The 144,179-nt window shown below is 45.1% G+C and overlaps 1 protein-coding gene across 1 annotated transcript; it reads right to left on the minus strand.

Moving 5' to 3' along the window:
* Window positions 1–19,073: 19,073 nt before the first annotated feature.
* LOC119391651 (uncharacterized) lies at window positions 19,074–101,651 on the minus strand. Its single transcript, XM_037659320.2, has 17 exons — window positions 101,554–101,651; window positions 95,850–96,026; window positions 88,003–88,215; window positions 78,169–80,059; window positions 77,228–77,457; window positions 73,944–74,033; window positions 70,031–70,208; window positions 63,289–63,483; window positions 59,468–59,650; window positions 56,293–56,436; window positions 50,307–50,436; window positions 45,321–45,388; window positions 40,518–40,763; window positions 37,559–37,690; window positions 28,916–29,024; window positions 21,697–22,235; window positions 19,074–19,611 (listed from the first exon to the last, which is right to left on the minus strand). Exons 2-17 carry the CDS (start codon window positions 95,972–95,974, stop codon window positions 19,138–19,140), a joined length of 4,947 nt encoding a protein of 1,648 aa, XP_037515248.1. The 5' UTR covers window positions 95,975–96,026; window positions 101,554–101,651; the 3' UTR covers window positions 19,074–19,137.
* Between the last annotated feature and the right edge of the window lie 42,528 nt (window positions 101,652–144,179).

Raw genomic sequence — 144,179 nt, forward strand, 5'->3', positions numbered from 1 at the left:
TTTTAAGAGGCACGTGTCTCCACGCCCTTGTGGTTGAGGGTCTTGTTGAGGCATTAGTGCCGCGTTTACAGAATGCCAGTGAAACTTATCTCTTGCGATATACTTTTAACCTACTTTAATCTTTGACCTCTACCAACTGTAGCCCATAGCCCACCGCACTACATTCATCATGCCTCCATTGATTGTATATATCTCTTTTAGGCCGTTTTACAGCCATGATATCACACACACATCGTAAATCATGGCCCATCTACATCCCAGCATCAATTGACATGGCGCTCTTTGGCCTGATTTGGCCCTTGCGCCACAAAACACCAATACATCATCATCTTGCGACGTAAACTGGCAGATCCGCGACGTCAACGTGCAGACGCCCCGCCCACCGACGAGAGTGAGAACCGGCCTCTGTTTGAAAAGAGGGTGCCTAGGGAAACGGCAACTTCGCGCTCCGCTTGTGTCCTTTACGCGGCGCGCACGACTGTAATATTTGGCAAAGCAGTTCATAGCCGTGTCAGCTTTCCACAGGATGTGTTTTTTCAACAAGCCCAAGGGGTGCTTCATGACCCCTTTAAGGTTACATGCACCTATCATTTTCCTTTCCATCGCTCGCTGCGTCCTCAATTTAAGTTGAACCCTCTTTGTAAGTCTCCAGGTTTCTGCTCCGTAGGTAAGTACCGGTAAGATGCAGCTGTTATATACCTTCCTCTTGAGGGATAGTGGTAGACTACCATTCATGATTTGATAATGCTTGCCGAATGAGCTCCATCCCATCCTTATTCTTCTAGTTATTTCACTCTCATGTTTCGGCTCCGCGGTTACTACCTGTCCTAAGTAGACGTACTCCTTTACAACTTCCAGTGTCTCGCCACCTATCGCAAAGCGCTGTTCTCTGCCAAGATTGTTCCACATTACTTTAGTTTTATGCATATTAATTTTCAGACCTACTCTTCTACTTTCCGTATCCAGTTCAGTAATCATGAGCTGTAATTCGTCTCCCGCGTACTTAGATTTAGGTGCATGTTAAAGAACCCCAGTTGGTCGAAATTTCCGGAGCCCTCCACTACGGCGTTTTATAATCATGTCGTTGTTTTGGGACGTTAAACCCCAGATATTATTATTATGTGCGGGCCGCAGGCCGCTAGCGAGAGGTTCGCGGGTCTCGAGCTACATGATACATTCACAACAGCGTTGGAATGTGCAGGAAACATAAGTCCATTACACATGTATATACTATTGTTTAAAGGCAAGCTATATTAGCTTGACGAAATATCTGGCTTGAAATAAGAATCACGAATTTCATGCCGGGTGATGTCTTCTTACCTCGAATAATATGCATCCAATGAGTAAGCTTCGAGAACAGGGGCGTAGCCAGAAATTTTTTGCGGGGAGGGGGGGTGCACCTCCTTGATCTGAAGTGGTGGCTGGGCTGGCAGACGAGGTCGAGTGTCATTTTGTGGTGTGTATGTTATGGAAAAAAAAATTCGGGAGGGGGGGGGGGAGGGATGGGGGGCACGGGCCCGGTGTGCTCATCTGCGTTGCTCATCCCCGCTGGAATACGCCAATGAACACTATTTACACTTAAAGGGGCCCTGCAACACTTTTTCAGCGTGGTCAGAAAACGCTCCCGATCGGTAGTCGAAGCTCCTGAGAACACCCAAGCCAAAAATTATAGCGCAGCACGCGGCCTGAAATTTACAATTAATTCTCAAAGTCTAGAAATGGTTCCCTCATCTCTCGACAAATGATGCCATAAACCTAAGTCCAGGGCCATTGGCTGATTTGAGCATCGTGTGCTGCACAGTTACCGTGGCCGCCGCGGGATGCCGCCACGTGCCCGCGCTCACACTGATAGTGAGCCACATGTTCGAAGAAACAAGAAAAGAAAGTGTTCAAGGGCACTGACGAAGGGACGCATCATCTTGGCCCCTTGTCATCCCCCTCCCTGCGTAGCTTTCAGCGCGCTCTCTGGTACGAGAGGAGATGGAGAGAAGCGCTTGAAGCGTGCGACAAATCCCCGTAACTCCGCTCCGACTTGACGGATTCTAAAAATTTTTGCGGCAGTCGATTCGTGAGGCAATAAGCTCTTTTAATGAAGCAATTCGACGATTACTTGGAAAAGTGTTGCAGAGCCCCTTTAAAACACGCGCGTACGTTGCGTACATCAAGCACGCGAGTCGAGTTGGCGACGCGCTGCATGGCGCTGCACGCAACTAGCCTTGGAAGATCGGCTCAGCGCGGTAGCCCGTCCCTTCCTCCCCCTCTCCCCACACCCTCTCACCCGACGAGGTTTCGACCAGTGAGAAAAACGTACAGAAGAACGCTCACGTGCTAGAGTACAATCATGCAACACTTTTCTCGCAAACAAATATTTGTTACCGCTGAAAAATGTTCTGTCACTCGCACACGCGCTAATCATGAGAGAGAGTTAAATGCTAAATATCATGGTTATAAGGGGCCAATAAACCACTCGGAGGTCGAAATTTAGTTGTGGTGTTGCAGGTGTGCACGAGTCTTCAACAAACACGTATATACGCGAGAATTTTTCAAAATGTTGTAACATCAAAGTTACACCCATTTGATGATCCAAAAGAGGCCCTCACTCGTCTCGCTCTTTCCTTCGCTACGCTCGATCCGTTCGTCGGCTCGTGTCTCCTCCTGGCAGAGTGCTCCTCCTCACAGTGCGGTGAGGAAGGGCGGTCAGCGCGCGTGCCTGCGAGAACAGGTTCTCTTTGCGGATGACATCACCAGACGCGAATGGTGATGTCACGACCAACGCTGGGAATACCGAAAAGCACAGAGAGGACAAAGGATTGTTTCTTAGAATTTGTGGCACGCCCGCGGCTCGTAGCGCTGCCATGTTTGGCATTGTTGATCGTGACGGCATTTTGAACTCGATGCGCGCGTTTACTTGAAATGTTAAATAATCGGAAGTGGTTTATGAGCCCTTTGAAGAACGTCCAATTCCATTATGTCACTAATTGCTTTTAGCGCAAAAGACATGCCAAGCTAGTGACAACTGCGCCTGCTCATGATTAACATTAAAAGGGAAAGCGGAGGCGGCGTTTATTCCTCCTCCTGAAGGGGGCTGGAGTGGTGGCGCAGCTACGACAAGGGACAAGAGGGCAGGGGCACCACTGAAAAAAACTAGCTTTAGGTTCAGCTTTCTAGTGCGCCAGTCTGCAAGTTGCTGCGGATACTACGAACTAATACAGACCCTCTTAATTGTTTTAATGATGTACTGGCTACTGGTGGCACTGCTACACGTTTATGCAAAAACTGGACCATTTCCTCACACAACAGGCTTTACTTACTGCAAAAGGTCATTGCCTCTGACTGGGCCCCAAAGAGGTCTGTGGTGTTTTGCGCGATATAAAAGGCCCCGAAACATATGTACAGTGTTCCACTGAAAACAATTTTCCATGGAGGTAAAAACCGCACCAAGACTGGCAACTTTGACGTGCATTTGCTTTTTTTATTGAAAATTCAAATAAATACAACTAGGCACACTCAAAGTGAAGTGCACCACTTCTGCTGGTAATATATAAATACTAACATAATCATCTTATAAGCTGCAAACGAGATTTCACACCTCCAGTTAACAAGAAAGAAAAAGACTAGAAACTACAAAAAGTCATGACAAGGTTAGACCGTGATGGAGCTGCGAGGAACTTCTCCCAATCTGTTGGTCAATGAAGACGTGGGAGACATATTGCACAAGAATGGTATGCACACTTGGCTTGTCATGCCCAGTTATACAATACACACAGCCAGAACAAAGTAACAAGAACTGCAAGCATGTGAATTTCTTTCTCTGATGAAGACAGGCCTGCTCAACTTCTGAACTGCCTTTACACCCTGCCATGCAAACCATTAAGCTGTAGATAATACATGCAACCCCATCAAACTAGAAATGGCAGAAAGGAAATCTGTCCAAAAGCACATGCAACAGCACTTCACAATCAGCGCACGACTTCACAACACTCGGACTGACAAAATGTTGGATACATAAAGAAAATGATGTGGTAGAATTCTTCATATGCTGCCGAAACTTCAGCAATTGGTCTGCACCTGTAATGGCATAGCACATCAATTTTCTTTTTTGACAGCAGCAGCAATTTATGTAGTTTGACAACAAGCGTTCCTTGTTACCGAAATGTTTGTTTGTCGTACTACCAGCCAGTCCGAACCTGTGACAAGTGTATGGTATTCGGAAAAATGACTCCTCTATGTGTCACATGTATTCATTAAAAAAATTCCAATCGAGTGACTAGGCGCTCTAAGTTAGCAGTATCACAAGAAGCAGGACAGTGCTTAATGCCCTTAAGAAATGGGCACCTCAGGAATTTGAGGCTTGTCACATGCCGGAGAAAACTCCAAGTACTATAAGTGCCCTGGGACATCAAGAAATATCCAATAAAATTTACTGCAGCCCTGGCTGTTTTGTTGCTTCCCATATCTAGCATAAAAACACATCATGTTCAACATCCTTTGAAAAATGCACAGAACTTGTGCAAAAGCAAAGATGTGAAAGAATTTGGTGCAGATGAAAACTATGGCAGAGTTTGTACATTTTCCATTTTAAAACTGCCCTTTCAGTGATATTAAGCAACGTCATGCTGACACGCACATCTAACAATATTATTGGAAAATAAACACGAGTGAAGTGTCACGAAGAGTGATGCTTAGGCAAGATTTGCTTGTATTTAAGTGTAGTTTGTTTATTATGTGCCCACCCATTTTGATCATCTGCCACAGCCCACTTCAGAAAGAATATGATAGATTTTTTCCCCCAGAAAAATGTGTAGTCGTCCCAATGGACCATTTGCAAAAATCTGCAAGGTTGTTTTCCAACCAAAAACTCTCCGTCGCAGACTGGTTTTCTCGCTCATTGTACTTTTACCGGGAAGGCACGCGAGTACGACAAAACGACCTCTTTCCCCAACTATTACTGTGGGGCCGCCTCGTACGAACCCTCAGCCTTCGCTAGGTGGACAAGGCAGCCGTCGTTCGTAAGAAAAAAAAAAAAGGGGGAGGGGGAGAGGGTAGAGAAGCAAAAACAGAATGAGCGAGAAAAGCAGTCGGGGATTGAGAGTTTTTGGTTGGAAAACAACCTTGTAGGAAAGCCGCCTTGCAGATTTTTGCAAATGGTCCATTACACAAAAGGCAAAAAACATGAAAGGCTTCTGCGTTTTTACATACTATGCTACAAGTCCTCACTGGGTTGTGTTTGTTTTGAGGATTTCTGGTCATACTCACGCATTTGAAACTTACACATAGGGTGTCTGTTCCAATTTGAACAGGCTAGTAGCATAGCGCGGGAAGATACACGGACAAAGAAGAGGTACGAGACGAACACAAGCGCTAAGAGGTACGAGACGAACACAAGCGCTAAGCGCTTGTGTTCGTCTCGTACCTCTTCTTTGTCCGTGTGTCTTCCCGCGCTATGCTACTAGCCTGTTCAAGATGAACCAACAAGCCCATATCGGTACCCTAGTCTATTCCAAGCTTTTATCTTGAGTGAATTTCCAAGACTGTCACTAGCTTCTAGTGGAATCCATACAATCCGCCTTTTTCATGACGCTCCGGCGCATGCGCTCTCCCTTAGCGGAAATGTCGCGAAACTTCGCATTATCTCGGAGGCTTTGCTTCTGGCAATACCGGTTGTCCCGGCTTCTACCAAACCCCTACCAAAACGGCAGAGGGCAGCACAGGAAAATGAAAGAGGCGGATTGCAAGGAAGTTCGGGAACGGTGAGCAGTGCAGCCTTTCAGTCTCTCACCAAAGTGATGATGATGGACAAACTATATTGTCAAAGAGTCTTCTCGATTATTGTACCACGTGTCAATCGATCAGCTCTTATAGCATCTCAATACATTGTGCCAATAGCAAAGCAAAACAGCAGGTCTACAAATTAATATGCTGAGCTGGCATGGTAGGAAAATGCTGTTAGCAGATGAAAGTTGGCCTTTTTTATTAAATAATGAAGTTGGAATAAAGGCTACAAGTATATAATATCATGTGCCAGTATTACTTCAAACGCCTAAAGAATTGTCCAAGGCATCTAAAGGACTAGTTTTATGCAGGAATAAATATGAGTACGTACAAAGATTAAGCTTACCGGCCACCATTTACTATTCACTGCCAGGAACCATACAGTGCGAGCACCTCGACACTGCATATGAGGGCACAACTAGAGCATTTTTATAAGTTCAGCAGACCACAGCTGATACGCTCGAAGTCAACAACGTTCCCGTTTAGTGCATTTATAAAGAGGTGAGGGGGCAGTCTTCTGAAACTAACCAATTAGATCACGATTCCAGTCATACGTATTTCCTCAATACTATTGGACTTATTTGTCCCTCCACTATAACTTGAAGTATGTCACAAAAGTGGTTCTGTATTCACAGATGTCAAGGAAATGGTTTGCATACAAGAACACTCTGCACTACACTTAAAATACGCACTGCATTGCTTTGGAAGAATTATACATAACCAACTCGGCTTTAGAATTGTCCACAAGCTAACACAACTGCGATACAAAACAGCAAGAGAAACCAGCAGAGCCGTGACATCCCGTGATGAGGAGCAGCTGAAGTAAAGAATATGTGAAGTAATGGAAGTAGGTTTTCCACAGATGTTTGCTGCCCTAAAAGATCGTTCACCTCCTGCTCATGGCACTATTCAGCCAAGGGTAGGGGGTTGCAAACAGCATGGATGTAGCAAGAAAGTGATGGCGGCCAAGACAGTGGCACCAGCTTGCGGGCTCCTACTTAATTTGCACTTTTAGTGAGACACCTAGAATGTGTGGGTCAAACAAGATCTGTGGAGAAGTGCACTTGCAGAATTTTGCATATTTAGCCACTTAAATGGGCAGTCGAGTGCAAAATTTCTCTCAAAAGCACTCTAAAACGTGCTCAAGCCCATTCTGACACAAATGCAGGGAAAGGCAACATGCTTACAACAGTCAAATAAATATTTCAAGTGGAGTGGTCCTTTGTAGTCACAACCATTGCTCTTTTTTTTCCACATGCAATGAAGACGATTACAGTTTCCTACTGCTTGCTTACTTTGTTCTTTCTTTTACATGCTATGCATTTGCGCATAATTATTTCACTCAGGGGCACATTTTATCAGTGACAAACAATACCCGGTGCTCAGATTTAAACGGGCAGCCAGAACAGCGAAAAAAAAAAAAAAAAGGCTTACATTGCAGAGGTAATGGGTCCACAAAAGTATCTGCTACACACCTACAATAAATTCAACCACCTGTGACTGTTTTTATAAGATGGCATGAATTGAGCAGCCACATGGCAACTGAGGAATGAAAACTCGCTTGAATTGCCTTTTACACCATGTCACTCACAAGTGAATTTAAAGGGGGCCTTGCAACGCTTTTTCAGCATGGTCAGAAAACGCTGCCGATTGGTAGTCGAGGATCCTGAGAACACGCGAGCCAAACATTATAGCGCAACACGCGGTCTGGAATTTGTCACAAATTCTCAAAGTTAGCTAAAAATCGTTTCATCTTCTCTCTACAAATGACGCTATTTACTCAGAATCACTGCATCATTTACTCAAGTTGCACGCTGAACGCTGATCGGAGCATGGCAAGCTCGGTAGTTACTGTGGCCGCCGCGGAAGGCCAACACGTGCCCATGCGCGTGCAATCGCACTGAAAGTAAGTTGCGCATTCGAAGACAAAATGAAAGAAAAAGTGCTCAAGGTCACGAGGTGCGCGTGACATACCTTCTTCCCCTGTGCCATCCCTCCCTGCTTAGCTTCCAGTGCTTTCGTTGGGACGAGAGAAGAGAGAGCAATTACAGCGTGCGACAAATGTTTGTAACTCCACTTGTACTGGACGGATTCTAAAAATTTTTGCGGCAGTCGATTCGTTGAAGTCACTATATGGCTACATAGAAAAGTGTTGCAGGGCCCCTTTAAATGGCTCAGCACAGCATACATTAACACACAAGCTAAGAAAATATTGTATTAATGGCACCCATGGACAGGTTCTCAGGCATAAAAGGCTCGGTTCTCACGATGCTGAAAAACAACTTGCATTACACACAATCGATGCCTGTTTAAAGGAGCTGTGCGACATGTTTTAACAGGTTTGCAGATGTTCTAGGTACCAAAAGGTATTCCACCATGAGTTCTCTTCTGCAAGAATTCTTCTACAACATTTTGTACAGGCAGTGTAAAGAATAACTAAAGGTTGTCCCATGTGCCTTAAACATCTTCCCTTTCTTTTTGTATTTCTAGGATGCTGAAGATTGTGACTCATCTGTCAATTGTATTGATCCACCTAGAGACAAGTTATTCTAGTCATCAACAAGTCAGCTAACTGCTGTCCGGGACTCCTATACCAGCCAGCAAAAACAAGAATTAATTAGTGAAGATTTCAGAAGGCCATGTGGAAGAGCAAATTACTGTTCAGATAACATTGCAGGTCTAATATCTTTGCCTGGCATCATAGTTTAATATCGAAAAGATGTTAATTTACTTTTTTCAATGTTCGAAAAGGGTCAGAAGGGTTGCTGGTTGCACTCTTTGATTTGTGGATGCTCCATGTTTGCAAATAACTTGTACATCATTTCCAGTGCTGGTAAACTCAACATGACATGTACATATAGCAACATTAAAGCCGTCAGAAGTAACCACAGTCACAGTCACAAAAAAAAATTCATGGCAAAAACTTCTAGAACTGCTCCATTTCTTTTCCTGCCAGTATTTCCTAACATGGCACTAGGATTTTTGCTGTACAAGAGTAGTGTGCAGTCCACCACATTTGTGAATCTAATCTGAAAACACACACAGAGCTTCTTCAGAGAAAGAAATCACAACTCTCATGACACAAAGTTAAAACCCTAGTACACAAGTGCTACCTGTAATATCTTACTGCGAAAAACAAAATGAATGACATGAACATGCTATAGAAAGTAGATTGAAAAGGCATATGTTTAACTAAATTATATATCATGCATAAAATAAAGCAAACTTGATTAAAAAGTACGACTATTAATTAAATTAAACCCACTATCACTCACTACTCCTAGTCTATGTATGAACAACTCATACATAGAAGCAATATTCTGTGACACACTCTGCTTCAAACAAGGGAGACAGGTTCGAACACAAATTTCACGTGTTAAAGGCTTTAAAAGCTGTCTTAAATAAATTCTCTAGTGCAGTCTCCTTGGGCCTGAACATAACTCATCACATACATATGTGCACTATGTGCATCTGGTTGTACAAGCCTTCGGTATGCAGATTTAGATAGGACAAGGCCAAATCGCTTCACAAGCCTGATATCAGCACGGTCACTGCTTTTGCTATGGAAACTCACTTGAACTGCCTTCTAGACCATGTCACTCACAGTGAAGTTAAATGACTCAGTGCAGCAAACATTTACAGACAAGCTCGATTACAAAGCTGCATACTGCTTTTGCTGTATGCAGGCAAGCATAGAATTTTATGCATACCTTTTCTTTCTTTGTACAAACCACTTTTAGTCTGTCAAATGAACATCAGTGAACATGCGGAAAAAAGGATCAATACAAAATTGATTGCGAAATTTGGCAAGAATGGTTCATAAATTCGTCTAATGTTGCAAAACGTCAACAGGAGGATGCCCTAAAGGAATAAACTGCATCAGAGTACGACGTTTCTGGGAAAACCTGTGAAGACCACCAAGGACGATGCAAAATCGGAACAACTCTCCACCTCGTGTAAAGATCAAAACGTCGACTCTACGCGTTCACTTGTGCTCAGCGACTGCCAAATGACTATTAGAATCACACCAGAAAGGTTTGATCAGAAAACAGCATCAATTAACCTAATTTTGAATGAATATCCGTGAAGAAGAATCTTCGCCAAGATGGAGCAGAAACTGCTAATTACTGAGCAAAAGTTTGAAGACCGAAAAACTTCAGACAACAGCTATAAATCCTTGCAGAGGGATGTGAGTGGTGATAACACTTGAATTTATGAGTATGTCATCAACTGAAGACTCAGTGCAAGAAGTGGCAAAAAAAAGAGCAATGACAAAGAATGAAAAGCACAAAATAACGAAGCAAAAATCGGATTCATGTTGATTGCGCTTTTCGACTGCAGTGAAAATGCAACGGTGCTGTGGTGGTGCAGTGGTTAGTGCGCTCGGCTATGAAGCGGTTGCAGTGAGGCAGAGACTACACATGGAATAGTCCATTATGCATTTGTACCTGAAGACCAAAACGTCAATGCAGCTTTCTCTGTGGAGGCCCAGAAATGTCCGTGTGTTCTACGTGCGACTAAGGTTGTTTAAAGTAGCATGCTAGATTCTGGCACCGCATTAATGACCCCGTGCCCTCTTTATTGAGAGTGTGCAAGGTTTTTAGCATCCTAAGTAATCCCTCTCGGAAAAGAAACTTCCAAGGGAGATTCCAGCATTTAAAGGAGAGGTAGAGGACGATGTAGTTATGTTGAATTATAAGTGTACTGAAGTTGATTACTTTGATTTATCTGAAAGTTTGTGAAATGAGCTTTTCTTTAATTAAACAAAAACGTACTGCATGAGGTTGTGAGACAAACCTTGCACAAGACTCTGCGACAAATGTGCAATGCTGAGTTGCAGAAAAGCAGGTACAGTCGAACCTTGATATAATGAAGCCAATAACATCACAACGAAACTTGCCTGTATTGAAATATGACCTTTTAAGCAGAGTGTAGTCGCCAACCGGTCTTTTTACATGTGAGGGGCTGCGAAGGGCCCCGCATAACAGGGTAGTCCAAAAAAACTTAATTTTAAAGGGGCCCTCAACACTTTTTCAGCATGGCCAGAAACGCTTGCGATCGGTAGTCGAGGCTTCTGAGAACATGTGAGCCAAACCTTATAGCGCAGCACATGGCCTGGAATTTATAATTAATTCTCAAAGTCAGCTATAAATCAATCGATTTTCTCTCGACAAATGATGCCATAAACCTAAACGACCGCACCATAAACACGAAGTCCACGGCCATTGGCTGATTTGAGCATCGTGAGCTGCATGGTTACTGCAGCCGCCACGGGATGCCATGGTGTGCCCGTGCACTCGCTCGCAATCACACTGAAAGTGAGCCGCACGTTCAAAAAAAAAAAGTGCTCAAGGCCATGACAAACGCTGACAAATGGATGGAGCTTCTTACCCCCTTGTCATTCCCCCTCTGCGTAGCTTTCAGTGCACTCGCTGGTACGGAAAGAGAGAGAACGCGCTTAAAGCGCGTGACAGATCCCTGCAACTCCGCTTGTACTTGACGGATTCTAAAAATCTTTGCAGCAGTCAATTCATGAGGCAATAGACTGCCTTAATGAAGCCTTTCGATGATTGCTTGGAAAAGTGTTGCAGGGCCCCTTTAATAAAAAGAATAATTGTTGAACGTAAGGTCTGAAGACCACAATATGATGCCACTCTGACCATATCCTCCTCGCATCAGCTGTGTGCCATGCAGTAAGCCAAAGGAGAGAGAGCTCCAATACACTGTGGTGATCAGTGCAAGTGAAGCTTTTATGCCCATTCTGCAGCCATAGCTAGCCAACATAACCCCGAGCATCACCCAGAGATGGTACATTCACCCCACTAAACCACTACTCTCCCTATAGTCCAATGAACGAACCATTTTGACACCTGTAGGAAGCAGCAAAAAATAAAGAGCTTTTTAAAACTAGATGATAACTTCAATCACAGTAGCTTTGTTCATGGCCACCACATCTTCCGCTTCTACAACATCGCATGTGCACATTATGTCTAAATAATTGAGCAAGATTCAGTACCTGAACACACCAAATTTCAGTTACCATTAAGAATTGTTTCAATGAAGTCTTGTCAGTTGGTTTTACCACTGAACGTCCACATGATTTTATGCTGTCAGTATCTGGATTAAGGGTTTTAAAGGGACACTAAAGGCAAATAACAATTTATGTCAGAGTGAAAGCCCAATGTATGACAACTTCTAAAACGGCAATATTATCAACAGCAGTGCCCTACTTACCGAGAAATTAAGATAAATGTATCACATGACGAGCGCCACGAGTGGGACATTTTCGAAGTGATCCCGATGACGTAGGGAAGTCGGCCTACAATAAATCACTAGTAATCAAACTAGCAGCAGTAAAAAAAGAACATTCCGAGCATCAAAAGACGTAATAAAACGCTGTTTGTTCGTTTCCGCTTGATTCATGGAAAACAAAACCTCCGTGGCGTTGCCATGGGGAACGGCGCGCGTGGTTCAAAGGTTCCGTTTTCGCCGAACTGTGCCTCGCCCGTCTCAGTGGTAGTTTCGGGATCGCGTACTGCCGTGCGTGTTTTGCGCGCTCGTGAAGGTCGCTCTGACAGAAAGTTCGACAAAATGCCGCATGCGTGTGATATTGCCGGATGCCCGAATGGTGCACAACGCCAGTGCTGCAGCAAGGAAACCGGTGTGTCTTTTCACTGGGTGCCGCGGAATGAACACTTACGCTCGAAGTGGCTTAGTGTCATGAAATTGCGCCAGTGTGCTAAACAGTCAAAACCTCTGCGTGTGTGCTCGCTGCACTTTCGTACTGAGGATTACGAGACCAACCGCAACTTGGTGACGGCTTTGAATGTGCCCATCCGAGCAAGTCTTTGCGCAGCGCCGTTGTTGCTACTGTGGGTCCCGCTACTTCCGCTCGGCTGCTACTAGTGTCGGCGGCCGCGCAGTAAAAGCGGGCAACGTTGGGCATGGCAGCAGTGACGTATGAGAGTCGTATTTTCAGGCGGGAGATTTGAAGCTCGCTAACGCGATGCGGACCACTAAAACGTGATTTTATTTCAAAATAAGCACTTCCTTGGCACAAAAGCAGCGCTACGAGGTTTCTGGACCGCTATTTCAACAATCAACGTCGACTTAATATTTGCCTTTAGTGTCCCTTTAAGTAGCTCCGAAAAGTCAGTTGGCTACTTAAATTCATAACCTTTTGCAGGAGCGATGCACACACCAAAAACAATTAGTTGCGGTAAAAGCATCTGTTAGTCACAACTGCTTTTGCTGGGAATTTGTTTTTTCCGTTAGCGAGTCCAAGATATCCTTCTTTCAACTTCCTAGTTCACAGAGAGCAAGCTCTGTGGTATCTGAAACAAGCGACATTTTTTTCTCACCGATCGAGAGAGTTTGCACGCAAGTGAGGTTGCATTTAAACTTTAAGTATTACCACCTCTATGGCTCCTGATGCTCATCCCTAGTCAAACAAAAACAAAACCTGAAATCATATTCACACGGAATAGACAACTATGCTGCGTAGAGTGTGCAATACAATGCACCGATACGTGTGCCTCTGATAGACACTGCACTCGCTCCCTTATGCGCTGAAAAAAAAAAAGCACTTTATTCAACCATTTGACCACTGCACCAGCACTAGTTCCAATTTATTGCTTTGGTCTTGTTTTGCAGCAGCTGTGAACTTTCGCTATATTGTAATCACGGCTAAACATGCTTCATTATAATGAGATTATAAATACATGGTCTTTTATGAACATTAAGTTATAAAAAGGTGAACACAATTAATTCTCTTAAGGGTACCTTTGCTCTGATTTATCTTTTCATTGCCATTCCTGTGGTTGTCCTCTTGTCTTTTCTGACACTGCAATTCTCATGAATCATCCAGAACAGCGCACCCATGAAATCGCCAAGGCCTCCTATATCAGAAAGCATGTGCAGTTGTGTGTCTCAGGCTTCCATCTCTCTCACTGATCAAGAGTTTGTTTTCCTTGACAACACCTAAGATCACCACTCACGTCTTTATTGAATTTGTAACCATTCTTTGGTTCTTGTAACTGCTGGTATATTCATTCTCATGTGCTTTTCAATAAACATCCAGTAGAAAGACAGCTCTTGTGTCGTTTGGTCTCCTCTTTTGCCCGTGTCCTTTCACACTGTTAACCATGAACATAATCCAACTCACTTATTTTCCGTACTTATACACTGTAATATTGAGAATTTTGTCGTAGTACTGAAGTTCACTATATCTAGGTTTAACTGTACATTTTATTAAGTGCACTGATGAATAATAGGATAAGATGCAAAGCATCAGCCGAAACAGTGCAGTCTACTTAAGACAATCCTAATAAAGTTTATCATAAATTACATGCTGCTTTGTGTGGTGCTTGATTTTAGAAATTTTGCTGAATGATGTACTAGTATATTAGCCAATATGTGCCAACTGTTATGAGCAACAATTGCTACAGTTTGTATCATTAATGAACAATACTATATTACAGTACATACGAAAGAAATGTTTGGTGGTGTGACAGTCCCCCAATGCTTTTTTTGTCAAGGCATTCATTCTCATGCTTTTCTGTGTGGCATCAGTCATGAAAGACTACAGCCAAAGGAGCAACTCCCATTGGTTTATAGCAATTTGAAAATAGTGCAAAAATCTTTGGTCTCAAGCAGATCATTTACAAAAAAATGCACACATGCACAACAAGAAGGGCAAAAGCAGCATGCAATACAAAAAAACAGAAAAAAAATAAATAAATGTCTCAGACAGATCAAGCAAAAAGAACACATCTCATTATTAAATACACATGAGATATGAGTGCATTTGGACCAACATGAGCATTGTTTCATCAGTGATATAGAAAAAGTTGAACACATTATGTAAATAGAACTGTAACTAAACTAAACATGAACAACATACACTCTCTTGAACAGGAACCCACAATGACGGGAGGTGTAGAAATCTCCAAACACACAAAAAGACAGACGTATAAAAGCAAATGCCTGCTGTGGTGCCTCATGTGTTGGGTCATGCGACCCTGCAATAATGCCCGGCCTAACACATTCGATATTCTAAGGAAAGCCACATCCACAACAGCATTCTGAAAAAAAGAAACAATGAACAGCCAGTATGGGAAAGGTGAGCAGAACATAGTGCCTCGTCTTTGTGCTGCCTTTGTTTCAATTAAGCATTTCTGCAACCACTTCAGTATAGAATAAGCTCACATTGCGAGAGCAATTTTTGGTCTGGTGCATGTTATTAGTGGAAACAAAACTATATTCTATATCAAAACTGGTGCAGGTTCAGTAAGGTGACCCGAGTGTCTGTAGTGCAAATGTCTGGAACACTTAACCAGACTGCAGCCTATTTGTTTTGCATGGACACTACACAGGCTTAAAAGTGCTGTCCATCCACACACCTTCCACAAAGCCATATTAGTGGTGCACATGTGAACACTAAGTTGCAATTTAACACAACTGTATTTCATTGCCTTTATCACTGTCCATAATTATGACTTTACCTGTGCATATTGAGTACAGTGAAATCTCGGTATAACGAACTTCAGGGGACCGCGGAAAAATGTTCGTTATTCTGAAAGGTCGTTATAGTGAAAGCCCAAAAATTTACCATAACAATAGAATTTCAGTAACGCAAACATCCTACCTTTGCAACGGTACGTCCTTGAACTCGTTTCTCACAACAATGCACACGTGAACGTCAGACAAGGCACGTTTATTTGAAATAGTCCGTGATCATTTTTTGATGGGTGCAGCACAAACTCTGCGTCACGAACGATTCTAGACCGTCCGCATTTTTATCCGCCGCTTCGGTCGCTGTTCCGCTTTTTTCTATGAATATGCGGAGTTTCCTCAAGCAGTCCAACGCATCTGTGGCCGACACGGACTCGTCGCGATCTTCGGGTGCTACCGTGACATCGTCGTCCATGTCATCGCTGCAATCCTTTAAGGCCCAACTGCATGCATGCGAGTTTTGAGCGACGGCCGACAGGATTTGCTGTCGCGGAGGGCCATCCATCGCCGTCGCTTGTCGCAGGGGTGCAATCGCGAAACGATGCTATTTCCGATTCCACACGGCTGGCTGATCGCGCTGATAACGCGAGCGGACCGTCGTTCTGACCACTGGCCAAGCGCGAAAAGCACGAAAGGCATCCCAGGTTTCTGGAAAGCCAGAAAACATCGCTTGTCGCCCGGAAGTGAGCATGACGATATCCAACAACATGGCAGCATCTCTGACCCTTGCTTCGGTTGCAATTTGCTCGTGATGCTTCCAATCGGCGTGTACTTCAAGGAATGCAAGTTATAGACTACCTTCTTTACAGCCCCATCTCACACGGAGAGCGAGGCGGCGGCCGTATTTTGTCGTTATTTATGATCGACGGTTCGTTTTGATGTTTCGGTGGTAGCTTGCTGCATTGGTGGTAGCTTGCTGCAATGTCAACATCGTCGTCGTGTGAGGTAGCCCTTCTCCCTGCGAAGCAACGATGTGAGGCGCTGCGGCTTTTCTTAAACGTTCTATGACAGCAAGAGGAAACGTTGTCGAGATGCGCCTCGTGGACTAACCCCAACATAACGCAGTTTGCAAAGTGCGACGTAGCGTAGGCAGCGTACGCTTCCGGGCACCCCATGGGATCACAGCAGATACTACTGCCGCGGTTAAACATAAGATTGCGAAAAAAGGAAGTCCCGAAACGCTTTTATGGCATCTTTATCTCAAACAAGACATTAATAAATTTGGCATGTTGTCATTCATCTACTCTGTAATTCTTTTTCGTAATTTGCCTGCGTGCGCGCAATAGTTTTCAATCGAGCAGCGCGACGGAGCCCGTTTGTCGCAGCCGCCTTCGCTCGTAAGCCGCGTGCTATGCATGCAGTTGGGGCTTTACAAAACCTGATGCGTTGTCGCCCTCCGCAACCATTCCGCAACGAAGGGAAAAAAAAAAAGTTCTCCGCCCGCGTCTTTCTCCTCCCGTGCCATCTCAGGTTTTAGCGGGAGGGCATCCGCTCTTCGCGCTGCGTCGTCTGCTACCTTACAGCTCCGACTGCCATGACCGATACACTGAAATCGAAGAATCCTCGCATTTCTGGATATAAGTTCGTAGTACTGAGGTGTTGTTAAGATTACACGGGAATTAAATAACGGTCGTTATTCTGAAATGTTCGTTATTCTGAAGTTCGTAGTAGTGAAATATTTTTACATTGAAACTATGAGCAGTCGGCACGGGATTTCTTAAAAGTTCGTTAATTTGAAATGTTCGTTAATGTGGTGTTCGTTGTAACGAGATTTGACTGTAGTGATAAAACCAACACATTACCTGCCTGCAATGTTTATCTAAACACAGACAGTGAGAGTGTACAACAATGCACCCCCAATACACTATGGCTTTAACCACATTATAGGCAATAGTTTATATTTAACACCTTATCATTACACACTGAGTGATTATCAATTCCACATAAGCTGTTACGCTTGGTACATATTACTCGTTTTGACAGCACACTGGTTTAATAGTATGGACAAGTTGTCTTCTAAGTCACGATTATGCCATATTCACATGTCATTCTAGCCCACCATACATGTGCATGAACCTGCTTTTATATTAAAACTTAAATGTAAGGTAGAACGGTCGGTAGCTCATGAATAAATGTATAGCTATGATGCTTATATACGAGCTTCTCTTTGGGTTGAAAACACTAAAAAAAGAAAGGAAAAACAAAGGTGTGCTAACACTGAGTGAAAAGACCACTAAAAGCTGCAGTTCTTTTACAGACATTCTACAAAAAAATGGTACCCTGATGCTGTCTCCTATTTCTAGTTAGTAACCGTTTTTGCTGGCCTCAACAGTGCTAGAGCAGTCTCACACATGTACAGAAACATTAGTGCACTGACAATTATGTGGACACCCTAGCCCCCCCCCCCACACACACACACTTGTAAGAAAACATTGACTGCAACATGCAGCGAGACCCCCCCTTCTTTTCCCATTAATCAAAGCCCGTCTTGGCTTGCAATCTCTTCAAACACTGAAGCAAGAACAATGCCCCACGGGCCAAATGATGCCAGAAATGACGGAGAAACATGTGCGGGGTGAATCCTGTTCAAGCAAGCACTAACAATTGAGACAGCTGATGCCTTGATGCATGTGGTTTACATGGTCTGCTCAGTTTTGGAGGCCCAACAGAGTTAAATAATAAAGAGAGTGGCAGCAGGACATGCTCCTCCCTGGTTTCTTTGACAATATGCACCTTCAGTTGTTATAGACAACTGTTTATTCAATTTATGCTGCACAAAAAACTACCAGCTTTATGTCATGCATTATTCTAATACATGCAGTGATACTGCTGTCAATGATTTGCCCTTTCGGTAAGAACTGCAAATTTTTTTGTTACACTGTAACTTGCTAACTTAATCGGCAGTTTTGGATAGGGTCACCAAAGAACATCCTATACTTAGTTGTTCTCATACACACTGAATTGATGAATGAGCGAATAAGTTTGAAAGAATACTTAAAATTTCAGTTTCCCCAGGAGCGGCAATGCTAAATTTACATAGAGATTTAAAATGCTTGCAACTAATGCTCAATTACACAACAACAGCATAGCAAATCAGTTCCGTTCTGTGGAAATGTACAAGGTGGCCGAATATTTATTGAAACCACCCAATAGTAGTAGGACGCTGTTTCAGTGTCCCTTGCTTTGAACTGTTAATTTTGCCCAGCCCACTAATGCTTACCAAGACTCACTGTGAAGACACCAGTTTCCAAGAAATCAATTTCAGGTTTCCTTGAAGCTTCATGCCTTTTCCAAGTGGAGGCCAATTTTTGCTTTACATATTGAGAGCAGCATAAAAAAACTAAAGATTTGCCACATTTTTCTGTTAAACAACATGGAAGTTATTTCACAAGAGAAAAGCACAGTGCAAGATGCGCATCTTACTTTGCTGTTGCCACGCTACACTAGTACACAGTGAGACTGCCCTTTTCTGCCATGGCAACTAAGGATATATAAATTGAAAAAGTCAATAAAACATGGCAAAAAAGAAAAAATTGCAGCTACCCCATACATTCTGAAAATTAAAATATATCATCTCTATATTTATGTGGCTATACCTTCAAATTCTAGTTAGCAAAGAATTAAACCTCCTTAGAGCTCCCACTATACAAGGCTTTTGGAGGTGTGTGAACAAACTGTCAGATACCTCGGCTCTCTTTGCATCAAAATAGCTTTAACTTATTTTCTTCAAACTCGTGGCTGCACTGTAGTTGTTTGAAGCTAGGTGTATACAGTCCTGCCACACATCATTTTTAGCCAAGGATGCCACTCACGCGAACTATGTTACTGTTAAAATCAAAGTTTACAGAGTCATCACCGGCGAATGCTTGGCTTCGTAGACACAGCGATGCCAGACACCCTCTGCGGTGGTCTCGACTCTGACCCAGAGACTGCTCTGCCCTGAAGGTGCATTGCTGGGGCAGAGACTCCGGGAATCCTTACGACCATCGCGGGGCCACCTGTACCGGGAGACCTACTAGTCATGTGCGTAGATCTCGCTGCCGAAGCAGACGATGGGCTCCTTGCAGATGACGGTGGCAGTGGACCATGCAGCGACGCAGCTCGCGAATGAGTAGTCAATGGACCACCACTGGACTTTGCCCTTGTCTCGGAAGTGGAAGCAGCGCGGCGTCGGTGTGGCAGGTTCCCAGAGGCCGCTCCAGAAGCAGACGCCGTAGCACCACCTCGTAGCGCGGGGGGCCTCGTGTAGGGGACAACGTCAGGATCCGGGCCCCGTTTCTGCTTGCGAAGCTTTCGAGAGAGCTCGCGTTCCAGCAGCTCGGCCTCCTGCAGCCATCGTAACTAGAGTTCAGCATTTTCAGCTCTTATTTGTAGCAAAGCTGTAACACATATGCTTCGTATTTTTACCAGCAAAAATAACATTTCTTGGCAACTACATACATTCACTTGAGACAGAGCTTGGTGGTGTTACTCAGCCTACTATATTTGCATGAAGGTTTATGCGTTTCCAAGTATGTGCACCATATTGTAGGTCAGCACAAATTACGTCGTTTGCATTGCTCCTTTACATAAAGATGAAGTAATTGAAGCAGGTAGCGAAGTGTAGTCAAAATGCTGAGAGGGAGAGCCTACTTATAGCAAAAGACAGAAATGTCGGCCTTAGTATATTTTAGCCAGCTTTAAATGCAGTAAGAAAAGGAAAGGACAGAAAGAAATGTATGTATGAAATGCAACTATGCATGTGGTGTAGCATCAGTTGGCAAAGGTCATTTCTGTATACTGCAACGGAGTAAGCGTGTATGAATAATAAATATTGCTTTAGAACATTCAACAGAATATCCTTGTATATTTGGTATGCACTGCAGCTCGAATTTCAGTATTTGAAGCAGATGAATATATATTTAAAAAGATGTATAATCAAGAGTTTCTGTTTCAGAGAGAAAATTGAACCACATGGCTCATGCATAAGACAAGCTAAAAACAAATTCACTTACTAGCTATATTCTTGCCAGTCTGTACCAGTTCGATTATCAAAGCATTGATCCTGCAGCACCAGCACATTTTATGCTGAACCAATGTATAACAATTGCTGCAGTTTCGAAAGTCAAGTCTGGCTCAACTTTTTGGACATAGTGTGTGCACATGATGTCATTAAAAGAGATGGCTGTGAAAATGGCATTCAGGTTGTTCAATATACTCTCACTCTGGCTAGCAGGATAGTTTCTCAGCCTACCAAGAACCATTCAGCCATCACAAATAGATATATGTGAACTTGGCACTAAACCACAACTTTCACTGGGACCATGGGAGTAAACAGCGAAAAAATCAAGACGACGCACACAGGAAGAAAAGACACGAACAGGCGCTGACTTTCAACTGAGCTTCTTTAATCATGGGAAAACATATAAACATCGCACCGCCGAAACGGTGCATGCGCGCAGAACATTTGCCTCTTCCCTCGCTCAAAAACCAAAGCAACACATGCCACATGTCTCATCTTATTCCAAGATATGCAAATTCCTTATCATGGAGTGTCACCGACGCCTCACTGACACATGCTTGCGACAGTTTAGAGATGTGTGCAGCCTCAACAAGTTCACGTGCTTTCTGGCTTCTGTTTTTGTACAAAATTGTAGTGGAACCAAAAACGGGCGTACACTCACACTGGCGGCAATGCAGTGATAAATGTGAGCTTGCCGGGCCTTTCAAGGAATTGTGATGCTCCCTTAATCGCACATTAAGGCACCGCCCCGTCTGGCCCACGTAAACGCGCTACTTTCGCTACTGACTGATCATGACAGCACTAGTTGGGCTTAACTAAAAGCATAGATGGGTGGCAGACCATTGCTGGAAGTTTGCCCCTTACTGATGATTGGGCTGGACTGAGTGCCACAGAAGCAGTGAGTCTGCCTACCAGTGCGCTTAATGGATGGAACACAGGTTAAGTTCGTGCCATGCATAGATGAAAAGTATGATGAAGAATTTGCCCAGTAAGGACATCGAATGATGTGCGAAGGGCAAACAAAATGCTCCTGTGACCTTAACCATCCAGAGGTTCAAGTAGTCAAACACAACAGCAAGCAAAAGACAAATTTTCCTTCCTGTTGGCGTTGAAAAAAATGCAACTTCTATATTTTTTTACATCAAAAAAATCCAATAACACTTCAAGGAAAACTCATTCCTGAGATGAATTCATTTTCTTCTTTTCAAGCAATGGCCAACTTCCTAAATTTGTCAGCACTTGTGCCAAGGTATTGTGCAGATCTATGACTGCTGAAACTACTTGTTTAGCAATGATTTAACTCTTCGCTTTAAATCGAAAAGAATTTATATTCACACGAGCCTAAAGAAAACCATCTAGCCCAAAAACAAGCACTTTCGTTTCCAATCCAAACACTCATGCCCACATACCTGAAGGCAGTGGCTGACTAGGTTAGACTCCGCATCAATCTCGGCCACAAAGTCCGGCGAGGCATCAGGCGAAGGCTCGCCTGTAGCAGCAGAGGAATTGTCGCAAGCATCTTCTTCCTCCTCTCCATTTCCACCGCCATTGCCCACAAGATTATTGTTGTTGCTGGCAATGCCCAGGGAGCTGCCACGTTGAAGGCTGTGGTGCTGATCAGACGGTCTCACCACTTCTGCTGCAGCAGTGCCACCATCCACGGCAGCCGTGGCGGCCGGCACGTCGCTCTTGATGGTGAATGGAGGCACACGCACAACCTGTCCCGAACATCGATGAGGAGGCCGACCCGAGTCAACTTTGGACTGGACCTGCCGCAGGCTCTGGAAGTATTGCGTTGGTGGCCGCGACTGCGGGTTGGCCCAGACTGTCAAGGGAATCGGCGAGCTTGAGCCAACATTGTTGCCTCTTTCGCCGGCAATGCCACCATTAACTGGGGAGCTGTGGGCTGCGGGAGCAGCCCACGTTGCCACCGACTTTGGCCTTGCACCTGCCACGAGTGAGAAAATGAAGAGAAAAAAAATTAAAAGCACTCATGAGTGGGGCTTCAAAGAAGCACTTTTATGACTACGTGTGAAAAAGAAATCACTGCAGCACGCTGCCTTTTCCACCACAGTATTGTACTGCTAAACAAAATTTTGTCACAAAACAACAGAAGGGCGAGCAACTTTGTAGGGATTCGTGGTATGCAGAAAGGCAGGTATGCCAACGTGGACACAAAAAGAAAGAAGACAGCATAAACACTTACTATTGGATGAAATGTTGAACAGTGGCAAAAAAAAAAGGGAGGCCAAAGAAGCACATGCCCAAGAGAAGGCCACACCAACCACCCATCCATAGTGGGCAAGTAAGCACACCCATGAAAGATATCTGCTTAGATATTCTTGGTGAAAGATAATCAAGGGCTGACCTATGCACACGCTACCGCTGCTTAATAACATGGCATGCCTCAACACCAAGGCATATGTCTTCATTCCTATGTCTGAATAGTAAACTAGTTCTGCGAGTACCAAGAGATTGTCATAACCTTGTAGTAGACGTGTTTCATGATGAAGTCTTCAGCCTCGCAGGTTAGCTTTCACAGGCTAGCACACAGCTGCTTTCAGCAGCATGAACTGACAAAGTAAAAGAGAATACAAGACACAGGGTTTTACATCAAAAGTGAAATCAAACTTCTTTAACAAGCGATGAAACAATTAGCACATTGTTAACACCTTTGTCTTGACCAATCCACAAGATTTTTCTCAGTTTACATGATTTGAGAATTGAATCAATCGGACATTTCAGTGTTTGAGGATACAAATCGTATTTAAAATGCTGCGTAGAGCACCAAATGTCTCATTAAGCTGTTTTCATGAAGTGAACTTGAACAGCCTATCAACACACCACATTAAAATTTTTGTTTCCATACTGGAGATCTAGAGCTGTGCGAATAGCAAAATTTTGGGTGCGAATCGAATCGAATATTTTTAGAATATTTCTCGAATATTTCTAGAATATTTCTCGAATACTTCGAAGCGAAATTGCAGAAAAAGAAGTTGGAGAGGATTCTAAACCATATTCTTATGAGATATTAATGAGACCTAACAGACTATTTTGTCTGTTAGGTCTCATTAATATTGTGTGTAACAAAGAAAAAACGAGCCCTTAAAAGTCTTCTTCTTTCCTTCATTCTTATGAGATAGCAACATGACAGTGTTTCTTTTTGCTAGGTTGATGAAGCGCTGGTGGGGTGGTGTTTCATAGTTGTCTTATCAAGAATGAGGCAATCCAGAGGCCGAATTGTATTTATGTACATGATTTCGTGCAACCAAAGCATTGCCGACAACACTTCACACGCGATAGGCAAAGATGCCATTTCCTCAGCCTCTCCTCCTCTCTCAACTTCTGTGGAAGCCCAACTGATTTGGCGGACAAGGGTGTGCTCCCTTCAAGTCCGGAGTTCCAAATCTGCCTCGTAGACGTCGATATATAAGAACATCTGAAATTTTGGATGCTAAAAAGCTTCGGCTTCCGATTTTTCGGACTTCCTGCCCAAATTTCAGGTCCAAAGCAGCATTAAGAAAGCCCCCAACTCTGCCATATCTTTCATCTCCATGTTGGAGCCAGCATTTTTTTTAGTTAATACATTGGCGACCGTAGCGGAGCTTGAAAGGCAGCTTTGCCGCAATATGGGGGTGTGATGAGGTGAAGCATATTAAAAATCTAGGGACCACTTTCAATCGGACGTTGACTGTGTCTTGACTAAGTTCGACCGTAACGGAGCTTGAAAGGCAGCTTTGCCGCAATACGGGAGTGTGATGAGGTGAAGCATACTGAAACTCTAGGGACCACTTTCAATCAGACGTTGACCGAGTCTTAGCTAAGTTCGACCGTAACGGAGCTTGAAAGGAAGCTTTGCCGCAATACGGGGGTGTGATGAGGTGAAGCATATTAAAAATCTGAAGGGGTCACTTTCAATCGGACGTTGACTGTATTTGTCTTTGGGAAGTTCGAATAGTAAAATTCCAGTGCGAATCGAATCGAATTGCAAACACAATTCGAAAAATATTCGAAATTTCGAATATTGGCACACCCCTACTTAAAACACAAACTAAGCAGCGCTTTACTGCAATAATTTTAAGTTGTTTAATAATTGCAACAGAGAGGAGAAACTGAAATGTTGCATCACCGTTCTGCCCTGCGGTGAGATTTTAAAATTGTAAATTCTGAACTTTTTTGTGCAGAAACCACAATATCATAAAATATGAAGGAAGGGAGTCTTGAGGGCTCGTTTTAGGTTCGGTCGCTGCCGGCGGCCAGTTGTCTTTTCGTCCACTTTACTTTCTTCACATCTATAACACAATTACAACAATACACTTAAAACTGTGCAATTACGTCCCCTATACCTTCCCTGGCTTCACTGTCTGCTGGTTTCCATTAGGGTTGTGTCAAACAAAAAAAAAAATTATAATAAGGCATGCTGTAGTGCAAGACTGCGGATTAATTTTGACTACCTGGATTTTTCCTTAAGTACACAAGCGTTTCTGCATTTCACCCAGGGGCGTAGCCAGGGGGGGGCTTATGGGGCGTCAGCCCCCCCCCCCCCCCCCGAAATTTTTCGTGCTCTCATACACCATCGCCGGGGGATCACCCGGGGGGTGGGATTTATTGGGCTTCAGCCTCCTCGCCATTCCCCCCCCCTTGAATTTTTTTCTTGTTTTCGTTCTATTATACACCGCCGTCCTAAATTACCCCCTTCACCGAAAACCACCCAGGATGTCGTCTAAAATGTTTTTTTTTTTTTCGAGCACGACAATGCCATGGACAGTTGAAAGGTTCTGGAAGGTAGCTTTTCTACAAGATTTTTTTCAGCCATGCAGTTTGTGAAACGGGTTATCAATGTTTTTCTTTTTTGAACAATAAAAAGAAAATTGACTCTGGTAAGATTATCCATATTTTTACCTTACTTTCACGCAGCCGGCATCTGCCATTGTGTTCTTCCTAACCCAGAAGGTCTACAAGGCGACGCACGTTTAAGTACATTAATTTTTTAAGGACTAACGTCCCCGGGTCAACAGTTACTCTACATGCAGCTACTTTTACATGGCAACCTTTAGAGCCTCACACATCACCTCGCCAGACGAATAGTCGGTCCGCTTACACACTCCATGAGAACGATCTTTTTATCCCCAGTTCAGATGAACTGTTAATCCCCAGGGATTATCTTTCACATTTGTTTAGCGCAAGGCGCGAATACTTTTTTTTCGCGTGTTGTTTTCCGTGGTTACAAAAAATCGCGCGGAAAAGAACACGACAGAAAAATATTTTGCATTCCGAGCTTTCGTTGTCAATGCGACAACTAAATACAAAAGTGAGACAATGAAATGTTTTATTTTTCTGTATACATATAAAATTTCTTCTTTCTTTCAGTAGATTCACTGTCAAATGTCTAATACAGGGCCGGCCACGATGTCAATATCTCGTGGAATCCTTTGTCTGAGGATTTCTGCAGCTACCCCAATGAAACCGGCAGATGACTGGCATTGCACACGCCAGCGCACACGAATCGACACTCCATGAAAAACAGCTGCGTCCTTTGTGCCAATTCACGACGAAAGTGGCCGGGCCCTCGCCGACGCCATCATAAGGTTCCTCATAGACATGAGAATTAACATGCAGCATCTCCGTGGTCAAGGCTACGATGGTGCAAGCTCGATGGCCGGCAAAACGAATGGTGTTCAAGCTGCTGTTCGTGAGAAATATCCAGCCGCACTCTACACTCACTGTGCCAATCACTCCCTTAATCTAGTTCTGTGTGCGGCATGCTCCATCACAGATATGCAAAGCTGTTTTGAGTCTCTAAAGGCGACGTCAGTCTTTTTCCGTAAACCTTCTAGCCGCTCACACGTTTTGCGAAAAATGGTAAGTTTGAGCTGTCCTGAGTCTACAAGACAGCACCTTTTGGGACTATGCGAAACGCGCTGGGTCGAGAAGCAGTGCTTTCATTTGTGAGCCTCTCTGAGCCGTTGATCTCAGCACTAGAGGAGATTAAGTTTAACGGAAATGGTGAAAGTCCAGTGCAGGCAAACAGTCTATTGTTGGCACTCTTGTTACCAGCATTCCTTGTAGGCCTGCATATGGCGGAGCACGTGTTAGCACTGACTTTGCCACTGTCAAAGAAGCTGCAGACGAGGAGTATCGACATGAGCGCTACCACTGACGACATAGAAGTGGTACAGCAGACAATTGAAAATGACTGCAAGAACGCGAATGCTTCTTTCTCAAAAATAGTTACACAAGTGCAGGCATTGGCAGAAAAACTGAATGTGGAGACCACCAGCCGTCGAGCCGCTGTCCGGAAGCAAAACCTTGGGAGCAATGCATTCGAAAGCACGGAAGAATATTTTCGCAGAACCCTGTTCATTCCGTTCATGGACCATGTACTAGCCCAGTTAAACCAACGGTTCGAAAAGCACAGGGCACTTCTAAAGGACTTTTCAGTAATTGTACCATCTGCAATACAATCAATGCAAGATGATCGGGAGAAAGGAGCAGAAAATCCCCTGACTATTTTTGAGCATGACGTCGAAACGAGGGCTGCTTTGGGAGAACTGCGACTATGGTGGACAAAGTGGGCGAACAAAGCAGCAAACCAGCGCAGGAACCGATGCCGTCTCTCATTGTGACAGCAGGTTCTATCCGAATGTGTACAAGCTACTCCAGATTCTAGTCACCCATCCAGTGACCACTGCCAGCGCAGAGAGAACGTTTTCAAGCATGAGGTTACTTAAGAACTACTTACGCTCCACGATGTCTGAGGAACGCATTGTTGGCCTGGCACTTCTGTACGACCACAGAAATGTCGACATCAGCGTGTCGGAAGTCACTGACCACTTCGCTAAGCTTCCTCGCCGGGTCAACTTTGTCCTTTGATACCGAGCAGGACAAAACTCAGCGCAAACGAAAGGAAAAGACATTGCTGTAACCGAATTCAAGTCAATGAGCCTGTAATTCTGACGCAATATTATTGTTCACCACATTTTAAAGCCGTGAAGATTTTGTACCTTTCAGCAGTTAACACCGTGACCTAATATAAACATACGAATACGGGCATCAGGTGGACATTAACAGCCAATCGACAGCTTCACCTCGTTCACTGAGAGGTCGGCATACGCGGCGTTACCAAACAAATTCAGCTATTGGGAAGCCGTACTAGCGGCATTGTTTGTATCTTTCATTTGTCGTTCTTGTTCTTCATTGCTTTTTGAACTAGAAGCAACAACCCTCCTTTTATATTGAGTGCACAATAGTGGTTCGCACATTTAAATCAGTTTTGAAATACTTTCTTTCGATATTTCTGCGCTCTTCCTTTATAGTTCTGTCCACATGGTGTGTCCGAGACAGCAGCTTGGCCCAAGGACATATCAGTTTCTGTGATTGTGCAGCATGTTCTTTTGCCTTATTTTGGGCAATATGTATAGTGATCACTGCTTAGTTTCGTATATTGATTGCATATTTAAATGTACATTTGTGGTGTCTTGTGTAAGCATACTGCGCACTGTTTCCGGTGACATGTTTTGCCCATATTCGAGGTGTACTTTCCCATTCTTGTTTTTCCCTGGCCGCATCATTTGTGCAAAAAGATGAACATTTTGCGTAAACAATCTGCATTAAAATATTTGATCTTGTCCTGGTTATTTTGTGGACTTCATTTTTTTGTTATCAGGCGCTTCTTCAGTTTAAAACTAGTGCAGTTCCGAAGTTTGTGTGATATTTGTTGTACCTCTTACACACAAAAAATAACAAAATTGAAAAGATTGAAGACAGTTATCCTTGGAAAGATTTGCGGGCATGCCAACATAACATTTTTATGGAAAAACACACTTCTTACTCGTTCTTGACAGTGCGCAGCATTCAAGAAGTAATTTGCAGCACCTAATACAAATTGTCACTGGTAATACATGTTATTCATACTTAGTCATTCGAAAAATTCAATGAGGAGGTCGCGCTGCAACGTGAGCCCCCCCCCCCAAACAAAATTCCTGGCTACGCCACTGATTTCACCCCCACTGAAATTCAGCCGCAATGGCCAGGAATCAACACCATGCCCTCATGCTTAGCAGCACAATGCCAGAGCCGCTAACCACCAACGATCAAGGAGTGTCTAGAAGTGAGTTTCACTGCCAACAAGGACTCTCTCTGCTTCTACCTTAACTAGTGTCTGCAAATGACCATTTCTTCTTTGCCTTCTCCCATACGGGAGCTGACTGACTGCACCACATTTTATCCCATAAGCCCAACTTCTTTTTCTTATTTCTTAACTACCCTTTTTTTTTTGCTGTGTGGCACACTTCCAATGGTGGTTTTATGTAGGCTGCTTTGGATTACTTACCATAGCGATGGCTATGCACACAACCTTGAGTCTCTGGCAGAAATAAGGGCTTCCTCAAGAGAAAAGGCACTCAGGTATTTGCTTCAAATTTCTGTTGTTTTCCTGCTATTGAATGGTTTGACACTCTGCCGGCACAAACCGCACTTGTCAGTTTGAAAATTCCAGATGTGCACTTTTGCAAGTAACATATTCCAAAAATGACCAGTTCACCTGCACTGTATTGTTTTTAAGAATACTTCAAGCCATCACCAACACATCTCAAACAAAACCATGCTTGTGAGCATGCCTCTTCTCACCAAGGTCTCTCGGCACGTTGGGCGATGAACGAGCACCTCTGGTGATTCGAGCTCTGGCATTTCGAGCACCAATTGCCATCTTCTTCTCGATTCGTGGGGCCGACCGCATCTGTTTTTATGTGAAAAGTATGAAGAAGAAAAAATAACGAGCATATGAGAATGATAGAACAACTAGGGGTTTGTTACAGAAAAGTGCAAATTAACACGCATACATATACACATGGAGGAAGGAAAGAACTCGGGAGAAGCCCTCGCTCGCCGAGCTGCATTGCAAAAGGTGTGGCGGAAGTCACGTGCTTTCGCAAGGGCTACTGGGATTCCTTGGTCACGCCGTCGTCTCGCGACACCTGCGCCACCACCCATATGACCACGTCATTGACAGAGCCGGCTGGAGCTGAGAATTCGCATTTTTATGCAGTCGTTGCATTTCGCAGATGATGCAACATGTTGGAGGCCTACTGCGAGCATTGGTCTTAACGCTTGCGTGTTTAGTTCATTTTGCTTGCCATCGAAATCGGTTGTTTTCGAAGCCCGCGGTTGGCGCCGCAGCTTCACTGTTCTCCTTCAGCACTGTATTGCATCCTTCAGCGCTGGAAGGTTAGAATTCCGAAGCAAGAAGAAAAGTGCCGATGGCTCTTAATGCAAGAGGCAGCAGTGACCCGTTCCTGTATACAATGGTCACAATGAAAGATTGGAAGCAGTGGCCCGGTGTGCTCACTGAAGCTTCCAGTGTCAAGAATTAAAGACGTGCCTGAACCAATAGTGTTTGACACAGTAAGGCGATTTGCGAAGCTGTTTGAATTGTTTCCATCCTGTTTACGCTTTGTGCTTGGCCACTCTATCTGCAGCTAAGTTTTCTTCGATGTGGTCGCAGTCGACCGACCCATGCTGCTGTAGCTTGGCTCGAGTGTCATGCACAACATTAGTGCGAGCATGTAATCACACACACGGTCAAAGGATAATTCGGAGGCTCTTCCTGTGTAGCAAGACCAATTAAGATGTCACTGATGCATTATGTTGCGTACCCCGAACTTACTGTTTCTGCAGAAAAAACTGAGCTGTCCGTGGCGATTGTGCTGCCGAGTTGCACCGTTGCTTTCTTGCATTCAGCTGATTAAACACAAAGTGCAAGGATGGAAATTTATTGGAGAAGCACAATATGGGCCGTAATGAGTCTGCGAGTGGCACCCAGGCATGCTACAAGCAAGCATCGCAGCACGTTTGCTCTTGATCGGCACAAAAGTTTCACTTTTCAGGCTCATCTGTCAGCTGGTAGTGGCCCGGCGCAACAGAGGTCGCCTGCTCGATGCTCACCTCACTCCTCGCCCACCGCGGTGCCAGTTGCGAGCCGAAGTGTGACCAACCTTGCGAGGAGGAGCCCTCTACCCTCCCCCACTTCCAGCTTCAAAAAATGTGACTTAACGGCCTATCCTTAGTATTCCTTCCTCCATGCATGTACACAAGAAGAGTGCTCATCTTCTCTTAGGTAGTTCTCTGTGTGTGCACATTTACTTGCACTGCTTTTTTAAGGGCCCTGAATCATCATTTTTCAAAGCCTCAAAACGCTCTTGGGATTTAGTAAAATGTCTCCCAGAAATATATTGGCAAAATAATTTTTTGTAAAGACCTTGAACAATGTTTGTTTCCCAACCCACCCTCAATATCTGCCCCACCTACAGTATTGTGTTTAAATCCTATTGGGTGGGTGTCGCCAAGCGACAAAAGTCAGCTTCTCTTGAAAATTTGCAACAATAATTTTCAACTACTACAGCCTGTTTCATTAACTGTGTCAATTAATTCATATTGAAACAGTGAAAAGAAGCACACCGATTCGAACATCCTGCCAGTCTATGTTGATTTTGCACCAATGGCAGCTCTCTATAAGAATGTGCCAAATGGTGCCAGGGGATAGCTTTTTGCAGCTGGACTACAGCGGGAAGCAAGCCTCTGCTCAAAAAGTAGGCCTTTAAAAAGAGATCAACTCTGCACTCTGCTTGTGAACTTGACTCTCTCTGTACAATTACAAAATTTGGCCAAGATGTACACAGTTCCATATTTTCTACCTACGAAATGTGTTTTTTTTTTTATCAAGCCCGAAGGGTTATTTCAGAGCCCCTTTAATAGCTATGCTTCACCAACTAGCCCAACAACAACAAAGTAATTAATACCCAGCAGAGTGTTACAAGGACATGTAGTGAAAGCATTGTGCGAACTCCTGCCTATTCAGAACAGGCCAAAGAGAAGCAATGACATCAGAGGAACTGGTGTTCAAGAATCTAGACTTTACCAACCAGCCAGCACTTTTGTCCTGGCATTTCTCGAGAGCACAAAGGTGTGTTCTCACTGGTGAAAATTCAAGCACTTGAGTTGCTAGTGGCAAAACATGTGAAATCAATCCTGCAAGAGTATTTAAGAACGAGGAAAAGAAGTAGTATTAAAGGGGTCATGAATCACTATTCCAAGTAATGATCTAATGACCTCAGTATCGGAGTTTACTGCCTCCCGAATCGATTGCCGCAAAAATTTCTCGAATCAGTCAATAATGAGCGGAGTTACGGGGGTTTGGTGCACGCTCTCAGCGCTTTCTCTCTTTTCTCGTGCCGACGAGCGCACTGGAAGCTACATAGGGAGGGATGGCACAGGGGGAAAGAAGTTACGTCAGCGCGCATCATGAAACGCGATCGCTCTCCCGCTGTGATTCGCGAGCGCGAGCGCGGCTACCGTGTACTGAGGAGTGCGGCGCTGGCAAGTGGCGGCACCCCGTGGCAATAAGCATCTGATCCAAACGCCGCTCTCGATTTACGTCGGCTATCGGCCAATGAGGATGCTATGTCTTTTGCGACGCGGCGATGCAGATAGCGACGTCACTTGGCAGACGCCCCGCCCACCGACGAGAGTGAGAACCGGCCTCTGTTTGAAAAGAGGGCGCCTGAGAAAACAGCAACTTCGCGTTCCGCTTGTAGGCTTTACGCGGCGCGCACGACTGCAATATTTGGCTGAGCAGTTCATAGCCGTGTAAGCTTTCCGCAGGATGTGTTTTTTCCACAAGCCCAAGGGGTGCTTCATGACCCCTTTAAGCGAAAGTACTGTCTTCAAACTACTAAGGTAACAGAAATGAAATTTTCTCTTTATCATAAATGTCTAATTTTTACTTTTTCTGCTTAAATGGTTGCCTGCTGGCAGCCACAGTCAAACAACTCCTGGTGTACTAGGCAATGGTTTCAAAGCTTTCTCACATGGCTGCACAGTCACCCACAGGATGACACAGTTTTCAAGAAATTGTCACCCTGGCAAATTGGCTTCTCGAATCACACTCCCAAATGGTAATAAGACGAACCATGTCTATGTTAATTTCCTTTAGTCGGGAAAATTTTTTTCAACGTGAGAGAGAGCACAACCTTACAGTGTATAGAAGACAACTTTACAGAAATTGTAGTACCGTACGGATGTTCCAAAGCACACTGGAGGCATAAAACAGCACAGCAATGTCTCCATTCTTTAAGCTGTGCATACAAGGCCAGGAACAGCGGTTCACACCATACATTGTTAGCATGCTCCCCATGTGCAATTATCTCAGTTACTGTAGTCAGCTGTAACTTGCAAGTTATATTATTCTAATCTGCTACTTATGCCAACAAAGTATCCATTTTGCTTTTCTAGTGCTACTACTGGGCACTAGGGCAAAAAGAATGAAAAGAAAAGCCTACAATACATGTCCCCATGTGACAGATTAATGTACACATTGCACACACCAGCTAGAATAATATGAGAATAATTGTTAATGAGCAGAACATTGAGTAAAGAGGCACACAAAAGGCTGCAGCACAAAGCTGTACTCGCAAGTTAACAAATAAAAAACACTGAGGGTTCTCGTACATCTGACCAGAAATGTGTGCCTGTGGCTTCAACTGCATACGGTGCTCTATCACTGCATTGACACTCGCCCACAATCAAGGCGGAAGTGCCGCGATTGGAGAGTTTTACATTAAGGGAATGCAAGCGGCTTGAGTACACAAGAACAGAACGTCTGTTTGGCTCTTGCTGGAATCCAAGCAGCTTGTGCAAGCAAGAGAAATGCAAGCCTCCAACATACCTTAATCTAAACTTCCTCTTTTCAATTGATGCACAACACAACAGCTAGACACGTCTGCTGGAAAAACTTCTCTAAAAGCATCAACTAAAATGTTTTACAATGCTGGGTGACTGCACTACAAATGGAGATCCTGCAGAGGATTCAGTAGGTGTCCTTTAGCTGCATATCTATGTATTTGTTTTTTCACCGAAAATTCACAGCACATGTAACAGTAACATAGAAATTACAAAAGGTGGTAGTGTCACATGAAAGGTACTAACATATATTAAAAGGGTATTTTTCAGGTAAATCTGCAAGTGCAGTGACTCACGCCCCTAGCACATGGCAGAAAATGAAAACTTCAACACTGTAGCAACCCTGCTGGCTAAGGAAGGAAGAGCGAACAGGTTCATAGTCATCCAACATCACCAACACCCCACTCCATGCATATAATGTGCTCATGTAGGTAATACAGCCATGCAGTCAAAGTGCCAGCATAAAAAGAAAACAATGGCCCATGATGCTATCCCTTAGATTAGTTGCACTGCAGACTATAAACTTCTTTACACTGTGGCATGCATAATAGTTAACGGGATTTAACATACCAAAGTTGTATCCGAGCCATAACTTATGTGACACAGTAGTAGAGTGACTGTCTGAAGTGAGTTATTAATGCAAATTGGAAAATAAGCACGTGAACATTATCATGTACTGCTGCCATCAGAATGTAACTGCAGCAGATGGGAGTCAAAATAGCTACATCATGTTGACCAGCAGAATACTAGAGCCACTGAACCACTGCAGTGCATTTGGCATGCATGCTACTGACATGACAGGAAGGTTATGTTTTCACTCAGACATTGCTGCAGTAAAGGAGTTAGCATGCAAGAACCCGTATAGTGATGAGACCCAGCTAACAGTCATTTCTTTATTTTTCACAGGGAGACCAGATAATTTGGGGTGTGAGAATATTTGAAATTTTGAATATTTTTCGAACAATGTTTACTATTCGATTCGAGTCACCCTGGAATTTTACTATTCTAAGTATTCGAACTTCTGGAAAGTAAGTATACGGTTTCATTCGCTAAAAATCAAATCACAGCACTTTTAAAGCATAAATCCAATTAGCCTCGCGAACTTCGACCTATCGGAAAGGTTAACGGCCGTCACCGCACCCTGACGCTATTTTAGACCGAGTAGTTCGACCAGTGCACTCAAACTAGAAAGAGTGCAGCGTAAAAGTGCGAAGCACAGCATATGGTTATACTGAGCTTAATCAAAACAAAAAGAGAGCAAAAAAAAAGGGAAAGCACCATGCACCCTCATAGAAAGTGAAATTTATTCAGCTGGCAGTTTCTTTCGTTCAGCGATCCAGTTCTGCTGGCCTCAAGGTTACTTGCTGAAATGCCTCAATTGCGTGCCTATTCAAGGGCCGTTACCTTGACAAGCTCGGTCTACACGGAGCTGCTTGAGAACGTCTTGATATTTTCTAGGGGTGTGCGAATATTCGAAATTTCGAATATTTTTCGAATAGTGTTTACTATTCGATTCGATTCGCACTGGAATTTTACTATTCGAACTATTCGAACTTCCCGAAAACAAGTACAGTCAACGTACGATTAAAAGTGACCCCTTCAAATTTTCAATATGCTTCACCTCATTACATTCTCGTATTGCGGCAAAGCTGCCTTTCAAGCTCCGTTACGGTCGAACATTGCCAAGACACAGTCAACGTCCGATTGGAAGTGGTCCCTAGATTTTCAATATGCTTCACCTCATTGCACCCCGGTATTGCGGCAAAGGTGCCTTTCAAGCTCCGTTACGATCGAACTTTGCCAAGAGACAATCAACATCCGATTGGAAGTGGTCCCTAGATTTTCAATATGCTTCACCTCATCACACCCCCTTATTGCGGCAAAGCTGCCTTTCAAGCTCTGCTACGGTCGCAAATGTATTAACTCAAGAAAATGCTGGTTCCAACATGGAGATGAAAGATGTGGCAGAGTTGGGGGCTCATTAATGCTGTTTTGGGCCTGGAAGTCCGAAAAATCGGATGCCGAAGTTTTTTAGCATCCAAAATTTCAGATGTTCTTATATATCGACTTCTACGAGGCAGATTTGAAACACCGGACTTGAAGGGAGCACACCTTTGTCCGCCACATCAGTTGGGCTTCCACAGGAGTTGAAAGAGGAGGAGAGGCTGAGGAAATTGCATCTTTGCCTATCACGTGTAAAGTGTTGTCGGGAACACTTTGGTTGCACCAAATCATCTACCTAAATACTATTCAGCCTCTACATTGCCTCATTCTTGATAAGACAACTATGAAACACCACCCCACCAGCGCTTCATCAACCTAGCAAAAATAAACACTTTCACGTTGCTATCTCATAAGAATATGCTTAGGAATCCTCTCCAACTTTTTTTTCTGCAATTTCGCTTCGAAGTATTCGAAAAACATTCTAGAAATATTCGAGAAATATTCGATTCGATTCGCACTCACACTTGAATATTCGAATTCGCTTCGCACCCAAAATTTTGCTATTCGCACAGCTCTAATATTTTCCCATTTTCTCCCCATAGAAACATTTCCTGGTTGGCATGCAGCTGAAGATCTCCTTCCTTTGTTTGGAGCACTCACGCATGGACATAGGTTTCGGGCACGCAAAATAGGTGCAACGTAGCTGTCCTCAGCGTGCGAGCTTTCCTTTGATATGAGCTTTCATAATGAAAAGGACGCGCACAATTTCCACTTCGCTGGGAGCAAATTTGATGCAGACAGACCGTAGTCGAGCACGAAATGAGCCTGAGCAGGCTAGCTTTTAAATGTGTTCCGTCGCCATTTTGTGATGTCATTACATATGCCACTGACAGTCGGCTGTTGCTAATGCCTCGAATGTGGTTTCGGTTTCACACTCAATGGACTCGTTTTGCGAAACGTGGTTTTCGAATAATGTGTTGGTGCCGCGAAGTCATGCCGCGATATCAAAATTGTTAGTGTCACCCTAAAAATGGCGAAATATCAAGTTATCTAGCCTCGTGCCAATATTGCACGTTACGTCACCCGCGTCGCTACATTTTAACACGAAAGCGTTACTTGGCCAGGTTTGCGAAAGCACGCACTCGTCTGGCATCCGCAAAAGCCGCGTGCGGAAAACATATGACGTCTCCCATCGTAACTGACACCCACAGCTGCTGCAGAAACCACCCGCAGCCGCGGAGTAGGAGAGGGAAATCGCCGCAGCAGAAGAACTCCCGACTCGAAGGGAGCATGCCTTTATGCGCCACATCAGTTGGCCTTTAACTTCTGCGGAGACTGTGCTGCAGCAGCATGCATAGCGATTTTTCAACACGTAACTGCAGTGAGTCCAATGCCTACACTATGTTTAGCATCAACATCGGCAGAAAATTCGTCAAAGTTATTATTTGTTGTCGTACCTCGACGATGAAATGGAAGAGGTCGTGTAAAGTGTTGTTGACACCACTTTTGTTGTATCAAATCATGTAAATAAAGACAATTTGGCCTCCACATTTCCTCATTCTTTATAACACAACTCGGGAACACCACTATGTAGCACCCTGCAACACCAACCTAACCAAAAAAAAAAAAAAACGCTTTCATCTTCCCACTGCATAAGAATATGCTTAGGGATGCTCTGCAACATTTTCTGCAATTTCGCTTCGAAGTATTCGAAAAATATTCAAGAAATATTCTAAAGATATTCTACTCGATTCGCACTCAAATTTTAATTGATAGAGCATAGGCTTGGGCATGTTGGTAATCCATTTCACTATTTTAGTGGACTTAAAGGGGTCATGAAGCACCCCTTGGGCTTGTTGGAAAAACACATCCTGCGGAAAGCTGACACGGCTATGAACTGCTCAGCCAAATATTGCAGTCGTGCGCGCCGCGAAAAGGCTACAAGTGGAGCGCGAAGTTGCTGTTTTCTCAACCGCCCTCTTTTCAAACAGAGGCCTGTCCTCACTCTCGCCGGTTGACGTCGCGTATCTGCATCGCCGCGTCGCTAAAGACATAGCATCCCCATTGGCCGATAGCAGACATAAATCGAGAGCGGCGTTCGGATCAGATGCGCTTCTCGCTATGGGCTGCCGCCACTTGCCTGCGCCTCACTCCTCAGACTGCTAACTTTACACGGTAGCCGCACTCGCACATGCAAATCACAGCAGGAGAGCGATCGCGTTTCATGACGCGCGCTGACATAACTTCTTTCCCCCGTGCCATCCCGCCCTGTGTAGCTTCCAGTGCGCTCGTCGGCACAAGAAAAGAGAGAAAACTCCGCTCATTCTTGACGGGTTCGAGAAATTTTTGCGGCAATCGATTCGGGAGGCAGTAAACTCCGATACCGAGGTCATTAGATCATTACTTGAAAAAGTGGTTCATGACCCCTTTAAACAAGACAGAGGACAGAAGAACGACAAGGACATTCTTCTGTCCTCTGTCTTGTGTAACAGTGAGCTGAAATAGTGAAACCAATTTTAATGTTCGAATTCGCTTCGCACCCAAAATTTTGCCGTTCGCACAGCTCTACAGATAATGCTAAATTACACTTGCCTGCTCTTTTCCAGAGTCTGATGAAGACTCCCGGTAGCTCTCAAGGCTTTCAGACATGGCACCCGTAAGAGCAGCTTTCGAATCAACTGGCGACACTGCAGGGCACTTGCTGTCTGCTTGGCTGGACACCTCCTAGCATGAAGACAAAAATGATGGCAAATATGAGGACAATACAGTAGAACCCCGCTGTTACGTTCCTCACTGCTGCGTTTTCCCAGCTGTTACGTCGTTTTCCGCCGGTCCCGGCATAGCTCCCATAGGATACGATGTATTGGGAACCCCGCTGTTACGTCGTAACTGTCGGACCGTTCCCGTATGATACGTCGCGAAGTGCGCTCGGAGCCGACCGAGTGACTACCAAAGAGAGCCGCCATGGTGCATTTTCACGCAGCTTGGCCTCGTTTGACCGTAATATTAGCCGCATGAGAGGCGCAAGCAACAGAATCTTTCAATTGATGCAAACAAAAGCATGGCCTTCGAGATTCAAATTGCAAAGATGGCGTCTATGACGTAACTGCTCGCGAAAGCAAGGCCTTCGAGATTGGCACTTACTATTGACAAAAGCATAGCCTTTGAGATTTGTATTGCACAAACATGGCGTGTATGACGTAATTGCTTGTGAAAGCAAGGCCTTCGAGATTGGCATTCACTTCTGCCATTGCGTTGGCGTAGACTCATCATCATCGTTATTTGTCAGAGAGCGGGAGGAGTTCGAGCTGGTTGGAGCTCGCACGGTCGTGCGTGCGGTTCGCGGTCGGACTCGCCGCGCCGGTCGTGATTGCGTGTGCTTATTTCTTTCATGCCTACAGCTGTTGGTGTTAAAAAAATCACATACGTTAATTACATTTCTGTGGATGAGGCCGTCCTAAGCTCCGCGTTTCTATCCATCGACTAGATCGCGGCTGAGCGCGCCAATTTTCGTGCTGCTCGTAAGAATTGAAATAAAATTCTGTACCACTAAATATTTTGCCGTTTTTCCTGTTTTTCGGCTCTTACGTTTCCCGTCTCTTACGTTTATTTTCTACGGTCCCTTCAAAAACGTATCAGCGGGGTTCTACTGTATAAGCAAGGACACTGTATAATTTTTACATATTATACAGTTGATCCCACTTGCTACAACAATGGTTTTTAACAATATACAGGACATAACAATGAGAAGCTTCTGCACTGCGCACTTTTGTATGTCTTCTATTGTCAAATAAACCGCTTACTACAAAGTTCCCATGCCACATTATTGGTTACAGCAATTAGATCTGGCTCCTGGATGTCTGCGTGGAAAGGAAAAGGAATGCATCATCATAAGGTTAGGGAATATAGCCAGTTTTCCAGCCTTCTCTGCACCCGCAGCCTCATGCACTTCTCTCCAATCTTCGTAGACAAATGAATGGCACCATCGACATATCATGCGAGAGACTAACTTTCCCTGCAAGCCATAAGCTGTGGGTATGAAGGAAGGCGTGCGAGGGGGAGCCAGGAAAGATGCTGACAATGTGTACTGACCGACTGCCTACATGGTGACAATGGGAGAGAAGAGAGATGAACGGTTGTGGTTGGCACGGCAGTGAACGGGGGTAGGGAGTGCAGGTGAGTGTGCACCTCTTCATCTAGCTAGAGCAGCCATGCCCTACCCTGCAGGTAATCTTGAACAAGTGCAAAGGCTGCATGAGCCATAATAGCAGCAGATTTTCCAGCTTTTGAAGAGATCCTTGCAGCTTGTTGCGTGTGATAGCACGTGACAACCTATCGGGAGCTCCTGATAGAAGCTCCTGAATAGGTTCCTGCTCCTGATAGGAAGGTGTACATCACGCTCTAGCGTTTTGCCTCCATCATCGAAATGCAACCACCGTGGACAAGTCCAAACCCATGACTTTCGGGTCAGCAGCCGAGCGCCATAACCACTGTACCACCACCGTGGAGGCTACTTTGACCTTGTACTGACTATCACAGTGATACCTTCAACAAATTTTCGCTTGCACTGTCTCTATAACTGCTATTGCAATAAAACACAACAGAATGATGAGAACATTATGTACCACCTCACCAAACAAATACCAAGAAAGTTGCAGAAGTCTTCTGCCATGTGCAGCAGTCAATATTAGGATGCGCTAAAGTTGGAATTACAAGCCTGAATAGAGAAAAGGCTAAGCAGAACACATTTCCAGTTCCAACAATGCAAAAGGAATAACCTGCACAGACCTGACACACAGGTAAAACCAGACACGCACACAAGAGCACACTCTACAACACACACACACACACACACACACTCTCTGCACTTGTGCATGTGTCCGGTTTTACATGTGTCTTTGCAGGTTATTACTTTTGTATTAAGATGCAACAACTCGCCCAACAACAAGTTCTTCTAATCCTACAATGCCTCTGTATGAGACATCTGTATGATTCCGTTCTGAAGTTTTAAAAATAGGGCTGCCACATCAGATATCACACTTTCAAATAATCGATGTTCCAACCTATATTTTCCTGTGCATATTTCATGCAGGTCCATCAGCGTGAAAACAATTAGCAAACTTGGCTTTGACATCCAATACCACTGATACACAAATTCATGGCAACACTTGTGTTGTGTTTGGGTTTATCTTGAATATGAACACAATCCAAGCTTCACTGTGCTTATGTGCCTACCTTGTCACGTGTATGTGCATGTTTCGTACCCTCTACTTCAACTCAAGTAAAAGAGGAGGAAAGGGCAAGTGCGCAAATGGAGGTGAGGGGGAGCAGGAAAGAGGGGCCGCATATATAACCAAGTCTCTCTTGTAACAGTCTCTTGCAACGAGATTTTACTGTAGTACCTAAAACTTGCAATAAAGGTCTCTTATTACTTGCAGCTTAACATTTATTTTTAAAAAAGTGTGTTTTGGGACAAACGTTCACAAACAACAACATTCTTACATTTGTGGCTTATCTGTTTGCCATCCAAGGGTGCAGGGAACACTCATACCTGACCACCTGTGCTGCCAGCAGTTGACCTCCTGGTAACAGCAGTGGGTCTAGAAGCTGCCGCTGTTGAAAGCGGGGTCGGCCCGTGCAGCTCAGATGAGTCACTGCCAGATGTCTTGGGTGAGGAAGACGAGACACCCCGAGCGAGTGATCGCGGCCTCCGAGCAGGCGAAGGTGATGCGCTATCCTTCGAGGCTTCACCACCAGTATCTGTAGTCCCTGCACCTCCTGCAGACTTGCGCCGAGGCTTCTGGCACGCATGTCACATGGGCAAGGCCAAGGCCATGAAGCAGAAGAAACAAGATGTGCAGAGAAGCACTTGTCACTACACTATATGCACCAGCAAGCAAGTGCACAATAAGAAGGATGTCACTTCGTATGCAAACATTTAGTGAAAAGGTCGAGGCAATCAGGACAACAGCCGTGACACTATCCAAGATGCTGTGCACTGTAGTATAGGTGAGAAATTACTGCTGGAATATCACAGTGATCGCTAAGACAGTTCCACCAGAACAAAGAATTGGCAACCGCTGTGACATAACACTACAAATGTGGTGGTGGCAAATTATCCCCATGACATTCAGTGTATCTTTGCGCTACCTTAGTAAGCACATATGCATAGGATGCGCACCATGGTCAAGGTTAAGTAGCAAGCTAAATTAATGCATGCGGCTCAAGCTCAGAGTCATGGCTTTGTGCCCTACAGTGGGCACAAGTGTTAGCAATTTCATTTGTCTGGTTTGTTAGCAGTGCTCACAAAGGCAGCAAAAAGGCCATTGGTATACAGTGAATTGCTATAAGTGTATATGAGTACCACAGAGGAGTTATCAAATTGGATATTAAATGAAATTATAAAAAGAATGCTGAATCTTGAATAAGTTACATTATGTAATTTACAGAAGGTTTCAATGCATATTAAAAATTTGCCAAAAAAGAGGCAGGTGCAGAAAACACTTGGGAGCCTATCCATCCCCTACCTAGCCATTGAAAACAGTGGTATTTGCATGCTAGAATAGGTGATGTCCAAAACATGGTAGCTATTCGACGTTTCCAGCTCTTGCAACAACTTCCAGTACACAAGGGCCACAAAAGCATAGCCTTTGAGACTATAGCTTTTGAAAGCACAATATAGATGACAACACAAAAAAAGAATACAGGACAAGCACTACTTCAACTGAGTTTAATGCGAGACAACACTGAATATGTAGGCTTGGATCCCTGAAGGAAAAGGATAGCAGAAAAGCAAAAGAACAAAATGACATCAAACGAACAACAAACAAAGGAAGCATCCACTCATGTGAATGTGTGTCAAGAACGTGCTTGCTATGAGCCTGGTTTCGGTTACTCTGAGAAGGCAGTTATTGGGAGCTGCATGACATCACCTATGACCACATGGCCATACTGGCCATATTGCAGAGCCCCAGGAACTCTTGCGTTTGTTTCCTTGCAAACGATCATTGCCTCCACATTACATGGGCTCTTACAGGTACAATCTATTGCTCTAAATGCTTCGAGATCATTGGGCTACATACGCCGTAAGTTACATCACTCTGCTAACGATATTCGTAAACTAGCTTACCTAACATTTGTACAACCTCAGCTTGAGTACGCAACATCCATTTGGTCTCCCCATCAGAAATATCTAATCGAAAAACTCGAATCCGCACAAAATAGGGCTGCACGTTTCATTTCACGTTCTTATGATTATAACACAAGCATCACACAAATTAAACTCAACTTATCACTTCATCCTTTGCATAATCGTCGGGATATCGCCCTTCTATCATTGTTTCATAAATACATCTATAACACAGCGTCATCACTTTTGCAACTCGAAACTCCACAATATAGGTCACAACGTTTGTACAATCAGTTTAATTTCATGCACATTTACGGGAAGACTAATTCATTTAACTATTCCGCTCTTCCAAGAGCCATTCGCCTGTGGAATGACCTTCCTAACAACATAGCTTCCGTAAGTAACCAAGATAACTTCAAGCATCTACTTACCACACATTTGTTAAAATAATGCTTTATACCATACCTATTACATTGTCCTTTTCATAGCCTTATTGTTATTTGTGAGCAATTTTACATTAAATGTTTTTTTGCAGTAGCAGAGTTATGTCGCGTTCGTTCTTTATATTGCTCGTATTTTCATGTGCCACATTTTGTTGTGTATATGCGCTGTCGTGATTGAAAGTGTATTTTCTCCTTGCATCTCTTTATTGTATAACGCAATGCTCACTACGTTCCCGCATAAGTTTCTGTAATATTTTTTTTCTGTTCTTATGTATTTCTTGAGTATTTATACGCATTCATTTTGTACACTGTTCAAACGTAACATTTCTTTCTTTGGATTACCCCCCTTACACAATGCCTCCAGGGGCCTGTAAGGTACCGTATTTACTCGAATCTAAGCCGATGTTTTTTTTAAAAAAAAAGCGATGTGCGAAAGTGGGAGGGTCGGCTTAGATTCGAGTACACTGAATAGGTTTTTTTACTTTTCTGGCCTTGCGAATTTCGGGGGTCGGCTTAGAATCGGGGCCGGCCTAGATTCGAGTTAATACGGTACTTTTAAATAAATAAATAAAATAAATAAATATAGGCCAGTCGCAGCTTGATACAGAAATGGAGTACTATGCTGATAAAAATGCCTGCATTGCCCACTTAGTAGCTATGTCTACGAGTAGGCACTGCACCTAGACCTGAGGACTCTGTCCACGAGGACCAAGAATTCTCTTTCATGACCAGAGACATTAGATTCAAGTATGCAAATCACTGGTGTGTTACAAAACTCCCAAGGCAAAAGCATGAGGCTTCCCAGCACAGCATGGTAACACGAAAATCGTTTTCACATGACCACAAACCAACTTTTCTCTGTGGCCATTATGTTATTTGGCATAGCATGACCACCGACAGTAAATTCTGCAGATGAGCCTACAGTGACTTAAATTGCAAATTAGAAGCTGTCTACTGATCAGATGTACTAGTAATAAAATTCTTTAGAATGACTGAACAGCAACTACAAGCAGTTACGGTACTAACACATGCTCAACCCTACTTCAACATGCAAATGTTTTCACCATGCACAAGCTTCAGAAAGAGAGTCTCACACCAAATCCGAGTATCAGCCACAAAACAGTTATTTAGCGATGCTCCTTGTCGCAAAGAACGCTGCAAAAAATGGGGCTGCTAATCATAAGGTAAGCCCAGACATCTGCTTATGAATATATAACCGAAAACTTCCGCATTATTTGTGTCAATGAAATTTGATGCGGCAGTCTCATGAAACCATACACCACTGATGTGTACACACAGATACACATACACACTATGACCATGAAACCAAAAGATAAATTCATACAGCACTAGATGGGACAAGAGAGAAGAAAGTGTTGGCATGGAATTTAAATCTAAAAGAAGCGCATAATTGGAAGGGCCAATTTAAACAGCTTTTAGTGATACGGTCATTGTATACAGTAGAACCCCGCTGATACGTTTTTGAAGGGACCGTAGGAAATAAACGTAAGAGACGGGAAACGTAAGAGCCGAAAAACAGGAAAAACGGCAAAATATTTAGTGGTACAGAATTTTATTTCAATTCTTACGAGCAGCATGAAAATTGGCGCGCTCAGCCGCGATCTAGTCGATGGATAGAAACGCGGAGCTTAGGACGGCCTTATCCACAGAAATGTAATCAACGTATGTGATTTTTTTAACACCAACAGCTGTAGGCATGAAAGAACTAAGCACACGCAATCACGACCGGCGCGGCGAGTCCGACCGCGAACCGCACGCACGACCATGCGAGCTCCAACCAGCTCGAACTCCTCCCATTCTCCGACAAATAACGATGATGATGAGTCTACGCCAACGCGATGGCAGAAGTGAATGCCAATCTCGAAGGCCTTGCTTTCACAAGCAATTACGTCATACCTGCCATGTTTGTGCAATGCAAATCTCAGAGGCTATGCTTTTGTCAATAGTAAATGCCGATCTCGAAGGCCTTGCTTTCGCGAGCAGTTACGTCATAGACGCCATCTTTGCAATTTGAATCTCGAAGGCCATGCTTTTGTTTGCATCAATTGAAAGATTCTGTTGCTTGCGCCTCTCATGCGGCTAATATTACGGTCAAACGAGGCCAAGCTGCGTGAAAATGCACCATGGCCGCTCTCTTTGGTAGTCACTCGGTCGGCTCCGGGCGCACTTCGCGACGTATCATACGGGAACGGTCCGACAGTTATGACGTGGTAACAGCGGGGTTCCAAATACATTGTATCCTATGGGAGCTATGCCGGGACCGGCGGAAAACAACGTAACAGCCGGGAAAACGCAGCAGTGAGGAACGTAACAGCGGGGTTCTACTGTATATAGTAACTATAGCTTCAACCTCTGCACTGGGCCAACTGGTGTGTCCTTGAGCTGTTTGTTGTGCCAGATGATCGCCACCTACAGTTCCAGTGACTTAAATAATCTGCCGCTTTACGTCCAAATCCAAAATGCTTCACTAGGTGCATATCCTGAACTGACCCATTAAAAATGATGTAATTATTATTTGTGGTCTCGACGAACTGGGTCTTCCCATAGTAAATATGGAGACTAAAGTTATATTTAGAAAACCACCAAACAGAGGACAAAAGTTCCACGACAGCACTCACCCGACTCAAGCAAGCTTTGTATAGAAATTGAAGGCCAGGTTTGCTAAACGTCAACACCAAGGCCATGACTTCGTAGTAAACCATATTTGGCAGGAAAAGTCGCCACAAAAAAAAGAAAGAAGCAACAAGCCATAATGACTTACCCGTCGTAAGCTGGACAGCCTTGGTGGTGGAGCAATAGGCTTTTCAAACTCAAACACAATGACAGCAGCTGCAAGGGAAACAACAAAGATAGTCACACATTTGAGTTTGTGAATGTCATGAAACGTAGTTTAACCCTTTGCAGTCCGTTGTCGGCCCCTGCCCGACAACACAACACGGCCGCAGCAGTCCTGGATCGGGCACTGCTGGACAAGTTCTTTTGCAGTTTATTCACGTGCATGTTTGCTCACTACATTATGCACCATCTGTAAAATAATAAGTAAACTTCTTTTACTTGATCTTTGAGTCTTTTAGTTTTGGACCAGAATGGAAAGGAGGGAAAAGGTTTTGGACCGCAAAGGGTTAAGGCCTCCCATGCACACCAAAATGAAATTCTGGAATTGATCTAAAAAAACATATATTTACTGGATTATTTACTCTGGTCTGATGAAAATTGAAAATTGGGCTACAAACCAAGATAACAGCGCAGTTTTTTTTTTATAAACGCTGCGAGCTCAGCATACAGTAAAAGTTCATTAATTCGACCCTCATTAATCCGGTAAATCGGATATATAATTCGGACGTGTTTCCTGGTCCTGACCAGCATATGCAGTGTTTAATGGCACCAAACTCTTGTTAATTTGGACACATTTGGCTGTAACCTGGTTAATTCGAACGATCCTCAGAGCGCACCTAGCGCAAAGCGCTGCAAATGCGAGACGCAAAAGAGCGAAAATCGCATTCGCAGACAAGTGAAACGAGGCGACAATGTCCGCATCGCTACATTCATCACTTAGTGAGCATGGTTTTGTGCACATGCAGATCCAGCAGTCAGAAGTTTTGTTTTAACTTAATGAAATGCACGCACAATGTCACAAAAGTAGAGCTGCGCGAATAGCAAAATTTTGGGTGCGAAGCGAATTCGAATATTGAAGTGTGAGTGCGAATCGAATCGAATATTTTTCGAATATTTCTCGAATATTTCTAGAATATTTTTTGGATACTTCGAAGTGAAATTGAAAAAAAGAAGTTAGAGAGGATTCCTAAGCATATTCTTATGAGATAGCAACATGAATGTGTTTCTTTTCGCTAGGTTGATGAAGCACTGGCGGGGTGGTGTTTCATAGTTGTCTTATCAAGAGTGAAGCAAAGTAGAGGCCGAATTCTATTTATGCACATGATTTGGTGCAATCAAAGTGTTGCCGACAACACTTTACACGTGACAGGCAAAGATGCCATTTCCTCAGCCTCTCCTCCTCTTTCAACTTCTGTGGAAGCCCGACTGATGTGGCGGACAAGGGTGTGCTCCCTTCAAGTCCGGAGTTCCAAATCTGCCTTGAAGACGTCGATATCTAAGAACATCTGAAATTATGGATGCTAAAAAGCTTCGGCTTCCAATTTTTCGGACTTCCTGCCCAAATTTCAGGTCCAAAACAGCATTAATTGAGCCCCCCCCCCCTTTCTGCCACATCTTTCATCTCCATGTTGGAACCAGTGTTTTTTCGAGTTAATACATTTGCGACCCTAGCAGAGCTTGAAAGACAGTTTTGCCGCAATACCGGAGTGTGATGAGGTGAAGCATATTGAAAATCTAGGGATCACTTCCAATCGGACGTTGACTATCTCTTGGCAAAGTTCGACCGTAACGGAGCTTGAAAGGCAGCTTTGCCGCAATACCGGAGTGTGATGAGGTGAAGCATATTGAAAATCTAGGGATCACTTCCAATCGGACGTTGACTGTCTCTTGGCAAAGTTCGACCGTAACGGAGCTTGAAAGACAGTTTTGCCGCAATACCGGGGTGTGATGAGGTGAAGCATATTGAAAATCTGGGGACCACTTCTAATCGGGCGTTGACTGTCTCTCGGCAAAGTTCGACCGTAACGGAGCTTGAAAGACAGCTTGCCGCAATACGAGAGTGTAATGAGGTGAAGCATATTAAAAATCTGAAGGGGTCACTTTCAATCGGACGCTGACTGCATTTGTTTTTGGGAAGTTCGAATAGTTCGAATAGTAAAATTCCAGTGCGAATCGAATCGAATAGCAAACACTATTCGAAAAATATTCGAAATTTCGAATATTCGCACACCCCTACACAAAAGTCAAACAAGGCGGAAGCTGTTGAAGAGTTAGAGCTTTCAACTGCAGTCGGTATGCTGGCACAAAACATGTTATCTACATCGCGATGGACGAAGTATCAGTTGCCGACCGTTTTGGCTGCGTAAGTACTATTGTCCCATGCATGTGGTAGTAGTGGTGGTACGTAATAAGGGAGCAGTGCAGAGCACATCTCGAGTGGGAGCCTGACATCCTGGTCGTATTGAGAATGAAGCCGCAGGATGATAAAAATTATGGCTTTTTCACTGCTCTTATGCAAAATAAGTGCAAGATTTACGTGTTCATCAAGAAAATGAAGGTGTATTGATGAAACAGACATTTGCTTATTGTTTTCTGGATACTTTCGATAATTCGGAATCCAGTTAATTCAAACGTTTTTTGCGGTCCCGTGAAATCCGAATTAATGAGCTTTTGCTGTACATCTAAAGCTTTGCAACAAACAACTAACATTAAATTGGAAATATGAAACTTACTGGAAACTGAAGACCCCACCCCCTTTCATTAACTATCGAAACACACTGGGAAATCCTTCCCTCCTAGTCCATTGAATATGCATGCTTGTAAGCACGTGCAGAAACCTTTCATAATTAACCACACTTCAATATCATCATTATGCAAGGCTAACTAAAGAATTATTACGTAAAAGTAAGTTAAACAATGGCCCAACACCGAGCGAAATATGAGTGACAGGCAACTGGTCTGTTAACTTCAAACCAGCAAGATGCCAAGCCCGCCGCATCAGCTCCCCATGCTTTTGCTACAGAACCATTTCAGAACCATTTCGCAGAGACCCTGGATGCTGCACGGTAGCATCAGCAGTGTGCTTGGCATGCTCACTATGGTTAAAGGGGTCATGAAGCACCCCTTGAGCTTATTGAAAAAACACATCCTGTGGAAAGCTGACACAGCTATGAAGTGCTAAGCCAAATATTGCAGTCGTGCGCGCCGCTTAAAGGCTACAAGCGGAGCGCGAAGTTGCTGTTTTCTCAGGCGCCCTCTTTTCAAACAGAGGCCGCTTCTCACTCTCGTCGGTGGGCAGGGCGTCTGCCGGTTGACGTCGCGTGTCTGCTTCTCCGCGTCGCAAAAGACATAGCACCCTCAGTGGCCGATAGCCAGCATAAATTGAGAGCGGCGTTCAGATTAGATGCGCTTCTTGCCATGAGGTGCCGCCACTTGTCGGCGCCACACTCCTCAGTCTGCTAACATTACACGGTAGCCACACACGCGCACGCGAATCACAGCGGGAGAGCGATCGCGGTTCACGACGCGCGCTGACGTAACTTCTTTCCCCCGTGCCATCCCTCCCTGTGCAGCTTCCAGTGCGCTCGTTACGACGAGAAAAGAGAGAAAGCGCTGAGAGCGTGCGCCAAACCCCCGTAACTCCGCTCATTCTTGACAAATTCGAGAACCTTTTGCGGCAATCGATTCGGGAGGCAGTAAACTCCGATAATGAGGTCATTAGATCATTACTTGGAAAAGTGGTTCATGACCCCTTTAACAGTGCTGAGCCACAACAGTGGAGGAGGGTGAGGCAACCAGATGAATTCAGGCCAACAACTGTACAGCGTTTTCGAAACAAGCTCAATAATAAATGGCCCAGCTTGTCCAAAAATAGTTGAAAACTAGCATAATATGTCATCCAAACCATCCAAAACTACTTTTGGCAAGTTAGAATAAACTTTGCACATCACATTTTCATTACTGTTTTTATTTAAAAAGATACGAATAAAAAATAGCACTGGTCACAACAGTAATTATGACACTCTCTTTTTGTTAATCATTGATGGTGTTTTTTTTTTGTACTAAGCTTATTACAAGAGTTGCAGGACTACATAAATCTCCTGCCCAGGTCACCTGACAATTTCTTGGTGCGAAATGGTTTCTGAAGATGATCACAAAAGAATTTCTATATACAGGTAATTTCATAGAGAGAATATTTCATATATCGAAAATATATTCAAGGGGATTTTACAATTTTTCAATATACACAATAGTTCAAAGCTGTATGTGGGTTCAATATATGCGGGTTCGACTGTATAACTCAGACCATTTAGTGCAACGTAGCTGCTTATCACATTGACTTGGCATTCCTAAATGAAATCAGCACATGCACCATCACAAGTGTCACAGTGATAAATGATGGAACTAGCAGTACTTCTGGCAATAGGGCAATTTATATGGTACTCTTAAGTGTCACTTGGTCACTCAGCCTTATGGTGAAGCAATTATGATTTAGACAGCAACAGATGTGGCAAATTTCAGTTCGTCCTTTGAGAGCCCTTGTTCAAACTCTGAAAGCCGAAAAATCTATTTGAATAGCCAGTCATCACCATATTCCACTGTAGGTCTTTTCAAGAGTCCGAGTTGAAGAATATGTATGAGTATGCAATCAGCTGACAATGGCTCATAAAAAAATGTACCAATTAGCAGGCCACAACTGCTGGAAGTATATTCACTTTTAAAAAGGAATACAAAAGTGTGTTCAGCTCCCCAAAAAGCTCATCAAGAAAATGTATAAACTGGCACTGTTAGAAATGCAGTCTTTCATTTTTCGCATCTTTTGCGCCTGACTAAGATTATGCTCGTGGTAAGATCGGTATTATTGGTATGGTAAGTACCAGGAATGGAATTGGTTAATTCAGCTAAGGCTCAACATTCTTTTCTTAGTGTCCCTGCAAATATAACAGCCACATACTTAATTTTGTCATTAAACAGCTCGTTCTTAAGATTCAAACCCTCAACTAGAATAATTAAGCAAGTTTCAGATGTCTTACCAGTCATTGTGGCAAGACATACAAGATTAGCAGTGAAGCCAATAAAAATGCACTACAGCCTTCAATTTGTGCCCTCCCAACCCCAACATGACACTTACCATCCCTGATCTTTTTTTGAAGTTGAGGAGAAAGGGATGACCAGCTCTGGCAGTGAACCACACGATTGGCATTGTGGATGAGAAACCGTTCACACTGCCGCTGAATCTTCCGCAGCAAGTCAGTGAAGTTCTGCAGCCAGAAAGAACACCACCCCAGCACTCCCCATTTAAGCCTCAATTTAACAAAAGCTTTCATCGAAAAAGCTTTAAGTAAATTCAAGACTATGTTCACGTAATGTCTACGTTAGCGAAAACAGCATGCCCATTTCACTTAGCAAAAGCACTTAACAAAGCAAACAAAGACAGCGGCATAGATCCCATGAAGCAATTATCGGCCCCAGACTCCAAGCGATTAGTCAGTGTTGAAGCATGGGTGCAGTTTTTCACAAAGAAAATTAATGCACCAAAGTAGTGAGTAGAACTTGCTAGAGATCATCGTAAAATATATAACAGTGCAACAGGGTTAGAGGACGAACAGAAAGAAGAAATGGACACAGCGCTGAACTCACAACTAATACCCCTGTCACACTGGAGGTGTTAATGTCATTAGGTTCGAATGTCATTCGGCGCAACGAATGCCATTCGATCCGTGGCGGCGCCACACAGGAAAAAGTAATGTCATTCGTTCATGATATCAATGTCGATAATTCAGAAAAAAAATGGCCGGAAAAGTTGAGGAAGGTAAATGTAGAGTGGCATGAAAGCGAAGTTCTTTATTTTAAAAGGCATGTGGGAAGTCGCATCGCTAGATAAACACGGATAAAAATTTCATATCACAGGATATCTGGCCACCATAAGCCAAGACGACGCTTAGCCAGTAGCGACAGCCGATAGAATTGCTAACATGGCGGAACCGCTATTCTAGGCACTGTAGTACCGCTGAACGACGACGCTAAGCTGCAGCAAGTAAAATATTCAGTTGCTTTGTATACTTAGCGTTGAAAGGAACGCGCATAAGCCAGAAGAAGAGATTTGACGGAAACTCGGAGCATTCCGCGTTTGTTTGCTTTCAGAACGCGGTCTCGCACGCGTCCTTGCGGGAAAACAGGTTTCAACGAAACTGCGCACAATTGTCTTCTCATAGCCTTATGAGAGCAAACATCTCCACCTCGGTCCGGTGCGCTCGTGGAGTTCATTCCATCGCTGCAGATACACATGCACACAGGCGTCTGTTTGTTTACATTATGGCCGACAGTGCCGGCGGCCAGACGCCACTGAGGTGGAGAGTAAAACCATTTTGCTACAGTCTTCCGTAGACCTGTGCTCGTTAAAATCGCAGACGCCTTTAAAAAAGCAATATTAATAGCGTGTTTGCACGAATGCGTGTCGAATTGAGAATACTAAATGACACATTTTAAGTAGTCTCTGGTGTAGAGACTATACATTCGGTTCGACTTCGACAGCGAATGTGTTTTTCGAACTCATTCGATCGCCTAAGTCATTTGGTTCTAATGACATTAAATATCGCTGTGTAGCAGCCGCATAATCTCATTAGGTGCGAATGTCATTCTGTTCGAATGACATTAAAACGTCCAGTGTGGCAGGGGTATAAATTTATTATTGAAAAAAGAAAGAACATATATAGGTAACAATAAGTCTTCAAAACTCTGCACATGTTCCACAAAACAACATAAATCATGTCTTCTCTAACATGGCGTAAATGTGCTGGCAGTATGGCATAAACGTGCTGTTTTCAGCACATAATAAAGTGGGCAAGGTTGCGCATTGGTTGATAGAGCATTGTGTTGGAAGCCAGGAAAAGGCAACAAGTGTGTATCCAGTCATCTACACAAATACACTCAAACCTCGTTATAGCGAACACGGATATAACGAATTATCGGTTATAACGAAGTAAATGAAAAGTAGTCTTGTAATATCTACAGTGTTAAAATTAACGTTTATAACGAATTTTCGGATATAACAAAGTTATTTTCGTGGCAGATGCGACTTTGTTATAATGAGGTTTGAGTGTATGTACCTTGCGCTACTGGCGTGGTTTACGAGATTTCACTTTCAAGCGGCAGCGAATACATAGGCCAGACGGGACGTTGCCTAAACGTATGCTTGCATGAGCATGAGTTGACTCTTTCAGGTGCTGCTGTCCAGTTTCATTTGGCAGTCCATTGCAGATCATGTGGTTGTGTCCCATATTTTAAGAAAACCATTATAAAATACCGACATGCTGATCAGCGCACGCGTGAAGTAGCCAAAGCCTTTTTTTTTTTATAAGATTCAGCTAAAGTTGTATCAGTCAACCGTCAATCACTCTTCTAGACGAAGAGTACGGTTATCTGTTAAAGAAGACATGATTTATGTCGTTTTGCGGAACATGCGCAGAGTTTTGAGGACTCATTGTTACCTATATATGTTCTCTCTTTTTTCAATAATAAATTTAGTTGTGAGTTGAGAGCTGTGTCCATTTCTTCTTTCTGTCCATATTCTAACCCTGTGGCGCTGTTAGATACTTTATGATGAACATCCACCAACTAGCCCAACTCGCAATTTTGTTTCAGCATGTTGCTAGAGATGATCACGCCCTGCTGACTACCACTAGGCTGAAGGAAAGCATGGCGTGTCGAGGATCGAGGAGAGCCAGCTGTGGGTGCTGTGGGTGCTTTTCACTTCCAAGACCAGCCACGCTGGCCCATTCACATGTCCCCATAGTTCATGCGTATGTATCGTCAGTGACAGGTTCAGAAACTATTCGCGTAAGCCTGAATCGTAAGCTATTCTGTATGATGTAATCTGTCTGGCACATTTTAAAATTTCTATCACCATGAAATTCAGATCAACCATGGTCTTATCATCAAAGTTCTACTGTATCATACCCACAGAAAAAGATTAGCACAAGTGATTTTTGCGGCCAGTGATCGCATGTGCTAATTTTTTTTGTGTGTGTGGCGACCTTACCTGCAACACAGTGCCGGCTGCCTATTCTCTCAACCACAAGGACTGCTGCCACACAGAGCAAATTAGGGCCAGCCGCTGCTAAGGAGGAGGGCTCAGCCACTGTGATCATCACACTGGTGCACTCACTTATGACTAAGCTGACTAGAGGAGGAACATTCACTCTCCTTTTCATTTGCATTCCTCTGGCACTGAAATATGTTCACGAACTTCAGGCACTTGTATGAGAATGTATGTGTAGTAAGCCCTGGGAGTGAATTCACATTCTCGTCCACAGCAATACGTAGTGGTGGTTAACATTTCCACAGCTAGATCAAAACACAAATCCCCAAAAAAACAGAGGGCATACAGCCACTGCTGTAGTATTGCATATGTAATGCACAAAGTATCACTGCAGCTCACAGCTATGGCATGTCTCTAAGTTTTCATTCACTTTGGTTTCCCTTTTCCTCATTATCTGTACATTTACAGTTACAAACAGTTAGTTTCCACCTTCTTTGGATTCATTTCTCTTGGCTCTACGCCGCTGAAACTAGCAAAAATTGAGCCTCTTGGCTCGCCCTAGTGTTCTTATGTGCATACTTCCCGATGATAGCAACATGAAACTTTCACATTATAAATGTAAACATAAAAAGACACTTTGCAAGAAATTTAGGAAAGCTTTAGCATACACACCCATTTTATATGAGACAAATTACAAACCAGTGATGTGAAAGAGCAAAATGAACTTCAGAATTAAAGATCACACTGCACTCAGGAATTGGGTGTTCATTCACTGACTTAGTTACAGCATGCTATTGTGAGCTACAACCAACTGTTCTTCCAACTCTACTATTGCCACAGAGAGCAGACAATAGGCCAGCAGAGGATATTCTTGGCCATTTGAAATAAAATGTTGTTTACCAGAAAGCTTTCTAACTTTTGTTTCCAACTGCTATTAAGCACAGAATGGACTGCCCATGCTTCTAGGACAAACGACTGCGTTCTACAGTATTCGAGGGTTCCTGAAGGTCATTTTAGTGTTCTGTAAGTAGCCAGAATGAATGCAACACCTTGCTGTTTTCTTCGATTAACTAACTTAAAAAAAAAGTCTGCATTGCATTTTGGATTTAACAAAGCTAGGGATATGCGAACCTTCGTAACTTCAAATATTCAAACAGTTCGTTATTTGATTCACAAGGAATTTCACACCACAAAAGTTCATAACAAGTATTGAAATCAGCACAGAGAATTACAGAGCAGCGCTAAATTTCGCAAAAAGTTATTGCCCAAATAGACAAATTAGCTTAGTTGCCACACTGACCGAGTCTGCCCAAGTTCGCTGAAGCAGAGTCCACCTGGTGAAATTTTGCTTCCAACAAGCTGTTTAACAACATTTTGTAACAGACACATGGAAACATTCAGCTTTATTGGTGGCTCATGGTATGTTGTTGTCCACATGGGGAATTCTCTGTACACGCTGGTTTGCCATTGCACCAGTGCATCAATTTTGTTAACAAAACACATGTGAAGCCTTCACATACCTGCCAAGTTTGGAGAAACGGAATCCGGGAGATTTACTCAACGGGGGGGGGGGGGGGTATAAAATATTTCGACCGCGGGAGGAGGGGGTATAAAGTATGCCCCCCGCGCGGGGGGGGGGGGGGGGGGTGCGCATGCGTCGTACACTAAGCGCTTGCGGGCTTCCGGTAAGTGACGGAAATAGCGGGCCGCAAACGCTAAAGCTAACTTAGCGTACGCAATTCTAAAACTGCCTACTGTCAGCGGGAGTTTGCGGTCGCCGCTGATCTGTACAGAGTCCAGACCGATAACATCGCTTACGCATCGTCTGTTTCACGTGCGAGTAAATGCGCGCTAGCACTAGGGACGAACGCGGTTGAAGCAGAGATGAAACAACCCGGCCGTCACCGTCGCGTGAAGGGCACATGCGATACCATCGCTCCGCGTGCGAGGCCTGTCGTCGCTTGCTTACCAGTTATTTCGTCGGGCAAGGGACCATAAGGGGCGCCGTTGAGACGGGGACGGTCACGAGCGCTGGCGAACGCACTATCTCGACAGACATCGGTAACGGCTACTCTTTTAAGTGCTGGACTGCGGCACAAAGTGCACAGCTACTTCATGCGCAATGAAAGTGAGTTGAACCTTTCTACCATCGTTAAAAAGAAGAAGAAGAATCCTTTCTACTACGTGGCCAGACAACTTTGCTCACGTGGCCAGACAAAGCACTGGACGCGCGGGGCAAAACTGGATTTCCGGGAGATTTCTCTATGACCCGTACAACCGGGAGAAACGTTCAAAATCCGGGAGTTTCCTGGGTAATCCGGGAGACTTGGCAGGTATGCCTTCACTTCGAACTGCATGAGGTGGCACTGCTTCACGCTGACTGTGGGCTGCATGTGACCTGGTCCTACATGAAGGCCATTTCATAGCAAGGCTTGCATACAAATTGCTGTGGTTGCTTTTGCAAAAATTAAACATGCTTCTGTATGCCTGACACTTCATTTGTGTAAAGACAATGTTTAAGGCATACAGTGCCTAAAGCACTGCAGTCGTATGGTTGGTATGCACTGTATTACAATGAGTGGAGCGACATAAGATAAAAAAATGTGTCTGTCTATGTGCTATCATCAATTCACAAGTTCCTCATTAAGAATGATGGCCTTTGAGACTAAAGATAGCCCGTGCTGTAGCAGTGCTACTTTGATAAAGTTGACCCATTGAACGCCCTCTCGCGCTTTATGTAAAAGCAGATCACCGGAGAGGAGGAAAGGTTAGTAGTTAATTCAGTCAACTTTGTTGGTGCTAAAGTGACGCTGCAGGAAAGAAAGGATAGGGGAAGGATTCCACAGCACTCTGGGAAAGATGGTGGGGTTCTGAAAGATAAAGTGTGAGAAATCCTGTTCCAGGAGAAAACCCAAAGTGATGCTTCCCTATTCCCTACTGTTCCTGAACAATCACATGGTGTGCATAACAAGTTAATGAGGCAAGCTGTAATTTCCTTCCAACACTCGCGCACAATTCAAAAGTAAAGAAAAGTAGGTCTGGCCATTACTAAGAGGACAAAAAACAGCAAACTGACTTGTGTCCACTGTACTTGTTGGCTGTCATCTTCAGGCAGTAGACGTGCAAGGGCAATGCATGACAAACAGGCTGCATCGGGGGTCAGTCCTTCCACTGCTGCCAGCAATGTGTCCTCAAGAGCAGTGATGTTCCAGCTCTGGCCCTGAGCAGTGAAGGCAGACTTCAAGTCATGGTGACCATAGTCACAAGTGTCTAAGATCACCTACGAAGTCCTTGAGGGCATACAGTTCCCCACAGTTGAGGTGCACAGAACTTACCGCACCGTGTATCTTGTGGCACACAATGCCGAACAAAAACACAAGCAGGAGTTCAAACTAACAGCACCTCTATACTAGACAAGTTGCCGTAACAAATCTTGGAAAAAGTAAGTGATGTAACAACCCTTACCTGCACACATCCCACATTCACCTCTCTTGCTTTATTTTTCAATGTGGCACGTAAGTTTAACTTTATGCCACGACCTCCTCTATAAACTTACGACCTGCTCATCGGCGCTCCCCCTACGGCGGCGCGCGGTCCCGAAAGCTTGCGGATAGGAACCGAAAGTGCTGCCAGGTGCCGCCAGCACTTACCCCCATAGCAGACGATGCGGCGGCTTCGTTTACATTGAGCGCATGCTGGTCTTGGGTTCCTGGCGCACTAGTGAGCGCGTAATTGTCGTCTTTATTCGAGTTTCTAGCGTCTAGACTGACTGATTCACAGAGATTTACCGTCTCAAAGCAACACTCTGGCTATGTGAAGCACCGTAGGTGGAGGGCTCCTGAATAATGTTGACCACCTGACCCAAAATCTAAGCGCGCGAAAGCCTTTGCATTATGTATCCGTCTACGTGCGAGCAGCGGGAACGTGTAGGCAACGAAAAGATCAAACATAACATATACAAAGAATGGCCTGCAGAATGCAGTCCTTATATTCCTGGCGTTATTTCGTGCAATGGTGCCCTACCTTATCGTTCTCTATAGCTGTATGTGCAAAAATAATTCGCCCAAGGGCTGATGGTGGGTTCATCTTAAAGCCGAGTTTCTGCAGGACTACGAAACGCTGTATTCGACGCAAGTGGTCGCCCGAATATCAACTAGTATATCAGTTACACATATTTTTTTTATCTACTCTCCTGTCTTCCTATATTTTAGTTTTACTCAGGGCTGGGCAGAGGTAGACAGAAAAGTATTCCTAAATACAGATATCGAAATACATGTGCTGGGAGCCTCAAGCACAGGTTCTGAGATACATATGTGTTTTTGACATAACGGGATATTTCCAAAATGCTTCCGCAAAAAGACGAAAAAAAAGTATACTGGGAATACAGATACAAGAATGCAAATACTAGAGTATACATTTATTCTAGACATCAGATCTGTTTTGCTGAAAATGTTGGTGCGTTAATTGCACTTTAGAACAGCAGCTATACTTAAATAGGCTGTAATTTAGACAGCATCGGTTAAACCTCAACACAAAACTCGCGAAATGGCTTAGAGCCCGAAAAAAAAATTTTGTGGTGCGACACCTGCCGCGAGAGACAGTATACTTTATTCGGCACTGGATGGCAATAGTTGCTTCCGCAGTTGTGCCATCAGCGGCATCGGAGGGTTTATCAGATGGGCCATTCTGCACGTGTGGGGAACCCTTCGCCGCCCGCACTGTGTCACAGACCAGCGGCGTGCCTTTGCTTGGATTAGGACAAAAAGAGTTCCTTTCCCCTTTGGAACACATTGAGTTCAGTTCCGACAAAAAAAAAAAAAAAAAAAGGTAGCGATATATGATACCCGTGTCCTGCACTGTATCGCGATATGATCGATACGTACGTCGTGCAAGTATATTTCACTACTGAGATACAAATACCATTTTGCAAATCCATCTCGATACAGAGATAAAGATACTCAAAAGTATCTCTAAAATACTATTGAAATACTCTTGCTGCCTAGCCCTGGTTCTGCTCCTATCATTTTTCGTTCCATTGCATATGCGTGGTTGTTAATTTCTGTAGTTTCATTGTCACTCTCCAAGTTTCTTCATTGTATGTTAGAACTGGCAAACTGGAATAGTTAATGTACACTTTCCCATTCTGTGACAGTGGTATTGTCAGCCATGGGTTAAGAATGCACCTATTCTCATTCTTTGGTAAATCTGCTAGACATGAGTAGGCTGACCTAGAGTACTCTTCTACAGATTCTCGTATCGAGTTGTCTGTCGCGAACACTCTTTCGCTGGACATGTAGTATTATTTTGTCTTCTGCATATTCATCTTCAACGCCACTTTAACGCGTTCTCAGTTTAGGTCTGCGATATATTTGTTTTGCAATTCGTCGCTATCATGCTGAAAGAGCGCTCGACACCCCGTTCTTCAGAAATGACGGCTTTCGTAGTATCTCGTACAAATGTATACATAGGAAAATCGGGATGTCTCCTAATGATGCACCGGGAACTCTTCTTACATAGCTGGTACAAGTTAAAAAAGAAACCATAAACCTTTGAAAACGCAGCAGCGCACCATTGGGGGAATGTACTGCTACCTTTGCCTATAACGTTGCTTCTGATTGCGCAGTCACTGCGAGGTTATCGCATGTCACTGATGTCATGCAATAACTTCCGAATGTCGCAAAGGCGAGCGCCTACTATACGCGCCGAACAAGCAGACCCTGCGGAGGCAGCAACCGATAGCGAAGCCCGCAAAGTCGCAAGCTGGCGATGCCATGAGGGCATAGATGGGGGTCAGTTGTGGCGCCGCGGCGTGCGGTGGCAGTTTGGGGAACTAAAAAAAACTGGCGACACGGGGAGCGGCGGCATGAGCAGGTCGGAAGTTTATAGAAGAGGTCGTGCTTTATGCACATCAGATAATTGTTCAAAATATTTTTAAACACTACTGAAATCTGGGTTAAGGCAACTGCCAAATGGTGTAATATTCAAATGATGCTTTTTCAAAATTTCAATATGCACAAAAGCACATGCAAAATGTGTAGGGATGTATAAATGCAGCAGCTTGTTACAAGGTGAACTGTTCTCGTGAGGATTTCCGATTATCACAAATTCCTAAGCAATAATATTGCAACAGCAGCACAACAGAGAACCTCAACTACATTGAAGATTAAAAAAATTGCATAATGAATGTACACATAATGACTCAAGATAACATATCAGGACAGCAAAGAGAAAAAAAATCCCAGTGTGTGCACCTTTCCAAGGTCAAGAAAGGACTTGCTCAGAAGCACTTGGTCAAACTCCCGTGACATGAGGCCCACACAGTCGTGCAACAGGCGCTTGGCCAGGGACAAGGCTGACTCGGCCCACCGCACCCGTGGCAGAGTCACAGACAGACGCTCACAATTGAGGGCCATGTCAACAGCTGTCTCCACCGTCTGAACAAGAAGGGAGAGCATCCGCTGACAGAGTGCTCACAGTACAGTAACGCCTGCATAACAGTCAGCATAATTTAACACAGAAAAAAAAAAAAATTAAACGGAGTATTATGACAGACAGGACAGGAATAAAGTAAACATGACAAAAACCACACTACCTTGTCCAGTTTCCATTCATTTCACATATAACACTGAACAACGGTATGTACTACTAGTTCAGGCAAATATAACAAATTATATTACCCACTTAGATAAGCTGAACACAAGGGTTATAAAATGTCAAATCACTCATACACTGATGACAGTGCAGTTGCATATGCAGGTGCCTAAACCTTGACATGTAGTTGTGCATGGGGGTGCTCAAAAGCAATGTAGGTATGTAGCAGGGGCGTAGTCAGAAATTTTTTTTTTTTGGGGGGGGGGGGGGGTTCCACCGTACTTTATGTATGTTCGTGCGTGCATTTGTATGTGTGCGTGTATATATACGCAAGCAAAACTGAAAAATTTCAGGGGGGGGGGTTGAACCCCCCCAACCCCCCCCCTGGCTACGCCCCTGTATGAGTGTGCAAATGCATTCCTCAGACTGATGATTAACATGGTAACATGTTGTCGAACATAGGAAAAGAAGATGAAGGGGAAGCAGAGGGGCAACTGACTATGCACCTGTTTTATTCTTCTTCAGTTTCTTTATGTCGCTATTAAAGTGATCGTAGTACAGCTCAGTACGCTTCGCGTTCTATTGCCGTGTGCTTCAGGATCGGCTATGTCGTGCCATAATAGTACTATATGGTATAGTATATGGAAGAAGTATTGGAAGGTGAGCGTTATTGGATTCACTAAGTTCAAAGCGAAGCCTTTGGTGAAAAAATCTTCGTGCTTCTTAAGAGGCAGGTTTTTCCCAAAAGTTCAAAAGTGGCTGACTTGCGACCGTTTCTAGATGGAAACAAACAGCTTCAAATTGGAAGAAGACTGCAAAAGCTGAATGAAAGCCCTGGTACAAGGAAACCTGTTGGTGCTATTTGACAGTCACTATTTCATGTTTCTTGAAGTTTGAGATTCACATATATTCGCATAATGCATGGAGGTATAACCGCCATGCTAAACCACGTGCGAGAGCGCTTCTGGGTTATACGGGCTCGCCGAACAGCGAAGGCGGTGATGAACTGTTGTGCGTTGTGTGCTCGCTGCAGATCGAAGGCAAGCTCGCCGCCACAGGCTCCCTTCTGACCTGTGGGATTGAACAATCCAAGCCATACGACACTACAGCAGTGGATTTGCAGAACCACTCTTTGCGAAAAGAGCCGGAAAATGCGACAAAAAAAATATACATCGTAATTTTTACTTGTGCATCAATGCGGACGATACACTTGGAATTGGTAACCACAAATGACTCTGAAAGGCCTGCTGCTGGCATTCCGCAGATTTATTGCTAGGAGAGGATTGCCCAGCGTCATTTACTCAGACAACACACAATCATTTAAAAAGGTGTCTAAGAAATTAAAGAAGATAAAGAACCAGATCGAAGAGACAAACCTCCAGTCGTACCTTACAACACAGTGGATTAAATGGAAATTCATCATAGACGCTGCTCCATTGTCGGGCAGTTGGAGGGAAAGACTGGTGAGATCGGTGAAGACAGCCCTGCGGAAAGACCTCGGATGAAATAGCCTTTATGCTGAAGAACTCAGTACGCTACTTACTGAGGTCGAGGCTGTGGTTAATTCCTGAGCACTTACATATGCCTGCCTCGAAGCCAGTGAACCATCCGCAATTACCCCAGCACGTTTCCTTATAGGCCAACAATATACCTCTTTGCCAGACGGTGATCCAACGAAAGACTCAATGAACCACAGCAATCCGAAGGACTATTCACACCATTTACAACACCGCCAAAGTTTGTAGGATCATTTCTGGAGACGTTGGAAGCACGAGCATGTGCTCGCTCTCCCATCTGCACATCGTTCTCCTGGATCTTCTGCTCGCAACTTGGCAGTGAAAGACATAGTGATCGTGGACACACCCAGCAAAACAAAGTTTATGTGGTCTCTGGCAAGAGTTGAAGAAGTTTACCTTGGCAATGACTCAATTGATCGTGATTGCCTGCTATGCCTGTGTAGTGGAAAAGTTTTGAAAAGACCCGTGCAGAAGATATACCACCTGGAGACCGGCACTACCACAACTGAGGCCCCAGAAGATGTGGGAACTTAGGAAAAGAAGATGAAGGGGAAGTGGAGGGGCGACCCACTACGCACCTGTTTTCTTTTTCTTTAGTTTCCTTACGTCACCATTAAAGCAACTGTAGTACAACTCAGTACACTTCGAGTTTTATTGCCGTGTGCTTCAGGATCGGCTATGTCGTGCCCATAATACATGTACTAGTTCTTAACAAGGCCAGATTCCGGGCAGAGACGGAAGACATACAAGACCCACATACATAAGGCTACAATGTTTCACCACAGCGAGCTGGACCTTCTTGCTGGGAACAACTATCACTGCAAGCTTAAAATCGAAATTGCTGATACAACCATTGAAATGACGCCCAACTCTGTGAATAGTAATACATGGCAACATCTTCTGTAAGTTCTCCCTGTTATTCCATTTTGTGTTGACATCAGCAGCTAACCTTGGAGTTACTAAACAAGGTAACTCCAAGGTTGATGTGCTGATGAGGTTGAAGCTGATGTGCGCAAAGTATTCACCTAGCCACCACACAGGATTACAGAAGCACACTATAGTCATGACCAAATTTAATTATTTGTGTGCTATGCAAGAGCAATGCCAGAAGAGGTCCACCATTCTTAAATGAAACTTTTGAGTTATCAGTGAAGAGGTTCCTCTTTGTGTGGTACATCTCCTGACATTGAAAAGTAAGAAAAGAATGCTCCAGAAGCCTGGAACAAAGCCAAAGTTTCTGTTTACCACATGCAATGCTCTGATGACTGAGCAATGCAGATGGCTGTCTGCTCCTGTCTACACCCATCAGATTTTCGTGCATGTAAATGTAGCCTCTGCTCTACATTGTAAACAAGTTGCACAACTGAGAGGCTTGATAAACACCACAAACTGGGAGAGTCGACACTCTTGGTGCACTAAACTAGTCACTTGCTATACTTGCATATGATGGCTTTTGGTGCATCATTTAAAAACACTGTGGTAGCATACAAAATGACTGGTAGCATACAAAATGTGCCATAACTTTGGCACATGTAGCACCTTACAGATGGCATTTCAATACCTCAGGGACCGTTTGTATCACCCCGCTGTCATGGCTCAATAGCTATGGCATTCTGGTGTTGCGCACAAGACTGCAAGTACAATTCCGAGCTGCTTCGGCTGCCCTCCAATGGGTGCGAAACTTACATACAGCTGCACATTAAAGAACTCCCGGTGGTCAAAATTAATCAGCCCTGCTATGGTGCCTAGCCTTTGTGTTGCTCTGGGCAATAAACTCTTAATTTGATTTGCTTTTTACTGCCTGTAACGGTTGGACATTGCAACCTGTAGCTGCCTGGGGACTGTAACCATGTGTGTAAATAACAGCCACACTTGTATTTTTGCGTTAATTCATTCATTCGGTGCAATGCAAGGTGGTTATTCGCTACATCTCTGCCCCAATGGTCGAACTTTGAAGGACCTACGAGTGCTTGTAGTGTGGCTGCATAGCACTGCTGCTGCCAGTGCTCGGGAACAGTAGCAAAGGCCCGATGAGGCCAGACACGAACGTAGTGGCGTCCTGCCCACTGTACAGCTCGTATCTGCAACTCCCGCAGCCCGCTGCAGCATGGTGCCATCTGCAGGCATTCAGCCACACCTGCTATGCACTGACTGCAAGGCTGCAATGGAAAGCAAAAATAAAAGAAGCAAGAGGAATTAAAAGCTTATAAAAGATGGTACGGAAGATCTACAAGCTATGACATTATTGACAGATGAAAATTATTCTGCACATGTGAGCAGGGTTTCAGTAGCATTGGATACAAGATCCCAGCAAACAGAGCTAGCTGTAACACAAAACAGGTGGTATTATTCAACACTAAGCAGAAGCTGAAGAGTTTTTCCACTCCTGAAACAGTCACACAAACCATAACCTGTGCCCTTGTCCACAGCAAGCCAAATGACTCAGTAAGAAGTGAGTCATTAACGAAAATGATTTGTTATAGAACCAAAAGCACAAAATATGGAAAAAGTAGATTGCTTCTAATGATAAAACATTTGTCTAATGTTTATTTTGTGCAATGTTTTGTGTAATGTTTTGGCACACAGAGGTGAACATGATGGTCATTAAGACGCAGTTAATTCACACCTACCTATTACCACAGAATGGAAAATTGCCTCCATCAACAATGTATGTTTCTCTCCTTCTTTATCAAATGTCATTCATTCTGTAACACGTCTCCCCCAATAGTTGTTCTGGGCCAGTCCCTCACATATCACTGAATAACAATAACACACTGTGAATAACGTTAACTTGGAGCCTACTGCTGTGCGATATGGCATCCCACAAGGGATGGTACCAGGCCCTTTCCTCTTTTTATTTACATAAATGACTTGCCCTCATGTGTTTCCTCCTACATTAACCTCTGCTGATGATTGTGTTTTTTTGAGAAACAACCAGCACTATGATAATAAAATCCTTCAATCTGACCTTGATGTTATTAACCAATGCTGCAACACATGGATGATGGAACACAAGGAAATGCAAACATATGCGCATATCCCGAACATCATCTGTTTCGCCAATTTACTACTTAGCTAACACTCCTCTGGATAATGTGTTCTCGTACAAATACCTCGGCATTCACATTACATCAAACCTGTCTTGGACATTTCACATTTCATATGTAATTAACAACGCTAATCGAATATTGGGGTATCTCCGTCGCATTCGTAAAAGAACCTTCATCCTGAAAATTAACCATGCACAAAACACTGATTTGCCCAAAATTAGAATATGCTGCCTCAGTCTCGGATCCAAGCCATGCAAACTTCATTCATTCACTACAAACGGTTCAAAATACCTCTATGCGCTCTGTTCACGTGACGTCATGAGGAAATAAGCCCTCAACTGGTCCATAGACGAAGGATACCAGCTGTGAATTGTCTCCAATCTTGCTCCGCCACGCAGTTGCACACCTGTTCTGCCTTGTCTCACATGACTATCATGTGCAATCAACTGATTTCATTTCATTATGTGCATTTTCAACTGTGCAAGCAGAACTAAAAGCATGTAGTGGAAAAGTGTAAAATTCTGATAGGCTCAACGCTTAGTGCTGACATTGTCCACGTGTTTTATAAAGAAATAAGAGACGTGGAGGAGATAGCGCCTGTAAGAAGGGTAGTGAGGGGAGAAAGAAATCACTCTTTCGTCTTTGAACTTTGAGTGGTGTAGGGGCATTGGACGTTTCCGGCCAAAGAGTTGGCGTCTTTCTTGAAAGCTCTCAAGTGGCTTGTCGGCATCACGCTCTTTCACTGGAAGTTTATTTCCAAGCCGCTAGAAACCAGTGGGGAACGTACTGTTGACGTGCTTGTGAACGTTCCCATTTTGATGTCCAAGAACAAACAGCCAGGCCATGGCAAGTGCTCCTTGAACTTTTGTGCCACAAATTCATCAAGCAACTGCTGAATAACCATGCTTTTCATACCACAGACAAGAATTCAGTTGCCAAGATGTATGCAAAGAAGCCGCTGTTGTGAAAGCTGCTAAAATTGTAGTTTGCCAAGTGGATTGCTGAATTCTTGACCTGATGAGGTAAGTACTGCAAATAAAGGCTCCATTGTTAAATGTCCCATGTGGATGTGGTTCACCTGTAACAAAATTTGTGTCATGGGAACAAAATCTCGTAATGGGTGTATTGCTTGCATCACATGAAATAATCGCGATATAAGCACTTGAGCAGTGCTTTGTTAGTATGCTCGTCGAACTAAGTAAAATATAGTGCAATATGCAACTTGACAATCAACGTGAGTAGCGCAACTCGGGCACGGTGAGTACGTTTCAGCAGCCTTCTCAGAGACGGCGTAGTGTCAGCTAGCAGCTCCACGCCATAAGTGGCATGTGAACCGATGCATCCACGGCGGTCCCATCGTGTGGCACCAAAATAGACAGACAGTTTTATAAAGGAGGCATTGGTTTTACTTGACTGCCAGCCACACTTTTTTTGTGTGTGTGAGTGTGTTATCCTGGCATGCAACATGAAGGGTTGACTTACAATTGTGCAAACACTGTAGAAAGTGCTGCCAAAAGTTAGTGTGAGCAGCTCCAGAACAAAAATAAGTTGGCTGTTTGTATCCCACCTTGGAAGGCATAACCAGCTACACTTGCCACTGCTGATAAACACACTGCTCCACTTTGGTGGCTGCTCTCTGTTGCAAGAAGCAACTTGAAAGATGCATTTGCCAACAACCACATGTCAATCAACGAGGCTAGTGCGAATACTCAAATGTCTTGAATATACGAACGCAGATTTCAGTACTCTAGTTCGGTCTGACACAAGTTTAATATTTCCAAAATTTCGAAATTCGAAACAATAGAATTTTTCCTCATGTAACCTACCCGAAATGATAGTTTCACTGCAAACAAATCTTTCCTCATTCAAGGTGGCAGTCACCGGCTAGAAACACAATATGCTAGAGAGACGAAAAATTCGTGAACATGGGGTGTTGCTGGAGCCAACGTTTTGACAAGCGGACTTGTCTTCTTGTCCGCTTGACAAAATGTCGGCTCCAGCGACACCTCATACTGACAAATTTCGCATCTGTTCAAGCTACCATCTTCCCCTGAACTTCTGCCTTTTTTTAATGTGCTAGAGAGGCTATACAGACTGGAATAAAGTGCCTCAGAGAGGCCTGTCTAAGGCCCTTCATTCCTGCTTACATAACCTCTATTAAAAATCTTTTGTCATTTATACACCTGAAAAGGTTGCTTCACTACCATCTTCCCCTGAACTTCTGCCTCTTTTTAATGTGCTAGAGAGGCTATACAGACTGGAATAAAGTGCCTCAGAGAGGCCTGTCTAAGGCCCTTCATTCCTGCTTACATAACCTCTATTAAAAATCTTTTGTCATCTAATCCACCTGAAAAGGTTGCTTCACTACCATCTTCCCCTGAACTTCTGCCTTTTTTTAATGTGCTAGAGAGGCTATACAGACTGGAATAAAGTGCCTCAGAGAGGCCTGTCTAAGGCCCTTCATTCCTGCTTACATAACCTCTATTAAAAATCTTTTGTCATTTAATCCACCTGAAAAGGTTGCTTCACTACCATCTTCCCCTGAACTTCTGCCTTTTTTAATGTGCTAGAGAGGCTATACAGACTGGAATAAAGTGCCTCAGAGAGGCCTGTCTAAGGCCCTTCATTCCTGCTTACATAACCTCTATTAAAAATCTTTTGTCATCTAATCCACCTGAAAAGGTTGCTTCACTACCATCTTCCCCTGAACTTCTGCCTTTTTTTAATGTGCTAGAGAGGCTATACAGACTGGAATAAAGTGCCTCAGAGAGGCCTGTCTAAGGCCCTTCATTCCTGCTTACATAACCTCTATTAAAAATCTTTTGTCATCTAATCCACCTGAAAAGGTTGCTTCACTACCATCTTCCCCTGAACTTCTGCCTTTTTTTAATGTGCTAGAGAGGCTATACAGACTGGAATAAAGTGCCTCAGAGAGGCCTGTCTAAGGCCCTTCATTCCTGCTTACATAACCTCTATTAAAAATCCTTTGTCATTTAATCCACCTGAAAAGGTTGCTTCACTACCATCTTCCCCTGAACTTCTGCCTTTTTTTAATGTGCTAGAGAGGCTATACAGACTGGAATAAAGTGCCTCAGAGAGGCCTGTCTAAGGCCCTTCATTCCTGCTTACATAACCTCTATTAAAAATCTTTTGTCATTTAATCCACCTGAAAAGGTTGCTTCACTACCATCTTCCCCTGAACTTCTGCCTTTTTTTAATGTGCTAGAGAGGCTATACAGACTGGAATAAAGTGCCTCAGAGAGGCCTGTCTAAGGCCCTTCATTCCTGCTTACATAACCTCTATTAAAAATCTTTTGTCATTTAATCCACCTGAAAAGGTTGCTTCACTACCATCTTCCCCTGAACTTCTGCCTTTTTTTAATGTGCTAGAGAGGCTATACAGACTGGAATAAAGTGCCTCAGAGAGGCCTGTCTAAGGCCCTTCATTCCTGCTTACATAACCTCTATTAAAAATCTTTTGTCATTTAATCCACCTGAAAAGGTTGCTTCACTACCATCTTCCCCTGAACTTCTGCCTTTTTTTAATGTGCTAGAGAGGCTATACAGACTGGAATAAAGTGCCTCAAAGAGGCCTGTCTAAGGCCCTTCATTCCTGCTTACATAAACTCTATTAAAAATCTTTTGTCGTTTAATCCACCTGAAAAGGTTGCTTCACTACAGGGCGTGCTCGCTATGCCACAAAACCACCTTTTCAAAGAGAATACACAGTGCCATGAAGCAACGCCTCAAGGTCAAGTGTACATGTTACCTACACCCCGATGAAATATTTTTTCAAGTTTCAGAGCGTGTTGTACATGTGAAGTAAGCTAAATTTTAGTACCTAACATATTTTACTGCATATAACTTGCACCCACAACTACAACAGACCAGGAAGAAATGGGCATGTACAACTAAGAAATAACTGTGTACAGTCATGTTTTGGACACTGTATCTAGCTCTGTTTCTCTGACATATCCGCGCATGGTATCATTAAAAATGGCCGCCATGAAGATAGCATCATTCAGCAAAGCTGTACTCCATAGTGTCATGTCCGCTGGCAAGATGGCCAGTCTTTAGAGTGTTATACAATCACTACGAATAGGTTTGCATTGATGCAGCACTAAATCATAATGTTAGTGGAGAGCATGTTGCAAAGAAGCACTGGTTAAGTTTAGCAGATGGCAGATAATCGCCAGATGAGTGTCGCTCATCGGTGATCAGGCCAGAGATCATGCAGAGGTTAGACTGAGGACCACAGAAGTGGCAAGCAGGCCTGTCAAGTTTGTCAGTGCACTTACACAATAGGACTGGTTTAGTTCAAAACGATGACCTGGCAGTCTGGGTGAATTGGTGCTGCATAATGTTTACACAAATTAACACAACTCCAAAAGAACGACGAAACCGAGAAGATAACAGAGACAGGAGTGGTGGAACAAGTAGAGCTCGCATGTAGATGGAAAGCATAGCGCAGCACAGCCTGTGCTCGAAGTTTAATTTCACAGCACCACGACAACACACTCCAGGTGAATGCAAAGCGCTTTCACAACTTCAAACACCATGAAATTTTAGGTACTGACCTAATCACAAGAGCATGCAAGAGCCCATAAATAAATTTTGGGGGCTGCTGCGGTTGCAAAAAACGATTGTATTTTTGCACAAGAATATCTGAGTAACAGAACTTTGAAAAAAACTAACTCCTGAGATGAACCTTCCTTAGCCTTTGCAAGTAAAGGATGAACTTTTTTTAAGATTTGTCAACAACTCGCACTTGTGTCAAGGTTCTGTGTTGCTCTATTACTTTTCAAATTCGCTTTGAAGTTATTCCATACTGATTACCATTCGTTTCAAAACAAAAAAGTTATATATTCGCACAAACCTAAATTCAACCCTTCGACCACTGGTGCCCGCAGTACAAAAATTTTTATTGCCTCAGTCTTCCTTTGCAACAGCAAAGAAACCTCATTGCATTGAAAAACATGGATAAAGACTTCATAATATTGAGGCTAAAATATGTGTTGTTCGACTCCCATATAAAGTTATCAAAAGTTAAATACTTCACTATACTGATGATGCTGAAGTTCCTTATATAAAGCTTTAACAGTACGTTGGAATGAAAAATGTATTTGCTTCGCCTCTCCTCAATTTTTTTAACATTAGCAAGGTACAGTGTACGGTAGTCGCTGTAATAGTGAGCACCTTTTCTAGCTGTAGTGCACTTAGGGTAAGTAAAGTAACACACTCGCCTAGAGTTTGCAGTCAGATATATCTTGTAGTAAAGACTGAGAATGATTTAAGCTTTGACTAAAAACAGGCAGTAATGCACTGTGAAAAATCTGTTCCAAGTAATTATTGATTCAACACGATAACTTCAGCTAAGAAGCTTGCAATTTAATCACTAGTCTGTGCACTATATTGAATGAAACAATTTGAGAAACTTAGTCCATCAGGAAGCAAAAACTAAGCTAGATCCTGTAGGCACTGTTACAACAGGAGGTCACTTGTAGGAATTCAGTCACACACAGCGGCTACATATGTTACTCTGTGTAAAACATCTTCAAAGTTGATTTTGTGTAGATGTTCGATTATGTGAGAACCCAGTAGCTCGAAGTGTAACCAGCTAGCACAGTCCTGCATATACAAACAGTGTACAGCCCACCTTATGGAAGAAGTGGCAGTAGTAGGTGCGCACGTGGGATACCACAACCCGCCGCAAGCTGTCGACACCGAGCACTTCAGCCAGCAGAGCCAGCTCGGAGACATGCACCTCCCGTGGAGGGGTAGCCGTGCCGCCATACAGGTGGTGAAGGGCAAATACTACTGCACCGTGTGTGAACCTGCAGCATTCAAAACAAACAAGGCACGGTGCTGGATTGAATGCTTTAACTATCTGTAGCACGTCAACTATGATGTTAGGGCCCACCTTATAAATATTGGCACATATGTTTTGTAACTCAATACACTTTCCTGCACATAGGTCCTCCTAAAAGGTGTGCTCGCAAACTTAAAGTGTGAATGACATTAAGAGCTTGAAAGCTCCCATGTGAATTACGTGGTAAAGGAGAAACCATTTTTCTCGGCAACCGGTGTGCCAATTTCAGTTAGGTTTGTTGCATTTAATATAACGAGTCAAGCTTTAGAGACTACCATAAAATCTTGAGCAAGTGCCCTTCCTTCAGCAAGTCGAAATTACCGGCAAAATGGAGGGGGGGGGGCTTTTCCGGAACGGCACCAAAATTCAATATGGTGGCAGCAAAGTTTTCTCGCCAGAAAAAAAAGAACGGAGTGCATGTGGACTTCCCTCAGAAGTCTTCTCGCTCTCATTCATGGCATGGTGCAGTAATTACAACGACGGCTTAAAAACACAACCACAGTTGCAACGGGATCAGACCGCAGGAAGCGGAGGGCATAGACACGTCTCTGATGATAAGCCAATGCGACAGCTCTAAGCAACAAACACTGATCTTGGAGGCTTAACTTTCAGTGACTACATCATCATAGGCACCATCTTGGGATGCTGATCTTTAAGGCCATGCTTTTGCTCGTGGGACCCTGAAAAGCCTCATAGGTGTCTTGTGCTAAGTTTATGGTGCAACCATTGTGTGGAGAAAAAAAAAATCAAATTTTCAAGGTAAATTTCAGGTGCATAGCTGCTTTGAGATTGCACTGTTAAGCAGAACTGGATGGGATTCAAGCAGGCCAGTGTTGCGTGGGCATGGTGCATGACCGGAGTGCAGAGCAGGAGGGCGTGAGGGCGGGGCGGGTACGTGGAAATTTGAAGTTAGCAGAGAAATTGGAGGGGGTGCTTGCTCAGGATTTTACACATAGCAAGCAATATTTTAATTAGGCCACCTATATTTAATTCTTGAAAATTGCAAAAAGAAACTACACTCTATTTGGTAACTCTGCATTGAAAACAGTATCGAAGTGTAAACTGGACCAAATAATACATTTCAAAGGGGCAAACATGATGTATTATACACAACTGTGCAATATACCACTATTTCATGAAGAGGACTCGCGAGTATACCTTGCAACAATGTAACACAAGCAGTAAATTCATATAGCATATTGCTTTGATCATGCGTATATAGAGAATGTGCGGTATAATTGGGATGAATCAGTCAACAAGGTTCTGAAAGCACCCAAGCGCCCGTTAAGTGCTCCCAGTACCACCCACCACAATAGATAAAATTTTCGTCCACCATATAATAACCTACAAGTACTTAATATTAATGCTAGAAGCCTACAGAACGAGCTAACTGACTTCTTAGCACTCATTTTTTGTCACTCTCCTCATATTATTGGTGTAACAGACATGGTTACATGAGGACATACATGACGATGAAATAACACCTCTCGGTTATAACATAAAGGCTGACAAGAAACAGTGTCAAGAAGGTGGCGTAGTGCTTCTTCTAAAATCTGAACTCAATAATAAACTTGTTGACTGGATAGCTAGCTTTCTCACTGACTGCTCTCCGTATTCATTGTATAATATGGCTTTTGCTGGCACTTAACAGCCTTTACCTTTCACAGTGATGCATTCCTTATTTCATTTGTCCTATGAGCGTAGTTTGGGGCGCAAGGGGAGTTCGTCCGCAGTCAAAGCGCCCCCTGGCATCGAGCGGCCGCTGCTGCGGGTTTGTCAAGCGGCTGATCTCAAGACAAAGCTTGCTGAACCATGACACCTGGCTGCGAATTTGTTGTTGTGGAGCTGCTGCTTTGCGATTATGTCGCGTACAATTATTTTCAACAACTTACATCAGATTTTCAATACATAACCAACAGCATGGTCACTAGGCTGATTTGGTCACATGTGACACATTATAACTTGTTAGCAACCAAAATAATGCAACGGTTTTTATGCAGGATGGTGGATGATATTCTTGACTTCAATCAGAGGGATTTAAAAAAAAAATGAAAAACTGGCCTTTCTGAGAAAACTATTTTCAACCTTCGGCGTTTTTGGTAAATCACTTATGTTTAAGCACAATTATGGAGTGAAACGGAGCGTTATTAAACCACCGAAGTTATTTTAAAAGATAATGCTAATATGAAAGTTAATATGTACCGATTTTTATCATCCTCAGTTTCACTTGTTTGCAGGAATAAATCCCTGAAATACCAGTATTTTGTGCGATTTGCAATGTTTGTGATTTTTTTCTTCAAAAGTGCTCCGACAAGTAAGGGAAATAAAAGACTCGTGCAATTGTATTTCACTTGTTCTTTGAGGGGAATAAATATTGTGACCAAGAAGTGCACCGTTTTTCCCTAGGTGCGCTCAAAATTCAGAAATCGCGAAATGGGCAGAAAAGTGTTTCCTGCGGCCAAAATTTACATATATCTTTTTTCAGGTGAACAAAATTTTTTTTTCGTAATACTAACTTCGAAACCATTGTTCTGGGTCTAGTGCCTAGGCCTACAGCAAATTTCATCAAAATCGGGAACAGTGACCGGGACCTCGTGCTCGATCTTATCTGGACACACCCTGTAACATTATCCAAAGAAACTTAAGTATGGTTAAACAAATAGATTTTCAATACATTTAGTGCACACATTTGTTATTTCAGGAGCAATTTCACAACATAGAAAAAAATCATAATCTGATATATTTACCAAGTCATTTTAAACTGTTCCAATCTCTGAAAGATTTAGGAAAGAATGAGTAGTAAAAAAGTTCTACATTTCAAGGTAGAAATCTTTTCGTTGTTATCAGAGTGAGTGGATATGTAGTCTGGTTCAAGAAGGTAGTTGGAATGATTGATAACTGTGTTACAGTTATATATTTGGGGCAATAGTTTAAAAAAAGTGTGCGCTAAATTGCAGGTTAAAGAATTGAAAAATAAAAAAAATTGCAGGTCCCAAGTTAAAACACTGTTTCCTACAGCGAGTAAAATTGAGAGCTACTTCTTGAGTGCAAATAATTTCATTCAAATCAATGCAGCAGTTGTCTGAAAGAAGAAATTACTGTACTTTACATGTATTTTAATAGCAAAATCGGAGCTGGCGTCAAGAAAAAACTTCCTCTGAAGGTTGAGGCCGTCACCTTCAGACAACAACAGGCTAAAATAAAGCTGACATAGTTAACCAATAAAGGCAATGCAAAATCTATGCAGACATTACACCTAAATTCACGAGTACAATTTATGCCAGCTACGATCTCTAAATGTACTGCAAAATTTCTGCAAGCATTTTTGCAACTTACTTCCCTTCAAAGCATGGTAGTTGTGCCCAAAAACAATTGCATTAATCAAGAATGGCACAAGTAGTGAATGCTGCGTACATTGAAAAATAATTATGAATAGCAAAGTCAGTCAATGAAATGACCAAGAATTTTGAAAGCAAACTCTAAAGTGCTTATTGATAAAACTGTGAAAGTCAATATTTTTTTTTTCTATACTGACCGTCTCATGAAATTCGTGCAATAATTTTCTGAGCTGACCCAAAAATTTAAAAGGCAGCAACAACACTGAATGGCATGTGAAATATTTATAACCTGTTTAGCTGTAAACCTGCACCCAAAGGGGGGAGGGAATTTAAAATAGCCATTACACAAAGGCCTGCCTTACCCATCCATGCTAATTGTCTCACTCTCCTCAGTCGCAAATTCCTTCCTGAAGATAAGTGAGAAGTAGTCGGACCGTGATGCCAGAATAAACCTGTAAAAAATTAAACAAATGAGACTCGCTAATTATAGAGTCAACAACAGGCCACAGGCTCCCCTCCTGGTGGCACCCTCCCACAATTCTCACAATATCTCAGCTCTGCAACTGTACTTTCCCGAGAACCCAAAGTAGCACTCGTACCACATTGGTTTACCCAAAGTTTCTTGTCAAGTCATTCAAGTTGCACAGTTTAGTTAGTGGCTGGCACTGTTTAAAGGGACACAAACAAGAAAATAATCTGGTCTATATCCGTAGATTCCACTATAACACCAAGAAACCCCACTTTTACCGTACTCCGCTTGGTAGACCACAAAAGAAGAGATGAAAGATGGGTTGCGACACTGGCTCGCACCAGAACAAGGAGACGTCAGACTTTAAGGCATCTAATATAGTGTAGTTAATTTTTAGCGATAAAGATAGACTACACTGGAAGCCAAAGAATGAACTTGGCAAGTTTAAGAACTCTTACCAAGCCGCAATAGCCCAGACAAAAAAACAGATGGAAACATGGGATGTCACATTCACAGACTGGCACTCAAGTTGTTGTACTAAAAAAATTTTGACCTTCATTTTACCCTCCCATTACCAATCCATTACCACAAAGTTAACGAAAACAGAGTTTTTGAAAAACACTTTGTCAGACTTGAATTAGTGCTTCCCTTTACTGTGTCTAAGGTAAGAAATATGGGGACTGAAACACAAAGGTGTGTCGTGCATTGCGTACAACGGCTAAAGATACTGCTAAAGCTTTCAGTACATTCAATCTTTGCTGCATTCTAGCCGTCATCAATACCTATGAGTACCAGTTCCTTCAAAGCAATGCCAGAGAAATTCATATACTAGTACTCTGCACAGTAAGTAGTGCTACCTATAGTTTTTCCAGGTGTACTGTCATGACTAAGAGCCCCTCGGGAGGCAGAAAGACGACGAAGAAGTGTTCTAATCGGCACGAGCGCGTGCGTGAAAAAATTCTAAAGCTTGCGGCACGGAAACCGAGCTGTGAAAGAACACAAAGAGGAGTGAGCTGGCATGGTCTGGGTGGACTCAGTAGAGGAAGGTTGCATTGCCAGCAAACGCACTGGCAACGAGAGCGAAAGGCGTTCGGGTCTGCCGCCGGTGACATGGGCGTCTCGAGGTGCAGCCGGCAAACACGACGGCATTCGAGCAAGGCTCCTCGGAGATGCAGCTACCGCGCACCGCGAGTACAAGCATTCCTGACCCAAGCTCCCTTCTGCAGCAGACTGCCAAAGGCAATCCCTGAGCGCCACATCAGCGGTGGAATGCCACACTGTGTGAATGACGATGTTAGGCATAAAGTGCCTAGCAGTCAGGGCAGCGGACGGCCTGCTTGTACAGGCAACGATGACGGCGGACTCGTAGGACTACAGACTGGATTCCGAGATCGACGAGGGCATCGTGGGCTACTAGTGATGACCGAGCGGATTGGACTTTGGCAACGAACCAAGTCATCTGTAACAAGTAGGTCGGCCCGAAGCAAAAGCAGGTGTAAGGCGAGCGTTGAGATACTATAGTTAGGACAGTTTAATTATTAGTAGAGCTGTGCGAATAGCAAAATTTTGGGTGCGAAGCGAATTCGAATATTGAAGTGTGTGTGCGAATCGAATCGAATATTTTTCCAATGTTTCTTGAATATTTCTAGAATATTTTTCGAATACTTCGAAGCAAAATTGCAGAAAAAAATAAAATGTTAGAGAGGATTCCTAAGCATATTCTTATGAGATAGCAACATGAAAGTGTTTCTTTTCGCTAGGTTGATGAAGCGCTGGTGGGGTGGTGTTTCATAGTTCTCTTATCAAGAATGAGGCAATGTAGAGGCCAAATTGTATTTATGTACATGATTTGGTGCAACCAAAGTGTTGCCGACAACACTTTACACGTGATAGGCAAAGATGCCATTTCCTCAGCCTCTCCTCCTCTTTCAACTTCTGTGGAAGCCCAACTGATGTGGTGGACAAGGGTGTGCTCCCTTCAAGTTCGGAGTTCCAAATCTGCCTCGAAGAAGTCAATATATAAGAACATCTGAAATTTTGGATGCTAAAAAGCTTCGGCTTCCGATTTTTCGGACTTCCTGCCCAAATTTCACGTGCAAAACAGCATTAATTGAGCCCCCACCTCTGCCACATCTTTCTTCTCCATGTTGGAACCAGCGTTTTCTTGAGTTAATACATTTGCGACCGTAGCGGAGCTTAAAAGGCAGCTTTGCCGCAATACCGGGGTGTGATGAGGTGAAGCATATTGAAAAATCTAGGGACCACTTTTAATCGGACACAGACCGTCTCTTGACAAAGTTCGACCGTAACGGAGCTTGAAAGGCAGCTTTGCCGCAATACCGTAGTGTGATGAGGTGAAGCATATAGAAAACCTAGGGACCAGTTCCACTCGGACGTTGACTGTCTCTTGGCAAAGTTCGACCGTAACGGAGCTTGAAAGGCAGCTTTGCCGCAATACGAGAGTGTAATGAGGCGAAGCATATTGAAAATCTGAAGGGGTTATTTTCAATCGGACGTGAACTCTGTTTTTGGGAAGTTCGAATAGTTCGAATAGTAAAATTCCAGTGCTAATCGAATCGAATAGCAAACACTACTGGAAAAATATTCGAAATTACAAATATTCGCACACCCCTAATTATTAGTGAAGTTTGGATCAACTTTAATTTTGTTTGCAGCTTTTGGTATTTCTGCAGATTTGTATATTTCTTGAGTGCCGTGTATTTTGTTTGATAAATGTGTTTCGACGTACCACGAGTCTTGTCTCGGTCCATCATCGGCAAACACTCGAATCCGTGACATGTACTGGGAGGCCTTTTATATATTTATATATTTTCTGGCCATGGTTATTGTAGTGTCACCGCCAGAGGTACCGTCCGGCGGGCTAAGAAGGCGGCTCAGCGCCGGAGCGCCAACTGCGGGCGCTCCGGCGCTGAGCCGCCTTCTTAGCCTGCCGGACGGTACCTCCGGCGGCGAAACTACAGTTATCACATATGCAACAATTTAAACATGTAACAATTATTCATTAGCATGCAGCCTAGAATTAAGAGGTACATTTCACGGGATCAACACAAGAGGTGCTGTTTTGATTCCTATCGTTTTTTTTGGTGCTTCTGTCTCATAACATCGCATTTCCCCCATCTCTCCTCTGCCAATTACATAAATATATGTGTAATATACCTATGTGCACCGATGTCCTTGCCTTCCACACGAATTGTGACGTCCGTCTCCACCTGCCCGATGAACATCCTGAGCAGGTCGTCTCCCAGCTTGGAGCAAGCACCCAGCCTCTCGGGGCTACAGCCTGACTCTTGCATTCGCTTGTCGATGCTTGACAGGCAACTCACTTCAGACACCTCTGAGTATACAGTCTCTGAATCGTCATCGCCATCTACAGGCGAAAATGGGGGCTGGAAGTGCAAAAAAAAAAGAAGGCATCTTTAAGTTGTATGACCCAATTTCTGGGAACTGCCAGTTGGGCGGGAGTTGCCCCACAGGCAGTCTCTGGTCATCAGTGGCAATTTCACAACTGGCAACCCTGGCAAAAATGAACAAATTTGACATGGCTCACTAGCAGTATGGAAAGATCGCCTGTATTCATAAGATCTACATAGAAATATGGTCTGTTGTCGGTCAGTGTGCAAAAATTATTCCAGAACAGTGACTCAAGCAAATATTTCTTTTAACGAGAACTTATGCCAGGCAGTGCAGCTCAAGGACTACAGAATTACGTTACAGCAGGACACATGAACACAGCCGACATGGTCATGCCATTATCACCGCTTTATTAAGAGGCAAAAGGCCAAAGTGGAACGGCAGCAGCTGAAGTGTCCAGACCGGTGTACAGAACTATAGCAGTCTGCGAGACCCTGCATGTCCATCATATGCAACATTCCGGCGATGAAGCCACTGCAACTGTCAGCAAACAGAACACTAGTCCAGGCTGGATGCCACCACCGCCATTCCGCTTTGGTCTTTTGCTCCAATAAAGTAGCATTGAAGACATGGCCATGCCGGCTGCAGTCACATCACACTACAACTTAATTTGCTACCAAGGTTAAAGCATTCAACATTAATCATAAACCTTGGTATCCTCAAGGATATTCAAAGTTTGTACATACCCTGGTTATAGATTCTTTGGCAGTGACTGCAGGGGGCTCTTGGACTTCACCTGTCTGTGCTTTCATCACAGGAATGTCTGGTTCTGGTTTCTTAACAAGCAACGTTGATGGACCTGATGCACTGTCACTTCCTTCAACCACTGCCGCTGCTGTCTCCTCCTCCTCCGCTTTTGGTAGCAAATCCTTTTTTGGCACATCACCTTCTTTGTCACTCTCGTGCTCAAGGGAATCACTGTCCTCCCCACCACATGGCTCAGGCCTGCGAAAGGTCATGGCATAAACATCTTGCGGCAGTGTGGACGACTTTACCGGTAAAGTCCTAGGAGCTGGCTTCACGGGCTCTGGCTTTGTCTTGCGCCGGAGAATAGGGCTCATTGGTAGCAGGCAGACTTCAGAAGGCTGGACTTTTATATAGTCGGCTGTGGCCCGCCTAGGAGAAGACACATCACCCCCAACAACAGGCCTTGTGGGCTGTGGAGTAGTAGGGATCTCCTCTGATACGACCAGTATCTCCTCACGTTCGAAGTGCTCCCACATGCGGTGTTCAACGATGCTTCGCTGTCTCTCCACAGCATTCTCACCCTCTTTTGCAGGATTTCCCTGGTAGTTACTGTAGGCTTCTTGGGCACAGACAACACTGTCGCTGTGCTCATCATTGATGTCAATGAACATAGAAAGCGACAGGGTTCGTGGCATTGTGCGTGAAGACGACTTTTCATCGGGTTGAGATTCTTCATGGCGAACTGCGTTAAAGTCAACATACATGTAACAGGACTGGGGCCGCTTGGATGAATCGCTATCTGCCTTGGACTTGCTTGACGGTGATCTCTTTTGCACCTGGCCAGCACTGGCGTCTCCATTAGCATCTATGTACATATATAAAGAGGAACCCTGGTTTGAGGGCTCTCGCTGCGGCTGAGATTGCTTTTCTTCTGCTCTTGTTCTATTCATGTCAATGTAAAAGGGAAACAAAGCACCAGATGAATGGCGTCCCTGGCTGGGCCTACTTTCACTTGGTTCTATGGCACTTCTTGAGGGTGCTTCCCCTGTCTCATTGAGGCTGTCATAAGCCACTGTCTCAGTTACTGATGTATTCTGGGAAAGAAAGCCGGAATCATTCATTCCAAAGGCACCAGCAGAGCCCTCCCTTTCCCCCAAATGACTGGCAACCTTGGGTGTCCGGGGAAGGCATTGGTATGAGACTGGCATAGGAGCAGACGATTTTTCATGTAAGAAGAACGCCGGCATCGGAGCCAATGACTTTCCATCTTGCTCTGTACACAATTTTGCATCTGCCTTACGATCATCCACGGCTTTTGGTCCTGCATTTGCTCGTTCCTCCTCACACTCCCGAGCCCCAATCAGAGCTGTAGCCTCATCCCCATTCCATTTTTCAATGGCAACCTCGAGCGGCATCTGGCTCTGCAGATCAAACGTACCACTCCGCACCATGCTGCTGTTCATGCTGACAGAACACTCGTCCCGGCTCTCCGATACGTCATCGCAAGCCTGACTTTCGTCGTACACTTGGCTGCTGTCACATAAGCTATCCAAGGGCTCTTCCATGTTACTGGTTGTTGGGGCATGGCCCTCTGTGCAAAGGCCATCACTGTCACTTACGAAGCATGCACGGAAATTCTCCAGTGAATCTTCAGCACCCATTTGACCTAATGAACCACTTGGAGCATCATCAACGTCCCCGCCTGGCCCACTGGGTGCAGTGTTCTCTGCTGCTCCTTGAGTTCCTTCTTCAGTATTTGTCTCGCCAGTCATGTCCTGAAAGTCTTCGTCCCCACCTTCATCGTCAGTGGACGGAGGGCCATCCTGAGCACATAGGGCCCGAAGGATGTCATGTTCCTTTTTTCTAATGTCATCATCAGAGTAGACACTCCTGCAAGGAACACCAAATGGGACAGTAATTGTTCAGATGTACAAGCTTCTGCACAAAACAAGGCACAACACATTCTTCACTCTCTCTCTCCCTCTCCGACACTTTAGACAAGAATAACTGCCACTTCAGGAGTCAGTACTTGCATTATTGAGATCTCACATTCACTTTTGACACTTTCTTATAGGAGAGGGAATATTATGCAACGCTGAATATCTGCTTATAATTTGCAAAAGGCAGCATGGACAACTTGTTACTTACACAAGAGAAGCAAATAGCTTGAAATAAAGATATGAAATTGATATAACAATTAATCCCGCAGCTATATAACCTATATAAAGCTATATAAAGCAGCTATAATTTGATACTACAAATGAAATCAACACAGGCACCAATTTACTTTAGGCTGGCCAGCTCAATTATGCTAGCAGTTTAAATGAGTCTGGAAGTGGTTACAAAAACATTTCTGCAGTTACAGTAATCCCTCATTATAATGAAATCGCTTTACTCGAAATATCACTTTGTTCAAAATTTCTTCTGGTCCCTACCCAAATGCATACATATTATGCCACATTAGTTGAAGCGCATGAAGAGCTTGACCTGCTTAGAACGAAGTGGAAAGTGGAGGCGCATGCAATGTAAAATTGATGCCACTAACAAAAACTCTTGTTTTGCAAACTTCACGGCTGCACACCTTGGGAAAAATATCACCCAGTTATCATGCAACGCCCCTACTGTGAAACCGATAAGTTTTCACGTTTGCGTTGTGTGCCCACAATGAGCAGTTAATCGTTTTTTGAATGCAACAAACACAACCTCAGACTCGAGCCATGGCATTTGTGGCACTTTTCAGCGTGAAACTCTCGTAGCATTCCCTGATATCCACACGCCCCCTATAAAAGCCAGGATCCTCCTCATTCACTCTCCAGTCTGTGAGCTGTTCAGACACCAGTCACTGCTCTCGCTCGCCTTCATGTCAACTCCTCGCCTCCTTGCTGCCAGTTTCGACATTGCTGTTCCTCCAAAGCTGCCCTCCTGAGCCCAAACTTCCACCAATGGGTTCCCTTCCACAGTTCCTGCTTCTAGCATGGCTCCAATCACCTTTTTTCTGCAACAAGTGAACCCGAAGCCAAGCCTGCCATTTCAACCGTCGCTACAACCAGTGCACACGAGGAAAGTGAGATACCTTGACAACATTTTGGAACTTCTGTGTCGCCCACCGTGTTCAATCACTTTTGCGCCAACGGCGAGTGCCTGTGAATCCGTGCTGCAGGCCATGTGATGGTGTTTTTCAGAGTGCTTCGTTAGGCATACCTTGAGTGTGTTTTTGGTCTACAGTGATAAATGGCTCTGCCAGGCTGCGGGCGAAAGTGTCCGACTTTGGAGCAGAAAGCACTGCTAATAAAAGAAGTGGTAAAAGGCAGCCGGCAGAAACTGACATTGCGAGAGAATTCAGCATATCGCTGTCTACTCTGCCAACTACATTGAGAAACAAGGAAGCTGTGCTGGATGGCTTTGAAAAGAGCTTCTCGGCAAAGAGAAAGAAAAATCACGATTTGAAATACCCTGAAGTGGAAGGTGCACTTCTACAGTGGCTAAAGAACACAGGAGTGCAAATCTCCCCGTGCATGGACCTTCACTCACAGCAAAAGCCAAAGCTCTCGCCCTCCAAATGTGCCATAAAGATTTCAAGTGCAGCATTGGCTGGCTTGAGCAGTTCAAGAAACGACACGGCATGGCCTCGAAGTCGACCATTGGCGAAAGCGCAGCCGTGAACCGTGACACTGTAGACTTATGGCGCCAACATCGGCTCCAAGCTCAACTTTAAAAGTATGAAGATAAAGAAATCTACAACCTAGTTAAGGTTGCATTTTTCTACAAGGTGCGACCGAATCACACGTTCACTACCGCTGGCGGATCCTTATCCGGAGGAAAACAGTGCAATGAGAGTGTCCTGGTGCTGTTTGGTGCCAATGCAACAGGCGAGGACAAGCTTCCCTTGTTCATACTGGGGAAGGCAAAGAAGCCACTGTGCTTCTGAAATGCAACTATTCTCAAGGAATGCATCTACAGAAGTAACAAGTGAGCATGGATGATTGCTGCTATTTTTGAAGACTATGTGCGCCTTATGGATAGACTGTTCGACACAAAGAATCGGCAAATGCTTTTTATAATTCCCAATTGTCTGAGCCACAGAAAGATAGACAACATTAAGGCTATTACTTTGGAATTTTTGCCTGCAAACACAACCGCAGTACTACAACCGATGAATCAGGGCATCATTGAGACACCCAAAAGCTGTACTGCAAGGCTCTTTTGCAGCGCAAGCTCGTAGGCTATGACACCACCAAGAGGTACAACATTGATTTGCTTAGTGCACGCCATTTGCTGAACTTTTCATGGGAAGAACTCGCACCTTCAAATGTCGCCAACTGCTTCGCGCACACCGGCTTTTCCTGCGCCGTCGTCAGCGCCCCTGACAATGACCAGCCTGACGACGACTGGACTTGCAGTGATCTGTACAAGGCTATTCATAAAATTACCGGCCAAGAGGTAGAAGGCAACTTTCGCATTGGCTGACTTTCGCCTTTCGACTTTCGCGTTGGCTGACGCTGCTGCTCCTGTGGTTGCCCCAGCGACGGATGCGGAGATAATTGACATTGTTGGTGGCGCCAATGAGGATGAATAGCCGGTGGACTAAGAGCCACGCGAACTGCCAACTATGGTGGAGACACGGGAGCACCTACGCCTGCTGTGAAATAAAGTTCAATACATGGGTGGCGAGCCCAGACTCGTGCAATGCTTGGTCAAATTGGAGCAGGGGTTGCTCGCACAGGCAAGAACTTGAAACGGCCAAAGCTTACCGCCTTTTTTCTGCACCTGAATAAAATTTTGCTTCACTGAATATATAGGGTTTCGAATTCCTCGCACTTGTGGCACAATTAAAGCGCAACTGCTTTAGCTCTTCTCGAGTGGTCCCATATATCGAAATACTGCTTATAACGAATTTTTTTGCCATCCTGCTGACTTCGTTATAACGAGGGATTACTGTACTTTAGACAGCGTATAGAAGCTGTAAGCAAACTGGGTTGAACTTTAGAAGACGCAAGTGCAATTGCTTATAGTGCACCATTTCCTAACGACAAAAATGGTCAAGCTAAAGGCAAAACCTTTTGACAAGCACAGGAACAAAAAAAATGAATATGCACCTACTCATGCCTTGGTAATTAACAAAAAGAATGTCATGCACAAACCAGATACAAATTTGTCAGCACAGACTACAGCAGAACCTCGGTAATGCGATCACGGCTCGTACGAATTTCGGGGTGATACAAATTTTTTCGTAGTCCCGGCCAAGGCCCATTAGCCTGCAATGTAATGGAGTACGGTTGCTGCGAACCGTTTTCACCCCGCGACATTTAACAATAACGTACGCTGCTGCGCCGGTTCGAACAGGTGCTGCTTGCGCTGTCGCGAAAGACATGGCAATCGCATGCAGCCGCTGGAGTCCAAGAGCCACGCTGCCAGTTTGTCAGAGTCAACCATAAACACACCATAAACCATAAACCATTCACATCACGCTGCCAGTTTGTCAGAGTCAACCATAAACAGCGCATGGTATCCTCAGAGATTGTGCACACAAATCTTGAAGGCCCCAGTGCGCCTTCGCGTGCCTTCGTGTTTAGATTACAGACGGCGTTGGCGCCGTCGTTTTTTCTCCATCCCCAATGCGTGCTGCTGTGCTCGAGGCAGCCATGCTGTACTGTGTTTACATGTGCCTGCCACGTCAATGCAAGCCATGTCCTTGCAATCAGACATCCTATGAAAGGTGGACGAGTACCGAAGTGGAAGTGGATGGTCTTGGTGAAGGAGCTAGGCCTCCCAACGTCAACATGCACAATTGTTGGAGATGCACATACCTGATTTGGACGGGAGACACTCGAATTTTGAGCAAACCTTACGAAAAACAGCCCCCACACCACCGCGATAAGAAAATAACAACAAAGGACGGCAGTTCTAAAATTTTCTGACCTTCATCCATCGTGTGCAAAGTGCTCCTGAGGTCCCTTTCGCCGCAGTACTCTGGTGTCATGCGGAAAAGCGTACTAAGCTTAGGAAGGGGCTATCAGCTGTCACTGGTCATAACGCATCTGGTTCCGGGCAAGCGCCTTATATTTACGACTACAAATACGATCATTGACATCTAGAAAATTTATTAGCAATCATTCTGAGCTGTTCATGATGTTGCTGCAGCCCTGAGAAACAATAAATGAAAACGCATGCAAGCTTTCTTTTGTCACATACTGATTTTCCACATTTTCTGGTGATACGAATTTCGGATGATACGAATATTTTTCGTTATCCCGCAAGATTCATATCACCGAGGTTTTACTGTACATAGCTGTTTCAAGAATATGAAGGTGTTGTTATGCAGAGCATTAATGACGCATTTCTTCATACATTATAAGGTTACACTGCATGACAACACCAGTGCACACTAAACATTTTCAAAACACAAGTATGACCTACACTTTCTTTCTCAGGGTACCAGCACCTCATTTTGACTGCCATTTTGTAATTACAGTAAAACCAACCACACCAGAACAGTAGCAGCTTAGTACATCCAATCTATTATCTCCTCTCATCTCACAATAATGCAAACAGTAACATATGTTAACTTGTTCAACCAATTAGGAAAACTAGCAGCAACAAGGTAAAAATACAGCACGGTACGGCTAGTATCGTACCTGCAAATCTACACGTACCTTATCAGAAAATTTGGCTTCTGGCCGTGAAAGCAGTCCTGCCATGGGCCAAAAATGTGCATTATCCCACAAGCTGATTTATATTTATATGCTCCTGCCCTAGACTTCACGAATGTATTATGACAACCGCGACACTGAAACAACTTCTTCGACATCTTGAGACACACTAACTGAGTTGAGAGATGAGCCCTAGACTTTAAAAATATTTGAACTTCACAAAGTTTCCTTATGAATCATCTTATTCTATGAAAAACAAAATTTCAGATTTTTGAAGACAAACATACTTTCATGCTTTGAACTTTGCAAGCAATCTGTAACAGGCATTTGTCTGCAAAAAGCAATGCTGTTCATTTGTAATGCGTAGCTGAGCTCATATAGACCGCAAATTTACGACTCGCAGGCTGAATGAAACGTTTGCATTTGCAAAAAACCGTGCCCTCCTTTAGAAACTGCAATTAATTTCAACTAAGGGGCCCTATAACACGTCTCAAACCTCTAGTTTTTATTTGCAGATTGCATAGACTGAAGAATCAACAGATAAATACAGCAAGAATGGCACCGATAGGGGCGCACAATCCGAAGTCATTCAGCCTAGAACAATGAAAAATAGAGCTGTGTGAATAGCAAAATTTTGAGTGCAAAGCGAATTTGAATATTAAAATGTGAGTGCGAATCAAATAGAATATTTTTCAAATAGTTGTCGAATATATGTCGGATATTTTTTTTTAATACTTCGCAGCGAAATTACAGGAAAAAAGTTGCAGAGGATCCCTAAGCATATTCTTATGAGATAGCAACATGAAAGCGTTTCTTTTGACTAGGTTGGTGAAGCGCTGGAGGCAGGGCCATACCCAGGAATTTTTTTGGGGGGGTGTTTCTGTGTGCAACGGCTCACTTTGGCAACTGGTGGTCGCTGTGAAGGCGTGCAAGTATTTTAGTGTCACTCGAAAAGTTAAGCCCGAAAAAATTTTGGGGGGTGTCAGAGCCCCCCTCAACCCCCCCCCCCCTTTATTACTTTCCTAGGGCTCCAAGTGCAATTACAATTGCATGCAAAGTACTCACAACACGTCTGTAAGGCAATACACGCACCTATGTAGCTGCACACTTTGTTGATGCTGTGAATGATGCTGAAGAATTATAACTGAGCCCTTTGTAATGGGTTGGCAGATTTCAACATTAACTAGTTATGCAATTCATATGGTGTGATGCCTGGTGCGATTCTACACTTCTGCCATGCAATATTACATCTGCTGACATGACTCCTTGCCCGACGTGACAACTGTATAGGGCAGGGGTATCAAAGATGCGGCCCAGCCCCCACATGACTGTCTTCGCCCCATATATCTTTAATTTTCTTAATAAGTATGTTCGTGAGCTACACAGAAATGACTGGTCTGAAGCATTTGAGACCAGTCACACCCACGCAGTCACCGTGTTAAAACATAACCGTGGAACAAAAACTCTAATAATATTTGTTGGGGTTTAACCTTCCAAAACCATGATATGATTATGAGAGACGCCGTAGCGGAGGGCTTCGGAAATTTAGGCCGCCTGGGGTCCTTTAATGTGCACCTAAATATGAGTACACGTGTTGAACAAAAACTCTATATTTCAGAAGCGGCATCCAGGTTTCAGTTATTATGAAGATCAGCACTGATATGTTTCTTGAAACCTGACGTCAAATCCCTTTCATAAATGATCCATATATGAGTTATGAGATAGGCCTTCTTTCAAATGACAACGTTAGCTGACATTTTGTTCAAACTAAGCCCCCTCTCCCCCCGTCCAACCTTCTTCACTGTCTCAGCCCTTGAGGAAGACAATTTCGTGACTGCGGCCCGCTAATTAAGGCAAGTATAAAACCCCTGGTACAGGGTAGTTTTACTGAAGCAGTTTCAAGCACTGGCATGATTCTCTGATAGAAGAGTCGACTGCCACACAGCATACCTGGGTTCGGTTCCGGCTGAAACCCCATTTTTATTCTTTGCATCGATCAGGATTTTTCACTCATGGACAACGCTGGCTTTTCACTCACAACCAACGCTGCCGACACCGACACCGCATTTTCTGCAACACAGGCTCTTTAATTTTATCATGTTAAAATTCAAGGGAAGAAAAAAGACTGCCCTCCATTCAAATTTAGCGGAGTCATGTGCCCCCCTTCTCTCGTCCACTATGGAACACCACACTGCCTATGGCATAGTTCAAAGCGCCTTCGTAGTGGAAGTTAGTGCCCCTCGGTTGCCTGTTTCATCCATTTATTTCACCAACCACGCTGTTAACACACTAAAAAACAATGCAACGCCGCACCCCAAGGAAAACTGTGAGACAAAAAGAATGTGCCAAGGTGAGAAACATCCACCTCTTGAATAACACTCGCAAGCGTTCAAAACAAAGCTGCCCATTAGGGTACAAAAGTGAGTAGAGAAGCTTCCGCATAGAGACAAACCTCGTGTGCGCATTTTTCTATGCTTGGCAGGCCACAGGATAAAAAGCAGCTAGCGCCCCTACCACGTTTTGTTGTTGTAGAGCATTTTTTTAAGAGCATATCTGTTTGTGTTAACACCAAAAGTACAGCAAACACAACAAAACATCTTAAGGAAGATTTTGTGGCAGTAAAGTGATTATCTACAACTTTTGTTCTTAGCCACAATGGACAAGTGCTTCGTGACATCACTTCCATAAGAAATGCTTCTGGTGAGTGCCACTTCGCACTAACGCAGTCATCAGCATTGTGGTGATTTCTCTGCAAGATTAAAATACTAAATATTTTCAAATCAATATTTTTACCAATACCAAAAGCATTTGTAAAAATTAGTCGTTACCCACCAATAAAAAACAGGGGCCTGAAAAGTGTTAGAGGGCTCCTTTATGGGAAGAGATATTGAGCAATGTAGCAATTTGGGTGAGTTGGTAGAGCTTCATCTTAAAACAGTGCACTCACATGATTTTTCTTTCCGTTTTTTTTTTCTTTTTTTTTTCCTTTTCATCTTCATGTGGGTGCACTGTTTTGTGATGACTATTGATGTCCCAAATTCTTGGACAGTAACATTTTACTGACAATGGAACCACTATGAGCAGCTGTCTTTGCACAATCAGCCAGGTAGCACTACATCTCAAGTGAAAGAAACTGCGGGGAGAACATGCAGCATTTTTTTTATCACTTATGCAGTTCCTCACCTGAGGAAGTCTCGCAACAGGTCCTTGTCAAGAGGCACGGCAAACTCATTGGTGCCTTTGCCAGAGACTGCACACTTCTCAACAAGAAGCTTCCAGAAGGCAGGCACCCTCACCAGGAGAACTGCCTTGTGCGCTTTCAACACTAGCCCCTCGGAAGAGTCGCCTGTCGATGACTCGATGGTCACATCCGAAAAGAGTCCGTCTTCGAACAGACTGCAAAAGGAAGCGTCTTCAGTGAGCTCTAGACATGCAAGACAGCATCTGTGCAATGTTCAAAGCAATGAGCAAGTGTCACTGTACTCAGAGGTTTGAGCGATGAGTATGGGAACCAAAGCAGCTGCTGGTTCCATCGTTTGCAATTTCTTGTAGAGCTTATAAAGCCTTACCTTTTCCACAGCACTGCTTGCACATACCCCCTTCATAAGCAGCTTTGCAGCTACCATATCTCTCATAAGTCATGCTGCACCACAGTACCCGGTTTTCATCATATCTAATATATACTGATGGGCTAGTTGGTGAGCCATGGTATCGATGAAGCAGTGCACAAAAGACAGATTCACACACACATAAAGAAGGCGCGAACACAAGCACTGGACTGCAACTGTCGCTTTATTGTTAAAAGACCTGCTTCATATATGTTAGACACAATATTAAAGGGACACTAAAGGCAAATATTAAGTCGACGTTGATTGTTGAAATAGCGGTCCAGAAACCTCGAAGTGCTGCTTTTGTGCCAAGGAAGTGCTTATTTGGAAATAAAATCACGTTTTTAGTGGTCCGCATCGCGTTAGCGCGCTTCAAATCTCCCGCCTGAAAATACGACTTTCATACGTCACTGCTGCCGTGCCCAACGTTGCCCGCTTTTACTGCGCGGCCGCCGACACTAGTAGCAGCCGAGCGGAAGTAGCGGGACCCACAGTAGCAACAACGGCCATTGAAGCTTGCCGCAGTCCCGCAGCGAGCACACACGCAGAGGTTTTGACTGTTCAGCACACTGGCGCAATGGCATGACACTAAGCCACTTCGAGCGTAAGGGTTCATTCCGCGGCACCCAGTGAAAAGACACACCGGTTTCCTTGCTGCAGCACTGGCGTTGTGCACCATTCGGGCATCCGGCAATATCACACGCATGCGGCATTTTGTCGAACTTTCTGTCAGAGCGACTTTCACGAGCGCGCAAAACACGCACGGCAGTACGCGATCCCGAAACTACCACTGAGACGGGCGAGGCGCAGTTCGGCGAAAACGGAACCTTTGAACCACGCGCCGTTCCCCATGGCAACGCCACGGAGGTTTTGTTTTCCATGAATCAAGCGGAAACGAACAAACAGTATTTTATTACGTCTTTTGATGCTCGGAATGTTCTTTTTTTACTGGTACTAGTTTGATTACTAGTGATTTATTGTAGGCTGACTTCCATACGTCATTGGGATCACTTCGAAATGTCCCACTCGTGACGCTCATCATGTGTACATTTAGCTTAATTTCTCGGTAAGTAGGGCACTGCTGTTGATAATATTGCCGTTTTAGAAGTTGTCATACATTGGGCTTTCACTCTGACATAAATTGTTATTTGCCTTTAGTGTCCCTTTAATGAGAACTAACAGACAATAACGCCAAGGAAAGCACAGGGGGCGTTATCTGTAGTATTTAGAATACAAATGTGAAGAAAGTAAAGTGGACGAAAAGATAACTTGCCGCCGGCAGGGACCGAACCTGCGACCTTTGCATAACGCGTCCGATGCTCTACCACTGAGCTACGGCGGCGGTCATCCTCCCGTCCACTTTATGGGGTATATATGTGCATTTAAACCTAGGAGTGTTAGTGAGCGCCAATCGCAGCCATGGTGGCGAGTGTGGAACACTCTTTTTTCTGCCTGTTTGTGTCATGTTGCACATGATCTTTTTACGAGCTAGCAGCTGACTCCCTCACATACTACCTGAAGGCATCAAGTCTGCCAGGACGAGACCCTCGCTATGAATGAAGGAAAGGAGATGGCTCTTAAGGGCTCGTTTTTCTTTATTAGACACAATATTAATGAGAACTAACAGACAATAACGCCAAGGAAAGCATAGGGGGTGTTATCTGTAGTATTTAGAATATAAGTGTGAAGAAAGTAAAGTGGACGAAAAGATAACTTGCACAATCGGTCCCTGCCGGCGGCAAGTTATTTTTTCGTCCACTTTTCGTCCATGTTTACAAGCTTCAAGTGCGCCATATGGTAGGGAAGGACAGTTTTGTTACTCCTGGGTTCATAAGCCCAATACATTATTATCAAAGGCTACATCTACACCAAGGTCTAAAAACTGATAAAGCCACTGATGGGCAGCTAGCACGTAAGTAACAAAGGTGTAAAGCACAAAGTAAATGCCACCATGTATGTAGGTATGCACCACAATAAGTGTGTGGCATTCGAGTGACACCGCGTTCAAAAGGCTTCCAGGCTGTTCATCAAGTGCAAGGTTCAAAGGGGCATTGGTGGTGAATAAGTGAAATTGTTTCCATTGAAAGTTTCTTTTTTTAGCAATATTCAAAAGTAAATATACTATTTTATAAATAGAATATTTTCATCCACATGTTCAGTGCAAATGACATTGAGAAAATCAACCCCTACGGTGCACTTTGTGATATCGCTTGAGTCAACATTTCTGATGTCAACTCAAGCGTTCTCTATTTAATTCGTACAGGATGTTGGTTAAGATCGTCAAGATTTTTTTTAAACAAAAAGAAAAGCTGACAACACATACACCGAAGAGATGTTCAAGCAGTTCATTAGTTAGCCACGTTGACCCCGCTTTACGGCGCTTAGTCTAAGGATTCCTGCACATACAACATGACTCTCTCTATGTGTTTGTAACCATATCCAAATTCCAGCAAAGAGAAGACAGCCAGTGCATGCAGGTGCTGGAGTCTGGTCTAGAGAAACTTTCATAATCGTATAGATGGGCGTTTTTTTGAAAGCCATACACAATGCTGAAAATGCAGAAAGAAAACTGAAAGTCAGCTTATCTGGACATGCCAGAACACATGTTGGTATGCCAAAGACCATAGGCATGCGCACAAAGGAGCATGGGGGGTGGCAATCCCCCCCCAGTTAACTTAGGGGGGGCGCCAAGTCTGCCCCATTCGTTTACTCAGACGGACCTGTCCCATCATTGTTTAATGCGTGAGGTTATGGCCAAGCATGTTTTTGACAATAATGGCAGCCGAGGACCAATGATGTTGCATTCCAAGAGCTATTTACTTCCAATGTTCGCCCCCGGAAAGCTGGGGACCAAAAGACAGGCTGTTGTGAGAAGCACGTCATCACTTCATTTTCATTTTTGCATCCACTGCGAAGCTTGTTTTCTTTTGAACTGGACAAACAGAGGGGGGGAGGGGGGGGCACTACAGTGAGACTTTACCCCACCTAATGGAGAACCCTGCACGTGCCTATGCTGGAGATTTTTACAAATTAGTACTATTTGAATTTGTTATCTGATGCAGTAAACTCCACAGCTGAAAGGCGAAGAGTAAAGAACTTGCCTGGAACCGTGAAACTGGCTGCAACTATAACACGCTCAGAGGGAAAGGTGCCAGTTTGCAAAGTACTACACAATTATGTACATACTGTCTAAAGAGTTAAGGTTCCGGAAAGTGAGCTCTGTGGTATGCCAAAACAAGCAGCTACATCCCATTCCAAGCCAAATGAAAAGCCCTGTCTTCAAGTAAGAGGGCACTGCATTTAGTACTATTGCCCTACCACTACTCATGCTTGTCCTTTGCCACACTAGTCTATATGAATTGGCAACCATAAAACCGAATCGGCGCTAACACAAGTGCAAAGTACGTGTGGTAAATGGAACTATGCTATGCTACATAGAATACTTTGTACTTTCCTTTTCCATGGACAATACAATGTGCAGATACATGTGGCCCATGTCTCAGTTTGACAGTGTACACGCCAGCTTATGGCCTTCGAGACACGGCAGCACATTTCAGAGGCTATGGGCAGTTAAATTTGCTGCTATCGGAAAAAACTGCTTTATTTTGACAACCACTCTTTAACTCTCTTGTCACCACAAGAAAATATTTTATATAGGTTTCAGAAAACAAATTTTTTACCACTGCAAATACCATACTAGCACATATTATAGCACAACCACCTGTAGACAATGAAATGCTGCTTCCAAAAAATGTAAGCTGCAAAACAATCATTTCATTATGTAACAGTAGAAAATCTTATGCTGCCAGTTGAAAAAAAAAAAAAATGGAAAAGAACAAATGTAGAACAACATTAGCAATAAAGGAAAGAAGACTATTTTTCAGGGCTCATTTCTTGTTGTTACACGTAATATTAATGAGAACTAACAGACAATAATGCCACAGAAAGTATAAAGGATGTTATTTGTAGTAATTAGGATATAAATGTGAAGAAAGTAAAGTGGACGAAAAGATAACTGGCCGCCGGCAGGGACCGAACCTGCGACCTTTGAATAACACGTCCGATGCTCTAGTTATTTTTTCGTCCCCTTTACTTTCTTCACATTTATATCCTAATTACTACAAATAACATCCCCTATACTTTCTGTGGCATTATTGTCTGTTCTCATTAATATTATGTGTAACAACAAAAAACAAGCCCTTAAAAGTAATCTTCTTTCCTTCATTCATAGCGAGAGTCTCGTTCTGGCAGACTTGGTGCCTTCAGGTAGTATGCGAGGGATTATTGGTCAGCTGCCAGCTCGTACAAAAATCACGTGCTACGCGACGCCTACAGGCAGAAAAAAAGAGTGTTCCAGACTCGCCGCCATGGCTGCGATCAGTGCTGACTAACACTCCTATGTTTAAATACATATATATATACCCCATAAAGTGGACGGGAGGATGACCGCCGCTGCAGCTCAGTGGTAGAGCATCGGACGCGTTATTCGAAGGCCGCAGGTTCGGTGCCTGCTGGCGGCCAGTTATCTTTTCGTCCACTTTATTTTCTTCACATTTAAATCCTAAATACTACAAATAACATCCCCTATACTTTCCGTGGCATTAGTGTCTGTTAGTTCTCATTATTATTAGCAATAAAGCAAATTCAGAATACATATATACATTTCAAAGAGGAATGACCCAAGAAAAATCCCTGAAAAAAAAAATACTCAGCACACTACTATCTTTAGGAGATGAAAAAGGAACTAGAGACCAGAAGCTGCTTTGCACACCACATGGCGATGCATTTTCAGTTTTGGTGAGGCATACTCATTCCTCCAAAGAACTTTATTGAAAGATCCTGCGAGTTTGTGGGGCGAGCAAAAGGCCCCGCCTAGGTAGCAGTCAGGAGTTGTTGAGTCCTGGCAGCTTCCTCAGCCCGCTGGACAGTGCAAAGTGAGGCATAGGTGGATAACATTTTTTGTTTGCTTAACTTTGTAGTCCTTATTACACATAATGAAGTTTTGCTTTTCATAATGTTCTGAGTATGGCGCTGTTCTTTTGGCAAATGGTTTACTGGGAGGACATCTGCATCGTCAAGCTCAAGCAACTGAAGGGTGAGCTCCAAACAAAAGGAAACTTAAGCAAAGTGGGCAACCCCGGGAAGTTCTAGGGTAGAATGTTGTTACTGTTAGAAATGTACAAAAGTGTTGACAATGGCACTGCACAACTCTGTCATTGCTGGGGTGAGATCTATTCAGGACAGCCTTCTGTCATGAAAAAGTTACTTTGCTGACTAGCAGCACATACTGACCAAGCGAAGCAGGCATTGTGCACATAATGTGTACCTCTTGGGAAGTGCACACAGATGCTCACAAGCAAACAAGTGTGCACTTGTGTGCTTGTTAGTGCCCTCCAAGCACAGAACCCCATCCCTTTTTCTCCGACTGCAGATGGGTGAATGAACAACATGCGACACAGGAAGGTGCCAGCACGGTGACAAGATCCCTGCAAATCTAGACACGACTGGCAGTTCTCTATAGTACAGCGACAGAGTTTTCCTTGGACGGCATAAAAGCCAACGAAGCATTCTTCACCTTCGCTTTGGTGCAGTTTCTTGAAGCTGAGTCCACTTTATGTGATGATGTAACCGAATACCTTGCGCTTGTTTTAGGTAGCCAAGTCCTTGCTTCAGCCCTCTCCAGTGATACCCCTGGCCAAGCTTCTGGCTACTGCACTAACCCTACGGTGAAGACTGAGAAACCCCGCACAACAGGGCATTGTTTTGCAGGGAATTAAGCTCCACAACAATATTTCTCACACTACGGAGATGAGGTTATTCTCGTTGCCACAATAGCTCACCAAGGCCAACACCAAAATGTGGATTGGAAGCATACAAAAAAGAGAGGCATAGCCAGCAAAAGCAATTGGCTCACACACTGCACATTTGTACACTAGTATTCTCACCACACTGCTCAGGCCTTCCAGATTACAAATATGTGCATTACACATGAGCCATGTTCAAACAGACCACAGATGGGAATAACGCCTAACAAGAGTACACATGTAACAAAAAGAAACACCAGTAAGTAAGCTACTAAGATCTGTGCTCCAGGAGGCAGGCATTCTGCACCCACCACCTAGATCAGGAGCGGGCAAGGGAAAATGTTCAGACACACTATGCATGCACACATGTTAATACCAGTGTGTAAACTGCCGCATAAAATGATAGTACAGTCCATATGTTTCATGCAAAAGTCGCAGGTTTGGCATCATTTGGTGACACAGCAATGTGACTTTTCAATCTTCAGTTTAAGACGGAAAATTTACAATCCCCTTTCGTTAAAAAATTAAGGCAGCTTCGCCACTAGTGGTGCAAGGCCTGAAGGAAGTGCGGAGCTGGGCAGCCTTCTCTGTTTCTGTTCGGTTTTCTCTTTCTTTCCTCCTCTCTTTCTTTGTTTTTCTCTTTGCAGTTTTTCTGTCTTTTTTTCTCTATTTCCATTATTCTTCCTATTTTTTCCTTTTCTTTCTCTCTCTCTCTGTATTTCTTGCTTGCTTTTTCTTTTTTTCTATTTTTATATGTGGTTTTGCCTGCACTACACCAAGTGATGACAGCATACGACAGCATACAACAGCCTGGGTCCCTAAAGTGCTCTGCACTTGATATCATCATCAAGGCGCTTGAAGAACAAGAGGAAGAAGACTTCTCCTTGGCGCAAGCACACACCCAGTATGGTACAGATGGCTATGCTACACATGGTTTTGCCAGCGTTACACCAAGCTACATGAGACGACGACAGCATACAACAGCCCGTGCCCCTAAAGTGCTCTGCACTTAAAGGGGCCATGACAAGCAATTTTCGCTCATTATCTGTGTTATGTGGGTAATCCTTAAGTGTTCCCAAACAAGCTGGCGAAATTTCAGCGCATTTGGTCGAGAACTTAATTTATAATGAGCATTTTTATAAACACGCGAGCGGCCCGAGAGTCTGACAACAGTGGTACACTCAAGAGTCGCGACGTAAAAAGTCGCTTATTTTGCAAGCGTCTGTATTCCAGCCAACGATATTGTTTCGTGGTCAACTGCGCGTGCAATGGAGCTATTAGAGCTTTCTTCAGTTCGGTATTGAAAATTGAACGGTTTACAGTGGCTGAAAACTTAGGTAGAAGACGACAGCTCCACTCCATGAAGCACATGACATCACACACTCCATGGTAAAATGGCGGTTGCCGGCGGTGGGCGGGGTTTACAGCCGGCAACTTGTAGGGCTCATTTTGCAATGAAATATTCTTTTACAGTCCACTTTTTATACATGTGCAGGCACAATAGACACTCTACTTCTATATTTCACTGAAAACCGCAATTTGGTGGGTGACCGTGGCATGGCCCCTTTAAAGGAAATGCCCTGCACTCTTCTCAGTTCAAAGAAATGGTGATAATCACCTCAGCATGTGGCTCTGTAGCTGCGAGCGGATGCGGAGCTTGAGTTTCTCGTGCTCCTTGCCGCACTTGAGCAGAAAGCCCGGGCTCGGGTGCAGCGGACTCCAGGCTGGGCTTCCCCCCGCCATGCGAACATTGCAGCGGGCACCTCACCCACCGCAATGTTTCACAGTGGCCCTCCTGCACAAAGTAGAGAATAAAATAAATCACTCCGCACACACTGAATATCATTCTCAATAAATAAATCACTCTGCACTTTTCTGCACAGAGAAGTGGGCAATGGCCTATTTTAGACAATCAGAAGTTCAAATTGGCCTCACGATTCCTGGTGCTTTAAAGAACAAATGGCTAAATACAAAGATTAGGTAAACTGGAAGCCTCATTTAGGTCGGCTATCTTGTAAATGCCAAACAGTGTACGGAAGCTTTCCATTCAATAATATCTGATGAAAATAATACTAGTGCGCCTTTGAATATGTTTTTCATGACACTGCAGAAAAAGAAATGTTATAGAAACTGTGAAATGTATTATAGTATAAACATGCCACTCTTCGTCATTGTAAGAGTATCAGCCGTGCTTTGCCCTGAATGAACAAGGACTGACATAGCAGCTTCATTTTTCCCTCAAAGGCCACAAGAGGAAAATAAAGTCAAGTTAGAACCAACCATTAAGCTTCTTTATTAATAAATGCATCACCTGTAGCAAGAACAGCACTTAAGAGGGACGACATAGAAAAATTAAAGAGGCCACCTATTTTTGACTATAGCATCTCTCATGTGACATCAGGGGGCACAGCATGATCATGTCCCATTCTAGAAATTAATAAACGCTTTGGCCATACACACTTGGTCGAGGCTCAAGGAATGGCTGACGTAAGCTCGAGCTTCAATCAATCGTGTGCGGCCAAGACATCCGTTTAAATGGGCATAAGATTGTGGTCCAGATTTGATTATTTTCACAGAGAGCATTAGCGAAGAAGGTATTAGGGAGATCATCTCAACATGTCCATTTTGGTGCAGGCTGTTTAAATTGAGGAGGAGTAGTGAGAACTTGCGTGGCAATTTCATACAAAGTCATACAGTATTGCAATCAAATAGAACTATAGATTTGTAGACAAATAATTTACCTCAAACTCAACTAAAATTTCACTTCAGTGTCCCCTAAACAAATGCAGTAGCTTCTCTAAAGATAAATAGCAATGAGCGTAGAAAATGCTTTCAAAAAGACACTTTATAATACATATGTGCCCTTAGGCAATCCACTCGCCATATATCATGGAGAAATGTTGCAGTGTGACTGTCATACACTGGATTACACACGGTTGTCTTGAAACATTTTACCACGATAGATCTGTTAGAACTGCAAAGAAAATTTAACAGAGAATGTGTTGGCGGGGAATTCAGTAACTACATCAGCTTGAGAGGTCTGGAAACGTCGCAGTTAGCCAATGCCCGTATTGAGCAGACACAAAAGAGAGTTTGCGAAGAACAGAAGGCTGCCATGACGTTAACTTGGCTCCCTATAAAACAGGCACACCTGCCAATGCCTATGATTGCGCCCATAGAGAGTATTTAAGAGCGCACCAACTTTTCTGGGGGACAGAACTAAAATAAAGTTGTAACATGATCAATGGTTTTGCTTTATCCGCAGACTTAAAACAAACATTACATAGTGAAGGTGACTACTTTCAGCTGTAAGCACTTCTTAACCTTAACAGCCATGAAGCAAACTAAAGGAAAATGACAACATACTGCTCTGTGAAGGGAGATAAGCCTGGTGAAATGTAGAAGACAAAGTCTAGATGCTTCATAATATGCTGGTTAGCAGGTGAAAATTGTGCTTTGATGCTTCTATCTTATGATCAGTGCTGGCGTAATTTGAGACTGCACATTCTTCGACGCTTTTCAATCCCAAGCTCTCCATTTGCTTTAAGGGTATGCTAAAGCAAACCTGCAAAAAGGAAGAGAAAGAGAAAACCTTTTATGTCAATATTTTTGCGACCTGCGACGGCTTATACTAAATCATGAAGTGCTCTTATTCAGTGCAAAGGAGTCCTGAAGCAATATGGTTTGTAATTATGACCAGGCCTGTAGGCACTAAGGCTGCTGCACTAGACTACTTTCACAAGGGAAGAAATTTGAGATATTTCATGATGTTGCCTTTGCTGAAAGGGAAGATTTTTATCCACCCTTATATGTAGCATGAAGTTAGGTAGAAAATTCCTAGAGGTTTCTTAGAAAGAAAGCGCCCCAGTTAACAAAAAAACTCGTCCTACTCCAGGGTCCTGGACCAGATCAAATTTTTTGTTGACAGGCATGTTTTCTTTCTGAAAATACATGTGAATTTTATTTGAAGTTTGACGCTATGTATGAGAGTGGATGACAATCTTTCCTGCTTCCTTGAAACTTTTTCCTCCTCGCTGGCTTACGCAGATCTGTTTAACATGTTGCTTTTGCTACAATGCATACTCAGACGGCTCTGCAGGGGCTCTAATAAGGAAATTTTACAGGCTCTCTGGATATTAAAAGCTGCTGAAAAACGCATAAACACACTATCTCTGCCACTCGAAAGTAACGAAGTTTGGCATCTTGGCGAGAACCTTCCAAGTCGACACTTGTAATGACTTGTCAAGGCTTTTTTTCTTTCTTTCCATGCATTGCTTGCACATTCATTAGTATACTTGGCACATTTGTTCGAGAATATGGTGACCATCTAGCATGTCTGAATGATTGAAATCGAGTAAAGTCTAGCAATTTGTCCTGTACCGTCTCTTTGCTGACTTTTTCAGTTCTAGAAAGTGCCACCGAAAAAAACAAGATGACAAAATAGTTCAAGTAAATGCAAACTATGGTTCAAAGATTTCAAGGTGCACTTATTCACACAAGCAAACACTGCAGATATGCAGTATTTCACGACCGACAGCATTCCAGAGTTCCATCCAGAAGAAAACATAATGTGCATCATGCAGAAGTGTCCTGTTACAAAGAAGGCTGCCAAAAATGTCGAATAACAGTGGGAAATCATAAAATAATGCTATTCTAGCATACGTGATCAATCAGCATTTCAACGACAGAAATTTGAGCTAACTGGTAGGAATTTATCATCTTTGCACGACATACTTTCTTCCGCGATTAAATCAGTATTCCTACCGCTAGTACATAGAAGATGCAATTCCTAGGGCTTACACCTAGAGTATGTCAGAGTCAATGGTACATCCCATGAAACACATAACCTCTATAAAACGTCTTTAAAACGTTTAAAACCTCTATAAAACGTTTTATAGAGGCTTTGTGTTTCGTGGGATGCCTTGACAACACGACACATTTCCTTTTACTTTTTTAAAAGAGCAGAAAAAAATGATAAAGCCTTCAGTGTTTGCCACTGGTGACTTTGGCAGCCTTTCACTCCCTTCCACCTTTACCAAGAGCCTGTGTATACATTTAAAAGGCATCTGCAATTCCACATAAAATGCCTTGTATCATTCGGGCAACAGGAGTAGAAACCATGCAAAGAAAATGTAACTGCTAAGTCTATGAACATATTGTAAGATAATTCTTTTGGTTTAAAAGCCTTCACGAGGAAGGCCACAGCATTTTCATAAAAATGAAAAAAATAAGTAAAAGAAACATTGAGCGACCTGCACGTAGGCCAATTTTTATTTTTGCCTGGCTGCAGTAGTTTAAAGTCACATAGGTGGGCATTAAAAAAAAACTTCTCTTTGCCTTACATCATCACCGTTGCCCACAGTCTGTATTCAATGCCCCTTTGCTACAACTCATGCCTACTCTCTTCACATCAAGCTTATGCATCCCGTATTGACAATTAAATTTGCATGCTATACAATGCTACAAGATTAATTTCAACGCTATAAAGAACTCACTGCTTCCAGGAATCAAACATTTCAATGACATTGAGAATATTCATGCCATCCAACATTCAGTCCAACATGGCTCACAACAAGACTATCTCTTAGTGACCATGCAAGTAACGCGCGAGTTGTTAATCATATACATGATCAAAGACACTATCTTTTATGCATTTAACGTTCATATGTTTCCCAGCATATATAATGTATTTTTTATGTTTACTTTGCAGAAAGATTTATACTTGGGTCGACATGCATGGCCATTAGCTTTCTACATTCTAGCACATCTAATAGTACTAACTCACTTATATATATATATATATATATATATATATATATATATATATATATATATATATATATATATATATATTACCTGAGCACAATCTGCGAGTTCTTCCTTTTGCTCAGCACACGTACACACACACACAGAGTCGTAGAAAGGGTATGAGGGCTCCATGTAGAATCGGTTCACATTATTTTTTATCACAATGCTAAGTTTAAAATATGTGTCACAGGTTAGGCTTTTAATTAGTTCAATAATTTCTGAGCTTAAGACTTGGAAGTGAAGTCACAAAATAAAGACAAAAACACACAGCCGAAGAAGCTGATAATGCATAATAATTCTATGATAACCCAACAAAGCCAAGGCGCACATTTTTTTTTTTTTCCTTTTAGATGGGCGTGTTATATAGAAGTCAAGCCTGCTAGCAGCTTCCAAAGCAATGAGTGTCCGCACCTAGTTGGTAGCTATACTACTAGCGCACAACACAACTCAACTGCTGCTGAAAAGCGAGTTCCATATCTAACCAATTCACGGCGCTCCTTTCAACTTCACAATATTAATACAAATACAATACCAAAAATGGCTGTATAGAAAAATTAAGCGCCACATTCTCCAAAACATGAGCACCGTCTTTCCGATTTTATGCCCATTGCAGCCAAAATTAAGCAACGAATACAAACAGAAGCCTTGAAGCCGTTCCGGGATTCAAGTTTGCAGAAAGACAAGCAGTTTGTCAGGACAAAGTTAAGATAGTCTATCAACGCGCGCGATAGCAACGGAACCGAAAGATACAAGGAACTCTCAAAACATCCCTCATATGTGATGGATGATATGACGCCGCTAATGCACACTTTCCATTCGGCTAAATAAAGTTTTTTGTTCATTTACTGAGCAGGGCCCTCACCTTCGGAAAATAAGTATGTGCGACATTCCGCAAGCATTTCAAAACAGATCGCGCGCACCGAGGGTCGTACGACACAGCAAACCCGACGAAACAGCTGCAGTATACGTCGCGCGCCTTGCCTTGAGAATTTTTTTTTCGTCACGGGGAGAGGACGAAGCGGCACCGCACTTCCAAATCTGGCACTCTCTGCGGCATGGCCTTGTTTGGGAATAGCTGCGAAAAAGGATGCGGAGGAGATGGCCAAACGCGAGAGGGGCGAGGCATCCGCCAAAGCACTGCAGCGAAGCCTACCCAACACCTCGGACATGTATGCAACGGAACGAACACGCCGCTTTCGCTTCCACGCAAGCGGACGTGTTTGTTCGCGCAAAAAAAGCTCGCACACTCTTGAGACTGGCATGTCAAACGCTCGCCTAACACGAGCTTGCAACTGAATGCAAACCAGTCAACGAAAGAGAGCGCTCGGCTTCAAATATGATGTCTCAGAGGCCCGTCAAAAAGCTTGACAGCAGGCAGCGCAACAGCAGCATCAAACACGACACAAAAACGGCGCGGCATTTTGAGCGGGGCCCCTACTCGCGCGTGCGACTACGCGCTTTCCCGTACATCCGGTCCCGTCCATCGGCGAACAGCTGAAGTAACGCTACGTTACCTTTCCGACGTTGATGATGTGCGGCTCGTCGAGGAGCTAGCATCCGAAAAATTTACCCATTGTGAGACCCGCGGCCTTCCACACCACACTTATCGAGGGAAAGCTGTGAAGAGAAAAAAGTGAGGAGGAGACGCGCTTCTATTGTAGCGCCATCTTCCAGCTCCGAGAGAAGGTAATACTTTGCGCGCAATTTTCGTAACGCTTCTAAACGCCGAGCAAGCGCCTGGCAGGAAAAGACAACGCACATGCGAGAAGTAAGGCAATGGTGTAGTACTTCGTTATGGTTTGCTGGTTAGCTAGTCTGTTCTGGATTACAACGAGTCATGAACAGGTCTTATGCTAAGGAGACGAACACCTTCGAAGGTAGCTTTCCTGCACTACAAATATTATGCAGGTAATAGAATAGCGTACGCAGCAGAGGCATAGCCAAAAATTTTTTCGGGGAGAGGGGCAAGCTAACACAAAAAAAGGGTGGGTTCAAGCATTCTTTATGCCTGTTCGTGCGTGCGTTTGCACGTGTGCGTGTACACACATGCAAAACTGAAAAAATTCGGGAGGGGAGGGGGCGGGGAGGCTTTCCTGCCTTGCTACGCCAGTGGTACGCAGAGAGCGTTCGTTGGGTGGGTAACCAAAAGGATAGCGCATGAGGCAGGGGCGTAGCCAGAAATTTTTTTCGGGGGGGGGGGGGGGGGGGGGGTTCAACCATACTTTATGTATGTTCGTGCGTGCGTTTGTATGTGTGCGTGCATGTGTATATATGCAAGCAAAACTGAAAGATTTCGGGGGGGTTTCAACCCCCCCAATCCCCCCCCCCCCCTGGCTACGCCCCTGGCATGAAGCATACGCAGTGGCGACAAACGCTAACGCAAAGATTTGCGTACCGCATTCTAAAACTGTCGATAACATAAAGACAAAAAGAGAAATCTCCAACCAGAAGGTTTATTTTGAGAAACCCGACGTTTCAAAGCCTGACCGGCTTCTTCTTCTTTAGGGGTGAGATGGCCCGAGGTGCACGGCGCTTATATGCGCTTTCTTGCCGCCAGTTGCCGCAAGCCTTGACAATAGAGGGGGGGCAAGGTCCCCGTGGTGCGGTTCGAACGCACCGCCATTCGTCCCCATGGCGGTGCGTTCCGCCCTTGCTACAATCGCTGCGTGCAGTGTAGCGTTTCACGTGCGTGGCCAATGCGGAGGCGCTGGTTTGGCCATATCCGAGGTGGAAGGGAGACGCGATGCGTGCATCTCATTCGCATAGGCGTGCGCACAGGGGGCAGGGGGGGGGGGCGGCCGCCCCCCCCTAATCACCTAAGAGGGGGGGGCGCAAAATCTGCCCCATACATTGACTTAGTAGGGTGGGGGGGCGCTGCGATGAGCCTTCGCCCCCCCTGATGGGGAACCCTGCGCACGCCTATGCTCATTCGTGTGCGTCGCGTTTGCCCTCTAGTCCGTATAGTATGTCCAAACATGGGAAACGTGACTGCGCGTACTGGTGTAGCCAGGGGGATGGGGTTCAATACCCCTCCCCCCCCCCCAAATTTTTTCAGTTTTGCATATATACACGCTCACCTAAAAACTGACGCACGAACACACATAAATGATGTTTAAACCCCCCCCCCCTTCCCCGAAAAACGTTTCTGGCGACGGAACGCACCGCCATTGTGCGTGATTTTTTTGCTGTGCAGGAAAGCTGACTGGTAGTATCGGGGGGGGGGGGGGGGGTTCAAAGATCATTTATGTATGTTAGTGCGTCAGTTTTTTGGTGAGCGTGTGCCTACGCCATAGGTAGGCAAAAATATTGGAACTCACTCAGACTCACTCAAGATATATTTTGCTCTGAGAGCTCACTCAAACTCCCTCACCGAAACTTTCCTCAACCGGACGCACTCGGACTCAGACTCAATAAACTTTTTCTCAACCGGCCTCACTCGGACTCAAACTCACCAACATATTGCTCAGCCGGACTCACTCAGACTCAGACTCACGGCTTGACCTGAGTCTGAGTCTGAGACGCGATGGATCATTTTCACGTCATCTGCTACATCGCGTTACGAGCGACTTCTTTGTGCATGAACCAGAAAATCTCGAGCAATCATAGCTGTAAATGCGAAGCATTTCTTAGCGAACTTCTGCGACTTTGAGCGTATCTATCTATCTATCTATCTAGCCGCCTACGACTTTGGGCTCTCCTGGTCGCTTGGTTAATCGAATGTACACCAAAATTGGTATGGCGTAACATGACTGTATGACGAACATAAATGACAAGTCATAACATGAAAATCATGACACGCATGTCATGTACAGCATGATTTACATGCCACGCTCATGGTCACGGTGTTAGAAGTACAGGTGGGACGACGCAGCACCGGCGCCATGCGCTCGCTGCGTCGAACTTCGGTTCCTCCGCGACGTCACGCCGCGAGATGGCAGGAGCAGTCAAGAGGAGGAAATCAATTGGAAGGGTACGAAGCGCTAGGTTACATTCGAAAGGTAACAGCCGATTCGTTTAAAAAGAGCGTCCAGGGGATTTCCCCGGTGAGTAAAAGTGTGGCGGAGAGAGCAACCGAGGAAGAGCTAGTGCTGGAGAATTTCAAATGGAAAAAGGCTGAAGGAAAAATTCCAAAGCGCACTGCCGCGGGTTTAGATGGTATTCCCGTTAGCCTCATTAACGAACTAGGAAATAGCACTAAAGAAGCACTGCTGAAAGCTGTACAAAAATGCTTAAAGGACAGGCAAATACCAGATAGTTGGCGAAAAGGTAGAATGAACTTAATCTATAAAGGCAAGGGAGAAAAGGATAACATTCGCTCGTATAGACCACTAACCATTACATCGGTACTATACAGGTTGGCGATGCAAGCAGTAAAAATGAAAATAGAAAAGTGGGCAGAACACAACGATATTTTGGGACAACTCCAGAATGGATTTCGAGTCGACAGGCGGTTAGACGATAACCTGTTTGTTCTCACTCAGTGTATAGAAATATCTAAAATAGAAAATAGGCCCTTGTACATGGCTTTTCTAGACATCACTGGGGCGTACGACAACGTTCATCAGGAAATTTTGTGGGATATATTGAAAGGAATTGGCATAGGCGACGACTGTATACAGCTTTTGAGGGAGATATACCGAGAAAATACAGTTTGCATAGAATGGGAAGGAATGAGTAGCAAAGAGAACGTTGAGATTAGCAAGGGGCTGAGACAGGGATGTCCTTTGTCCCCGCTGTTATTCATGCTGTACATGGTGAATATGGAAAAAGCGCTAGAAGGTAGCAACTTTGGTTTTAATCTGTCACACAAACAGGGCGGCGTGATGATTGAGCAGAAGCTTCCAGGATTATTTTATGCTGACGATATTGTCTTATTTGCTGACAGTCGAGAGGATATACAGCAGCTGGCGGATATATGCGGAAGGGAAGGGGAAGCTCTAGGACTAGGATTTAGTGTAACAAAATGTGGATTGATGGTATTCAATGACCCTTGTGATCAGGCGGTGTCAATACAGGGCCAAGAAATACCGAGAGTGAGCGAATACAAGTACCTCGGAGTATGGATAAATGAGGGTGACAGGTACATGGAGGTACAGGAAAAAGCCTCAGCAGCAAAAGGAAAGAGGAATGCTGCAATAATGAAGCACAGAGCATTGTGGGGATACAATAGGTACGAGGTGCTTCGAGGTCTGTGGAAGGGTGTAATGGTTCCGGGGCTTACTTTTGGGAACTCAGTGGTGTGCATGAGAGCAGAGGTGCAATCGGGAATGGATATAAATCAAAGGACTGTGGGACGCCTCGCGTTGGGTGCTCACGGGAAGACGACAAATGAGGCTGTAAAGGGCGATATGGGATGGGCAGGTTTTGAGGCGAGGGAGGCTCAGAGCAAAATAAGGTTCGAAGAAAGGCTAAGGAATATGAAGGAGAGTAGATGGGCAGAGAAGGTGTTCCGTTACTTGTATAGGAAGAGCGTGGACACACAGTGGAGAAAAAGAACTAGGAGGCTCACTAGTAAATATACGGCTGGTAGTGTAAGCAGTATGTCAACAAAGAGCGTTAAGCGAAAAGTCAGAGAGGCGGAGAGGATTTACTGGATGACAGCTATGGAGAAAAAACCGGCTTTGAGTAACTACCGGAAGGGCAAAAATGAAATAAGGAGGGAGGCATTTTACGACAATTCAATGGGAAGCGCTTTACTGTTTGAAGCGAGATCGGGTTGCCTTAGAACGGGTAGTTATAAAGCGAGATTCAGTAAAGAAGAAGAACAATGCACGTGCTGCGGGGAAGATCAGGAAACGGCGGAGCATGTTCTGATTGAATGTGGAGACATCCACCCAGGTGTACGTTTGGGCACGAGCCTACATGACGCCTTGGGTTTTAGAGACAATGGAAAGCTGAACACACCCGCGATTGAAATAAGTAAGAGACGGTTAGAGTATTGGTGGCAGAAAACTAGAGAGAAAGGACAAAAATAAATAATGGGGAAAAAAAAATAAGGACATTCTGCCGTAAAGGGCACAGAACGAAGCTGAAAACTTAAGGTTTTTTTTTTTTGTCTTCTGGAGTAAAATAGTTTTAATTGAAGTAAAGACACTAGGCCAACGCTAAAAAAAAAGAAAAAGAGAGTAAAGGTTTTCTTTTTTTTTTTTTTTCCGAGCCTGGTGGCACACTTGTCACCGCCCCGTTATAAAGGGGACGCTCATAGCATCCATCCATCCATCCTCACAGCGGCGCGCGCCGGCCTCTCTTCCGACAACGCCACGGTGACGAAGCAGTTGTCGCCACATTGCTTCCTCGTTTTATTCTTTTTGTGCGATGGCAGGTCATGCTATTCGAGTGAGACAGCCGTGAAATGGGCCGAAAGTGTTTTGTGCCGCGGTGCAACTCTGTGTACAAGACCTGCACTGAAAAGTCGATTTTTCTGCACCCCGAGATGAGGAACGCCTGAATGTTTGGCGCCATGCGACTCCGCGCAAGGACCGCGTGCTGCAGTCGACTGATTACGTGTGCGAGAAGCACTTCGAGCCGAGGTACATAACGAAGACGTGGGAAGCAGTGTACAAAGGGCACGTTCTTGTGAGCACATCACGAAAGGCGGCTCTGGCTAATGACGCCGTGCCGACGAAGTATTGAGTTCGTTTTGAGTTCATCGTCTTGAGTTCGTCCACGCCGTGAGTTGGCCCGTTTTTTCTAACACCTACGTGCGTGTGCAGTATTTCTCTCTCCGTGCGAAAGCTACGCTTGTTAACAATGAATATATCTGGGGTTTTACGTGCTGAAACCACGTTATGATTATGAGGCACGCTGTAGCAGAGCTCCACAAATTTCGGCGATGTGGTGTTATTTAACATGCACTGACATCGTAGAGTACACGGGTCTCTAGCATGCCGCCTCCATCAAAATGCGACCGCCGCGGCTGGGATCGAACCAGGGAACTTCGGTCAGCAGCCGAGTACCGTAACCGGTGTACCATCGCCGTTGACTGGCTACGCTCGTAAAGACTCCGCACACCGCGATCGACGTGTTCCTTGAAAGACGAAGTAGTAACGCTGTCTTCGGGTGACTATGCGAGGCATAAACAGTGAAATATATTCCTCAGTTGGCAACAGAGAAGAATCGGAAACATATATCCACCATTCATAATGTCTCCCCTTCTCGCAGTGCCAAACCAGGATGCTTTTTCATATCCTTCGTCGGTGCCTCAAACTTAGCTGCTGGCATTCGCTAAAATTCAGTATTTTATGCACGACCAGCTAAAAAGTCGTATTCGTGACACATTTTTTTATCCGCGATCAACGACCGCAAATTACTTCGAATGTTCGCGACAGCAAAGACAGTATTTTCTGTTGTAATACTACGGCTAATGCGGTACTATCTAAACTATACTTCTGGTGCGCTGGCGGCCGTTTCGCTAGCTTGATCTACCCCGAAATTGGTATTGCGTGGCGTGACTGTGTGACGAACATAAATAACACACGAGCTAACATGAAAATCATGACACGCATGTCATGTACAGCATGACTTACGTGCCACGCTCATGGTGCGCTGGCGGCCGTTTCGTTAGCATTATATTCACCAAAATTGGTATCTTGCGTCGTGACTCTGTAACGAACATAAATAACACGAGTTAACATGAAAATCATGACACGCATGTCATGTCCAGCATGACTTACGTGCCACGCTCATTGGGCGCTGGCGGCCGTTTCGCTAGCTCGATCTACCCCGAAATTGGTATTGCGCGACGTGACTGTGTGACGAACATAAAAACACGAGTTAACATGAAAATCATGACACGCATGTCATGTACAGCATGACTTACGTGCCACGCTCATGGTGCGCTGGCGGCCACTTCGTTAGCATTATATACACCAAAATTGGTATCTTGCGACGTGACTGTGTAACGAACATAAACAACACGAGTCAATATGAAAATCATGACACGCATGTCATGTTCAGCATGACTTACGTGCCACGCTCATGGGGCGCTGGCGGCCGTTTCGCTAGCTCGATCTACCCCGAAATTGGTATTGCGCGACGTGACTGTGTGACGAACATAAAAACAAGAGTTAACATGAAAATCATGACACGCATGTCATGTACAGCATGACTTACGTGCCACGCTCATGGGACGCTGGCGGCCGTTTCGCTAGCTTGATCTATCCTGAAATTGGTATTGCGCGGCGTGACTGTGTGACGAACATAAAAACACGAGTTAATATGAAAATCATGACACGCATGTCATGTACAGCATGACTTACGTGTCACGCTCATGGTGCGCTGGCGGCCGTTTCGCTAGCTTGATCTACCCCGAAGTTAGTATTGCGCGACGTTACTGTGTGACGAACATAAATAATAGGAGTTAACATGAAAACCATGACACGCATTTTCCTCAATGACATACAAGACGATGTATGCAGCGCTTTGCTGGCTGCTTCGCATTACATCGATTCCCACAATGCGTGGGATCTGCCGGCTTTTTTATTGCCTCCGTGATCGGCCCACTTTTGGCCAAGCTACAATGTCATGTGATGACGTCATCATGTAATGGTACGTCACAATGACGTCACAAATTTTGGCGATCTGTGACGTCATCGTGTCGTCATCGCGCGATGACTTTTGCTTCACTCGTCCCCGACGCCGTCGACGCGGGACGCCGACGCCGGCAGTCAAATTTCGCGTTTGATGAGGCATTTAAGGCTTTCGCCTTAAAAGATCACGGGTAGAGCCGGAGTGTCCTTCTCGTGTGCGGCCGTCAGAAATACTGACGCACTGCGAAGCCGATGCCTAGAGCAGCGGCCGCTAATTTCGCCACGGTCCACGCGCAGGATGTTTCGCTCGAAGCACGTGTGAGAGCGTTGCAGTACGGTAGCGCACGAGGGCAGACACGTGGTCATGTTTCGAGGGCTTTCTTTGAACGCCGGAAAAATCACTGCGCATCATGTATAGTCGCGCTCAATATGACTGGCAACACGGGAGCGCGTGGCCTCATGAGTTCAAAGATTCCGCATGGCTTCAACTTGTATTCATTTCAACAAAGTTATGGAAATAAGGGCAAGTAGAAACCACGCGCAGTCTTTGAACTCGTGAGACCACGCGCTCCCGTGCTGCAAGTCATAATTGAGCGCGACTGTACGTTCCCACAAAAAAAAAAAGTTGGATCGGTCGCTTTGGAATGCCCTCTACAACGTAACGAAACGCACTTGGCCCTAAAGTGAATATTAAAAATGTTACACAACTGATCTTAGTTAATTAAGAAATCAAGCTTAAAAAATACCCTAACGAGTGCCACAGGACGGAAGAAAACCATGTCGTTGATTTCATTGAGTTGAGGTTAACCACTCTTTGTGGATATTTGTTTCTACTTACGTGGAACGCCCAACGTTACTAGACTAGGTCTTAGTAACGTTGGAACGCCTTGTATAAAGATGATACAGGCGAAACCCATAAAGGCAATGACAATAGATCATGATACATCGTCAACTTAGATGTTAAGGTCAGACAATAGAAAATTCTGTGCCTATGGAAAATAGTATGAAACGGCTCGTGGGGAAGCTCATGAGAAAAACGGACTACTTGGTATTATGTTTCTCGAATCCCCTCCCAAACATATTTAAGATCGATGTCTTCGTGTAATTTCCATGTAAACTCAATGCTATTTTACTAAGTCGTAAGCAAAGTTTTTGTTGCTGTATACTCTAGCACGCCCAGATTATTTTACCTTTGTCCTCAACGTCGCCTTGACATAACAGCATACTAAAATGGAATGTAGATATGTAAATAGTAGGAATGAAGCAGACAGTTAAAAAATTAGAATAAATCAGAAACGTATTTTAGCAGCACGTGACAAAAGACATAGTGCAGTAAACAGACGGGCAAAAACTACACCGAGACCAGTGCTGGGCAGTATCGAAGATACATGTATCTTAGATACTATCTTAGATACTCTATGGGTATCTTGTATCTCTATCGCGATACTTTTCGAAATACGAGTATCTGTATCTGTATTTCCGATACATTCAATAATGTATCGTGTATCTTAAGATACAAGATACTTCTATCGCAACACAACCGTGCGAAACAATAATCGCTGGCCAAGCTCCGCTTCTCAAGCTGGTACCGGTGCCACTAAGGCATTTGAATAAGTCTTAGGGCAGTGACGCAATTTTATTTTTCCGCCAGAGTGCTCCAGTGAGGGCAGAAGATTAGAAAGACAAGCGCGCGGACGTCTACGCTCATCCCACGTACCTTTTGTTTGCTCGATTTTCTTTTCTTTTTAGTTGCGCCAATGCCGCGACACTTGCTCTTAGCCACTGTCCTGCGCCGCGTCTATCGCGTAAATTCTGATGTTGCTACAGTGTCGTTACTGAAGATTCTCTTGCGTCTTGCTCCGTAACGAAATGTGATGCGTGCAAGAATGGGGTTCCTTTGCGTCGTGTGGATTTAACATATCAGCGATTTGAAGGATCTCGTGGATGCAAGTTTGACTTGCATGCCATGAATTAACTTAAATACAAATAAGAATCTAACAACGTTAGCACCACTCATACTGATGCTAGATCTAAAAGAGCAAGCGTTTACCTAACAGAAAATATCTTGGCGTACCGTATTTTTCACTTCTTGCTACATTTATTCAAAGAATTTATGAAATCATCATTTCATTATTAGCACAAGTGCTTTCTTAGCTGTCATTTTGCATCCTCTTACAATACCTATGCCTCTGCACTGTTTTTCCGGTCTGGTCACTGCAGTATGTCTTTTGTAACGCGCTCCCAAAATAAGATCTCTGTTTTATTCTTCTAACTGTCTACTTTATTTCCACTACTGTTTACACAGTTACACGTTGCCAAGGCGATGTTGAAAACAAGGATATAAATATTATGTGGGCGTACCTAGAGTAAACAGTACAAAACATTCTGCTTACCGCTTAGGAAAATAGCGAAATTGAGTTTGCATTATAATATTGGAAATCATTAGGAGCCATATTAAAGATGTTAGGATGGGGATTCGAGAAACGTTGTTTTACAGAATGCTCTGTTTTGCGCATGAGCGTCCCAACGAGCGTTTCAGGCAATTTTCCATAGGTACTGAATTTTATATTGTCTCAACAGGTAAGTTGACAACACTTCATGTTCATAGCTATTCAGGGCGCCGTCTGTATTGTGTGTCTGTACTCATTCAATGTGAGTGTTAGATACACAACCACCTCTCTATTTTACTTATATATGTTTTCCTGTTTTAGGCTTTCTTAAATATTTTTCGCATTACTAATCGCCACGTAATTGGAGCTATAAATGGCAATAGCGCGAATAGCGGCGGTGTCCTGCGACGTTTTGTGGAACTATACAATACGTCTGAGACGTTTCTGTGTTGCACATGTTCTTTCGTTGAAGAAAAATTGCTAAAAAGATTGCACGTTAGTAAGTATATCAACAAAGAATTCTTTACGCCGGCAGATAAGTAGAATATGAAAATTCATTGCAGTTTTACGTCATCTACGTATACACCAGGGGTCTCAAACTGAGCTTATAGCCAGCGGGCCGCAGTCGCGAAATTTAGTTGCAAGGGCCGGGACAATGAAAATGGTGGGAGAGAGTTTGAACAAATGATGTTTGAAAGGAAGCCTTTCCCATACCTCGTATATAGGTCATTTCTGAAGGGGACTTGGAGTCAGAATTCGAGAAACATCGATACCGATGTACAGGATGACTGATATCTGGACGCGGATTCTGAAATAGAGTTTTTGTTCCACGGTTATGTTTCAGCACATGGTGACCACATGTTCCTCACGAAAGGAATGCTTTAGACCAGTCATGTCTGTGCAGCTCATGAACATACTTATTTAGAAAATAAAAACGAATGAGACGAAGACGGTCATGTGTGCGGGCCGTGCCGCTAGCGAAAGGTCTCAAACCCCTAGTATACACCATGCGTCCTCCCCCCCCCCCCCCCCCAAAAAAAAAAAGAATAATGTCGCTACCAGCGTTGTTGCTGCTGTACACCTGTCGGGATATACGGTATTGTGCAAACTGTCTTTTACGGACAAGGTAAAAGTCCACACCGGTATTTGCTCCGTCGTGCGAAGGCTTCTTATTGAAGTTATTGTGATTATATGGCAACCTGCTAGGTGGTCGGCAAGCTGTGCAAAGCAAGTACCGCTGTCAGCGAAGTGTACAACGAGTTGTTCTGTGAAGAAGCTAAAACAAACCCCAAGAAGTTATTTTGGAAGCACACAGCCGTCAAAAATCACGCCAGCACGAACTTAGCTATACATTGTAGAACGTGCCATTGTGAGCCAATGCTTTATGAAACACGGGTAATATACAGAAATTTTAACCAAACCTTTCGCGAAATTGTGGAAGCATACCACATACATATAAATCAGAGCGCATGCGTCAGCCAAACTTCGGTTGCTCTGCATAATAAAGAAGTGCAGTTTTTGAAACATGTAATCAAATGAATCCCTATCACGACAGACACGCGCCACGTGATCATTTTTTTTGTGTGTACTTATTTACTGCATGTGTGATGAAATAAATCAGTTGTCAGTCAGCGCTTGTTTGTGTACGTGTCTATCAGTCCTCAGTCCGGGTCGCGCTGCCCTCAGCAAACGAAAGTAATGTACTTTGAGCAAGAAGGGCAAAAATTTTGAGATACTAACAGACATTTCGTTCATGTGGAACAAAAGAGGTCACAGTTCAATTTTGAAGCAGACATTTTCGTGCATAGGCGTTTGCTGCTACATTATATGGATCTATAATAACAAATTTGAGAATGTATCGAAGTATCTTAAGATACAATTGCCAAGTATCGTATCGGATACAATTTTTGCGGCAGTATCTTGTACCTGTATCTCAAATACTTCTTGCCTGAGTATCTTGTATCGTATCGCGATACAATTTCAAAGTATCTTTGCCCAGCCCTGACCGAGACCTATGTGATGTATGGGATGCAAACGGAGGACAGCAAAAAGAGCACTTGTGCTAACCATGAAATTTTGATGAAAAGAACTCCTTGAATAATTTAGCAGGTAGAACGAAAATACAGTACGCCAAGATGTCTTCTGTTGCGTAAGTGCTCGTTTTATTGCATCTATATCATCGGCACCCGTGGTGCGACCGTTGTTAAAATCTCATTTGCATATAAGTCCATCTCATCGTATGTAAGTCAAACTTACACCCACGAGATCTTTCAGATCGCTGTTGTGTAAAAGCCGCGAGACGCAAAGCAACCCCATTCTTGCATTCTTCAAGCTTCGTAACGAAGTACTACGTAAGAGAAACTTTGGTAACGACACAGCGGCATAAGAATTTGCGCGAAAGACTCTGCACGCATTGGAGTACGTTGAACTGTCCAGTCTTTACGAGGAAGTGTGATGGCACCAACGCAAGTAAAAAGAAAAAAAATATCGAGAAAACAATAGGTCCGCTGCGCGAGACGTTCGCGCTCTTGTTTTTGTCAAGATCGCGCGAGCGCCACCACCTGACTGCTCCACCAACAGCGACGCGCAGGCAAAGGCCACAGGGGCCCTGGACTGAGGTCTCCACCTTCGCCGGGAGAATTTCTTTGCACCAATAAAGTTTTTCATTCATTCAGACATCGCCTGCCCTCGCTGGAGGACTCTGGCTGAAAGTTAAAAGAATGCCAATGTCGTTAGTTTTATTCAGGTGGCTTAGGCTTAGTGGCCGCTGTATCCATGACAGTATCAGCTTGATAAGCGAAGGTCAGCCACCGTTTATAGTTTCGCGCGGTGTTTTTTTTTTTTCTGTAGCAGTATCTTGTACCTTAAGATACACAAAACATTATTGAATGTATTGAAAACACAGATACAGATACTCGTCTTGCGAGACGGATATCTTGTATACAGATACAAGATATCTAAAGAGTATTTAAGACAGTACACATGTATCTTCGATACTGCCCAGCATTGAGACATACAAACGCACACACGGACATGCATACACTTTATTCAATACATACAAGTATAGTTGAACCCCCCCCCCCACCCTCCCCGAAAAAAATGTCTGGCTACGCTAGTGATTGCTAATGCTTGCCGCTGTTCGCGTTTCATTTGACGCCGATAGTAAAGAACTGAGACGGCTGTCGCCGTTTCAAGAAACACTGTCGTTGATGCGGTGACAGTTGAACGAATCAATGGCTCATCTTCATACCTGTGGCCAACGCTTACACACAATTTTAACGCCAAACGCACCCAAGGAAATCGAAGCGACGAAGGTGACGAGCCTGGCCTTTATCGTCGGCTGCGCTGTAGTCAGCTGCCCCCTCCTACAGCAACGATAAAATATAAAGAGATCAGAGAGATTTAATGCGAAAACAACCGCAAGTATACTGGCCGACTTGCGCGTGCAGTCCTCTCACTGAGTGTGTTATCTCGTTCCGTAAGCATGTCAAGCCGCGAACTTCAAATGAAACCCCTCAAACTCGTGCTTATTAGTTCACAAAATCATCGCTAGTTACGTTTCGCGTTCAAGTCTCTCCTTCCCCTCTTGTACGTCATTTTTGTGTAAATGTGGTGTGGTATATTCCATAATCATCACTCGAAACCTGCAGTAGCAAGGCAGGCGGTAAACCACGCTAACATCTTCTGGGTGATCATCCAGAAATTGCCACGTACCGAAGCGTAGCGAGAATTTAAAATCGAGCCTAGGGGCTAACGAAGGAATAACCGTTGCCAAAAGTAGATAAAAATTCCCTAGATTAACGCTTGCTTCCATGAGACAAAAGTGCGACGAATGCAATCAGTCTAGGGAAATTGGCCGTTACGCCTGCCGCGTCTGGGCACCCGGGGGCATCAGTTGGCCGGAGTGAAGCGGGCGAGGTGGACGGGTGTTATTTCGCTTAGTTTTTTTCGTTATCAGGACCCCTAATACCGTGCTTTAGCGTGTCAAACGGAGATTGCCGTGTTTCAAAGGTCAAACGCGAATCATGCAGTGTCATGATGAGGCTGTGCGCTTGCTTGTGTGACCGAGATAAGTTCGATGACCGTAGTATGTGGCGGTAAACGTGGCGCTTCCCGCCTTTTTCCAGTGTACGGGTGTCATTGCAAGCATGATATATTTCTTTCATCTTCGAGAGTGTTATTTGACGTCACGGTGTTTACATTTTGCGTTCCGCTTGACGATGATGAGTGGACAACTTAGTTGTGCTGCGCGGCAAGGACAAGGTGACTGAACCGTGGTGTGTTTTGTTCCTGCGGTCGAAGCGACAAGTCGACATTCATCCACCTGCTTATGCCGCCATCCTTGGAAGGGTGAGTGATGCTTCGTGCTTTGTATACTCTAATCATATGCTATACTCGGGGACAACTTTCTGTGACAATAATGAAGGGAAAGCTACGGGGGCGGAGCGTCTGCACATGTACTGCTACGCTAAGTAGTCCGGTTTGGCGCGCGTCTCGTAACGCCGTGGAAAGTGATGGCTAGCGTTGCATTTCGACGCAAACGCTGCTTAGCGTCTAAGGTACGGGTAAAAGGCGCGACTTTTTCAAGCACGCAAAAACGCAAAGTGACAACGTATAAAGTAAAAGAAATACAAATATCTCGCTTGTGTGTGCTGCGTTTCGTCTCAAAAAGCTGCATGTAGAAAATGAAGGAGTATTTTATATGTTTCACGCAGAAAATACGTGCGCGATTGTGGGACTACATTCATTAGCGGTAGGATACGTCCATTGTGGCTCTGTAGCTTTCCCTTCATTGCCACAGAAAGTCAGTGGCGGATCCAGGGGGGGGGGGGGGGCGATTGGGCGATCGCCCCCCCCCCCCCAAAGCTATAAGCCAACCAACCCCCCCCCCCCCCCCGCTTTTCACCTCACCGAAGGCCATTTTTCAGAACGTAGAATTTTTTCAGGTGGTCGCTGTGTCCATCCCAATCCGAGACAAGGGAAGCACCCCTCACACAGCCCAGCGCTTTTGTTAAGAGCGAAACAGGCTTTCTAGAAAAGATTTCTTCTGCGTCCTGCATCTTTCAAATAGGCACCGACGAGCACAAGCCTCAACTATTTTGCTAAAGCAACTGCTGCCTTTATGGAAGCGAGCTAAAGTTTCCTCCCCACTCCCAGGGCCATCAGCTCTTCAGCAAGCGAGGGGTCTTCAAATTCTCCCATCTTTTTCTCAGAGACAGGAGTCTGTTCTGTGTCATTCAACTGGCATCTTTCGTCCCACCACGGCCGGGCTAGACTGCACGTGCGCGCTTGAGCGCGCACGTGCAGTCTAGCCCGGCCGTGGTCCCACAAAGCGTGCAGAACAAGTTACCTTTTAGTCAACCTTCAGCGGCTGGTCCAAAAAAAAAAGAAAGAAGGAAGGCAGGCAGTGGTGCTGTGAATTATATTCGCCGAAGTACCGAGCAAGCCTCCGAGAGCACGTGCGCGGGGTATAATCGAGCGCGACTCCGAAAGCTCCGTTTGACCGTCCTTAGGCTGCGGAGATAGAAAGGGCATTTTCTGGCAACACGACCGGCCAGAAAAAAAGGCAATGGGGAGGAGGGGGCGGGGTAACAAAGGGAGGCTTACTCCGAAACTACGTTCAAGGAATACTAGAGCTCGCCGTTGTGGGAATACTCATTTATCGAGCAGGTGGCCTGCCCTTCCCTCTTTCACCCTCCTCTTACCAACAACACTGATACGTGTTCCCCAATGTTTAGCGGAAATATGCGAAATTTTAGATAATGAAATGGCACTGAGCAATGCAACTGAGAACAAAAATAATGAGCATTTGGTTACTAACGTGAAGTTTTAAAGTTGGGCAACGCCCCCCTCCCCCCTCTCCCCCCCCCAACAACCAACCGCCCCCCCCAAAGCAAGCGCCTGGATCCGCCCCTGCAGAAAGTTGTCCCCGAGTATACAATCCTCGGCTTTGCAATTCGTGTTTCTATGCGATTACACTTTGCACGCCACGCGGAATGTTTTCGCGCCCATAATTCTTGCGTGCTTCGTTACATTATGCCTTTAAAAGCGGTTTTTATGAATGTTGTATAAGACGTGGTTTGGGGAGGGGGAGTCTCGGCGATAAAACGAAGGATTATTATAGGTTTCTCACTTGTTTTTGCTTTCCGGACTCTCCCACAACCATAGTTTTCTTCAGTGCGCTCCCGCGCACAGTTCGCTTGCGCCATGGAAGTGCGCGCTGGTTGCTCTGCTGCAAGTGGGTAGACGCGGTGATTCCATCGAATAGACGCTCGACTGCTGAATCGGAATCTGATTTATTGAATGGCAGTCCGTCATACGAGGAGTTACGAGTGAAGACTCAGCTGTTGATGAACGACTCACATCTCAATAGCATGCGGGGCGAGACGATGCTGATTAGATCAAAAATGACTTTTTCCCACCGTGTTTCCACTTGACGCCACTTCGTGCACTTATTTCTGTACGTCTGCGAACTATGTTTATTGCAATGCATCAGTTTTGAAGAGTGGCGTAAGCTTTTTTTTAAAAGTTATCTTGCTGTTACTCATGCATAAAACCATGTGTATGTAACTACACAAGCGATTTTTTTGTCACTTTATGGTCAACCTAAAAAATTACAACTTTTTCCTGAACCAGATTCGTCTGACGAATTTAAATCTGCAATAAAAAAAGATCGACCCTGGGGTGTCACACTTGGCGAAAAAATCGGACCCTCAAAGAGCTAAAGTGCAAGGTTATTATGATTAGATTGGATTGGGAAAACTTTATTTACGTCCTGCAGGACGCGCTTAGCGCGTAGCGGGCGTCTCCCAAGTAGGGACCGACAGAGAATACCTGGCGGCCGCTTCATGGGCCTGCTGGACAGCCCATTGCTGGTCGGTGAGAAGCGAGCTTCTGAGGGACGTCTCCCACTTGTCTAAGGTAGAGTCGGGATGAGCGTTTCTACTCTCCCAGAGCATGTGTGTAGTGTCGCCGTGTGTCTGCACGAGGGGCACGTGTCGCTGGGGTACGCGTCGGGATAGAAAACGTGAAGCTTGGCGAGGTTTGGATATGTCTGCGTTTGCAGTAAGGGTTAGCGCCTGCGGCCTGTTAAGTTTCGGATGCGGGGCGGAAAAATGCGGCGTCCAAGGTAAAAGTGTTTTGTGATGTCGTTATACGTAATGGGTGCATCCCGGTTGGCTTCTAACTCGGCGAGATGAGGTTTCCCTGTGACGGCGCAGTCGGTAAGCGCGCGCGCCGCGTCGTGGGCGATCTCGTTGAGGTTGGACGGGGCGCCCGGCACCCGGCCGAGATGGGCGGGGAACCAGACGACGGTGTGATGCTTGAGAGTACTCGGATCCATGCTGCGGAGGATGCGTAACGCCTCATCGGAGACGACGCCCCGTTCGAAGGCTTTCATGGCCGCTCTGGAGTCATGTAGATGACTTCCCGTTTGCTGTCGAGCATTTAAGGCTATGGCTACTTGCTCAGCTACTTCGGGGTCTCGGGTGAGGATGGTGGCGGAGTTTAGGATCCGCTGCGGGGATGAAACCGCGACTGCGGCGAAGGCTCGGTTGTTGCGATAGGGGAGACCCACGCCGTGGGAGGCGCTGCGGTGCCTGGCGCTGTATGGCGCTGTCAGTCAATGTGGGGAGAAAACTGGTTACTCGAGTGTTGACCCTGCGCTGTCCCCTTCAAGCTGCCTTGAAAACGCGTTGCTTTGCTCGCCCGCTGCACGCGTTCTGCACGTGTTACTGAGAATTTCGCGTCGCGCGCGGTTAGGATGTGCACGCTTCTGTCCGCGTGGCAGCAATTTGGTGAAAGGTCAGCGTCTGCTCAGCCATGTAGCAGATGCGGAGCAAGTGATAGCAGACGACGCCGTCCTCGTCAGAGCGAAGTGCATTTCGCAAGTGAAGGACGACGCTGTTTACGAGGTGAAGTTTGCACAATGTTCTGTACGTTCCTAATTATATACCTGTTTTATTTGGTTTGCTGTGTGTACTACGCACTCTCTATGTTTGTTACTCGATGCATGGGTAAGGCCGCTTCTCGTGCTTTAGGTTAACTGGCCCTGGCGCTGTGACTGCTATTATTTGGGATACCTTAATTTACTAGCAACCATTCGAGTTATCGTGCGGTACACAACACTACAAAAATAAATGGTCTATTTTGGGCTTCTTTCTTTCCCGCAACAAAAATTGACATCTATCTCGCGTATCCTTCCTTGCATTATCGCCGTTTTCATAGCCGGTACTCCGAGTTCACGAACAGCGTGCGTACTATCAACGTGACATAGCATTATTAATAGGGAAATGACGAGCGCCCAGCTTTCAGAAAAACATTTTTGTGTGCAATATGCGGGGGAAGAGCCAATTGCTGTCAAGGCATTTTATAATAACAGAGAGCTGAGCTAGTTGGTAAGTATTCATTCTAAAAAGACAGGGCGTGCAAACACGGACACAAGAAAGAAGTCAGCACACCACAAACGGCGTTTGTGGTGTCCTGACTTCTTTCTTGTGTCCGTGTTTGCACGCCCTGTCTTTTTAGAAGGAATTTTATCTTGCTCACTATCGAAAGTGCACCGTGTTGTACGGGCTGTACCTGCACACTCAATAACAACTAGTTCACTGTAACTGCCGAAAAAAAAACCAATGGACGTGCAACAACGGCTAATGCTTTTTTTTCTTTTTTCGTAGTTGTCGTGGTCGTGCCCACGCAAGCGTGAGCTTCGCATCCATGCCTGTCGTCTGCTTTATTCATGCCATCTGTTTGGGAATCGGTAGAATTTCACTGCTGGAGCCGACCCCTTCCTGTTTGCATGACCATTGTGACAATTGACGACGCAGCAGTAGTTCCCCCCTTTCTACCGGGGTGACATCGCGGAACGAGGGGCGTTTCACGCGAAGCGCGCGCTTCGCAAATGCGTGGGAGCCAAAGGGAGCGGAAGGGTCGTAGCACGCTACTAGTGTACGCTTTTTCCGGCAGGGGAATGGCAAGCGCTGGCGTCGGCGGGCAAACTTGAGCGGGTCTTCCCTATAGGCAGCGCGGCGTCCACGAACGAGACGTCGTCCGCTTTCATGTCTATACGCTTGAGAAGGGCGGTCGCCCGTGCAAGGCGCCTGCCGCTGTTATAGTCGGGGTGTGCATTTCGCGGAATGGGATTGATCGTGATGAGATCTGGGATTTCGCGGGGAACCGGCGTCCACTCTGGGGGGTCCCGGGCCGTCGAGGAGAAGCCAAGCTCGTGCAGAATATGGCGGCCCGCCTTGGTGGTCCTGAGTCCGATCAACAGCGCCCGTTCCTGAGCCTCGGCGATATCATCAAGCGTGTTGTGCACGCCGAGCTCGAGGAGTTTCTGCGTGGAAGTGCTGATAGGGAGGCCGAGGGCTCTTTTAAGGACCTTTCGAATAAGGGTGGTCAGTTTATCGCGCTCAGTACGTAGCCATTTGTGCATGGCAGCGACGTACGTGAAATGGCACAGAACAAACGCGTGTACGAGATGCATCAAGTTGTCTTCTTTCAGGCCGTGGTGCCGGTTGGCCACTGTACGTAAAAGCCGTATGGCGTTATCAGTCCTAGTCTTGAGCTTCTGCACCGTTTGGGTGTTGGTTCCGCGGCACTCGATGATCATGCCCAGGACCCTAATGGAGTCTACCCTGAGGACTGCACGACCATCTCTGGTGTGGAGGGTGATATTGCGTTCGGCCGGGGTTTGCCATCCTTTGGGCTTTGCGCCACGGCGTTTGGGCAGGTATATCAACAGCTCCGACTTCGTGGGGGAACACTTGAGACCGGTGTGTTCGAGATAGGATTCGGTGGTCTTGATCGCCTCCTGTAGGGCGGACTCGATGAAGCCATCCGACCCTCTGGAGCACCATATGGTTACATCGTCCGCGTAGATTGTGTGGTTCAACCCCTCGATTTTTGAGAGTCCTTCGGAGAGTCCGATCATCACGAGGTTGAAGAGCGTCGGTGAGAGGACGGATCCCTGGGGAGTGCCTCGCTGTCCGAGCTCGACTTCTTCTGACACCAGGTCTCCTGCGCGGAGGACGGCTCTGCGCCCAGTGAGGAAGGAGCGGAAAAGTCGTAAAACCGACGCCCCAGCCCGAGGTTTGCGATCGCCTTCAAAATGGACGAGTGCGCGATGTTATCGAAGGCCTTTTCTAAATCGAGGCAGGGTGTCTACCGACCGGGAAAACCGGGAAAACCGGGAATTCTCAGGGATTTTGGGTAGTCTGGAAATTCTCAGGGAAAACTCAGGGAAATTGTGCTCCCATCAGGGAAAATCCACAGTAACTTTATTGAAAGGCAACGAAAATCGCGGTAGCGCTGGCTCGATATTTTGTGAACGCATTTTTCAAATCAAACGGCCGCTGCGGCTGCGGGGAAGTGGCGCACCTCGATGCTGTCATCGCCTTCGGAGCGGTGGAGTGGGAGAGAATCAGGCTAATGCGCGGCATGCGGGAACCATGAACCACGACACATCGTATCGCGCAATGTTGTCGGGGTGTTCTGTGACTACGCGGTGTAGTTCTGTATTCTTTCTCGCGCGTGCTGTGCGTTAGCGCCCAATATGGTGTTTTTGTTATTGCCGCGTGTCAAGTAACAAGCATGATTAGTTGTAGAAGCGGTAGCAGTAGATGTAACGGGCTTGAGTTATCTTGCAAGCGATCGCGATCGTTCAGGAAGCGGATGTCTTCGACAAGGCTGGTATCTGGCAAGCCATCCCGATCGGCGAGAAAAAAGAAGACGCTTGTTGGCTGTTATCGGAGAGCTCACTCGCTCGGATCCCGAGCTTCAAAGATGCTATTTAGGACTCCGTGAAGAATAGAATAAATTTCCAGGCAAGAGCTAGCGTAACTCACTGCAAGTGAAAGCTTTTTTTTTCTTTTTTTCCCAATGAGGGCACATGCTGAAGCAAGTTTTAGGCAGTCGACCGATATTTTGGGGGGCTGCAGCTCGCAATTACCAGCCACACCACGTGGATGTTTGCTACAAAGCCGAATTACAAAACTTTTCAGAGCCAAGGCATAGCGGCGACCGAAATTCGTGACACCAGCACGGGTCCCATTGGCTCGATTCGGCGCGCGATGTCGGAAAACAGTAACGTTTCCACCATAATCGGATGTGCCGTAATTCAGGCTGTTGCCGTGCTTTCATGAGATCTTAGCCCGCAGCTATATTGCTTTTTTTTTTTTGCGAAAGCAATTGTACAGACACTCCGACGCGAATTTTATGCCTTCGCCATGATCTTCCTTATCAAGTCCAAATCGCGATTACATCACCCACGCGTCGTATGCTCCATGTGCGAGTGAAAGCGCGCGAGCGCTGCCGACGAACGGGGACCGTCTCGTTCGCGCGATGGGCACATGGAGATAGGAGCCAGCGGGTTGGGGGGGGGGGGGCTGCGTGAATCCGACAGGAAGTGCGTACTTTATACCAGCGGGCGTGGTCGCGTGTGCCGCGGTATCTTTAGTGGGGATCAGCAGACGGCTCATACCTTTGCAGGTGTTGTGCTCTAATTGCAAAACTTCCGTTGAAGCCATAGCAGTGGCGGATTCAAGGGGGGGGGGGGGCGTAGCGGCGATCGCCTCCCCCCTTAAGCCAGCCCCCGCCCCCTCCCTTCAGTGCCTGTCGTCCACCTCCTTTGTCAGGCTGCCTGTTAAGTTTGCCCCCCTTTTCAGGTTGCTTTGCCTGCCACTGCCTAATAGGGGTAAAAAAATCTTGTCCCTGCTCTCTACCTCTCTCATCGCTCTACCTTTTCCTGCTTCCCTATGCACATTTACAACGAAGGCTTCTTACGCACTTACGCACTTCTTACGCATTTTCCCCTCTGGGCTGTTGTAAATATGCGTGACCCACCAAAATGCACTGCTGAGCGGGGGCTTCATCCTTTGTACTCCTCCCCCCCCCCATTAGGTACCTGAATCCGCCCCTGAGCCATAGATAGGGCACTTCTCTCAGTGCAGCGGCTGCGTTTTCTGAAGGAGCGAGCTGCCAGCCTATATTCATATAAAATTCCTCTTTGTTGCTATCGGATTTATTGTTTTGCTCTCGCGGTGAAACTTTGACTCTTTTTTTTCTAACGTGGGATGGTTTTCGATGTTTTGCGTTCGTAGAGAGCAAATGGTTCGGCTGGGCAACATGGTAGCAAAGGCGTTGCATTGCTCTGGGCAACGCGCGAGGATTTGACAACAACCCGCAGCAGCAGAACAAGCGCAATTCCACAGTGCATTAAACCCGCATTTTTTTCGTATATACACGTGCCACTCGGCAAGGCATTTAACTGTGACTGCTGCACTTCACGCTCAACAAAATTGATTTTTTTTTTCACGCAAAAAATAAAAAAAAGTTTTTTCATGTTGCCATATTAGTTGAGCATTCTTGTGGCATTTTCAGTTTAAGATTAATCCTTCAGTTACTGTGCCTTGCATGGAAGGTCGAATTTCAGTTTAACGAAGTTTCGATATAACGAAGCGAGTTGCCGCTTTTACCAACTTCGCTATATTGAGGTTTAACTGTTCTATGTACTATTCAAATGGGATCAAGTCGTTTTTATTTTCTAACGTGCGTATTAGAGAGTGACATCACCGAGCGATATGGTCTCTACCCATCTTGACATAAAAGAAAGTTCTGCTTCACTCAGGGAATTTTAGCAAAAACACTCAGGGAAAACCTGGAAAACTCAGGGAATTTAGAAAAGTCAACTCGGTAGACACCCTGCGAGGCCGAGTAAGGCACGGGTGTCCTGAGTGTTTCCTCCGTCGAGAATCTGATGCTTGAAAAGTAGCATAGCGTCTTGAGTAGATAGTCCTGGCCGGAAGCCATTCATGTGGTGTGGGAGGCAATCGTGATCTTCGAGGTATCGACCAACCCTGTTGAGGACGACGTGTTCAGCCACCTTGGCCAAGCATGACGTGAGCGAGATGGGACGCAGGTGATCTAGGCTCGGCGCCTTGCCCGGTTTGGGAATGAGGATCGTGTGGGCGAGTTTCCAGGCATCGGGTAGCTCGCCCTTCCATATTTCGTTGATGGTGTCTGTGAGGTAAGTGACGGATGGGTCGTCCAGGTTGCGTAGAAGCTTGTTGGTGATGCCGTCGGGCCCAGTGGCGGAGCGGCCATTGAGTTCGTGGAGAGCTCGCCGCACCTCTTCGACGGAAAAGTCGGCGTCTAACTGAGTGTTGTCGGTACCAGAGTATTCTGGGTGAGGAGTCGAAGGGCCCGTGGGAAGCGGGAGATATCTCTGCACGAGGGTCTTGGCGACGGCTTCCGGTGGCACGGTCCGTTTAGCCTGATGGAGTATCTTCGCGAGCGAATGACGCTGATTCGTGCGGGTGTTGATGTCGTCGAGCAGGTGTTTGAGGAGGTTCCAGGATTTGCCATTTCGGACCTGACCGTCAATCGAGTTACAAACCTCGTCCCACTTTTGCTTTGAAAGGGCGCGGCACTGATCCGCCATGTTCTTGTTCAGCTCAGATATGCGTTTACGTAACTTCCGATCAAGGCGCTGTCCTTTCCAGCGGGCCAGTAGAGACTGTTTGGCCTCGAGCAGGTGGGCGAGGCGACTGTCCATCTTGTCGGTTGGTAAGTCCGTAGTGATGGTTTTAGTCGCCTTGTCGATGTCGACCTTGAGCTGGGCCGTCCACGTCTCGAGGCTTGGGGCGGCGTCGGGAGGATGTCGTTCTGCGCGGGTCTTACGGAAAAAGTCCAAGTCAACCCACGTATACGGCTTGGTCTTCTTGCCGACTGTGGGGAGGTGTACGGCAAGTAAGAAATAGTCGCTACCAAGATCTACCGCGAGGCTGGACCAACGGGCGTCGGCGATGTTCTTGACGAATCAGAAATCCGGGGTGGTGTCTCCTTGTGTTGATGTGCCGGTGCGTGTAGGGAAAGCCTTTTCCGTGATGAGAACAAGGTCCATGTCGTTAGCATTTTGCCAAATCTCGTTACCCTTGGGGGTGTCGTACGCGCACCCCCAGGCACGATGTGCGGCGTGAAAGTCACCCGCGATCACTAGCGGGTTGGACTCTGCGAGACGGATGGCTTTCTGGAACAGGCGTGTGAACCGTTGTCTGTGGTGGCTGGGTCTGCTGTATACATTGAGGATGTACACGCTTTGTCGGGATGTGATACCAGGGACATGTTCGATTTCGGGCTCATCGAGGCTCTGTGCTATGCAGGTAATCTTATTAGCAACCAGCGTGGCGGGTATTCACTGGTATCCCGAAAACATGGTGGTTGGTACTACGGTTTCTTGTAACAGGATGACGTGGGGTTTGGCCTCGTGACTACGGATGTATTGCTGCAGGGAGGCTTTCTTATGGGCGAAGCTCCTGCAGTTCCACTGCTAGATTCGCACCTCGTCATTTGGCGTGGCCATCTTGAAGCATGTTGGTGTTGGCCTGAGCACCCGACGGGTGCAAAAGGGCCGCGTGAGGGGGTGAACTTGGTGTAGTTGTGCGCTGTGAGTACGGTTGACCCGCGGCGACGGCAGGGGCGACGACGTGGTCTAGGTAGTGTTCCACCTGGCCCAACCGATTACCGTGGGCCGCAAGGGTCGACTGCACAAGGGCCATACTCTCGCCAAGGAAGCGGCTCTCCTTAATCGCTGACAGCGTGCTCTTAATATCGTCCAACTTCTCGGGCCTTAAAGCTGGCTGGTCGCGGACGATCGCGCGTTTCTTAGGTGCGCTCTCGCCGTCGTCGTTATCGGCGCCTTCGGGCTGCAGCTGTGACGAGGCGACTGCATTGGCGGCGTGATCGGTGGTGGGTGTAGCGGTGGACGCTCTTCTGTCGTTTTTTAGTTCGGCGATGGCGACCGTGAATTTGCGTATTGTTTCTTTCATCATCGTGTTTTCGCGCTTTAGAAATGATATCTCAGATGGGGCGTGTGTGTCGTGCTCTGGGAGTAAACCCGACCCTACCTGTGCTGTAGCTTGTCCTTTGCTCCTGACGGTGTCCGCCCAAGTAAGAGCTCCTTGCTTATTGTTGGCGTTGCTTGCCGGTGATGGTGCCGGCGGCCTCTACGATCGTTGACCATGGACACAGCTATGGCCGGGGTGGGGTCCGGAACGCGAACCGGAGAGGCGACCTGGGACGGGAGCCGGAACGGGATCTGGATGCAGACCCTTTGGGCGCCCCACGTCGTGTACGGGAACGGGCCCGAGGACTGCTCCGGGACCTCGATGCACGTCTGGAGCGGCTTTTGGAACGACCCCTAGATCTGGATCGGTTGCCACCGGACCGATCATCTGTCGCATGTTCCGAAGGTTAGTCGTCGTGAGCGGCTACGTTGGGCTTGGACCTTGCATCACGATCGTCATTGTCGTCTCGCGTCGAGCGTGCTCGCTCCCATCGTCGTCGTCGCGCCACGTAGGGAATGTGGTAGCGTTCTTTGCATGCCTTGTCGGCAGTGAGGTCATCTCCACCACAAAGCTTGCATTTGGGTGTACAACGATGCTGCCGATCAGGGTTCGGCGCACCGCAGCCTCGGCAGATAACGTCTCCGGGGTTAGCACAAACGTCCGCACGATGGCCGAGCCGGCCGCACGCATAGCAAATATCTATCTGCCTGCGGCACAGCGTACATTGCAATAGCACCGACCCATATCGCACGAAGTTGGGCACGCGATGTCCATCAAAGGCCACGTTTACTGCGGTGGTACTGCCGATGCGCTTGGCGGCCAGGGCCAGTGGATTCCTGTCGTTAACGATCTTTGCATCGATGTCCGCTGAACTGTCTTGCACGGGGATCCCCCGGATGACGCCTTTGCATGTATAATACGGTGCCGCTTCGTAGGCACTCACCTCGTAGGTCTTCTCAGCGATGCGGATTACTTTGACGCGCACGTAGCGGTTGGCATTATCTCTTCTCGGCGTGCTCGCCACTAAGATATTCTGCTTACTGCTTGGGCAGAGCGTGTCCGCGTGCTGTTCCATAGGGCTGATACCTGCCGAGATGGCAATGACGTCGGCGACGATCGTTGGGCCAAGCTTAGCGATATTAAGACCCCCTCTGGGTCTTATGATGATGCGTATGTCGTTCTTCGGTAGTTGCGGCATTCGGCTCGCTCGGATGATTTTGTTCTTGACGTTTTCACTATCGCAGGGCTTGTTCCCTCCACGTCTCAAAGCGCCATTAGGCGGTGTAGGTTTGCAGCCCAGCTTTTGGATTAGTGCACGGCGAGACGAGACGGTCTGCCAGCCTTGGTCTGGTGTGATTTCTTCCGGGTCAATGTCCTCACCCGATACGTGGCATTCCGTCGCGCCGTGACAGAATGCAGCCGAAGTACCAGCAACGACGTGGTAGAGCTCAGCGAGCCAGCCGCGGCGCCGCATTAGCGAGCGCGCGCCACGTCGAAGCAAAGAGGGCACTCGTTAGGGCTAGCTGGGCGGCGGGCGGGCTACGATAGAAACGGCGTTGAAAAACGTAGAAATAAGCACTCACTGCACTTAAAAAGTGTCGATAGGGTCCTTGTGTCTTCAGGATGTTGTTGTGTACTGATATACCGTTGAAATCACAAAAAAGCGTTACGGAAACGTTGAGTCGGGTTATTATGGCCATGCTGGTTTTTGACAATAACGGCGGCTGAGGACTGATGCTGCATTCCAAGAGCTGTTTACTACCCATTTTTACCACCAGAAAGTTAGGGACCTGGCCGTTGTGGGAAACACGTCGTCACTTGATTTTCATTTCTGCTTCAACTGCGAAGCTTGTGTGTGTGTGTGTTTTTTCGAAATCGACCAACAATCGACAAATAGGAGGGGGAGGCGCTGGGGTGAGAATTCACACCCCCACCCCCCTATGGGGAAGCCAGCGCACGCCTACAGTTTGAATCCACCATTCTGGGGAAACCTGCGCACGCCTATGATGGTGCTCGAGGTCCCCTATAGCGAGTGTTTCACTTCTCTTCGGCGCAAATTAAGCGCCGAGCCCGGCGCAGACGGGCCGCCGCAGCAGAGGTAGCGGACTTCATCACGTGGTGCGCCGTATTTTGTATGTCGCACAGATTGAGCTCATGATAGCCCACACATTGTAAACTTTGGATATTGCTTGCGTATTCTGAAGCAAAACAGGAAAATAAACGTAACGTGATCTAGAAGCCAACGTCTCGGCAGCTTCTTCTACTTCAAATAAATGTTCAGACTCTGTGAACAGGTTGGTTATCATTTCAACTGAGACGATACAAGTTTAGTTATCGCTTCTTGTATTTCGAGGCACAGCAGTATTGCTTAGAGGCACAGCAGCATCGCTTGTGTCTGTCGTTCTTCTCCGTCCCGTGTTTAGCGCTGTTTGCTCTCCTGTGAATCATGTACCTACCAGCCCAGTTAAGCGCACTTCCGGAGAGCATGCCAGTACTACTTAGAATGATGAATCAAGTGTTCTAAACCTATTATTAGCCTTCAGCTGTGTCCATCTAGTTGCTCCAAAGTGCTCCAAAATGCATATGTATGTGCTGCAAACTTCTCAAAAATTAACATATTGCTGCTGCCAAAATTGCTCCAAATCTGAATTAGTCAGTGGCACCACTGTTTACGTGTCTGTGTGCCCGTATGTCCGCATGTGTGTGTGTCTGCCTGTGGCTGTTTGTAAGTCTGTCTGTGTGTCTCCGTCTGTCTGTGAGTGCGTGTCTCTGTGTGTCTGTCTGTGTCCGTCTGTCTCTCCGTGTCTGTTTGTGTGTGCGTGTCAGTGTAAGTCTGTGTGTGTGCCTGTGTCTGTGTATTTTTTCGTATGTCTGTTTGTGTGTCGGTCTGTCTCTCTTTGTGTGCATGTGTTTGTCTCTGCGTCTGTCTGTATGTGCTTGTTTGTCTGTCTACGTGTGTGTTTGTGTATGTTTTCCGTCGGTGTCTGTCTGTGTGTGTCTTTCGGTCTCTCTGTGTGTACTTGTTTGTCCATTTCTGTGTGTTTGTCTCCCCTCTTTGTACGTGTGTGCGTGTTTGTATGTGTGTGTCCGTATGTCTGTGTTTTTCACTCCGTCTATCTGTGTGCGTGTGTCTGTCCGTCTGCGTGTGTGTGTCCGTGTATGTTTTCCGTCTGTGTCTGTCTGTGTGTCTTTCTCTCTCTCTCTCTGTGCTTGTTTGTCCATCTCTGTGTGTCTGTCTGTCTCTATCTGTGTGTATGTGTCTGTGTAATGTCTGTGTCTGTATTTCTCTGTGTTGTATATATAGGCAGGTTGGTGCAGTGTACCAAAAGATTCTAGTACACGCATACAGATAACGCTCGTTTCCAAGGTTCTCGTTTGTAGGACTCGTTCCTCTACTCATGCAATCTAAATGCGGCGACCATAGGCGTGCACAGGGTCCTCCATTGGAGAGAGGTGTACGGGCAAGTTTCACCGCTCCCTCCCCCCTCTATATTGGTCGAGTCCCAAAGAAAATATCTCCGCAGTTGTCCCAAAAGTGAAAATAAAGTGATGTCGTTCCCCTCATAACGGCCTGCCTTTGGTTCCCGACTTTCCTGGGGCTAATGTGGTAAGTAAACAGTTCTTAGGATTGAACATCAGGTGTCGCCGACCGCATTATCTTCAAAAGCAAGCGTGGCTATAACCATGCATACTAAACAATGCCCGACAGGTCCGACTCAGTAAACGTATGGGACAGACTTGGCGCCGCCCTTTGATAAATTAAAGGGGGGGGGGGAGGGCTGCTCTTCCTGTGCGCACGCCTATGGCTGCGACGTCAAGAGCCACTGACATCGTTCAAGGAAAACGCCGTCTTGTGCGAAGCCATCTTGTCTTGTTTCTTCTCACAACCCGCGAAAAGAACATACCTACTGTCGGCATCACAGGAAACGCGAACAGCGGCATGCATTAGCGATGGAATAGTGCGCTCCGTCCAGTCACCACTACTGACAGGCGCGCACAGAAGGCTATGTAGAACTGCGCCATTCCATTACAATGCGATATTTGAGCTTCAGTTCTACTTATGATATTTCAAAGGAAGGAAATAAAGGAATTTGGAGAACCGTGCACAAGTCTCAGACGACTTCAAACAGTGAAACTGACGATTCTAAAGTCTAATCTCGTTGGTTGTTGCTAGGCTTTTGCTAGGTTAGTCATGACACGGATGTCCAAACTCCAGAACCAAGCGTTCGCACCTCTCATAGATTGATCTACGGGCAGGTCGTCGTCATAGTAGGGCTTCCATCGCTTCGGGCTCTTCTCGCCGCCTTTGCCTTTCTGTAGTACGGCAGCTTCGCACTGGTCGTGCCAAGTCCATCTTTTTATGTCTTTATTCCCACTATTTCTCTCTTTTTTTTCTCACTCTCTTTCCTTCTATATCTTGCTCTCTCTCTCAATATCTTCACTGACATGATATAAGATGTTCGCCAGTCGATACATAACATAACAGTAATAAAAACATATTCAACAATCACATATATGTGTATACAGGCTGATGTTTATAAAAACTTGACGAGTGACCGTTGCATAGCATAACCAAGACAAAAATAGTCAACAGCTCACATAAATGTACACTGTGACGTAAAAACAAAACAAAGCTTAAATAGTGAACCGGTGGGGGGTAGTGGCAGTTCCTCCTCCTCACCATCACATCTCTTCTCCTCACGCTCAATTTTCCCTTTACTGCAATCTTGCTACACTGTACTTACCTAGGGCTCCGTGTTTTCGGTGTTTATTTTTCTTCAATATCAGCGGGTGTTTATCGGAGTTTATATTTTGGTGTTTATTGGGCGTTTATCGGAGTTTATTTCTCGTAAATCCCCACTTCTCCGAAATTCGGAGTTTTGCATTATTCTCGAAACCCCAAAATCTTAGGTCAATGCATATCTGAATACTAGAACATCAAAACACACGAAGCTCATTTTTTTCTAGAAGGTTTGAATGCACAAAAACATACGCACAAGCGAAATACTTGAACACTTAACACCTGTATTTGTGCGTATAACAACCATATGCTTAAAGCTTATTGTAAAACGCGCAAGCATACTTTGCGAGGTTCCTGTCAGTGATCGAAGCGCGCTCCTTTCGATTGAGGACTCTCAGCTTTGAAAATGCCCTTTCAACGTCAGCGCTAGAAACAGGAAGCGCCAGAAGACGCAGCGTGCAGCGAGAAAGCACTGGCCACTGGACATTGTGAAGTCTCCAAAACGACAGGGGTTCAACAACTTTACTGTTGAATAAAGGTGTCTTCGCCGGTAGAATGGAAACGAACAAAGGTTTAATGACTCAGATAACAAAACACGTCCATGCTAGGCAAACGTTCGTTTTTGCACACCCTGCGCGAGCTCTCCTCTCGTGCCCACATTTCTTTCTCTTCTTTCTTCCAATGCACATTCAACAATATTCAATACACTCCGGGGCCTGAGGTGAAGAGTTCGAGGGGATACAATTTTTGAACTGGTCGTACAACTTCGGATCCCCGTGGTAACCTTATTTTACATGCGCGGACCACTCCATATTTACCCTTGATACATTCACTGATTATAGCAGTTTTCCAAAACATTCTAGGAACGTTGTCCTCGTGAACAATCACTACCTCTCCCTGTTCAATGCCGTGGTTACTAATTACCTTTCTCGAATGCGCACTGCGAAGTAGAAGTAAATATTCGCGCAGCCACCGCTTCCATAGGTGTTGCAGTACACGCTGCCTGTGAACCCACAAATTCAGAAATGTCTCTGCCTGCGCTCTTCTAGGCGTAGACAGGAACCGACATCCCAACAAAAAATGAGATGGCGTTAGAACGTTGGACTCGGTTGGAATCGAGTAAGTGAAAGTTATAGGCCTGGAATTTACCACTGCTTCCGTTTCTGCTAGTAACGTTATCAGTTCCTGTAGGTTTAACATGCGTTTACCAATTGATCTCCGAAGACAGTCTTTTACAATTATAATGAGTCTCTCCCAAAAGCCACCCCACCAAGGAGCGTTTTCTGCTGAGAACTTCCAAGTTACCTTATTGTTCACACAAAAGTTGGTAACTTCTTTTCTTAGCAAATGGTGCACATAATCTAATTCTCTTGCAGCCTTCTTAAAAGTTGTGGCATTGTCGGAGTAAACAATTCGCGAGGTTCCTCGTCTAGCGCAAAACCTCTTAAACGCCATAAGGAAAGAATTTGCAGTGAGATCTAGAACATGCTGTATATGAATGGCTCTCACCTCTGCACAAGAAAAAAAGAAGAAAGATGTTAAGGAGAAAATGCTCTCCAAAGAAAAGTTCGCACGCATATGAACAATTGGAGTGCCGCGCACTTATTTTTCGCTCCGACCCACGCTCGAATATTCGAACCCTCTATATCTCGGCTATAAGCTTGTCAAAAAAAGAAACAAGTACTCGCGAATTAACCACCCACTTACCGTGCTTATTTTTTTTCTTTTTGAAGTTTCATATGTAATTGTCAGTGTGGCCAATCCCCCTCGTGGGTATGAGCCAGTCTCCTTAGGGCAAACAAACAAACAAACAAATACCGGCCTGAACTACGTTTGTAGTGGATGAGAGCCACTGTCGGCGAAAAAAGAACGAAATTAAATCACAATTAAAAAAAAGATAAAAAGAAGACGAGAAGGGGAGCAGAATGGCGCCGGCGCAGTTTTCTTAGCTGTGAGTATACAGCTAGAAGTACGCGAACAGGAGAATATAAGGTGCAGAACGAGTTGGATCAAAACACTCAACCCGAAAACTAAAGCCAAATACGTAGAAAATGCGCCAGGACGGATCCCTACTGGTATACTATACACTGCCCGAGTTGACATTAATTATTCCAGACTACGGTCTGTTGTAAGTTTACAACTACACGCGTATTGGTACACGGAATATATATAGAAGTGAAGATAGGCGACACACTTCACATGAGCACAAGCTTCGTACGAGTGCCGTTCAGACTTGTACGCACGCGCTGCCGGCATAGCTCAAAAAAAAAAAAAAACTGCTGAACACACGAACAGCTGCGGCATATATGTAATAAATACACTATACACAATGCATCGGGATAAGTGTCTCGGGTCACAGTCCAGTTAATACAAGTGCATGCGGTGTCCGGTTGCACTCGTGGTATCAAGTACACCCCCCTCACCCCCTTACGCTTCCCCCTTGCTCTCATTCCCGCTTTCCGAAAAAAAGAAAAAGAAAAATCCGGCAGATCCCACGCACTGTGGGAATCGATGTAACGCGAAGCAGCCAGCAAAGAGCTGCATACATCGCTTTGTTTCATTTTGAGCCAAATGAAATCATTCATGCCATGGCATCTAGTTCACCATATATCGCATGTTTGCCATGCACGCATGCATGCACAATATGGTATATACCATGCCAATGAAACGTATATTCTGGTATATACACTGCATGACTGGTCAATTATGTTCATCACGCACTACTGTCATGCCATACCAATTTTGGTACATATCCAGTTATCTAAACGGCCGGAAGCGCACCATAACAGTGTCATGCAAATCAAACCGTACATGACATGCATAACATAATTCGCATGTTAGGACCTGTCATTTATGTTCGCCATACAGTCACATCGCACAATACCAATTTTGGTGTATATCGAACGAGCGAGATGGCCGCGAGACAGCCATGAGCGTGGCATGTAAATCATGCCACACATGACATGCATGTCATGCTTATCATGCTACCACCTGTCATTTATGTTCGTCATACATTCGCGTCACGCAATGCCAATTTTGGTTTATATCAAGCTAGCGAAACGGCCGCGATCGGACAATGAGCGTGGCATGTAAATCATGCCGTAAATGATATGCATATCATGATTTTCAAGTTACCACCTGTCATATATGTTTGTCATACAGTCACGTTGAGCAATACCAATTTTGGTGTATATCAAGCGAGCGAAACGGCCGCGAACGCATCATGAGCGTGGCATGTAAATCATGTCGCACATGACTTGCCTGTCACGATTTTCATGTTACCACCTCTCATTTACGTTCGTCATACAGGCGCGTCACGCAACACCAATTTTGGCGTTTATCAAGCTAGTGAAACGTTCGCGAATGCACCATGAGCGTGGCATGTAAATCATTACATGCATGTCATGGTTTTCATGTTACTACCTGTTATTCATGTTCTTCAAACAGTCACATCGCGCAATATCAATTTTGGTGCATATCAATCTAGCAACACGGCCGCGAGCGCACCATGAGTGTGCCATGTAAATCATGTCGCACATGACACCCATGTCATGATTTTCATGTTACCACCTCTAACTTACGTTCGTCATACAGTCGGGTCGCGCAATACCAATTTTGTTGTATATCAAGCCAGCGAAACGGCCGCAAATGCACCATGAGCGTGGCATGTAAATCATGACATACATGACATGCATGTCATGGTTTTCATGTTACCACCTGTTATTTATGTTCTTCATACAGTCACATCGCGCAATACCATTTTTGGTGTATATCAACCTAGCTAAACGGCCTCGAGTTCGTCATGAGCGTGGCATGTAAATAATGTCGTGCATGACACGCGTGTCATGATTTCCATGTTACCACCTCTAATTTACGTTCGTCATTTACGTTCGTCATTTACGTTCGTCATTTACGTTCGTCATTTACGCTCGTCAGGAGTAATTAATATCAATCACTATTGGGCAGTGATCACTATTAGTTGCAGTATTCGCTACAGACCAAGAAGAGATAAGAAGGGTTGAGCTAGCGAATGATAAGTCTAAAACAGATCTTGAAGTACCTCTTACAAAAGTAGGAACTTTGGAATTGAGACATGTATAGTTCTTTTTACAGATCCAGTTCCACAAAATTTTTCCTGATGCGTCTGTGCGATATCCCCAAGATACGTGGTGCGAATTAAAGTCGCCCGCTAATAACGTATTCGGTCTACAGAGACTCTGAGCGGAGTCAAGAATACGTTCATCTTTTACGCCAATCGGAAAGTAGCTCTTCACAAGAGTGATTGGACCCGATCCTGGAGTTTCAATTTCTAATACTAAAACTTCGTGATCACTTGACATTGTCTGGAAAACAACTTTCGCTCTATGACAAAATTTTGATGCGATGAAAAACGCTATTTCTCCACCTCGTGAATTCCTGTCTAGCCGAAAACATTTATAATTTGGTAGATGAAACGTTTGACCTGAAGACAACCAAGTTTCTTGTAATAAAATAACGCCCGGAGAATTCTGAGAAATATGGTATAATAAATCGGTGAGAGCAGAGAGTATAGAACGGCAATTCCACTGAAGGACTCGAAGACACCCTATTGTGATGACAGACAAGCAGTCGCAACTGCTTGATCCAAAATACTATCTTTTAAAAAATCATTTCTGGACAAAGACTCCTTCACACTTTTCTTGGATTTAGAAGAAGAACTGTGCTTCTTGTGAGTTGGAGATATGGTGCGTTTCAGCATTCGGGCATCCATGTCTACATCCTGAATACTCTGAGAGCCGGAATCGGACAGACATTCTTGATCAGACATTCGTGAGTTAGAAGCTTGCTTGACATTAATACTAGAAGTACCTGATAGAGACCCAAGTGAAGACTTAATTAGTACCAAAGGATTCTGAACGCTCTTGGATAACTGCTCCGAAATGCCAGATAACTGCGCCGAAATCACTTGAGCCAATGTCTCTGATATGTTCAGCAGAAGTTTTTCTAGGGACTTTTCCACTACTTTCTCTACAATAGAAGAAATTGACTGAGTAAGTGATGCATCCATATTGAAAGACTGACGGGCTGTAACGCCTGCATATCCTTGTGTTCTACTCTGAACCTCAGCAAGAGCTTCTCTGCGCGAGCATCGCCTTCTCTCAATGATGTCAAGGACCTGCATTTCTTTAGCCTTCGCAGGACAATCGGAGTGGTCAGCTGTGCGAGTGGCTTGGCATAAGCAGCAGGATTCATTAGTTGAGGTACAATCCTCAGCATTGTGTTCAGCCCCACATTTACGACATCGTACATTTGATCGACAACCGTTCGCACTATGACCATAGCGCCAGCATTTACCACATTGGAGAGGTCGAGGAGCAAGGGGTTCAACTCTGTAGATTAATTGCCATGCTTTGATTTCTGATGGACGCGATGTCCCTGCAAATGTGGCGATAACTGACTCGGTTGGAATCCTAACATTGTTCACTTGCCTGTTACACCGATAAACGGAAACTGCACCTGCCTCTGAAAAAACATCCAAGATTTCCGCCGGGCTAAGGCTGGCGTCGACTCCACGGATTAGGCCTTTGCAGCAAGCAAAATGAGCTGGAATGAAACAGCTCACCGGTTGTGAAGCAAAAGACGAGCACTTTAGAAGGTCCTGAAGACAGGCCTGGTCTGGGGAGCAGCAGAGAATGCCGCCACGTCCGAACTGTCGGACTTCAGTTATCTGCAGGTAATGTGGGGTCACCTTGTGAAGCTCACACTGGATGGCCTTGGGGTTCTTCATGCGAATAACTCCACCATTCGTAGGAACCAGAGAAACAGGAACGGCACTGATGCCTCCACGCAAGAAGATGTCCAATGGTACATCCTGAGAGGGGATTGAAGCAGACCAGAGGGAAGCCCTCTGGCACGGAGATGAGACAGACATCAAAAAAGGAAAGAAATCACACTTAAAAGCGTTATCAAATTATACTGGAAATTAAACAGATAAAAAGAACAGTAACCGCCGGTATCAAGACCACAGAAAATTCCCGCAAGTGGCTTCACCACAAGAAGAGGACAGCAGCAGCAGTCGAACGCTGCTGTGGTGGGCTGGGGCCTCGTCGCGGTTCTCTGCGCGAGCTCTCCTCTCGTGCCCACATTTCTTTCTCTTCTTTCTTCCAATGCACATTCAACAATATTAAATAGTTACATTTTTCGTAGCACTGATAGTTCGCAAATTCACTCAGGAGCTGGCTCATGTCGTCAGTTTCAAGAAGCATTAAATGAAAAATAGGCGCATAGGTTTCGAACGAGCAGGGCAGCTCATCCTTCACATTTGGATTCACAATTTGAACACAGTACCAAAACGATTCTTTCGTGTACTGGAGTTGATCGCAGAGTTTCCTCTCAGATGTCTGTCTCCACTTTTCGGGAACAGCAGCGTAGTATCCGTGAAAGTCTGCGACAGTCGTTAAGCGGCCAGTCTCGTCAAGGAGGTCCAACAGACTTGTGACATCTGATGCGAAGACCTCGGATGGATCACGCCCTTGAGTGCGTGCAAACGAATCCCCAGTTTGGGATAAACTTTGTGTACCAGGGTACTTTCTGCCTCAGGTTTCTGAATGATTAAGAGCACGGCACACGAATTGGTCTTTAGAAACCTCACCTTAACGAACAAGTCGAGCACAGCTTCAGACGATGAAATAAGACTCTTGAGCTTCTCACACTTCGTTCCCTTGGCTTCATCGCTTCTCAAGAAAGACAAAATGGCGCGCCAGTAGCCCAAAATATCTTTAGAGCTTCCTAAAAAGAGAACCACCTCGACGGACATACGGTTTTCAGCGACTTGATGGACATGCCCATGTCCAAGCACAGAAGACCAAACTTACGGCGCAGCTCCCGCGACGACTTCAACAGGGCAGGAAAGTTCACAGCAAAATTGTGAACTACGCTAAACGAGCTTGTCCCGATTCCATCCTCCAGAGCGTTGTTGTGTAGGTGGCACGGTGCTTTGAGTTAAAGCGCCTTGAATTCGGGGTTGGAGAGTTGCAAGTCCTTTTGAAGCTTCTGCATGTAAGAAGCTGAGTCAAGGCACAATACAGCTACGTCGCCTGGCCTAATACAGCTACGCGCTGTAAACTTTAAATCGGTCAAACTAGAAGTTGTGTCAGTGAGCGCTTAGAACTTGCCCTGTCGATAAAGAAAGGAACCAGGTCACATTGGCCCTTGAAATCGGAGTTTATCGGATAAATCCGAATTGTCAAAAATTTTACCGGCGAATATTTATCGGATTTTTTGGGATAAAACCGAAAACACGGATCCCTAAATGTACTGTACCACGACCTACTGTACTCCTGACACGGCCAGCTAACGGCGTTCTACGAAGCTGCGTGCGCCGGCTTTCTTTCTAGACTTCGCCGCTAAGGGGGCGCTCGTGTTACCCCACTCGATCTTTGGCTGGTTCATGGGCGCACAACAGCGTACTCTGTACGAGTGCTTTGTTTCAAATCTTTTGTTCGTTGTGCTTATAAGTATAAACGTATTTTTGAATTGCTGCAACACCTTTGATGGTGAGAATGTTTATCTGGCAGGTTAGTCACCATTTCAGAGTCTGTTTACAAAAGAATCAACTGCCGCAACACTGGTGAACTCTTTGGAGCCACGCTAATCATTTTTTTCCTGTTTTGTCGATAACGGAAATGAGAAATAACAAAACTGCGAGTGAACAAAGGGAAGAAACGTTACCCAGCGAAAGTAAATGTACGAGTTCATCTCGTTAATTGTACAGCACGTGCGTTTAATTTTATAATGTACCTATCAAAGTATTTGCATGTGCATGGTCAGCAACAGATTAGGAAAAGCCTCACGCTTTACAAAAACCGCCTTCATTCTTTTATCACGCACGCGCGCCACCGGAAACCACTGTTGAGTGTTATCGGTGATTTTACGCTATCAATGCCCTTCGGCTAATTTTCCCTTCCTTTTTAGGAGTGCACGCCTGCGCCAACATCTCGAATGAGCGGGAGCAGGCGACCCCAGAGGAGCTGCGTGGTTGGGGTGACAGCGCCAAAGCCGCGGCGGAAAGGCCCCTGGTGGCAGAAAGAAGAGCCAACATCCGCGCGCTGGCGTTCTGCTCGCTGGGCAGGTGAGGAGTACAGTAGGTCGTGACTATACAAGGCTATGCTATGCTCTGCTAGCGTGCCTGGACAGCCGAGTAGTTAGGACGGCCGCCTTCGGATGGAGGGTACGCGGGTTCGAATCCCACCTCGTGAAGAATTGTCTTTTCGGCCAGGAATTTTCTCGCTTAATATATTTCTTTCCGTCTCTTGTTCTTCCTTTCTTTCTCCCTCTGTTTTTTGTTCTAAGGGTTATTACAGGCCACGCCATAGCGGTGAGTATTGGGATGTCCCCAAAATTTCGGCACATACTAGTCAATGATCATGACAGTTTTTTGATAGGCCGCACGTTACGGCTAGCTTAACCAGGTTCGCTATTAAAATAAAGGAAATTAAGATTGTATCGACAAAAGGCGCTATGCGCGCCCACGCCTGCCACGATTATCACGACACCGCAACTGGAACAGAAGCGAAAATGTCGGAAGCTTACAGTGGGATGGCGCAGTGTTGCCAATGCCGATCTGCGTGCCTGTGAGTAGTGATGACTGGACGGTGAGTAGTGATGCAGAACTATCGATGGTACTATCGATACTATCGATAGCTGAGTCACTATCGAACTATCGATGGTGAAAAATACTATCGATAGCGCTATCGATAGTAAAAAATTCAATGGTACTATCGACAGTATAAAATCAACAGCGCGGACTCACTGCAGAATAAACTTGGTTCCCCGCGCACGTTGTACATAGGGGAGCCGGAGGAGCAGGCTGAAGGGCAAGGAAGTTAACATGGTTGTGTTCTTCACCAGAGTGCTTTGCTGTCACATGATCATAAAGTCAAACTGTTCAGCTGTAGCGGAAAGGAAGCCTTTACATGTGGCGGGACTGCGCGGCTTCAAATTGATATTGCATTTTATGATTTCAAAATAAAAAAAAAGTTAATTGTAAGGTGTAACTGGTTGCTTTTGGATACGAATTTATTCATGGATATATTCCGCCATTTACACTGCGGAAATGGTTAATTTCTCTGCCGAAAATTGCTCATAAATTAAGTGAAGCTGGTAGTAAGCTATCGCAAATATTTTGCCAATATGGCCGGCCAGCAACCGCATCATTATTCAGACCACTCTCGATAGTATTGTCACGTGGTTGTGACGGTCAAGATTGCTGCAGCAAGACTGGGAAATACGGAGCTCTTTATTTGGGCGAACTTGTGCCCAGAAAATCAAAACTCCAAATACAAGCTATACATGCTGTGGGAGCAGTCGTCAGCCGTTGAGTTCTCTCATCATCGGTGGAACCGCGTCGTCCTTTATACATCAGTCATCAAACCTTCCAGCGTTATCGCTGGTGCTCGCGTAAGCTCTCGAACAAACTTGACTATTCGCGTCCGGTGCGTAATCTTAACAGAATGATCTCAAACAATTCTGAAGCTTTTCAAACATTACGGCGCGGTCTGCGTCAAACGTTGCTAACAGTTTTTGTGGGTGAAACCCTAATACGTCAAAACAAAAGCAGTAAACACGCGTGGAAGATAGCGCTCTAGTAATATTAACGATGGTACTAGCGATTGCACTATCGATAGTTTGTCGATAGTAGCACTATCGATAGTTTGTTTACACTATCGATAGTGTCAAAGAAACTATCGATACCATCGATAGTCAATTTACCGATAGTTCTGCATCACTAACGGTGAGACCTATACCATTGCTAATGCTTGCCGCTGTTCGCGTTTCATTTGACGCCGATAGTACAGAAATGAGACGCCTGTCGCCGACTCAGAAAGCACAGATACTGATACAGTGAGAGTTGAACGAATCCATGGCTCACCTTCATACCTGTGACCAACGCTTACATAAAATTTTAACGCCAAACGCACCCAAGGAAACCGACGCGACGAAGGTGACGAGTCTGGCTTGTAACGTCGGCTGTGCTGTAGTCCGCGGCCCCCTCCCAGAGCAACGATAAAATGTAAAGAGATCAGAGAGACTTCATGCGAAAACAACCGTAAGAATACTGGCCGACTTGCGCATGCAGCCCTCTCACTGATTGTCGGTCCAGAGTTCCCTGCTGCACCTTGCGGAGAAGTGGCGGCAACTCGAGAGTTCTCGTGCAACGCGCGGCACATTGGCGATGCGGCGCCGTTTGGCCACCTCTCATATTCTGAGCACGGCCGCCTGGATCATCGGCGCGTGCCTCGATCCAGGCGGCCGTGTTCTGAGTGTAGTAGAACTCTGTACCTATTCAACAACCATGCCCTCGTGCCGATAGGCGTGCGCACGAGGGGGGCCAACACCACCTAGACTTCTTCAGGCCTCCGCACTCCGTCGGCCCATTCGCTGACGTCATCGAACCTAGCCCGACCCGAGCAAACCAAACGTTTTCATGCGTGCGCTGTAGATGGCGCTAGTCGTCGCTTGCCACTCCGTGCACGGTCAAACGGCGCGCGCTGCATGACTGAACATGCTAGTGCTTCACGTGGATTATCTCTTGTGCACAGCGCTGCTCTCGCCGTCGTTTGTGTCATTGTGCTCCTCGCAAGCCTTTATGTGTATATATGCCGTGACTTTTGTGTTTCGCGTGTGTGTGGAACCATGGGCCGGTGCTGTGTTCCGATGTGCAGAGGAAACTACGACGGAGGTCCAAAAGTTCGGTTGTTTTCTTTTCTAAGTGACCCGAAGCGAAGAGCCGAATGGCAACGTGCGGTACGGCGCGACGATGTGGATGTCGCACAGTTGAAAGACCCCAAGGTAAGCGAAATCGTACATATTTATTAGTTTTCATGTGTGCAGAGTGTACACTATACTAGCTGCGATTAAAAGGAGAATCGCCCCTCATGCGTTTGTAGCTACAAACAGGTGGGTGCAGAAAGCTGAAACCATAGGTTTTCATACGTTTCCTCCATTATCGCGGGTCCGCTTATTTGCTGCGTGCGAGTATCTTATGTATCGGCTTCAGAATAGTTCAGTTATTTGCGTGCACCATTTTCGTCGTATGCATGTATGCGAACGCCACTTCAAGCCATAGTATTTGAGGACAACTTCTTCATACACAGACGTTGATGGGAGGACCATCGAAGCACCCATGAAACTCACGAGGCTGACGCCAGACGCATTGCCAACCATTTTTCCTGACTGTCCAGCATACGTGTCTCACAAGCGGAAAACACGCGAAGGTCCTGACGAAAAGAAAAGACGGGCTGAACACGAATTGCTTCAGCATGCCGTTCAGCAGTCTAAGGTCACATATGAAACCGAGTCACTGGAAAACAACGTTCAGAACCTTGTTGACATTACGTCTCACCTGGAACGTATACGGCATAAAGTGTTTTGGTTCCCGACCATATGTGATTCATGCGTGATATTCGCTAGATGACATCGCAAGCACCGGAGCTAGTCGTTTCTGTGGTGGTGACCGCATATTTATGTGCTCGTGTTTTTTTAAGAAATATTCAGTTGTCTTCTTGCGAACAGCTGTGCATTCCTTCTGAGATTTGTGATTTTCGTGTGCTCGTTGACCTCCTTGATACCGTGGAAAACTACAGTACCAAAAAAACAACCCAGAGACAGGACAAAGTGCAAGAAACATTAAGCCTGGTCATTTCGCTTCTTGATGACCTTACGAATGAGGATTTACACGAAGGTGAAAGGGCTATTACGCTACTGTTTCTTAAAGAGCAGTGTCACCTCTTTACCAGAAAGGCCAACGGTATGAGGTACTCATCAGAGCTTCTTTTTTTGCTAATATACTGCACACAATTTAACCGCATGCTTACAAATTTTTCCGCCACAGTGGAAACTCGTACTGCCACACCCTGAGACAGTCAAAAGAGTTTTCGCAACATGTGATGTCAGCCCTGTTAAAGAACACAGTGAGGAGGGTTTTTTAAGGTTCACAAAACATAGAGCGAGCATTCTGAAAGAACATGAAAGAAACGTGTCGCTTATGCTATAGATGAAATACACCTGCAGCAGTTTTTCGAGTTCAAAGGTGGCTGTTAATCAGGCTCTGCTGCTCATTGCGCCGAGCAAGCTAAAACAGTCCATGTGTTCATGGTGCAGTCGCTTTTATCGTCATATGCGGATGTTCTTCACATTCTTCCTGTGACCAGAATAACGGCAAATGAACTACACGATGTTTTTAAAAGGGTGATTATAAGCCTAGAGAGTGCTGGCCTTCATGTTGTCACGGTAGTACTCCTCATGTATGTTAGCATATCTTTTTATGTGCATTTGTTTTGCCATGAAGCGTCTGCGCGATTTTTCGATTAAAAAGTGACGTGCAAACCAAACCTGTCATATGCTCTGGCAGAGCTTTTGTGCGTGCAGATGAAGTTGTGAGTGTATACTATACGTGCGATGAACAAGTGCATAAGCTCTGTATTTAAAAATAAATATTTTATTTTTGTTGCCAGCCACCTCATTTTTCAAACTTTTTTCAGTGTAACACCGCGTCACAACATGCGTATGTGGAAACATGCGAGAAAAACGCCGATCTGCGCCGACCGAGGCTAGCTGTGTCGGGCCAGGTCCGTGACGTCACGCGGGTAGTGCGGAGGCCTGAAGAAGTCTAGGTGGTGTTGGGGGGGCAGAGCGGTCGATAAAGCCACAGTCCCAGGTCTGAACGCGAGGAAGTCTGCTACATATCTTTTCTCACTTCTATCTGTCCGGTCATTCTTTATAGTGGAAGGTTATGTACATGCAGGTTTTTGACAATAATGGCGGCTGAGGACTGATGTTGCATTGGAAGAGCTGTTTACTACCCACTTTGACCCCCGGAAAGTTAGGAACCAAACGCAGGCCGTTGCGGGAAGCACGTCGTGGCTATAATTATATTTTTGCATCCGCTGCGAAGCTTCTTGCATTAGAAATCGACCAACGGGTGGAGGGGGGGGGGGCGGCGGTGCGCTGTGATTTCGCCCCTGCCCCCTCGTCCCCCAATGTTGGATTCAGACGAAGGACCGATCGGCGGATGACTGAGTCAAGTGACAGCAAGAACTCGAGTGACCCGTGCGCTTGCGTCAAACACGTACGGCAAGGAGAAAGCCCGAGTCGAGGTCACATGTTCAAAGAGGCGCCGTCATACTCGGCTGCTGAAAAAAGAAAAGAAAAAGCGGTCTTACGCCCCACCCCTCCGAGCGCGCGGTTTGAAGCCGAGTATGGGGACAGCGGTCCGTGAAAATGTTTTCAGCATTGTTGGTCCTCACGATCCTCGGAGCAGCTACGGACTGCCCCAACCCGAAGTGAGGGTCACGTGACGGCACGCCCGCGAGTCAAAAGAGCGGTTTGGTCCGTCGTCTGAATCCACCATAATGATGGGGAAACCTGCGCACGCATGTGCTCGTGCTCTAGGTCCCCTAGCGAGTGTCTCACTTCTTTTCGGCGCCAATGAAGCGGCGAGCCCGGCGCAGACGGGCCGCCGCGGCTGAGATTGCGGACTGTATCACGTGGTGCGTGGTCTTTTATCTGTCGCGCAGATTGAGCTCACGATAGCCCACTCGTTTTAAAATTTGGATATCGCTTGTGTATTCTGAAGCAAAACAGGAAAGCAAATTTAAG

This window comes from Rhipicephalus sanguineus, chromosome 1 (genome assembly GCF_013339695.2).
Source record: "Rhipicephalus sanguineus isolate Rsan-2018 chromosome 1, BIME_Rsan_1.4, whole genome shotgun sequence".
NCBI classification, from domain to species: Eukaryota; Metazoa; Arthropoda; class Arachnida; order Ixodida; family Ixodidae; genus Rhipicephalus; species Rhipicephalus sanguineus.

Coding starts and splice junctions, on each gene's coding strand:
- LOC119391651 (XM_037659320.2), bottom strand. CDS start 95,974: ATGGCGGGGGGAAGCCCAGCCTGGAGTCCGCTGCACCCGAGCCCGGGC. Junction 50,437..56,292: donor AACAAGTACAGTGGACACAA/GTCAGTTTGCTG, acceptor TTCTGGCTGCAG/AACTTCACTGACTTGCTGCG. Junction 22,236..28,915: donor CAACGTGCCGAGAGACCTTG/GTGAGAAGAGGC, acceptor CACTCGTGGCAG/GTGCAAGGCCAAAGTCGGTG.